The sequence below is a fragment of the Myxocyprinus asiaticus genome, chromosome 6 (genome assembly GCF_019703515.2).
Source record: "Myxocyprinus asiaticus isolate MX2 ecotype Aquarium Trade chromosome 6, UBuf_Myxa_2, whole genome shotgun sequence".
Taxonomy (NCBI): domain Eukaryota; kingdom Metazoa; phylum Chordata; class Actinopteri; order Cypriniformes; family Catostomidae; genus Myxocyprinus; species Myxocyprinus asiaticus.
The window spans coordinates 43,889,366-44,033,544 of record NC_059349.1 but is presented as its reverse complement, the minus strand read 5'-3'; the positions used below and the strand labels follow the sequence as shown (position 1 = coordinate 44,033,544).

General features: G+C 41.3%; 1 protein-coding gene and 1 long non-coding RNA gene across 2 annotated transcripts; both read left to right on the top strand.

Annotated features, from left to right (window-relative positions):
- Positions 1 to 3,362: 3,362 nt before the first annotated feature.
- LOC127443131 (uncharacterized) lies at positions 3,363 to 5,213 on the top strand. Its single transcript, XR_007897599.1, has 3 exons — positions 3,363 to 4,267; positions 4,765 to 4,879; positions 4,974 to 5,213. It is a non-coding gene; the product is annotated as an uncharacterized LOC127443131 (long non-coding RNA).
- Positions 5,214 to 45,884: 40,671 nt separating this feature from the next.
- LOC127443128 (potassium voltage-gated channel subfamily KQT member 3-like) lies at positions 45,885 to 128,608 on the top strand. Its single transcript, XM_051701656.1, has 16 exons — positions 45,885 to 45,956; positions 46,254 to 46,704; positions 88,145 to 88,235; positions 88,330 to 88,456; positions 89,109 to 89,281; positions 101,068 to 101,262; positions 104,018 to 104,128; positions 104,849 to 104,944; positions 105,115 to 105,209; positions 107,344 to 107,370; positions 110,197 to 110,432; positions 118,184 to 118,289; positions 118,571 to 118,702; positions 119,099 to 119,194; positions 126,280 to 126,364; positions 127,928 to 128,608. Exons 2-16 carry the CDS (start codon positions 46,400 to 46,402, stop codon positions 128,474 to 128,476), a joined length of 2,424 nt encoding a protein of 807 aa, XP_051557616.1. The 5' UTR covers positions 45,885 to 45,956; positions 46,254 to 46,399; the 3' UTR covers positions 128,477 to 128,608.
- The last annotated feature ends 15,571 nt before the right edge of the window (positions 128,609 to 144,179 follow it).

The following is a 144,179-nucleotide window of genomic DNA, read 5'->3' as shown; positions in this document are numbered from 1 at the left end:
ATTTTTTAATCGAATGCTTTTCTCGTTTTTTTTAATTTAATGTTTTTTTTCGTTTGGTAATTTATTTAATTTCATACAGGGAATTTTGCCAGCATTTTTTCAAAAGTAAACTAAACAATAATTTAATTGAACTGGGTTATATGTTAGTGTTCCAAAAAAGCACACTGATGTTTTTCTCCTAGTATTGTGTATTTATTTTTAATTTAAAACATCTTTGTGCACAGAAATGATATGTTTTTTGTATTGTGGGCTAATTCCGTGACTGCCGTCTATTATTTTGAATGGTGTGTAAAAGCAACTTTAATAAATAAACGGATGGCTACCACGATTAATAGCAAAGAGTGGCCATTCATTTGTTCTTCGTGCACTTGTCGATGTGCATGATACAAGATATTTGTGTTGGCACTCCTGTAAGTGTCATGTTTGCAGCATCAGATCTAGATGCCGTTAAGATCAATCCATAATCACGTACAATAAATTAGCTTTCAAGGATGTATACTGTTGTCATGATTAACACAGGCTAACGATTGGGGTAAATTCTGTCATGTGACACTACATTTTTGTGTTAATGCCAATTTTCTCGACAAAGTGTTTCCAAACCAGTTTTTCGCGACATTTAAAGTATCAACAGAGTTTATGCGCTAGAGTTAAACAGCAAAATATTACGTCGACACTTGTGAAATTTTAGCGATAATTTGCGTTTCCATCAGATTTATTTTGATGCGCTAAAACGTTTTTCTTAAAAAATCCTTGGATGGAAACGTAGTTAATGTTAAATTAGCAATCTGGAACGAGTTCACTGTGACACCTTCTGACCAGCTTAAATACGGGACAAATCTCGTCCTGTATCATCATTTCATCTTTAAATACGGGACGATCCCGTATTTTATAGGACGGGTGGCAACCCTAAATCACCCTGTCTACACCGGACGCGAGCGGTGCGTCGCTGATACGTATGCCGTTTCATAACACTTGCGTCATTGACTTAAGGCTCAACACACCGCTCTACACAAGCATCATGCAGAGCTTTGTCCAGCACATGAAAAGCGTTGGTGTGCACGGTAAACTTTGAAAACGTATGAGTCTTGAGTAGAAAAAGTCAGGGGAAAAAATAAGGTAACAATTAATGAATAAATAAAGTTATAGTCGAATTAAAGTTTTTAAAGAATTTTTCTTTGTACTTTAAAACCATCACCAGTGAGGCAAACACTTGTGTGAAAAAAAATCACAAACTGGTGCAAACTTCGACCTGTTATTGCACATAAACATGTACATTTATTTACCATGTTTCCAGTATTCTGATGACTGTTAGATTGCTCACATTGTGGGTTTATATCTTTCTTTAACCTTTTTGCTTTTCTTTCTTATTGTCTCTTTGTAGGGTGGATCAAATATTGCGGAGTACCTCAAGCAGGCTGAGATGCAAAGGCCTTATTTCCCTACATCCTACACTCAGCAAAACAGGCCTGCACATAGATAATTTTAAATTCTTATTTTAATTTAATTATTTTTTATGAATTTTATTCATTTCTTACATAAATAGTTTTCTAGTAATATACACTAGAATTATAAGTAACATTTAAAGGGATAGCTTACCCCAAAATGAAAATACTCTCATCATTTACTCACTATAATGCCACCCCAGATGTGTACAACTTACTTTATTTTGCAGAACACAAATGAAGATTTTTAGAAGAATCTCTCAACTCTGCAGATCCGTAGAATGCAGCTGAATGGTGACCAAAACTTTGAAGCTCTAAACAGCACATAAATGCAGTATAAAAGTAATCCATATGTTCCAGTGGTTAAATGACTGTGAAAGTGAGAAAAAGTGCAAAACACATCAATATTCAAGTCCTTTTTTCTTTACTATAAATTTTAATTTTCACATCTAAAAGTCACACGTGGCACCTGAAAGTGGAGATTTAGAGTAAGAAAGCATTAAATTAAAAGAGCACAGTGGCCTCCATAATTCCTAATTGGAAGAAGTTTGGAACAACCAGGACTCAGGACTCAGGACTCAGGAACTGGCTGCCCGGCAAAACTGAGCAATCGGGGGAGAAGGGCCTTGAAAAGAGATGTGACCAAGAACCCAATGGTCACTCTGGTTGAGCTCCAGAGATCATGTGTGGAGATGGGAGAATCTTGTAGAAGGACAACCATCACTGCAACACCACTGATCTGGGCTTTATGGCAGAGTGGCCAGACAAAAGCCTCTCCTCAGTGCATAAAAGACATAAAAAAGCACCTAAAAGACACTCAGACTGTGAGAAACAAGATTCGCTGGTCTGATGAAAGGAAGACTGAACTGTTTGGCCTCAATTCCAAGCACCATGTCTGGAGGAAACCATGATGATACAATGATTGGTATCATCACCTGTGTAATACCATCATAACGGTGAAGCATGGTGGTGGTAGCATCATGCTGTGGGGTTGTTTTTCAGCGGCAGGGACCGGAGGACTGGTCAGGGTTGAAGAAAAGCTGAACACAGCAAAATACAGAGATATCCTTAATGAAAACCTCAGACCCTAAGCACACAGCCAAGACAATGCAAGAGTGGCTTAGAGGCAACTCTTTGAATGTCGAGTGGCCCAGCCAGAGCCCGGACTTGAACCCAGTCAAACATCTCTGGAAAGACCTGAAAATGGCTGTCCACTGACGGTCCCCATCCAACCTGACAGAGCTTGAAAGGATCTGCAGAGATGAATGGCAGAAAATCCCCAGATTTAGGTGTGCAAAGCTTGTCGCATCATACCCAAAAAGAATTGAGGCTTTAATTGCTGCCAAAGGCGATTCAACTAAGTACTGAGTTAAGGGTCTGAAATAGTCTTTTAAAATGGAGAAAACATTTCCCATATCCCTTTGTTGTTTATTTTAAATGCAGTGCATTCAATCAAACTGTGTGATATTTTGGTGCAAATGACGTTTTTTGTTAACTTCTGTAAGATAAACAATTGTGACAGGGTGCAATGGGGCCTTACGGGTAAATACCTGTTCAATCATGCAAGCTCTGCTGAATATGTCATGTCAATGCTTCAATAAACAATATCCATTCCAACTTTTTGTCCAAAGTTTGCACATTTAGAGAAATGTTGATGGATTCTCTTATGTTTACTTATAATATATATTTAATGCTCAGAAAAACATTTATTGGTGAAATTCGCTCATAATTTTAGAAACCTAGATAATGCAAGAGTGTTATTTTTGCAAAGCATTTACCTGTCAATCTACCTTAGTGATTTCGACCGTGGCATGATAGTTGGTGCCAGACGGGCTGGTTTGAGTATTTCTTTAACTGCTGATCTTCTGGGATTTTCTCTCACAACAGTCTCTACAGTTTTTTTCAGAATGGTGCCAAAAACAAAACACCTCCAGTGAGCGGCAGTTCTGCAGACGGAAACGCCTTGTTGATGAGAGAGGTCAACAAAGAATGGCCAGACTGGTTCGAGCTGACTGAAAGGCTACAGTAACTCAGATAACCACTCTGTACAATTGTAGTGAGCAGAATAGCATCTCAGAATGCACAACACATCAAACCTTGAGGCGGATGGGCTACAACAGCAGAAGACCTCATCAGGCACTTTATTAGGACCATAGTCTTCCTAATAAAGTGCTCAGTGAGTGTATATTGTAATGTAATACTATAGTTTACATATATTGTGAAGTAAAAATTCAAAATATGATTTGCGATCATGTTAATGTAAGATGTTACATTAATAAAACAAAAGTTTCTGTTGCTTCACAGTGTCAAAACTACTTTTCTATTCTAGCTCATATTTTCTAAGACATCTTGGAATATTACAGGACTTCCCATATTACTCTCCATTTAGGATGAATCACTCATGTTGTAGAGTTATTCATTCTTGAGTCACTTTGGATAACATTGTAAAGGAATAAATGTGAATTATTACATCTGTTATAAATGGCCCGCAGACCAGCTGGATCACTGGCTCCATCTAGTTAAGCCCATCAGTTTGACTGGACAGAAGCTTGTCAGTTTGTCTGAGACACTGTTTTCCTTTGTAACTCCTTTCTTTATGTCTTAACTGCCACCAAGGCAAACTCCATTAACAGACTATTATTCAAAACACATTTTATTCACATTTACATATCTTATATTAACATGCACAGAATAACCAAAGTAAAAGCAGTGGGCATATTCAAATGACAAGAAAATCAAGAATGATGGTCCTGATGAGAGGAGAGTCAGAACCCTATTTATAATGGCTGGTTCTCATAGCCCTCACTACCTGATCATCAACCCAGGTAAGAGCCTTCTTTGTTTCATGGGCTTTGTTTTCATAGAAGTTTTGAGCTATACTGCAACAATGAGTTTATAATTATGGACAGTTACACAAAGATAAATGCAGCTTGGCATTATGTAAATGAAGAATGCCACTTTGTTATAGTTTGGATTTTTTAAACTTATTTATATTTTATTATAAAGAGATTTCTTAAGTTTTCATGGGTAGTGGGCTATTAGACCACAACAATAAATACAGTAGCACTGCAGAAAAGCAAGCCATTTTTGAAAAGTGCTGAGTAGGACTCTTTTTTTTCTTCTTTTTTTACTACATTATTTATTAAAAATTAAAACAATTTCAGTTTAATTTACTATGTTAAAACTATACTTGTAAAAATCAAGAATCAGTTTTTATCACCTGGTTTTCACATTTCTCAGAACTTTGGTCAATTCTCTCATAACAATTAATATTACCTTAAACACAGCATACATGCTTTCTTCATGAGTTTCTTTCTCAAAGGATCCTGTAAAAAATGAGGAACCTGAGCAAGAAGTTCGTTTTTATCACTGTGCTTCTCCAGCTGTTCATCTCTGTGCAGGAGATTAGTGGCCAACCTCGGGCAAATCAACAGCAGGTGAGAACACTTATATACCATTTGAATTTAGCTGTATTGTTCATTAGTGCAAATTATTTACCTAATTTGTTTAATTAATTTTTTTCCTTTACAGCCTGTCTTTGGAGACATGATTGAATTTAGATGTCAGTTTGTCTACAGTCACTATGCTATATTTGTTGATGATGAGACAATAGAGGGAAAGCAAGATGGGCAGAACATTTTTGAGATGACAAGTATGACATCATGCCTTTTAATTATATTATATTTACTGTAAGACTATGCACCATTCTTGCGTAATGCAACTGGCTGCCGATTCAGTAAACTGGAAGGGAACTTTCGTGTAAATAATTACATGGATGACAGACTACGACCACAGAACAGGGCAGATATGATAAGGTCTATTGAACGCCTGAACAGAAATTGTGGAAGATGGACACCTTTGAACAACTGTGAACACACTGCCACATCTGTTCGATATGGTGAAGTCCACCGCCAGTGCAAACAGGTGTGCCAATTTAAAATAAATGGAATCAGTTTTTAGGAATACTTCTGACAATCTGAACATTTGCATTTTTATGATAAATATTGTTCTAATAGTGCTGATGTTTTTGTAGCCAGGTACTCTTGTTGGACCAGTATGCAGATTGTTTGATTATTTCTCCAGAACACCGCGCTCCCTCAAAAGAGGCAAATTCATTAATCGGAATGCAAGTGCAGCAGCAGCTTGAACATCATCATCGTTTTCATCTTTCCTTTTTTCCTTCTTTCAGGCTGTAAAGATGTTGTGTAATAAACCTGAGAGAAAGCAGTGAAAGTGTGGTTTCTCTTTGTATTTGGTAATGGTCACAGTGCTAATGAATGCTTTCTGCACATCTTTTAACAACAGCTTATGAATCCATTCACCAAAGTCAAATCAAGTCAAGTTTATTTATAGAGCACATTTAAAAACAACATGAGTTGAACCAAAGAGCTGTAAAATTTAGAAACAGTGTTAAACTGAGGAAACAAAAGAGAAAGCAAATAATAATAAGAATAGAACAAATAAAGCTAAATTCATTATTTAATAGATGATTACAATCAAAAGAGGCATAATCAGTTGACTTTCAGATTCAGGAAAACCAGAGATTATTTAGCAAAAATGGGCCACTTCTATTCATATGAATGGGAGAAATTGGAACGTCCAACGGCAGTCAACAGTCAACTGATGTAGCAAGGAAGTCCCGCCTTACAGGAGAAAGAGCCAATCACCTTTTAGATACAGACATCACCTGTCAAGCAACTCAACGCGCATGTGCATTAGCGATACAAGCCGAGAAAATTGAGTTTTTTAGCGTAATCTGAGGCAAAGAAGCACAGTTTATTATAAGTGTTGTCAGATTTTACTGCTGATTTGAAATATGTACTTTGATCATAATCTTGACCAACCATTTAGGAGATTTCTGTCTTTTCCCATTCAAGTAGATAGGAGCTGCACTGGCATGACTGGAAATAGCCTCCTGAGAGAGTTCCAAAGATGGCCGACAGTGGACTGACTTGCTAGAAAGACTTTGGTAAAACATCAGACAGTAATAAAAGCCAAAGATAAAGATTAGCTCAGTTACCATTTGTAAAGATTACATCTTTACACCACTACATGGTGACAAACAAAAATATTTTAAGGGTAAAACATTAACTGATTCATTTAAAAAACCAGAGACAACTAAGTAAGCCACCCACCCAACAAGTTAGATAGTCCCGCTCCTCAAATCACTCCATTGGTTGAGCTACCCCACCCAACAACGTAACTCAACCAATGGAGTGATTTGAGGAGCGGGACTATCTAACTGTTTGAACAAGAGCAGACAAGGGGTGGGTACGTGTACATTTTGATAGTTTGATTTTCAGTTTGAAAAGAAATAAGGAGAAATGAGAAAACGGTGCGTTTTCGGTTTGATTTATTTATTTATTTATTTATTTGAGTAATGGGTAGGAAATGGGTAAACAGTTTGAATATTTGATTTGCACATGTGGGTGGGCATGAAACGCCCCTTTCCACTGATTGCTCAATTCGTGCCCTTATCAGTTCTTTCTCAATGCAGTGGGACAGAATAAAAGTCCCTCACATCTGCACGCAAAATTACTCCTTAGTCTAATTACTTTTATTTAGCTGTCAGCTATCAACATCTCTCAAAGTGCATGATCTGAGCTAATGCAAGGGATAAAACAAGTTCGGTGGATACAAAGAGATAGTATAATTGCAATCACTATCCACTCCGCACTGTGGGTCATGCTGGGTTGCGCAGCTTTGCTCTCTTTGAGAGATGTTGATAGCTGACAGCTAAATAAAAGTAAGTAGACTAAGGGCAGCTAAAATTTACTCCGTTACTGTCACAGTCATGTCACTCTGTCAGTCTGGGGTTTTGTGTGACAGGATGATGACATTATTGTTCTGCGTCTGTCCTGTGTTTTGTTTTCTGTCTTTGTGTGAGTGCAAGGCTTTGGTTGTGGTTTCCTGCCATGCCCTCTTCAGTCGGTCTCGTGTTTCATGTCCGGAGCATGGTGTCTGGGTCCTGACTTCCTTGTCTGGTTCGGTTTTGGTGTCAGGATCCGGACACTCATGCTCCATGTCTTGAGCAAGAGTAACCCAGACCGAACTCCAGGCACGTTTCACTGACAGAGAACGCTTGCAGGTCTCCTACCCTCTTGATGGAAGTGAGCGCAGTCAGGAGGGCAGTCTTCAAGGAGAGTGCCTTAAGCTCAGCTGACTGCAAAGGCTCAAAGGGGGCTCTGTAGACCCTGAAGAACTACAGAGAGGTCCAATGAGGGAACGAGGTGTGGTCTGGAGGGGTTCAGCCTTCTGGCGCCTCTCAGGAACCTGATGATCAGGTCGTGCTTCCCTAAGGACTTACCGTCCACTGTGTCATGGTGTGCTGCTATAGCGGCTACGTACACCTTCAAGGTGGAAGGGGACAGCCGCCCTTCCAACCTCTCCTGCAGGAAGAAAAGCACCGATCTGACTGCGCATCTCTGGTGGTCTTTCAATCGGGAAGAACACCACTTAGCGAACAGACACCACTTAAAAGGCATACAGGCGCCTCATAGAGGGGGCCCTAGCCTGAGTGATTGTGTCTATCACCGCGGGTGGTAGACCGCTTAGGTCTTCCGCATCCCATCCAGGGGCCAGACATGGAGATTCCAGAGGTCTGGTCACGGGTGCCAGATGGTGTCCCGTCCCTGAGAAAGAAGGTCCTTCCTCAGGGGAATTTGGCGGGGGGGGTCTGTCACGAGGAGTGTGAGGGCCAATAGGGTGCTACCAGGTTGACCTGCTCCTCGTCCTCCCAAGATGCTCGCTAGAGTACGTCTTTGTGTCAGCATCTAGAACGGGAGTCTGTGTAAAGCCTGGTTCAGTACTTGCAGGTCCAAGATTGGCCGCAACCCACCACCTTTTTTTGGTACAATGAAGAAGGGGCCGGGAGGAGAATCTTTTGTTACCTTTGCATTTAATTGCACTGCATGCCCAAGTGGCTGCAGTATCCAAGAGTTCAGCAAGAGCATTTCCTTGTTCCCTGGGTCACATATCTGGTGTGCATGGCCGTCATCACGACCACCGTCCACCACTCTATTTGGCAGGTTTGGCGCTCCAGCGGCGGTCTCTCCACCCCTGAGTGCCCAGCTGTGGCACAAATCCGCCCCCGATGCGACAGTCTCCACGGGTCACAAGGACATGCCTCTTCCTCTCCCATCCAAGGCTGTTCCGGGGGTGGTCACAAGGAGCCAGGTAAGTACTTCGATGTCCCTGAACTCAGCACGGCCACGACACGGTGTGGCACCTCAGGCTCCGCCCCGCAGTGAGGCCCCTCCCGTGGTACATCTGACGAGATTGTCCCTCCGGATGAGATGAAGAATGAATGAGTGGTTGCATACCAGCTCTTTTTATACCCGTATGCCCGGGGGAGTGGTATGCAAATACCACTCACCATTTTTCATTGGCCTTTTATCGAAGACCAGAGGTGTCTCGGGCTCCCAAGAGTGACCCCTAGTGTCACTACATCGACACAACGTCGAGTGAGTGACAGATGGGGAACAGAGACTCGCTTGTGGTAAGAACAAACAGTTTTGCGAAATACGTGGCTGATTTTGAATTCATAACATGTTTACATTATAAAACATAGACAATAGCAGTAAAATGTGTGATGTGCTGGAGAGAAACAACTCTTGCGCATCAAACAGCACAATCACTCTGTAAACGCACCTGACACAGCAACCGCTCCACATTAAACTGTATGCTTATGATCTTCTTTGAAGTGTTTATAAAGTAGACAAAATGTTAGGGACTTACAGTCTCAGTCACCATTCCCTTTTAAAATGATGAAAACAAACATGCAGTGAAATTAAATGGAGACTAAGGCTAACATTCTGTCTAACATCTTCATAATTGTGTCCCATGGAAGAATGTCGTATGGTTTGAAACAACATGAGGGTGTATGATGACAATTTCCATTAATAATAATAATAATAATAATAATAAGAAGAAGAAGAAGAAGAAGAAGAAGAAGAAGAAGAAGAAGAAGAAGAAGAAGAAGAAGAAGAAGAAGAATGATTATTATTAGTAGTAGTATAATTATTGTGTAATACTTGTTAAATGTACTTGTTCAAAACACATTTGTTTATAAACAAAACACCACTAGTGATTTAGACAACAGGCATACACTCAAGCGAAGCGAAAAAGTTTGGACAAAACGTACTGCGATAAACAGTAAGTAATATTGAATGCAATATTCAAAAAATCCAAAATGGACAACTTCCTGTTGGGCGGAGCAAATAATTATAATTCTGAAAGTTGTCCAGCTTGATGAGAACTATATACGTACCAATTTTGGTGACTGTAGGTGAAAAGCGTTTGAAGCGTTACATCTCAATCTATCTATCTATATTGTGGTAAGCAGGGCATGGCCGAGCGGTGGCAGGGCAGAGTGAGGCTGGAGAGATAAGTGGTAAATGATTTCCACCTGTTTGCACACCGGTCTCGCGTTCCAGGGAGGAGCGACAGGAGTATTGAAGGAGAGAAAGCAGCAGATGGGGAGAGACAGATGCACAGAGCTGTGTGTGACTGTGCCACATTGACTGCTGAAAAGCAAGGCTGTTGAATGTGTTTGTTTATTGTGCAGAAAAGCACGTTTATGTTTTGATGTACACTGAAAAGTGTGGCATTAAAGTCTTATGTGGATTGTTCACCCGGCTCCCACTCCCTCCATAGGAAAGGCAGAGGTCTGCCATATATATATATATATATATATATATATATATATATATATATATATTAGGGGTGTAACGGTACACAGAAGTCACAGTTCGGTACGTACCTCGGTTTTGGGGTCACGTTCGACATACAACAGGAAAAAGCAACAAATCCCAAATGCTAGGTTTCTTTCATTTATGTTGAACAGACAGTAGTGCAAATTACAGTTTGTTCCACCTAGCAGCATTTAGTCCCCCCTGAGGTAGTTGGTACAGTACAGCCTCCTTTAGTGTATTAAGCACTAAGCAGTAAACAGAATGCACTCTTGCATAGGTCATATTTTTTTGTAGGGCTGATAAAAAACAAAAGGTATTTGGTCACAATCAGCTACAAAACTGAAAAGCATCTCATTTGTTATAAAAGTATAAAATAAATAGAGTAATGAAAAATAAAACTTGTGCATTAGGAGAAGGAGTGTTACAATTTGTTCCAATTAAATTATATGTTGTTTGTATATATGCTAATTGCCTGGGTAATGACTTTGGCCCTGTCTGCTCTCACATCTAGAGGCTGGTTAAAAGCTTCAGGGATACGTTTTTGCACTTCTATCGTCTTTTTCTGCCTAGCTCCGGTGAATGGCACATCTGGGTGATGTCATCTGATATGTGTTAGCATGTTGGACATATTTCCACTTACATACCATACAGCTGCCTTACAAGGCCGACACACCGTCCTCATCCTATCTACCACTCGCTCTCCACTGCTGCCGTAGTTCACTGGGAACCCAAAACTTTCCCACACTGCTGATTTAAAACAAACAGGTGGGTCTTCAAGCTCTTGCATGTCATCTGAACTCACCATTCTTGTTTTGGGTTGGTGCATAGATGGTGTCTTCTTCTTCTGCTCTTTTTCCTGTTGTGGTGGTTAGCAAAAAACTTTGCATTACTGCGCACGCCCCCTTCTGGATTGGAGTGTGGATCTCCTGTGACTGACTCAGATGTATTCTTCGTCTAACTGCATGCACTGAACCGTGACGTCAGTACCGTGACGATTCGGGATGAATACATGTACCATTACACCCCTAATATATATATATATATATATATATATATATATATATATATATATATATATACACACACACACTTATAAAAAAAATTTCTTCCACATTTTAAAATAATAGTAAAGTCATCAAAACAATGGAAGAACATAAATGGAACTATGGGAATTATGTTGTGACTAAACAAAATCCAAAATAAATCAAAACTGTTATATTTGAGCATCTTCAAAGTAGTCACCCTTTGCCTAGAATTTGCAGAAACATACTCTTGACATTTTCTCAACCAACTTCTTGAGGTATCACCCTGGAATGTTTTTTAAACAGTACTGAAGGAGTTCACATCTATGTTGGGCACTTATTGGCTGCTTTTCTTTATTATTTGGTCTAAGTCACAAATTTCAAAAACTTTTTTTTTTAATTAAATTTTAGTTTTATAATGAAATTAATATGGTGACACAATTATATTTTTGTCTACAAAACTAATTTCAAACATTTAAGCATACACCTTCAGATCAAAAGAGTTTTAAGATCATGAGAAACATTTCAGTAAAGTGTTTCAAAACTTTTGACCGGTAGTGTGTGTGTGTGTATATACATATATACATATATATATATATATATATATATATACACACACACACACACACACACTAGGAATGCCACAATTCTCTATATAATATTGAACTGTTTGGTACGGTTCTGCATTTAAATAATTTTCGTGCGTTTTATTTCTCTCCGAATTGGCTCTGTTTGTATGTGCCTGTGAGTCTACACGCTGAGATGAGGAAAAGCCTCCCCGCAAGTAAATATCCAATCACTATTCACTAAAGTAAGGGGGCGCTTAACCATGCCAGCAATGCTGGTGTCGTATTTCACACTTTAACATGGCGAGCGGTGAAGTGAGGCTGCAGTACGAGGAAGCACCACCGTCTTTCAAATCTATGGTGTGGGGACATTTCGGTTTTGCCGTTGAGTATAATGCAGAGGAAGAAAAAACGGTAAACAAAAAAATTACTGTGTGCAAGAATGTTTACACGTGTCGCCTACTCAAATGGAAACACTTCCAACATAACTGCACATCTGCGGCGCCATAACCCAGCGATATCACTGTCTGAAAGCAGGATAGCAGAGCAGGTAATACAGTCATCCAAAAAGCAACAGTCCCTCGCTGATTCCTTCCAGCATACATACCCAACTGGTTCCGAGAGACACAACAAATAACAAAGGCAGTGGGGGTGTTCATTGCCAAAGATCTGCAGCTGTTTTGGGTGATTGAAGATGTGGGCTTTCGCCACCTTATGAAAGCACTCGATCTGCGTTACAGACTACCGTCTCGCACTTTTTTCAGCGCCGATGTAATTCCCGACCTCTATGAAAAGGAGCCATCAGAACCGAACCGAATCGAAAACCGTGGTTAAAAAACCGAGGTATGTATTGAACCGAGGGCTAACTGTATTGTTGCAATCCCTAATACACACACACACACACACAGTATATATATTAATTTTTAATTGAAATGTTTTTATTTTATTGCTAACTGATTAATTTTAAATTTTTGCAATAATTTAATATAATTATTGAAAAAAATTGTAGATCTGAAAATTATATTGTAATTAAATAATTTACCATTTTTATATATCCCTAAAATTGCTTTAAATTAAATTAACAAATGTAATTCAATGCATTAGGTGTTAAGCTGGTCTAGGTAGAGTTTAATATGAGCACAGAAGTCATTTAGCCTTGTAATTTTGTTGCAATTATGTGGCAATAGATCTCAGTTTCTTTTATTGTTGAATTTTTTCTCTGTTCTCTTTCAGAATAAATGAAGTACATTAACTTTTAGTCTGCATTCCTTATTCATGCAACTGTTTAAATAGCCTTCTGTGGTGAGCAGGGCGGAGCCGAGCGGCGTCCGTTTCAGCGAGGGGAGGCGGGAGTATTTAAGGAGGAGTGACAGCGGCGGACGGGAGTGAGATGTCAAAAGCTTGTCCAAAGCAGTGCGTGTTTTTGTTTCTTTGGACGTTGAAAAGTGTTATTAAATGTCTATTTGTTTGTCAAGCTGTCCCAGCTTCCTCCTTTCCCATCTTTAAGTGTTACACCTTTAAATTATGTTGGGGAAATAAAGACATAAATTAGGTTAGACTACTGCATGTCCGCCTATAGAATAATCATTAAAAGCAAAGATAACCAACTTGTAACGAACTAACATTGTTCTTCGATGTTGCCACAACGTTGTCATGACGGACTGGCACCGCTCCAAAGTTACGTTGTGGCAAGGAGTACAGGAATTTCACTTTTCCGGTTGTCACAACATGATCAGTTACATTGCCACAATTAAAGTTTGGTCATCAAATTACGGTATATTTAGGAAATGGCCACGTAATTTGGCTAGATGGAATTACAAAATAGCTGAATTTGCTGCTGCTTTTCTCAAATTTTGCAATGCAATTTGCTGTGTTTTTGGGGGGTTGTTTTGTAGTGAAAACTCTCAAATCATCATTATATACCTCTGTAATTGTGTTAATTAAATTTTAAGTGCAATTACATGTAAATATTTGAGTGCGTAATAACCGAATATGCCGTTAGCAAACGAAGAAAAAAAATGCCTCGACTGGGACATATCATATAGACCACACCCACAAGAACAAATAAATCAATCTGATTGGCTGATGAATCTGACAATCTGACTTTAGACGCCTATTCTCTTACACTGTTGAGGGATTCTGTGGAATTCTGAAGGCCTGATGGGGTGGAGCTCAGATTCTCGCGCTGCTTTGGATAAGAGCATGGCTTTGGATTTGTGAAAGAGTTGTTTGCTTGTAAGCATCGAGGAATAAATTCTGATTGGATAAATAATATCTATTTAGTTCTAGTCTTACACTGAGGGGCCGTTCACATTGAGCACGTTTATCATCTTCTAAAGTCAATGAACACATATATCAGCAATTTAATCAAGAACATGACTGATTGGTCTAGTGCAGTGTTCCCCAACCACTGTGCCGTGGCACACTAGTGTGCCGTGGGAAATTATAAGATTCCACAAAATAAAATTTTCAACCATTTTTACTAACAGTGCGATTAAACTTTGCAAGAGGTCACATTGGTGTGACTACAAAGTTGGCTGACTCTCTGATTGTGCTGTCATTTTTTGTTCCATATGAGAAATATAAAATGGCAAATGTTCCAAACGCGAAAGGAAACAGCTTTACCCGGATCAGTCAGCGCTGCTCAATGGACAGATCAGCGCACGGACGTGCATTTACACGTGGACCGGTCTCGAGCTCTCAGCCACGCAGATCATCATAAACCGAGCTGCGAGAAGCATGGGCTGGGTCGCGAATTCAGCATTGATTATTTGTTTAAAACCTCTATGAAAGTCCATAATGTGTTGATGATTAAACCAGTTTAAAATTGTATTAAACGGCCCCAACATTCTAAACAGCATTGAAAAGGAATAAAGGAGAAATCTGCACAATGAACAGACAGAAATTATAAGGTTTCAATCCACACATCACAGATATATATATATATATTTATTTACCATGAACTTATATCAATATAATAGTGAGAGAATACAATTTAATTTCTGGATGTGTTTATCTTATGAAAAATGACATAATTTGTTTTATGGTTACTGCTAATCATGGTTTTACTTATACTTTTGGTTACTATGATCTTATTGCAAATGCCACAGTTAAAACTATGGATACAATGGAACTTTCCTTATGTGTAAAATCTTTTCTAATGCCCACTGATTGTAGAAAAAGGCTTTGTCTAGAGATTACTGTATTTTAATCATCAATGTGATGGGTTTTACACTTTAAAAAATAAAATGCAATAAAAGATGCTGGGAGACCAGAGTAGCGGAAACACAGACACATATATTGACCGTTCTATATTTAAAAAACCCCACAAAAACAAAAAACAGCAACCTCCGAAGTTCAGACAGCGACGAACACAAACTCTCCGCTCCAGCAGCGGGAATCTGCACGAGACCATCAGTGACCAAGATGGCACAGCTCACGAACCCCCATCACACAACCCAGTCATGAAACTCATATGAAGGAAACACACTGCGTGCCACTGCTCTCCATTAACAATCAGCTCACCTGGTTACCCCGCACCTGAGAGAGAGAGAGAGAGAGAGAGAGAGAGAGAGAGAGAGAGAGAGAGAGAGAGAGAGAGAGAGAGAGAGAGAGAGAGAGAGAGAGAGAGAGAGAGAGTATCTCCAAATCAAGAACTGGAGATGTTTAGCACATGAAATGAGAAATACAGTTAACTGAAGAATGTAGTTACACATACTTCATATACATAATGTACGAAAGAGGGATCTCTTCTAGACAGGACATAAACATTTTTCTCAAGTGTTATTTTGGGAATCATTCAACAATGAAGCTTGGCTGCCCTCTATTGGACATTTCTTGTAATTGCCACTCAGATCTGGGTTAGAAATATGGCAAGATTTTCTAGTATTTTTACATTTCAGTTGATATTTTTATTATATTTTATTTATATAAAAATTAAGACATATGTTAATTAACAATAAACTTGAATATTCAAGCATGCCAAATACCTCAAAACATGTGAATATACACAAAAAGGAATGATGGCATTTAATGCATTGCCATGGCAACAATATTTAAGTCTGATATATGATTTAAGTCATACAATATTTTAATCCTTTAAGAATTTTAAATCTGCACTGTCTTGACATTATTCAAATTTTTTTTTTTTTTTTTTTATTTATTTATTTATTTTTATTTTTTTTTGAAGCAATCCAGGTTAACATAATAGGGATAATTCAAAGTCTGCTAAAAGTGACACATTTCCTTCCGCCAGTTGGTGGTGCTATGACCATAACCCACAATAGTCACATCAAAGTGATCAGCCTGCAAGGACAAACATTTGGCTCAATTTTTATGTAAATCTCACCATGCATGCAGAAGATATTAGACATTTCCTTATTCCAATTTTTTGACATTATTTTATCGCGGCGCCATGGCAACACCTTTGGATATATCAAAAATCCTGGTGGTGCGATTACTCACTTCAATCCGGGTGGTGGAGGACAAGTCTCAGTTGCCTCTGCTTCTGAGACGGTCAATCCAGCATCTTATCACATGGCTTGTTGTGCATCACACCACGGAGACTCCCAGCATTTGGAGGCTCATGCTACTTTCCATGATACACGCACAACTTACCACGCTCCTCATTGAGAGCGAGAACCACTAATCGTGACCACGAGGAGGTTACCCCATGTGACACTACCCTCAGCCGGGCCAATTGGTTGCTTAGGAGACCTGGCTGGAGTCACTCAGCACACCCTGGATTTGAACTGGTGACTCCAGGGGTGGTAGTCAGCATCAATACTTGCTGAGCTACCCAGGGCCCCAATGGAAATGCTTTTATAAAATGATAAGCTACACATTTCTGCCTTTCAAACCCTCCAAAAATCGGCCCCATTCACTTCCGTTGTAAGTGCCTCACTGTAACCCAGACTTTTGGGGTTTTTTTAAGAAAAGGAGGGACGACTCAAAATTATTTTTTGTGGTATTCAACATTATGCCACAAATACTGCTGATTGAGCTTAACTTGTATTGAACCCGGAATATTCCTTTAAGGTGTTTTTGGTGCAAAAATGCTGTATTAACACAGCTAAAGCCAGACACATAATGTTTTATACTCCAGTAAAATGTATGTGTGTGTGTGTACTAGGCTGCGAGAGCTTACAGAAACTTAGAGGCCGAGTACTTAGAGAAGAGAGAGAAACAGAAGGGGAGTGGCTTGAAGGAGACCTCACCCACAGTAGATCAGGGGCAAGTGCAGAACCATCCTCAAATAAACCAGTAAGTGGATCAGAACACATAGTACTACAAAGTCTTTAAGACAATTGATCTTTGATTAGGGGAGCCAAAAACAATTTGGGTTGCACAAGATGAATCTCAACAGATTGTGCCTTGGAAAGTATACAGTTGCAATAAAAATTATTCAAGCCCCCCTGACCAGCAATACATTCTGGTGATGTGAATTAAAACACATCAACTAAAACCTCAGTAAACAGTCAAAGTAAGTTTTTAATACACATTTGAGTGATTTTGAGAACAAAGAGTTCAGTTTACTCAAATTTTAAAATAAAAAATAACTAATTCTCTCCACAAACGTCATGTCAAAAATATTCAACCCCCAAAGTCAATCATTTGTGGAGCATCCTTTATCCTTAATAACAGCAAATAAATGTTTCAGGTAAGTGTTCTCAGGCTTCGGACACCTCTATGAGAATTTTTACACAAAAAGCAAAAGCTTCCAGCTCATTGACATTCTTTGGTTTCTGTGCTGCCACTGCTTCCTTGAAATCCCTACAAAGGTTTGCAATGAGATTTTAATATTGGACTGAAAGGGCCATTTAAGGACATTCCACGACCTATCCATGAATCAGATTTTGGACAACTTGGATGTATCCTTGGTGTTATTGTCTTGCTGGAAAGTCCAGTGATCACAGAGCTTCAATTTACACACTGAAGTCATCACATTTTTCATGCCAAAAGGGCCTGATACCTGAAAGAATCCTGAATAGTCAGGATAGCCGTTTCCTGCAGCCGCAAAACACCCCCATAACAGGACTGACCCACCTCCATGCTTGACTGTGGGGATGGTGTCATTCTTGTCATCATCTTGTCATCTTACTCCAGATATACTGCTGATCCATGGGTCTAAAATTCATTTTCAGTTTAGTGTCATACGTCTATAAAACCTTCTTCCAGGACTCCACAGGTCTTTCCTAATTTCTTCTTGAATATTCAGTCAGCTGAAGTCAACATTTCCCTTGGTGAAGTTTTGCTTTCTTCCACACCCCAAGAAGGTTGCTGTTTTACCATATTTAAAAAAAATAAATGAATGGTGCTGCCAACTTTGTCTATTGGAAATTTAAGTGCCTTGGAAATGTACTTTTAGCCATGACCTTTCTTATGTAATGAAATAATCTCCTTTATTAGCTTTTGAAACAGCTTATTTTTAATTGCATTTTTTTGCATAGAATAGGGTGACCAGACATCCCCGTTTTCCGGGGGACAGTCCCGATTTTTGGTGGCCTGTCCCCGACTGGAGCTGTCCCCGGAAATGTCCCCGTTTTTCCAGAGTGTTCAAGACAGCGTTCATAGTGAAATATTACATTGCAAGAAAGTCAGAGCAGCAAAGCTACCGTGTGCTGTTTATTTTGAACAATAGAAGGTCTGCTCGCTATAGCAGCTTCAATTCATTCATCCTCCTTTACTGATTACTTGGTCGGGCCAGTTTTGCCATTAAGAACTGGAACAGGCAATTGAAGAGAATTATCATTATTGTTATAAGCTGCAATGTAGGGCACATACTAGCTATTTAGGTTGTAAAGTTATACTGTTATGTATTTTAAACAGGTTCTGAATTTGCCGCAGGATTGTATTGCACTGTGTAAAATGTTCCTGAAAGTTTGGCCTTAATAATGCGGGAATTCTGTACAAACTATAACATGCTGGTGAAAATAAAATCGCAGATGAACAAATAAAATCAATAATTTTATCTTTAATCAGTATGTGTTGTGTATATCAGCCCTATCGGCCCACCATCCCCTCTCACTCCATCCTGCACTAGTAATATTCATACACTGACTAAAGGAAGCACCTTCTCACATACAGACCTGAAATAAATTTCAAATAAGAATATGACATTAATAACATGGAAAAATAAATAAAAATGTATAACAAAAAATATCTGCAAAGAAATGTTCAATAAGTCAGTACATTACAGCATAGATTTGCACCTTGTAGGGAAACAACTGAGTGAAAAGGGGCACCATAATGCATAAGACTTGATCAAAATAAAAGGTGGTAATTAAGAAAAACAGGTCCATATGAGATCCGCAAACAGTTAGGTAAAATAGTATGATCATTGTTATGCAACATTGAATATTTTTGTGTCATATGATAAAATATGTTTTAGATGTTAAATGTTTACATTCTTCACTGTATTCCATGAAATGATTAAGATGCTCAAAGGGCAGGACCCCTGTTCTGTAGAGTCAGCTGCAATAGTTCCTCATTGTTTATACATGTTTGTTTAGTTCACTTTTATGTCACAATGTCATCTGTACAGCATAGAAAAGAATGAACTCATTGAAGATGAAAACAGATTTTTAGAGCACTAAAAATGATCAACTTTACCTCTGTGTTTGAATTTCATTGAGACATAGGCTAGTATTCAATAGAGCATGATATACCACACTGTAAAAAAAATATTTCCATGATTTGTTAACTTTATATTTTTGCCAGATCAACTTAGATTTACTAATTTGTTCAGATAAGATAAGAATCTGTTTTTATTGAGTAAACTAATGGCACAATGCACTGATATAATGTAAAAAATAAATAAAAAATAGTTAATTCCACTAATTTCTAGTTAACTAGACCTTTTTATTCAAATTATTATTTATTTTATTATCAAATTTTATTTGAAATGAACTCAACATTTTAAGGCATCCAGGTTACTTACTTTTTTAAGTTTAATCAAAATAATTTCTTACAGTGCATAGTTCAGCACATTACCACATTCACCATGGTCATAATACATAAAATCTGATTCGTCCCCTTTTTTTAATAAGTAACATGAAATTTCAATGACCTATTGAACAATGAACTTGAATTGTCCCCATTTTTCATTTCAGAAATCTGGTCACCTTAGCATAGAAATACATTTTTGCTTACAATGCTAAACTTAAATTTTAAAACTTAAGTGCCATTGCAGATTGATGACTTAATTTTTATTTTAAAACAATTACTTCTGTAGCCTTACATATTTAAGAAACAGCTACATGCAATAGGGGTTGAATAATTATGACATGGCTGTATTTTTAAAAAATCCTGCTATTTAGAAATATTAGGTTATATATTCACACTATGACTTTGAATGTGTCACTGAACCGATATAGATTTTTATCAGATTTTTATATAACTGATTACCTTTGTAAATCCTTACGGTCTTGGAGGGGTTGAATAATTTCGATTGCAACTGTAAATTCCCCTGAAAGTCAATATATAATTCCCACACTGTATAAGAAATGCATTAAAAGTATTTATTTGAGTCATAGTATAGTACAACTCTGCTTATTATACTCTTTCACTCTTTTATTTTACATGTTGTGATAGATTTGACTTATGTCATGGCGATCTTAAATATTGCTAAACATTTTCAGTAATGCTGTCTCCTTTTTCTGTAACCTCACTAAGATCCCAAATGTTCTAGATGTGACTTATTTGATTGTGATCTTTTAAATATAATTAAATAATTTCAGAAATGCTGTCCTATTTTTCTGTAACCTCTCTGAGATCTAAACTCATTATGTGTGTTTAAAAGATTTTATTTTATTTATTTATTTTTTATACCCTTTTCTCCCCAATTTGGAATGCCCAGTTCCCACTACTTAGTAGGTCCTCATGGTCGCGCGGTTACTCACCTCAATCCGGGTGGTGGAGGACAAGACTCAGTTCTTATCATATGGCTCGTTGTGCATGATACCGTTGAGACTCCCAGCATGTGGAGGCTCATGCTACTCTCCACGCACAACTTACCACGTGCCCCATTGAGAGCGAGAACCACTAATCGCGACCATGAGGAGGTTACCCCATGTGACTGTAGCGGACTTCGTCTCACTCCACAAAGGAATCACCGACACCACTGTCTTTGGTGTACCACGTCTGCAGTTTATTAAAGACAGGACAGGAATTACACATACACACACCCACAGTTCTGCAATCTCTCTGTCTCGCTCAAGTCCATAGCTGTTCCACACTAACATCAACAATAAACTCTTTAAACATATCTCTTCACAATAATTTTCACAACATATCAAACACAAATGCATACATTCCAGAAAGACAATATTCAAGAAGACAATCTCAATATAATTAAATGTTCAATATAAAATAATATAATATATGATTTACTGAAAAACTCATTGACATTAAAATACTTTCAGTGACTCAATCCACTCTTACAACACTTCATGCACAAGTAATAACAAGAAAACTAACCTAATCTCTAATATTTCAACACTTTATCACGGAGCTCAGTTACAACATACCTGTCTCGCTCAAGTCCATTAGTGATGGGTCGTTTGCGAACAAGTCGGCTCTAAGAGCCGGCTCTTGTAGGTGAACGCTGGGAGCCGGCTCGCATATCAGAAGAGCCGAATCTATTTATAAAAATAGAAAAAAAAAATTAAGATATGAATAATCAAAAGATTTAAATGAATAGAATTAACGAATTCAAAGAACGAAAAAATAAATAAAATAATAAAGGCCTAAACGCTCAAGCGCACACACATTCCTTCTGACTGTCTGCTCAGACTAACAGCCTCACCTGTTGTTCCTGTCAATCAGACACTCAGTGTCATCCAATGAACCAAAGATGCGTGAGGGAGGGTGGAGCCAACTTATTATGTTGTTCAGATTGTATTTGTTTTGAATTATTACATTTATATGCACTTTGTTTATATACATAAAAAAATTTGTACTTTAAATGCACATGTGTAATAGCATCCTTCTTTTTTTACATTTATTTCAGTTTGTGGGATGCTGCAGTTTTGCAAATTGTTATTTATTTTTCTTTGATATGGTGCAATATTCTATTATGCTATTCAAACTCAATTCGTTTTCAATGGTTAGATTTATATGCACTTTGTTTATATACATTAAAAAGTTATACTTTAAATGCAAATGCAAACCAATGCATTTTTAAATACATTGTGGTTAAGGTAGAGTATGATTTAATTTAAAAACTTTTCACTGAAAAGAGCCGGAATGCCCATCACTAAAGTCCATAGCTGTTCTGAACTAGAGCGAGATCCGATTGGTGAAACAGCACGTAAGCGGAATGACGTCACTTCTTTAATTGTTTTTTTCTTTTTTAGAAAACGCAAAAATATTATTTTAAAACAACTGCATATGCATGTTCTTCCCATTCTCTTATAAAGATAATTTATACAGAAAAACAGAAATACAGAAGAAAAACATTTTCACTTAAATCAACTTAAAATTAGTTGGAATGGTCACAAAACTCAGTACACTACACAGCTCTACCCTCCCTAGCAACTGGGCCAATTTGGTTGCTTAGGAGACCTGGCTGGAGTCAATCAACACACCCTGGATTCAAACTCACGACTCCAGGGGAGGTAGCTAATCTCAATTCCCTGATTCCCCTGTGGCTCTGCCCGTACCAACTGTGGCTCCGTCCCCTGACCATCTCCCTACCTTGTGGCCACCTCCGGACCCAGTCCCTGCCCTGTGGCCGCCTCCCAGGCCTCAAGATCATTCGCCAACTCCTCCTTGGCATCTTAATCATCCTACGTATCCTTCCTTGTCTGCTTGTCCCTGCCTGCCTTCCCATCCATCTTTGGGTGCCATGAGTCGCTCCTTTGGGGGGGGGGGTTTCTGTCACGAACTGCCCTTTGTTTTCCCCTTAGTCATGGACTTCATTTCCCAGAATGCACTTTTGTTGATTACCCTCACTTGCCCTCCATCTTCCACAGCTGTTCCCTGTGCCATCATCATCCTTCTGTGTATAAATACCCTCTGGTTTCCTTCCCTCATCGTCGGTTCTTGTTAGTTTGCTTGTCAGTTTGGTAACATGTTAATTTGAATGTTACAGATTTATTTAACCAGCAAACTGCTGTTACGTTTGATTTGTGTTTTATTTTCATCTTTATGTCTTCATCTTCCGAGTTACATTAATAAAATGAGTCTGCGTTTGGATCCACACTTTCCCGTCTCATCTCTCCCATCAACGTTACAACATTACTGATGTAAAAAACAGCACCATCACTATTTGAAAAAAGTCATTTTTGATCAAATCTAGACAGGCCCCATTTCCAGCAGTCATCACTCCAACCCCTTATCCTTGAGCAATCATGCTAAATTGCTAATTTGGTACTAGAAAATCACTTGCCTTTATATTAAACACAATTGAAAGCTATTTGGTTTGTTAAATGAAGCTTAACATTGTCTTTGTGTTTGTTTTTGAGTTGCCACAGTATGCAATAGATTGGTATGTCTTAAGATCAATATTAGGTCAAAAATGGCAAAAAAAAAAAAAAAAAAAAAACAGCTTTCTCTAGAAACTTGTCAGTCAATAATTTTTTTGGAGGAATGAGGTATATACAATGCTTCAAATTGCCAAAAATGAAGATTTCATACAAAGGTGTACACTACAGTCTTCAAAGACAAATGACAACTGGCTCTAACAAGGACAGAAAGAGATGTGGACGGCCAGATGTACAACTAAACAAGAGGATAAGTACATCAGAGGCTCTAGTTTGAGAAATAGACACCTCACAAGTCCTCAGCTGACAGCTTCACTGAATTCTACCCGCTCAACACCAGTTTCATGTACAACATTAAAGAGAAGACTCAGGGGTGCAGGCCTTATGGGAAGAATTTCAAAGAAAAAGCCACTTTTGAAACAGAAAAACAAAAAGAAAAGGTTAGAGTGGGCAAAGAAGCACACAGATAATTGGAAAAAAGTGTTATCGATCTTAACCCCATTGAGCTTTTGTGGGATCAGCTAGACTGTAAGGTGCGTGAGAAGTGCCCAATAAGACAGCCACATCTATGGCAAGAGCTACAGGAAGCGTGGGGTGAAATGTCACCTGAGTATCTGGACAAACTGACAGCTAGAATGCCAAGGATCTGCAAAGCTGTCATTGCTACATGTGGAGGATTTTTTGATGAGAACTCTTTGAAGTAATTTAAGAAGTTCTGAATATTTTTTCAAATTGTAATACTAATTTTTCACATTATTAATGTCCTGACTATACACTGTGATCAGTTGAATGCCACTTTGGTGAATAAAAGTACTAATTTCTTTCCATAAGAGCAAAATCTGAACATTATTCCAAACCTTTGGCCGCCAGTGTAAATAAATTGTCCTTAAATTTGGAAAAAACTAAATACATGATATTTAGTAACAAAGAGAGTAAAAGAGAACAACAAATAATAATAGAAAATACTCAAATTGAAGGAGTAAAATAACTGATGAAAAACTAAGTTGGAAATCTAATATTAAAAGAGTAAAAACTAAGTTAGTAAAATCGATTGCACTTTTGCACAAAGTCAAGTTAAATGATAAGGCACTATACACATTGTATTGCTCAATTATTTTCCCTTACAGAACATATTGTGTTTCTGTTTGGGGAAATGCTTATAAAATGTACACTCATCAAATTTTTATTCTTCAAAAGAAAGCAATAAAATTATTTGTAGACGTAGCTACAGAAAACCATCAAATTATTTATTTATAAAATTACAGACATTGAAATTTAATGACCTTGTGGATTATAACATTGTTCAGATTATGTACAAATATAACAAGTGTTTATTGCCCAAAAATGTGCAGAATATGTTGGGCAAGAGACAGAGTCAATACAATTTTAGGGGACTATGTTTGTTTAAAAAAAAGAGAGAGTTAGGACTGAATTGAAAAAAAAAACATGTATTTCAGTTAAGGGGGTGGAACTGTGGAATGAATTGGGAAGTGATTTAAAGACACCTCTGGTCTTTGATAAAAGGCCAATGAAAATTGGTGAGTGGTATTTGCATGCCACTCCCCTGGACATACGGGTATAAAAGGAGCTTGTATGCAACCACTCATTCAGATTTTCTCTTCGGAGCCGAACGGTCGATGCTCACTGAGCTGAATTCCCACGGCTGTTCATTCACCTCTGCTGGATCTGACGGCGCATTTCAGCGGCTTCTCCTCCCTCTGCACTTGTGAACTGCAGAGAACGCCCCTGGGCGCTTCGGCAGAAATAAAAGAGTATATTTCTCTAAAAGAGTATATTTCTCTAAAAGAGTGGCACACACGGAACGTCTTTTTAAAGACGCGTCTTTTTAAAGATGCCTTTCCGTTTGTGTGTTATTCCTGGTTGCGCTCGTTATCTCTCGCCCTCTGACGGCCACGATCACTGTCTTTCACACGGAGACAGCGTTCGTGGATGGGTCATGTACTCATTGCGAGAACATGTCCATGGCAACGATGCGTTCACAGCTTTCCTTCGTAATAAAGCAAGCCACCCAGAGGCTCCCCGCCACAGTCCTTCTACCCATGGGTATGAGGCCAGCGCGGCTAGCACTGGGGGTGATTTGGGGACCCCAATGGGACCACCTCCGCCGGGTATCCCCCCATGGACCTCCCATTCCCCATCACTGCCCCGATCGGGCTTCCGGATGAGTCCGCCGGCTCGTCTCACAGCGAGTTCGACCTCTTATTCGGAGCCCACGAAGGTGATGAGCTCTCGAGCGCAGTATCAGAGAGCGGGCTCATCCAGTCGGATGTGGAAGCCTCAGCTGGGCTCCTCCCTTCGGGTACGGTCGCCCAGTCACAGGCTGACGCAGAGATGACGACGTGCTTTCTCGGGCATCCGCGAGCGTCGTGCTAGAGTGGAACCTTCCGCTCTCCCCTGAACCCTCGCGGCTCGATGATTGGTTCCTGGGCTCGCGGTGCTGCTTACAGCCACGCCCCATCCCCGTTCCTTTCTTCCTGGAAGTGCATGAAGAGCTGACAAGGTCATGGGAGGCACCTTTTACTGCCCGGTCCCGATCTTTCAGCTTCCCTGCCCTCACTACCCTTGAAGGTGGGGCGGCCAAGGGCTATTCGGCAATCCCCCTGGTAGATAAGGCGCTCGCGGTGCACCTATGCCGCAGAGCACTGCCACCTGGCGCGGGCGCCCAAAGCTCCCGTCCAAGGCCTGTAGGTTTACGTTGTCCCTGACGGCCAAAGCCTACGGTGCCGCTGGACAAGCCGCCTCTGCCCTGCACGCCATGGCTCTCCTGCAAGTCCACCAAGCCAAGGCGCTAAAGGAACTGCACGAGGGTAGTTCCGCCCTGGGATTGATGCAGGAGCTGCGCTCGGTGACTGACCTCCCTCTCCGGGCGACGAAGGTCATGGCGCGGTCTCTCGGGCGGGCGATGTCCACCTTGGTGGTCCAGAAGCACCACCTTTGGCTCAGCCTGGTCAAGATGGGAGAGGCCGACAAGGCACGGTTCCTTTGCACCCCCATTTCCCAGGTTGGCCAGTCCGGCGTCACCATCAAGGACTTTGCCCAGCAATTCTCAGCGGTGAAGCAGCAGATGGAGGTTATCCGGCACATCCTGCCCCGGCACGGCTCAAGATCCCGCACCCCATCTGCTCGTCGCCAAAGGCGTCCCCCTGCAGTGACTGCACCGGCTCCACTGCAGCCCGCCCCTGCGGCCCGGCCCTGGTGTAGAGCCCACCGCAGGAAGCAGATGCCACCCGTCTCACGGCCATCAAGAACCCGCAAAAGGCTTCGAAGCGCCACTGAGACGGGCGACCCAGGGACGACGAAACCCGCTGCTCTGGAGCTGGTAAGCAGACCACTCCATCCCCCGGTTGAGGGCCGGAAGGAGAATCTTTTGTTACCTTTGCATTTAATTGCGCCACATACCCAAGTGGCTGCGGTACCCAAGAGTTCAGCAAGAGTGGTTTCCTTGTTCCCTGGGTCACATACCCGGTGTGCACGGCCGTCATCACGACCACCATCCACCACTCCATTTTGGCAGGTTTGGCGCTCCAGTGGCGGTCTCCTGAGCGCCCAGCTGTGGGACAAATCCACCCCCGATGTGACAGTCTCCACGGGTCATGAGGACAGGCCTCTTCCTCCCCCGTCCCAGGCTGTTCCGGGGGTGGTCACAAGGAGCCAAGTAAGTACTTCGATGTCGCTGATCTCAGTACAGCCATGACACGGTGTGGCACCTCAGGCTCTTAACTTAATAAAGTCTTAAAACATCATTAAGCTTACTATAGAACCATTTGAAAAGTAAGTCCTGTAGGTTTTACAAAGAGTCCATTAGAATAAGATTTTGCAGATAGTTGATTAATCATCAGGATATGCACCACAGGGTTCAGCAAGATTGAACAAAAACACTTTTCTAATGTATTTAACTGTTAAACATTTTCAAAATCATCTGAGCCCTGCTGTAAAGACCATCTTAGACCAGCATAGATTTCCAGTGCTGGTTGTTGCTGTTCTAGCTGGTGGAGCAGCATGGTCATGCTGTTCACTAGTAAAAAATGCTGGTCAACCAGCAATGTTTTTCTGGTAAAGCTGGTTGACCAAAGTCTTGCTGTTTAAGGTAATTAAGAAGGCTGATGGGTACACCAGTATATCAGCATTCAAAACACAACATATGTCGGGTTTTAAACAGGGACAACTGCGTCATAATACACCAGGGTAGGGTTGCACCAGCTGTGCGTAATATCTCACTTAAGTTGGAACGTAAATTTCACACCAAGGGCTTAGTAACTACTAGATAGTTTGTAATTAAGTCAGTGATTAATTTGGTTGCACCACCTGGGGCCAGATGCATAAAACTGTTTTAGACTAATCTTATAAATTTAAAAAAATGTGGTCTTAACTTTTTCAGTCAGTTGCATAAAAACTTGTTCTAATTTAAGACTGCAGACCCATAGGCTAACTTTCATTTACATTCCATGTTGCCATGGAAAATAACTATCTGCTGAGCTTGTGGGAGGCTTCAGTTGAGGGCTAAAAGGACTTGAGTTGAGACTTTGTAGAAGATTTGACTTCTACGATGGTAACAAACATTCTTATTTGGGTTAAAATCACAAAATTTGTTCATTACAATCGATTTTGAAGCACTGCATTCTTCTAATAGGCAAATATTTTCCAGCAAAATATTTGTGTTAAGCGCCCACAGTCAGCCATTTTATTTAAGCTGTTCAGTGTCTTACTTTTCCCACAATGCAATGGCAATTACATTGTCTTACTAAAGACAACTGTGAGCTTGTTTTATGCAACAGGCTTTCTTTGGTGTCTATAGCTAGTCAGACTAATTGTTAGAAGAAGTCTTAAGTTAATGGTTATGTTTATGCAACCGGCCCCTGTTCTTAAGGCAAGACTTAGTTAATTGAGGTAAGCTCTCAATAAAGTAATGCGTAGTTGCATAATATGACGTTTACCTATAATATGACATTATCCTATATATATTTTGTATGTGTTGAAACTTGACACCAGGCAGTGCACCTCGCAAAGTGAACGTTAGATCGGTTTCATGCTGAAGAGCCGCTGAGAAGTGCGTTTTTTTTTTTTTTACATAATGTTCTCTCTCATAAATGTAAACAAGTGTAAATATCAACATCATCATATATATCTAAAGCAGTGGTAGCTCAGTGGTTAAGGCTCTGGGTTACTGATCAGAAGGTTGGGGGTTCAAGCCCCAGCACTGCCAAGATGCCACTGTTGGGCCCTTGAGCAAGGCCCTTGACCCTATCCCCTCCAGGGGTGCAGTATCATGGCTGACCCTGCACTCTGACCCCAGCCTAGCTGGGATATGTGATAAAGAAGAATTTCACTGTATATGTGCAAATGTGTGATAAATAAAGAAAATTATAATTATAAAGGATTGAAGTTTGTCACACAAAACATGAGCTCACTGATGTCATTAAATCAGTCTGCTTTTTTATTCCAACCGGTACTCCTGGTCGGAGACTTCGGTAAATATTTAGTTTATACATAGGGTTACATCCTACGTAAGTTTAATGGTGCAACACTCAAATGTTCAGTAGTGCGTAAAATGTGCTCATTTACGCCACAACTAGGCAAAGTTGTAACTTACGTATAGCTGGTGCAACCGGCCCTTGCAGCACAGGAAATCTGCACTCTGCACCTTTTTGGCAGCCGTAGAAGAAACATGCTGGCTCGCAACTTTCAGATAGTGTCTGACTGGTTGATTTGTGATTTTTTTTAAGAGAACTACACTATATTGCCAAAGGTATTTGCTCATCCATCCAAATAATTGAATTCAGGTATTCCAATCACTTCCATGGCCACAGGTGTATAAAATGAAGCATGTAAAATGACAGAGCGGGTCAGCGGATGCTGAGGCGCATAGTGCGCAGAGGTCGCCAACTTTCTGCAGAGTCAATCGCTACAGACCTCCAAAGTTCATGTGGCCTTCAGATTAGCTCAAGAACAGTGCGTAGAGAGCTTCATGGAATGGGTTTCCATGGCCGAGCAGCTGCATCCAAGCCATACATCACCAAGTGCAATGCAAAGCGTCGGATGCAGTGGTGTAAAGCACGCCGCCACTGGACTCTAGAGCAGTGGAGACGCGTTCTCTGGAGTGACGAATCACGCTTCTCCATATGACAATCTGATGGACGAGTCTGGGTTTGGCGGTTGCCAGGAGAACGGTACTTGTCTGACTGCATTGTGCCAACTGTGAAGTTTGGTGGAGGGGGGATTATGGTGTGGGGTTGTTTTTCAGGAGCTGGGCTTGGCCCCTTAGTTCCAGTGAAAGGAACTCTGAATGCTTCAGCATACCAAGAGATTTTGGACAATTCCATGCTCCCAACTTTGTGGGAACTGTTTGGGGATGGCCCCTTCCTGTTCCAACATGACTGTGCACCAGTGCACAAAGCAAGGTCCATAAAGACATGGATGAGCGAGTTTGGTGTGGAAGAACTTGACTGGCCTGCACAGAGTCCTGACCTCAACCCGATAGAGCACCTTTGGGATGAATTAGAGCGAAGACTGCGAGCCAGGCCTTCTCGTCCAACACCAGTGTCTGACCTCACAAATTCCCATAAACACACTCCTAAACCTTGTGGAAAGCCTTCCCAGAAGAGTTGAAGCTGTTATAGCTGCAAAGGGTGGGCCGACGTCATATTAAACGTCACTTAAGTTCATATGCATGTAAAGGCAGATGAGCGAATACTTTTGGCAATATAGTGTATGTTTATCCATATCTGAAAAGCATTAGACCAGTGTGTTCTTCAAAAAACATCTAACATGTTTGTGTTTTTCTAGGCTCATGGAGAGGTAAAACCAAAGAAACCCATTGCTAGGCCGACCAGTGCTACCTGTAACCAGAATACAGAGAAAGTGACAAGATAATTATAAAATTATAAAATTATAAAATCCAGCTGCTTATGTTGGCACTTTTTTATGTTCAATGTGTGCAATGATTACCATAATTTGTGTTAATTATTCACATTTTGTTGGTTCTCATGTGTACTGATGTGAGATCTATAGTCAAAGGCAAGAACTATAATGAATATCGACTTAAATTTAGATCTATTCTGCACACAAAGCTATTGCATGGCTTTAGAAGACAAACTATAGCACACAAGTCATATAGACTGCTTTCATGTTACCTTTTTGGAGCTTGACAGCCCAAGTTCCGTATTACTTTCATAGTATGGAAAAGACCATCTTGGACATCTGCTAAATACGTTTTTTGTGTGTGTGTGTGTGTGTGTTCCATGGAAAAAGAAAAACATTCCTGTGAAAGACATGAGGGTGAGAAGATGGCGGCGGAATAAAAATTTTGGGTTAACTATTTGTTTAAGATTGCAAGAATCTCAGCTGTGTCCTTGAGCAAAACACTGAACTGCAGGTCACTCCTGGAACACTGAGCCTGCTATTAGTGAAGTAGCTTTGGAGAAAAGCCGTGAAACGATTAAATTACACTTTAACATGCACACATGCACGCTCATTTGCTACGCTCATTTGCTTCATGTTTGATCTCTCCTTATAGACCTCTCTCTCTCTCTCTAGTTTTCTCTATGAGTCTCTCTATCTTTCTGCAGTTCACTGTAAGAGGTTTTGTGCGGTCACTTTCACACAGAATATCCACTGTGTGTGCGCGCGCAAATCTAATGGGTCTTATTGTATGTTTGCATTAACCGGTATGGCTGTGGAATTACACTGCCTGACCAAAAAAAAAAAGTCGCTGTTTGGATTTAAACAAGTAGATACTTAAGAACCTATGACTGGATCATTATTGCAGTGATTAATATGTTTCAGCTGGCAACAATTCTTTTAACCCTACCTGATGCAGTGTGTAGCTTCTCATTTCCTAAACAACCATTTTGGAAGACGTATCCTGTGGTCGTGGAAAAGATGTTACTGTGTTTCAGAAGGGGCAAATTATTGGCCTGCATCAAGCAAAGAAAACAACACTGGAATTGGGTTAAGAACTGTCCAACACATTATTATAACCTGGAAGGATAGTGGTGAACTGTCAGCGTAACAGAAGAAATGTTGTCGGAAAAAAATCTTGAATGATCGTGATCTGAGATCACTAAAATGCTTGGTGAAGTCACATCGTAAAAAATCGAATTCAAACTCACGGCTATGTTTAATAGTGAAAGTAAGAGCATTTCCACACGCACAATGCGATGAGAACTTACAGAATTGGGACTAAACAGCTGTGTGGCCACAAGAAAGCCACTTCAATTTGTTTGGGAACATAAAGATTTTACTGTGGAGTAAATGAAAAAAGTCATGTGGTCTGACAAGTCCAGATTTACCCTATTCCAAAGAGATGCGTGCATCAGTGTAAGAAGGGAAGAGCATGAAGTGATGCACCCGTCATGCATAGTGCCCACTGTAAAAGCCTCTGGAGGAAGTGTTATGATCTGGGGTTGCTTCTGTTGGTCAGGTCTAGGCTCAGCAACGTTATGTGACAATAAAATGAAGTCAGCTGACTATCTGAATGTACTGAATGGCCAAGTTATCCCATCAATGGATTTTTTTCTTCCCTGACGACATGGGCATATTTCAGGATGACTATGTCAAGATTCATCTGGCTCAAATTGTAAAAGAGTGGTTCAGGGAGCATGAGGAATCATTTTCACACATGAATTGGCCACCACAGAGTCTTGACCTTAACCGCATTGAAAGTCTTTGGGATGTGCTGGAGAAGACTTTATGGAGTGGTTAGACTCTCCCGTCATCAATACAAGATCTCGACCAAAAATGTATGCAACTCTGGATGGAAATAAATGTTGTGACATTGCATAAGTTTGTTGAAACAATGCCATGACGAATGCGCGGCGTAATCAAAGCTAAAGGTGGTCCAACAAAATATTAGAGTGTGCGACTTTTTTTTTGGCCAGACAGTGCAGTTTGTTGACTTTAAGGTTTTGTTCCATTGTGTGACCGCATGTGTCTGTGTCCTTCAGCCGGTTTATTGTGACAGTAAGCGAACACTGGGGTATAACATTGAAGACCCAATAAAAATGCAAATAAGATGCAAATAAAGCAGTTAGTGTCATTCAACTCACACTCACACACACACACACACACACACACACACACACACTGCTGTGACTTCACACTGATGGTTGATATCATCTAAGCCTGATTACTACTGACCTCCTGACATGCTGGGAGGTCAAATGCTCTCTATCTCTGTTATTTACTGATACCCTCAGGTCTAAGAGTCACACACACACACACACGAGCGTACTGGCGCACTATGGCTGCTGTCACATCATCCAGGTGGATGTTGCAGTGCACACTGGTGGTGGTTGAGGAGAATACCCTGTTCACTGTGTAAAGCGCTTTGAGTGTTGTGTCAGAAAAGCGCTATATAAATGTAACGTTTAGGAAAAAATATTTAATTCACACACACACATACACGCACACACACACACCTGTTTGTGTTCCTGCCCTTGAGAAAATCAGAGCACTGTCAGTAACCATTTGTGTATGTGTGATCATATACCCGGGGAAACACTTGGCTCAGAAAGTACAATATAATTAGACACTATTAGTAATTCAGCTGCCAATCAGGTTTCAGCTGCTGCTCTAATTACATTTTCAGTGATTTATTCTAAAAACATGAGAAAGATAGACAGAGAGTGATGAGCAGAGATTGAGAGAGAGAGAACACTATAAATACTACAGTATATATGTTAGGTCTAATACTGTAGTCCGACTGTGATTGCAGTAATAAGCAGGAATCATTTACCATAGATTCTTATCATCCCAGCAAGCTGTCTTAATAAAACCCTGCTGTTGCAAAAGTCACAAGCTCTTTGGTTGGAGTCTACAATATGTCAAGAGGGATTTATCTGTTGTCTTCGCCCCACCCATCATAACAGGATTTGTGTTTCAGTGTGAGAAAGGCAGAAAACTGCAATGCTTGCTACACTGTTCTACTGGGTTTTGTATAGCATGATGATGTCGCCACTTTTGGTGTAATATCTTCCTTTGATATTGAACCAAACCACCACTGACTATTTCCGGGACATCAGGAGCTGAAGAACATTGTGGGTTGGTTTTACAAGTACAGTTACAGATTTAGAGTTACATATTCAGTCTAGTTACATATCAGATAAGCTTTAAAGGGAAAGTTCATTTACTCACCCTCATGCCATCTAAGATGTGTATGACTTTCTTTCTTCTTCTGAACACTAACGAAGATTTTTAGAAGAACATTTCGGCTCTGTAGGTCCTTACAAAGCAAGTGAATGGTGGCCAGAAATTTGAAAGGAGATAAAGTAAGCATAAAAGTAATCCATAAATGCATAAGACTCCAGTGGTTTAATTAATGTCTTCTGAAGCAATCCAGTTGGTTTTGGGTGAGAACAGACCAAAATGTTATTCCTTTTTCACTATACGTCAGCAGTCTCCTTGGCGATTGTGATTTCAAGCTCACTGTTCATCTTTGCCATTGCAGTCATTAGGCATTATCATGATTTCAAGCTCAATTACACGATTACGCTATAGGAAGTGTAATCGAGCTTGAAATCATGATCGCCAAGGAGACCGCGGCATGATGTACAGTGAAAAAGTAGTTACGTTTTGGTCTGTTCTCACCCAAAACCAACTGGATTGCTTCAGAAGACACTGATACAAGTCTGATGGATTATGTTTATGCTGTCTTTATCTCCTATTTGGAGCTTCAAAGGCCTGATCACCATTCACTTGAATTGTATGGACCTACAGACTGAGATATTCTTCTAAAACTCTTTGTTTGTGTTCTGTAGAAGAAATAAAGTCATACACATCTGGGATGGCATAAGGGTGAGTAAATGATGAGAGAATTTTTATTTTTGGTTGAACGAATCTTTTAAGGACAACATAAAACAGCACTGGCAATGTATTTAACTACTTCAGTGTGAGTAAAATGGTTGGTGGGTAACAATGTATGGTAGGATTGGATTTTATCCAGTGGCATTAAACTGGATTGTGAAAAGTGGGCATATGATATTTAGGCAAGAGTGCTGATGTACTGACTTTCAGCATGTCTGTGATTCTGGTTATCATAGTTGTGGTGAAATTACAACAGCACGATTGCAAGTGCGATCTTGAACTGTTGTATAAAAGCAATTAGTTCGTTTTGAGTAATTGAAATTTCAGATATTATATGGCCAGCTTTTTCATTTTTATTTAAGCAAAAAATCTGAATATTGCTAAAACAATTTTGCTACATTTCCATCCCATGTGTTTAAAAGAACAAAATCATAATTTCTGGGGAAATTGGCACAAAATAGAAATGAAAATGGAAGTTGAAGAGCTGGATGCTCGAAAAGTCACTAATGAGTTAAAATCCTGTTCACTGGAGTTTTTCAGTTGTGTGTTTCTATTTTTGTGTAATTTAAAAATGTTCAGGCAAAGTAACATGACTTTTTAGATGCACATCTGTATTCCTATATAAATTCTATAGGAATATACAGTATATGGCAATGTGTTGCCATTGTAGTTTATGTGCAATTCTTCTTATCGAAAAAAATGTATCCACATTTAATGCACATTTTGGAAACGTAATTCGCATGTTCGTGTTTCCATCCAGCTAATGTTCTAATTCTACACAACACAGATAAGCGGGGTGATACAAACCACGAAACGGACCATTGCTGTTATACAAAAAAAAAAAATCAGCACTCTTAGGGCCATTCACACCGAATGCATTTTTGTATCTGCGCTGTTTTTCAATTGCTGTCTTTTCAGCATCTCGTGCAGGAGTACTGCGTTTTTCAGATGCCATGTGAGATTGACAAGATCTTCAACTTTTAAAAATGCATCACAAGACACCTACATTCTGTTCTATTTGTTGTGCTGCATCTAGCTCTTTTTGTATGCAATTTGGTTATGACATTTTGATGTTCCCTATCTGTCACTCACTCGACGTTGTGTCGATGTAGTGACACTAGGGGTCACTCTTGGGAGCCCGAGATACATCTGGTCTTTGATAAAAGGCCAATGAAAATTGCTGAGTGGTATTTGCATGCCACATCTGCTGGATCTGATGGCGCATTTCAACGGCTTCTCCCCCCTCTGCACTTGTGCACTGCATAGAATGCCCCTGGGCGCTTTGGCAGAAATAAGAGTATATTTCTCTAAAAGAGTATATTTCTCTAAAAGAGCGGCACACATGGAACGTCTTTTTAAAGATGCGTCTTTTTAAAGATGCCTTTCCTTTGTGTGTTATTCCTGGTTGCACTCGTTATCTCTCGCCTTCTGACGGAGAGATCACTGTCTTTCGTGTCTGGGCACTGCTCACGCGGAGACAGCGTTCGTGGATGGGTCATGTACTCATTGCAAGAACATGTCCATGGCAACGATGCAGTCGCGGCTTACCTTCGTAAGAAAGCAAGCCACCCCAGAGGCTTCCCGCCTCGGTCCTTCTACCCACAGGTATGAGGCCAGCGCGGCTAGCATTGGGGGCGATTTGGGGATCCCAATGGGACCGCCTCCGCCGGGTATCCCCCCGCAGACCTCCCATTCCCCAGCACGCTCGTCTGCCCCGATTGGGCTTCTAAATGAGTCTGCCGGCTCGTCTCACAGCGAGTTCGACCTCTTATTCGGAGCCCGTGAAAGTGATGAGCTCTCGAGCGCAGCATCAGAGAGCGGGCTCGTCCAGTCAGGCTGACACGGAGAAGACGACATGGTTTTCCTCGCGGCGCTGCTCAAAGCCTCACCCTGCCCCCATTCCTTTCTTCCCAGAAGTGCATGAAGAGCTGACAAGGTTGTGGGAGGCACTTCTTACTGCCCGGTCCCGATCTTTCAGCTTCCCCGCCCTCACTACCCTCGATGGTGGGGCGGCCATGGGCTATTCGGCAATCCCCCCGGTGGATAAAGGTGCTCGCGGTGCACCTATGCCCGCAGAGCGCCGCAACCTGGTGCAGGTGCCCAAAGCTCCCATCAAAGGCCTGTAGGTTTATGTCATCTCAGACGGCCAAGGCCTACGGTGCCGCTGGACAAGCCACCTCCGCCCTGCACACCATGGCTCTCCTGCAAGTCCGCCAAGGCGCTAAAGGAACTGCACGAGGGTAGTTCCGCCCCGGGATTGATGCAGGAACTGCGCTCGGCGATCAACCTCGCTCTCCAAGTGCCGTAGGTCACGGCGCGGTCTCTCAGGCGGACAATGTCCACATTAGTGGTCCAGGAGCGCCACCTTTGGCTCAACCTGGTAGAGATGGGTGAGGCCGACAAGACACGGTTCCTTGCTGCCCCCATCTCCCAGGCTGGCCTATTCGGCGACACCGTCAAGGACTTTGCCCAGCAGTTCTCGACGGTGAAGCAGCAGATGGAGGCTATCCGGCATATCCTGCCCCGGCGCAGCTCAAGATCCCACACCCTGTCTGCTCGTTGCCAAGGGCGTCCCCCTGCGGTGACTGCACCGGCTCTGCCGTAGCCCGCCCCTTCGGCCCGGCCCCGGCATGGAGCCCACCGCAGGAAGCAGACGCCACCCGTCTTGCGGCCGCCAAGAACCCGTGAAAAGCTTCAAAGCACCCCTGAGACGGGCGACCCAGGAACAACGAAACCCGCTGCTCTGGAGCTGGTAAGCAGACCACTCCATCCCCCAGTCGAGGGCCGGAAGGAGAATCTTTTTGTTACCTTTGCATTTAATTGCGCTGCATGCCCAAGTGGCTGCAGTACCCAAGAGTTCAGCAAGAGTGGTTTCCTTGTTCCCTGGGTCACGTATCCGGTGTGCACGGCCGTCATCACGACCACCGTCCACCAATCTATTTGGCAGGTTTGGCACTCCAGCGGCGGTCTTCTCACCCCTGAGCGCCCAGCTGTGGCACAAATCAACCCCCGATGTGACAGTCTCCACGGGTCACGAGGACAGGCCTCTTCCTCCCCCGTCCCAGGCTGTTCCGGGGGTGGTCACAAGGAGCCAGGTAAGTACTTCGATGTCGCTGAACTCAGCACGGCCACGACATGGTGTGGCACCTCGAGCTCCACCCCACCGCGAAGCCCCACCCGCCGGTACATCCGACGAGATTGTCCCTTTGGTCCCCCTCGCGCGGAGCTTGGATGCGTGGCTTGCGCTTTCCAATCCGTCGCAATGGCTGGTCCGGACCGTCCAACTCGGCTATGCGATTCAGTTTGCCAGGCATCCGCCCAGGTTCAGCAGTATCCACTTCACCTTGGTGAAGGACGAAAACGCTGCTACCTTGCGCACGGAGATCACCACCCCCCTATGGAAGGGTGAGATAGAACCTGTCACTCCGGCCGCGATGAAGAAGGGGTTTTACAGCCCCTACTTCATCATACCGAGAAAAGGCGGTGGGTTGCGGCCAATCTTGGACCTGCAAGTACTGAACCGGGCTTTACACAGACTCCCGTTCAAGATGCTGACGCAAAAACGCATTCTGGCAAGCATCCGGCATCAAGATTGGTTCGCGGCAGTAGACCTGAAGGACGCGTACTTCCACGTCTCGATTCTACCTCGACACAGACCCTTCCTGCGGTTTGCATTCGAGGGTCAGTCGTATCAGTACAATGTCCTCCCTTTCGGCCTGTCCTTGTCCCCTCGCATCTTCACGAAGGTCGCAGAGGCAGCCCTTGCCACATTAAGGGAGGTGGGCATTCGCATTCTCAACTCATCTCGATGATTGGCTAATCCTAGCTCACTCTCGGGATATGTTGTGTGCACACAGGGACTTGGTGCTCTCACACCTCGGCCGATTAGGGCTTCGGGTCAACTGGGAAAAGAGCGAGCTCCTCCCGGTTCAGAGCATCTCTTTCCTCAGTTTGGAGTTGGACTCAGTCTCTTTGACACAGTCAAAGACAAAGTCTTTCACAGTCTGTGCTGACCTGTTTGAAGGCGTTCAAACAGAAAACAGCGGTTCCACTGAAACACTTTCAGAGGCTCCTGGGGCATATGGCATCCTCAGCGGTGGCCACCCCACTCAGGTTGATGTATATGGGATCGCTTCAGCACTGGCTTCAGACTCGAGTCCCGAGATGGGCATGGCGTCGCGGGACACATCGCGTGGTCATCACGCCGATCTGTCACCATCTTTTCAGCCCTTGGACTGACTTCTTGTTTCTACAGGCAGGTGTTCCCCTAGAGCAGGTCTCCAGGCACGTCGTGGTCATGACAGATGCCTCCAAAATGGGCTGGGGCGATGTTTGCAACGGGCACACGGCTGCTGGCTTATGGACGTGTGTCAACCTGGTGTGCTGGCTACGAGGCACACAGTTGTCTGCCCGTCACACACCGCCAGTTCACGTAACACAGTTCAGCCAGTTGTGGCGTTTTGTATAGGGACCCCTAGTGTCACTACATCGACACAACGTCGAGTGAGTGACAGATAGGGAACGTCATGGTTACTTCCGTAACCTCCGTTCCCTGATGGAGGGAACGAGACTTTGTGTCCCTCCTGCCACAACGCTGAACTACCCACTGAAATGGCCGGACATTGTCTCGTCTACTCAGCATAAAACCTGAATGAGTGGTTGCATACCAGCTCCTTTTATACCCATATGTCCAGGGGAGTGGCATGCAAATACCACTCACCAATTTTCATTGGCCTTTTATCAAAGACCAGAGGTGTCTTGGGCTCCCAAGAGTGACCCCTATTGTCACTACATCGACACAACATCTCGTTCCCTCCATCAGGGAACGGAGGTTATGGAAGTAACCATGACGATTTATTTTCCTGTGAGCGGCACGGTGGCACAGTGAATAGCACTGTCGCCACACAACAAGAAGGTCCCCAGTTCAAGTCCTGGCTCACCCTGGGCATTTCTGTGTGGAGTTTGCATGTTCTCCCTGTGTTTGTGTGGTTTTTCTCCAGGTGCTCTGGTTTCCCCCACAGTCCAAAAACATGCAGGTCAAGTGGATTGGAAACTCTAAATTGTCTGTATGTAAGAGTGAGCATGTGTATGTCTGTGTGTGTTAGCCCTGTGATGGACTGGCCACATGTCCAGGGTGTTTCCCTGCCTTATGCCCAAGACAGCTGGGATAGGCTCCAGCACTACCTGTGACCCTACATAGGACAAGTGGCTATGGATGGATTGATTTTTTTCCTGCAGAATAAGGTGTACTGATGAATCACACTCAATAAGACCAAGGACATTTTTTCAAGAATGTAAACAGGGTCAATTTTGATTTCAAGTTGTTTTTTTTAATGTCCATTTACAGTCAAGGGTGTCACAGTGCCTTGCTGTTATTGAATATTAATGAGAGCTGTGTCATTTAGGCCTATACTGTCTCTGTATTAGATGTGATTTAGAAGAGAGCTTTGACTTTGCATTGATGTACTGACTGAGCAGTTAGTCTAGAGTTATGAACTAATAAACTCTCAAACTGCAACAAAACAACAATCGCACTCAGATCTATCTCTCTGCAGGGCAGCGCCTGGGCGTGAATTATTGGAGGTGAATCCCAGTAAAAGTCTGGCTGGGAGTCTTGCCAACATTGTTCCCAAAGGACAGGACTCTTCCCACAAACCAATGCAGTTCTCACAACCACACCAGCACTGTGGCGTCGAGGAGAGGCCTGTATCAAAGGACTTTGTGGATTATCCAGAAGTGCCTCCACTCATGTGAGCAAGACAGACAGAGACAGAGAGAGAGAGAGAGAGAGAGAGAATATGTTATGATATGACACAGCAAAAGAGCATAAGTGATAATTACACGCTCTGCTGAGCTTGTGGAAGTCTGTGTTTGAAGAACTAATGTGAGATAAATTTAGCTCTTTTTATTAGACGTATAGTCGAACAGATGAGTAATAGTCAGCCTCATTAAAGCTGGCTGAATTTTTCATGGTAACAGATCCTTCAATGTGTGTACTCTCTCACATACACACATACTCAAAAGCAAGCATATACTCACCCTATAGTTACCTCTGCTTACAGCTTACACACACAAAAGGTCAAACACATTACAGAACACACACATTCTTCACAGCTCACATTTGGGTTTAACAGGTGCTTTTCTTCAATGTTTCAGTGTTTCATTCTTCAGTACTGAAGGCAGTGTCCTTTCCCCACATGCTTTATATGTGTATGTGCAGGTGAATTATCGCTATGTGCAGATGGGCTTTGCTGCTTTTATTTCCACCTTTATTTAAAACTCCTGTCAGCAGATGAGTCATTTACTTTGCTGCTGACATTTGAACACCCCTGTGCTGGACTAAATCTTATAAAAGCCACTTCAGACATGCTTCAGAGAATGCAGTAAACCCATTAGACTTCAGAGCGCATCAATGATATATAATTATAATGAAATACTTTTAGGCTACACAATACTCAAAATAAATATACAAAAGATATACATGTCTCTTAGTATTCAGTGCTTTTTGTCAGCCAGTTTCTTTAAGGGATAGTTTATCCAAACATGAAAAAATTCTCTCATCATTTACTCACCCTCATGCCATCCCAGATGTATATGACTTTCTTTCTTCTACTGAACACAAACAGAGATTTTTAGAAGAATTTCTCAACTCTGTAGGTCCACACAATGCAAGTGAATGGGGACCAGAACTTTAAAGCTCCAAAAAGCACATAAAGGCAGCATAAAAGTAATTAAAATGACTCCAGTGGTTAAATCCATATCTTCAGAAGCAATATGATAGATGTGGGTGAGAAACAGATCAATATTTATGTCCTTGTTTTATATAAAGCTCCACTTTTACTTTCACATTCTTCTTTTGTTTTTGGTTATTTGCATTCTTTGTGCATATCGCCACTTACTGGGCAAGGATTAGAATTTATAGTATAAAAGGACTTAAATATTGATCTGTTTCGCACAGTGTTCATGTTAGTATGATATGTGAATTCATATTAGATGTGAATTCTATTCTTGTATTTAGGTTATTTTAATTCTTGAGAATTTATAAAAAATGATGATCTCACCCAGCAGCTGGACATAGACTGAATTATTCAACTCCTGTCACCCTGACAAAGATGCCCTCTTTTCTTTTTCTCCCCTCTGTCTTTTCCACTCCCCTGACTCTGCTCTTCCTCAAATCTCTGACAAGGAGAAGATGCTTCCTGCTCTGACTGTCCAAGAGCCTAACTCCACAGCCAGGACATTTTTTATGCTACTTTGCTTTTATTGATCCATTTGTCTTTTTTTTCATCCTCCCTTTGCTTATTTGCTCGCTCTCTCGTCCCCCCATTTCTTTCTGTAGCTGTAGGATCCTCCTCTCCTGACGGAATTGTATGCCAGAGCATGGTGGTACAAGCTCTCTGAGCTGAAGTTTGGCTGCTCTCTATCATCCTGAGGTTAAAGGAATCTTTACTAGCTGCTTGATGTCATAAGCACTTAAATGTATGGCTTATGAATCTTGAAGATTTTTAACAGTAATCTAAAGGCTGTGTACATAGAAAGACAGGAATTAAGGGAGCCTGCATCTACTTCAGCTGCACAAACTTCAACCCAAGTCTTTGTCCTAAATGAGAATTGGGACTGGGTTTGAATTGACATGGCTGATTGGATAAGCAGATTAGAAAAGGCTGAAGATAAAGAGAGATGGTTATAGAGATTCATAAATGTGCTTTGATTACATTCCCATTGCACTACTGGGGTCAGCTTCTGTCATAGAAAGTAATGTATATAAATGCCTATTTTCTGTTATTTAACAATAAGAATTTACACTTTTCTGGAAAAATGGGATCACTTCAGACCTCTGGCCCTGTGTGTGTGGGGGGGTCAGGTTTTGCCTACATAGTGGGAAACAATGCCCCCACAAGGATAGTAAAGCCTGAAATCACCTGCATTGTGGGAAGCAGCCAACAGTCCCCATGAGGAAAATAATAAATATAGTAAATAGTGTCTTGTAAAAACACAAAATAAGTCACTGGAATGTATCCACCATGATAAAAAAAAAAAAAAAAAAACACAATGTCGCCTGCCATCTTGGCTTTAAACATGCATTAAGAACATGCATGAAAGAGCAGTCAGATACTGCCATAGTGGTAGAGACTAAGAAAAACAAACAAAGAGCTACAAATATCCCCACATATAATATAAATACAATTCATAAACCAGCATGCATGCCAAAGAAAACAATCAGGCTTAAATTACACAACACATGTATTCTGTAAAAACCAACAGCGTGTGCAGAATATTATACTGATACGTGAGATTTGAATCCTAAGAAACTTTATTCTCCAAAAGAGTGTAAATCTCATGAATGATAAATGAAATCTTGAAAACCACCCTCACTGTGGGAGTTTCGGTTTCAGTTTCAGTTTAGAGTGCTTTATTGGCAAGACAAATAACAATACAGCCATTTTGCCAAAGCATCTGCAGAGAATGAAAATAGTGCAAAATAAAGTAAACAAACAAACACCACAACAACAGAGAGTGAGTGAGAGAGAGAGAGAGAGAGAGAGAGAGAGAGAGAGAGAGAAATTAAGCAAAAAACTTGTCAAAAAAACAAAAACAAAACATATATTGCACTCAGTAATTTTATCCTCATTGAAAGACATGAATTGCAATTTTGAAATATATGTAGGAAATCATGACCACTCACATTAAAATCAAGATTCCAGTCATATCAGTAACCTTATAGAAGCTGTTTTATTCTACATGGAGAGGGTCCGCACATGGTGACTGCCAGGTTAGAATCACATGACCAGCCGAATACTACTCGCTTAATCTCAGTAACCGTCCTGTTATTTGACACTTTCACTCATTGATTAAAGTAATCATGGCTGACTGTGAACACTAAATTTCTACAATGGCATCTGAAACTAAAAACTATTGATTTGAAATTATGCTGCATCCAAGCCGCTAGGTGTCAGTGTAAATCCAAGATGGCACAAAGACAAAAGTTACTGAGTGCACCTTTAAAGGGACAGTTCACCCCAAAATTAAAATCTGTCATTATTTACTCACTCTCATGTTGTTGTACTCACCTTTATGGCTTTTCTTCTTCTATGGAACACAAAAGGGGGATTTTTGAATATACTGGCCACTTTTTTCCCTATAATGAATGTAATGAGGACTAGGCTGTCAAGCTCCAAGCATCCTAAAAGTAGTCCATTCAACTCGGGTGATATATTCCAAGTCTTTTGAAGCCATGTGATAGCGATTAAATGAGGAACAGAATGAAATTTAGAGGTATCATTCACCCTAAAAGTACAATTCTGTCATCATTTATTCACCCACATGTTCTAAACCCATATAACTTTCTTCCGTGGAAGAAAGGAAACCAAAGGAAATGTTCGGCAGAATGTTAATGACTGACAATAATGACTTTTTGGGTGAACTATCCCTTTAAGTCCTTATATGTGAGTTTTATTGTTTTGTTTAATTTATTGACAAATTGTCAGATTGGTTGTGTATTTGTTTAATTTCTCTCTCTCTCTCTCTCTCTCTCTCTCTTTCTTTAAGTGCAAAAATATAAGGTGTTTGCAGATTCGAGTCTGTCAGTGTGAGATAGATTCAGCAGAAATCAGAGAGGGGCTTCTGGGACAAGAGATGTTGGGTGGAATTAGGAGGAATTAACACAGCAAAGCAAATAAAACATAAAAGAGGAGAGAAACACTTAGAGATACATAGTGCAGCCATCTAAATAACTGAAAATATGCTGAATAATTACTAATGTTATCATAATGCAATAATGTAATATTAATAATAATGACTAATGTAAATATCCAGCAGTTCTTACTCAGTTTAAGAATTTCAATCTGAGAGACCTGCTTGTTGCAAGCCTACACATCTTATTCAAAGTTAGATTTGATGTTTTATTTTTCCCTTATGTTTAATGTTCCTGTTTTCCAGAGTAGCTCTCTGATTGGCTGAAAGCTACAGGATGACATAAATCATTCTTGTACATCATATTGGATGATGTGCGTGAAAATAACTACTTTCGCTGCTGCTACTGTAGTTATTCTCTGTACTGACAGATGGCTAATATTTAGATAGGCATATGATGAAAATGCTGATGACACAGTTGTATGGTGACTTTTGAAAAAAAGGGGGGCGAAACTCAGCATGGACCCATTCTTAAGGATTTCTGTGTTTAGTGTAAGGGGTCTTTTTTTTTTTTTTTTTTTTTTTTTTTATGAATGAAGGTAAAACTAAAGATATGATAACATATTGCAAGAAAAGTACGCCTTTACCAAAATAATCATTGCTGGTAATGAATTTGAGATTATCATCTCTTATAAATATTTCAGCATAGTTATTGAAGACAAGCTTCAATTCAAGCTTTTACAGTAAATACTGTATTAGTTGTCCATGCATGTCTGAGATATGGAAAGGCAAGTAAATGATTTGACCACACATCAACATTGTGTGTAAGTATTATATTTATTGTAGTCTATATCTGCATGTACGTTGTGCATTTGGATAATTGTTTATTTTGTTTTATCAGATGCTGCAACAAAATGGCTAAATATACAAATAAAAATAAAGGTAAATATTTACTTCTTAAAACACTGAATGCACATGTGTTATTATTACAGTAGGTCTTGGCCTGCAAGAACTTGATCCTCACACTTGCCCTGCCAATGGCATCAGTTTTTACCAAAGCAGTTGAGGTAATGTGGATGTGAGGACGTAATGTGAAGGTAAATGTGTGTATTTTGGCAGTAAAAGCAGACTGATATCACTGTCAATAGACTCCTCACACTCAAAACGGTGTTGCTTCTGTGCCCTTTGTGGCAGACTGTTTCGATTTAGATTATTAGTAACCCACCAGGTTTCTTCAAACTGCTTTTTCCAGAACATGTTAAAGGGGCAGTTCACCCAAAAATGAAAATTCTCTCATCATTTTCTCACCCTCATGCCATCTAAGACATGTGTGACTTTCTTTCTTCTGCAAAACACAAACGAAGATTTTTAGAAGAATGTATCAGCTCTGTAGGTCCTTACAACGCAAGTGAATGGTGATCAGGCCTTTGAAGCTCCAAAAATCAGATAAAGTCAGCATAAAAGTAATCCATAAGACTTCATTGGTTTAATCAATGTCTTCTGAAGTGAACCAGTTGGTTTTGGGAGAGAACAGACCAAAAGTAACTACTTTTTCACTGTACAGCTTGACAGCAGTCTCCTTGGCGATCGTGATTTTAAGCTCGATAACACTTCCTATAGCGCCATCTAGCGCTCTGGATGCGTCAAGCACTAGAAAAGTGTAATCGAGTTTGAAATAATGATCATGCCTAGAGACTGTAAGATGTATAGTAAAAAAGTGTTATATTTTGGTCTGTTCTCACCAAAAACAAACTGGATCGCTTCAGAAGACATTGATTAAACCACTGGAGTTGTATGGATTACTTTTATGTTAACTTTATCTTCTTTTTGGAGCTTCAAAGGCCTGATCACCATTCACATGCATTTTATGGATATACAGAGCTGAGATGTTCTTCTAAAAAAATTCGTTTGTGTTCAGCAGAAGAAAGAAAGTCATACACATCTGGGATGGAATTAGTTTGAGTAAATTATGAGAGCATTTACATTTTTGGGTGAACTATCCCTCGAAGTGGGTCTGTTCAACCTGCTGCTGCTATGTGATTCACGCGAAAATATTGCCTCTTCGTTGTTATCGGATGCGATGGCACGCACAAAATTGCGTTGACGAGGCACAAAGATGCTATGTTAGTCGTGTGTCACGTGCTCACAAGCTCTGTGTCTGAAGAAGCCCGTCTGCGGGGCGAGCGCGAGCGAGCCTCCTCCCTCCTCACGCCACCGTCAAGCTGTCTATCTCAACAAGCAGCGACAGCGCGAGAGCAATCCGATTCAGCAATAATGCAGTCTCGCGGAGAATACGGTAAGATTGTATGTGTGTGTGTAGCTTACATAGTCATAGTCATACTGATGCTCAGATATTGTATTAGAGGCAAGACGAGGCGATGCAATTGTTGCACGGCGCAGTTGCTAACACACCAGATGCTCTTTGTCATCGCCGCTGTTCGATAGTTGTGCACGAGCCCATCGACATATCACACCGCACATTTTTCACTGGCTCAGTAGTACTACATCCATTGTGATCGTGAGTTTGTAAAAGAGAGAGTGCGTACGTTTGACATACCTGTGTGTTTGTGTGGGTTTTTTTTTTTATCCACAGACCATAAGCCTCGCGCCTCCCTCCTCGAACGAGTTCCTTAAATGACCTACGGCCACTGAGGAGCTCGCGCTTTCCCGTCCGGATCATGGCATGCGCCCCATCCAGGACTTGCACACGCGCGGCGCAGAGGCTTGAGAGCAGTGAACATGGGGATCAGGTCCAGAAATGCCGCTAACGGCGCCGAGGACTCGCGCGAGCGGAAGAGCGCGCTGGCCGGAGAGCTGGAGCAGTGCACGGGGCAGGAGCGGGACGGCGCGCTGCTGCTCGTCGGCTCGGGCAGGGAGTCGGACTTCAAACGGGGTTCGCAGAACATCGGTCTACTCGCCAAGACGCCCCTGGGCTACACGCGACCCGTGAAGAGGAATAACATCAGGAAGCGACGCATCCAGAACCTCATCTACGACGCGCTCGAGAGACCACGAGGATGGGCGCTGCTTTACCATGCGTTTGTGTAAGTGGACCCGATGCATTTGACACTCTAAAGCACCCGCTCATTGAGGGAACACCCCAGTTACATATTAATTATTAATAATAATTCAGTTCAGTGTATTTGTATAGCTCTTATAACGGTGTTCCACAGCAGTTTTACAGAGAATAGTGCCTTATAAATCCTTAGTAAGATACCACAGACAACAATGTCTAGAAAATCTTTCCAAACTGAATTATAACCAATAAATAGACCCTAAAAATTAAAGGACATTTATGTCTTTACTGAATGTTGGGTGGAACTACTTGAACAGTGGTGTGGTTATGTGAAGAACAGCTCTGGTTATAACAGACAGTTGTTCTTTAAAGACTCACTGCTCAGAATGTGGTCAGTTATTAGTCTGCTTTTGCTGTTAGCACTTTGAAGTGTCCACTAATGTGTGCCCCATTTGTGCCGGAGCTCTCCATGGTGCTGAGACAGAGCATGCCCTCCAGCTGCCTCTGCAAGTCTGGAGAAAGTGTTGTGGAAATGTCCATGGTCCTTGAATAAGTACTGGTTGAGCAAAATGGGTAGTTGGCATGAAATACTTTTGGGAAGTTTACATGTTCTGCAGTGTCCAGTGTTACAAAACTGTAACATACACTCACTGAGCACTTTATTAGGAACACTATGGTCCTAATAAATTGCCCGACGTGGTCTTCTGCAGTTGTAACCCATTCGCCTCCAGGTTCGACATGTTGTGCATTCTGAGATGCTATTCTGCTCACTACAATTGTACAGAGCAGTTATCTGAGTTACCATAGACTTTCTGTCTGCTGGAACCAGTCTGGCCATTCTCTGTTGACCTCTCTAATCAACAAGGCGTTTCCATCCACAGAACTTCTGCTCACTGGATGATTTTTGTTTTTGGCACCATTCTTAGTAAACTCTAGTGACTGTTGTGCATGTAAAAACAAGGAGATCAGCAGTTACAGAAATATTCAAACCAGCCCGTCTGGCACCAACAATCATGCCACAGTCCAAAGCATTGAGATCAAGTTTTTTCCCCATTCTGATGGCTGATGTGAACATTAACTGAAGCTCCTGATTTTATGCATTGCACTGCTGCCACACGATTGGCTGATTAGATAATCACATGAATAAATAGGTGTACAGGTGTTCCTAATAAAGTGCTCAGTGAGTGTATATTTTGAGAATATTTTTACTTTTAAAATTCATTTATTTCACCGTATGACAGTTTAAAATGAACTAGTGAAGGTTAGAAGGTGTTTAAAGATGGTGAAAACTTAAAATAAATGGCTACCAGTTACAAGATCTAAGACATACACTTTTCTTGTATGTCCATGTAAATTTGAAGTAAATTTCAAAATGTGTCCATGGACGCACATTATTTGTCAACTATAACTGCTTATTCGACCGGCCAACCCATACATGACCCTTGTGCTATAGAGCTAAGGATGCATGTTCATGTTGGTTAACTGGAAATTGCTCTTTAAACTTCCTTTGAAGCCAAAAGAACTGAACTAAACTATTGTAGCATACCTACACATAAACACACATTATTCATGGCCCATTTTCTGTCCACTGCTCTTAATGCCAAATACAGGATGTGGTTCATATCTGCAACTCAGCACAGCTTTTACCCAATGTGTGTGTGTGTGGTTTCTCAGACTGTGGCAGAGCTTTTAACCAGCCCCTTTGTCTCATGTGAGGTTAGTCCGCAACATATTAATGTGAATAATTGATTTAAAAACCCTTTATGTGCTGACCAGTGTTGTGGCATTAAGGCAGTGTATCTAGACGAAAGGATAAAATTAAGTTGTTAAACACAGGATGGGGCCTCCCTTTTTTCTTGTTTTCTACATTTACATTACATTTACATTTATGCATTTGCCTGACGCTTTTATCCAAAGCGACTTACAGTACAGTACACTTATTACAGGGACAGTGCTCCTGGAGCAACCTGAAGTTAAGTGCAATGGTGGTGGCAATGGGGATCGAACCAGTTTCTGTTTTTGTAATAGATGCTTTGTTTTTCCAGAACTGCAGGGATAGTCTCTGTGGAGCAATATAAAACATCTGCAGTAGTAGTAATAATAAAGATAATACTGTAAAAAAAAAAAAAAAAAAAAAGGTTTACTAATAATTTGAAGATTAGAAGAAATATAAATAAAAAAATTAAATACATTTTAAACAGTAAATGGTATGAAATAAGGATTTAAAATATTTAAAACTAAGTGAACTACAACCAAAATAGAAATTTGAATAAAATATTTATATTTTATATTTTTAAATGATAAAATATTGTATATTTACAGTATTTTTAAGATAAACATTTAAATCTCATGCTTTGGCCATGAAACTCTAGAGGCATAATTAGCTGTGTTGCAGGATGGGTGAGCCAACTATTGGTAACTTCCTCTACCTAATTGCCACAGACGTTCCCATAGTGATGGACTGCTTGTGGACTATGTATTCCCTTTGTGACACCTATCTATATGGCAGTTGAAAACATCAAGCACAGATAGGTTGTGGATTTAGACTGGAAATAAACAGATATATGTACTGTATATACATGCTCACTAAATTTGTTAAAATTAATTTTTTATAGTTTATAAATAGAATAAAAACCTTTGTCCTTGCTGTATATTGGATTCATATGTCCCTATGATACTGTTGGTGTAACAGGGCAAAAGGGAAAGGAGGAGGCGAGAACCAGACGAAGCATCAAAGTAATATTTAATTAAACAAAAAAAGACACAAACATAAACACAAACGCATGCAGGACAGCTGCCTGTAGCTCTCTCTCTGCCGAACTGCCACCTCCGGTCGCCTTTATCCCTCCTCCTTAAGGAGCCCCCGGCATGACGTACCTCGGGGGCGGGGGGGGACGTGCCCTTCCGGCCCCACCTGCCGTTAAGTCTTCCCCGCCTTCTCAGACCTGGGAGGGAGACAAGGGGAGGGAAAAAAAAAAAAGAGAGAGGGAAAGGCCAACACGGAGCGACAGCGGGAGAGAGAGAGGAGAGAGAGGGAAAAAAACGTACTCGCCGGTTCTCTGATACGCCGTAGCCTGGTCCTCGGTCATTCCTCCACCCTCTAGTGGATGACAGCCGCTCCTCCCCAGGTGGATCGGAGGCAGTCCGTTTTGGTGGATGGTAGGGGTCTCCTTCGCCCCTGGCAGCAGCTCTCCCACTCCAAGCGGTCAGCAGTGAGACCCTCCCCACTCGCGGACGGTGGTCTTCTCTTTGACCCCGCGTTTTGGTGGATGGTAGGGGTCTCCTCTGCCCCTGGCAGCGGCCCGTCCTCCCCTTGTGGTTGGCGGTCATTCCTCCGCTTTTAGGCGGTCGGGCTCCTCTGTCCCCTGGCGGATGGCCGCGGCTGCTCCTTTGGGGTGGTTGATAGTGGCGAGGACTCTACTACGGCGCTTCCCTCTTCCTTCCCGGGTTTCGGCACCAATGTAACAGGGTAAAAGGGAAAGGAGGAGGTGAGAACCGGACGAAGCATCAAAGTAATATTTAATTAAACAAAAAAAGACACAAACATAATCACAAACGCATACAGGACAGCTGCCTGTAGCTCTCTCTCTGCCGAACTGCCGCCTCCGGTCGCCTTTATCCCTATCGTGGGCTTGATTAGCCTGATTACGCCCTCCTCTTGCCACAGTCAGTGTCTGAATTTTCTGCATTGTATTCTCACTTTTCCATGTATATCAATTGGTGACCACCATACTACACAGCAGGGAATTATTAGGCATTTCTCAGAATACAGGAAACCTTTGATCTATATCTCAGGAAAGAACATCACACTTTCCCTAAACACACATGCTTGTTCCTTGACGGCACATTTTGAAGTTTTACATTCAGAGGCTGGTTGTCAAACAGCACATTAAACTGTCGTCTTGTAGATCTTGTCACTTGGAGGCACATGGCTGATGTATGATCTCATCTCTGAAGATTAAGACAGTGACATTAGTTTTGGGATGAGTCACTTACTTGATTGAACTGGCCATGAGAAGAAAAGTAGATAGTCCAGGGCAATGATGATTCAGTGAAACCAAACTGTTATGTTACCTTGGGCATAATACAGATATTAGAATATGCTAGGCATTGCCAAATTAAAACATGATTAAATTATTTTTGTTTATGTTTACTGTGTGGTTTCCCTGAGGTTTATGCTGTTGGCAGTTGCGTTAAAATTGTTCCTCTGAATGCTTCCGAATTAATATCAGTTCCATTAACGATTAGATTTTTTGAGGAACAAATATTTGGAAATAAATGCAGTTTTTACAACAGTCTGTTATCTCATTATGATGAGATAATTTCAGATTTCAACAAACCAGATATGACAAATAAGATATATATTTACTACAGTTCTTGCAAAAGGGATGTTTACACAAATTGTAATGACTTTTCAAACATTTTGTAGAGGCATAAATGCAATCCAATAATAGGTCCTATAATCCTATTGTGACTATGTTTTAAATAACAATTCTAAACAAACCAAAACTATGCTAACATATTTCATTTATTCATTAAAAAAAAAAAGAAATTCCATTAATTACAACAAAACTTGTAATGTGAAGGCCTATCTTTAACTGCACATTGTCATATGAACAACTACTGTAGTTAGTAACTGCACTGCCTAATTTATATCACCCTGGTTGCTCTGTTTGTTTCATATTATAGATTCTAAAGAACCGGCTCATAAGAGTAATTTGTTTGGGAACTACACTACGCTTGTCGTGCTGTAGATTTAAAACAAACAGCTTATAAGTAGGGCTGGGTAAAAATATAAATTGTCTGATGCATCGCAATCTTCATTTGAATGATCTTGGTATCGATTCTTGAATCCCAAGATTGATCTTTTACTTGAGGCGCAACCCTTTACTACAAGTATTTCCAAAGACGAGATCCACGCAACGATTGTCATTGAATAATGTCTCTTTTAACACCCTTTTTGTTCTCTACAGTCAGTTGTTGATCAAAAACAAACAGAAACAAGAAACATTTCATTCTAATCACACGTAAAACATATGAGATAAAGCCATTCGAGTCTCTCGATAAATGCCGTCTTTCTTGAAGAGACAATACCGGTTTTTAACATGTGTTCAACAAATCAATGTGAATAATACAAATTATGTTATTAAAAAAATAAAAATGTTACAAAAAATAATAAATGCAATATAATATCATATTTATTGATTGAATTTATGGATTTGATCATTTTTTAAAAAGCCAAAATATGACCAAAATTATGAAAAACTAATAAAATATAATTGGAAAAATTTATATTTCTTAATGTACCTAATACATGGTCCCATGTATAATTAACAACATTAGCTTGGATAGAATTTATTTCATATGTAAGCAAAAGGGACATTATAACTCAAATATATATATATATTTTTTTTTACATGAGCACTTGACCATACACAAACTAAAAATTATATATATATTTTTATATACTGTATATATATATATATATATATATATATATATATATATATATATATATATATATATATGTATACGGTGCATCCGGAAAGTATTCACAGCGCTTCACATTTTCCACATTTTGTTATGTTACAGCCTTATTCCAAAATGGATTACATTCATTATTTTCCTCGAAATTCTACAAACAATACCCCATAATGACAACGTGAAAGAAGTTTATTTGAAATCTTTGCAAATTTATTAAAAATAAAAAACGAAAAAAAATCACATGTACATAACAGCCTTTGCCATGACACTCAAAATTGAGCTCAGGTGCATCCTGTTTCCACTGATCATCCTTGAGATGTTTCTACAACTTGATTGGAGCCCACCTGTGGTAAATTCAGTTGATTGGACATGATTTGGAAAGGCACACGCCTGTCTATATAAGGTCCCACAGTTAACACTGCATGTCAGAGAACAAACCAAGCCATGAAGTCCAAGGAATTGCCTGTAGACCTCCGAGACAGGGTTGTATCGAGGCACAGATCTGGGGAAGGGTACAGAAACATTTCTGCAGCATTGAAGGTCCCAATGAGCACAGTGGCCTCCATCATCCGTAAATGGAAGAAGTTTGGAACCACCAGGACTCTTCCTAGAGCTGGCCGCCTGGCCAAACTGAGCGATCGGGGGAGAAGGGCCTTAGTCAGGGAGGTGACCAAGAACCCGATGGTCACTCTGACAGAGCTCCAGCATTTCTCTGTGGAGAGAGGAGAACCTTCCAGAAGAACAACCATCTCTGCAGCACTCCACCAATCAGGCCTATATGGTAGAGTGGCCAGACGGAAGCCACTCCTCAGTAAAAGGCACATGACAGCCCGCCTGGAGTTTGCCAAAAGGCACCTGAAGGACTCTCAGAGCATGAGAAACAAAGATTGAACTCTTTGGCCTGAATGGCAAGCGTCATGTCTGGAGGAAACCAGGCACCGCTCATCACCTGGCCAATACCATCCCTACAGTGAAGCATGGTGGTGGCAGCATCATGCTGTGGGGATGTTTTTCAGCGGCAGAAACTAGGAGACTAGTCAGGATCGAGGGAAAGATGAATTCAGCAATGTATAGAGACATCCTTGATGAAAACCTGCTCCAGAGCGCTCTGGACCTCAGACTGGGGTGAAGGTTCATCTTCCAACAGGACAACGACCCTAAGTACACAGCCAAGATAACAAAGGAGTGGCTCTGGGAAAACTCTGTGAATGTCCTTGAGTGGCCCAGCCTGAGCCCAGACTTGAACCCGATTGAACATCTCTGGAGAGATCTGAAAATGGCTGTGCACCGACGCTCCCCATCCAACCTGATGGAGCTTGAGAGGTCCTGCAAAGAAGAATGGAAGAAACTGCCCAAAAATAGGTGTGCCAAGCTTGTAGCATCATACTCAAAAAGACTTGAGGCTGTAATTGGTGCCAAAGTTGCTTCAACAAAGTACTGAGCAAAGGCTGTGAATACTTATGTACATGTGATTTATTTAGTTTTTTTAATTTTAATAAATTTGCAAAGATTTCAAACAAACTTCTTTCACATTGTCATTATGGGGTATTGTTTGTAGAATTTTGAGGAAAATAATGAATTTAATCCATTTTGGAATAAGGCTGTAACATAACAAAATGTGGAAAAAGTGAAGCGCTGCGAATACTTTCCGGATGCACTGTATATACTTGTTGCACTCTCATCTGTCTTGGGTAGTATTTTTCTGATGCAATTGAAACTTTGTAAAGCAGCACTTTTCGTACTACTGTCTTCTTAAGATGAATCGCTTATGTTGTATTATTCTGTTTTTGTAAGTTGCTTTGGATAAAATTGTCTGAAAAATGATTAAATGTAAATATGCCCATATAAATCAAAGTTGAATAGAAATTGGAATCGAATCGAGAGCTTGTGAATCGGAAATCTGTATCAATTCCCAGCCCTACTCATAAGAGTTTGTTCTTTGTTCGGGAATCAGACTACACATGTGGCGCTGTATGTTTTACGTTGTACATTCAAAAGAACCGGCATATTAGAGTCATTCGTTCAGTAATCAGACTAAAGATGTGGTGCTGTATGTTGCATGCTGTAGATTCAAAAGAACTGGCTCATTAGAGTAATTTGATCGGAAGTCGGATTACACTGGTAGCACTGTGTGTTTTGCGTTAAAGATTCAGTAGGGGGCAGCACTGTCACTGAAGTGCAGCAAGGAACACTGTCAGAGTATTTATGTATGGAGTTCCATCCACATTGGCGGAAAAATGCACGCTTAAGAACCATTAACGGAACCGATGCGGTTCTGGTATTTAAAAAAATAAATGGAACCAGTTCCAAATAAGAATCGTTTCTCGGTTTCCAACCCTAGTGATGTCCAATAAGTGAGTGAATTGTTATTTTGAGTTGGTTCTCGTCTATGAATCTTGTCTGAATGATTCATTTGTGAATTGTTATGAATTTAAGTAATTATTTTTTTAAAGACTTGAAATTTCATGGCGAAGTCATGGAAATACATTGGTCAAAAAGTGTGAAAACAATAAACTAACAAGAAGCATATAATATTAGTGATGATTACTTCATCAGGCACTTCTGCATCTGCACTGGGGTGTAGAGGTTGATCCTAGCTTGTGGAAAACACAAGCCAAGTCCATTGGCTCCACTCTTGGCCAGAAACTCCAAGTGGAATTTGATACTGGTAGCTACAGCAAACTAATATAGAGAGCTGAGCAAGGCATAATGTGAGAATTTATGGAGGTTGGATATGACTCACGCAGTGGCATTTCCGAATGGGATGGGGGAAGCACTGTAGTGGTTAAAGATCTGTGCTAGCTGTCTAAAGCTTGATGGTTTAAACCCTAGAAGCTGTGATTCATCAACTTGTGGTTACTAGGATCGTCTATCACAATTTTGCCCTTGTGCAAGGCACTTAACTCCAGGTTGCTCTGGGGGAGTGTCCTTGTAATAAATATAGGAGGTTGACATGAAATACTTTGGGGAAGTTTACATGTCTTATTGTGTGACATGTTCCATCTAATACTATTAAAACAGAATTTTCTTATATACTCATTATGCATGCAGCTTTTATGACCTCATACTAATTGAGATACAACATGGAATATTTGTACCTTTATAAATTACTTCACAGGACAACACAAATCCATTTAAATATATTAGTGGAGGCAAAAAGGTGATTCAAAACTATAAAAAAAAAAACATAAAAGAAATCGTGATCAGCACCTACTCTGTAAAAAAAAATATTTGGGTCATCTAAAAAATTTGCTTCATATGATAACATCTAAAATAACAGCCTTTATTCAAGTAAAAAAAATTTGTGATATGACTAAATCACCCTGACCATATTACAACTAGTGTTAGATATACTTTCCATTAACATACATTTTTACCTGAAATCTTTGTTGTTTGAGATAAGAAAGTGTCTTCTAAATGACTAATATTGCAACATGGATGTTTTCAGGAAGGCCAGTGAAGAATAAGTTACAGAAAACCAGTCAAATAGAAGTTAATCATAGAAAGAGGCTGCAGTACTGGGCAGTTGCTGCAATGCAATGATAACTGAAGGTCAGATGGTCATCTAGGACAATGCCCAGGGTTCTTTCTCACCTGACAGTGATGACTGTGTGACTTTCAACCCCTACAGGGGGAGAGAGGGAGAGGGAGAGAGAGAGAGAGAGAGAGAGAGAGTGCAAGTGTGGGAGGTTGGAAGAGGAGCTCAGTGTCTTTTCAGTACCACCGTTGAGTAATGTTGATTCACAGCTTTAAACAGCAAACAGACTATCCACTCTTATTCCAAATGGAGGTAACCTCACCTTATCCATTCCCTCCATTGATCCTGTCATAATGTCATAATGAAAACAAATGTGTGCTTAAAGGAATAATTTATCCCAGCATTAATATTAATATAACAAGCCTCCAGGTCTAAATATGTCCTGATTAAAGAATCCCCTTAAAAATAAGTCAAAAGGCAACCGGAGGCAGCAGTTCGACATAGAGGGAGTTACGGGCAGCTGCCCGGCATGTGTTTGTCTATTTGTTTAAGTTAATAATTCAACTATTATTTATATTGTTAAGCCACTGAACTGTCCTACACTGGTGCCGCAACCCGGGAAGGAGGAGGGATGTGCCGTAGTAGAGTCCTCGCCACTACCATCCACCCCAACGGAGCAGCCGCATCCATCTGCCAGGGGACATAGGAGCCTGGCTGCCTGAGAGCGGAGGAACGGCCGCCAACTGTGAGGGGAGGAGGGACTCCTAGCCGACCGCCTGGAGTGGTCAGGGCCGCTGCCAGGGGCGGAGGAGACCCCTACCAGCTGCTAAAATGCAGCGGGGTCAGAAGACCGCAGACCACGAGCGGGGAGGGGCTCCTGGCTGACTGCCTGGAGCGGGAGAACTGCTACTAGGGATGGGGGAGACCCCTTCCGTCCACCGAAAACGCGGCGGGGCGTTCCGTCTGCCAGGGGCCTGAGGACTGCCTCCGATCCGCCCGGGGAGGCGCGCTGTCGTCCATTAGAGGGTGGAGGAGTGGCCAAGGACCAGGCTACGGCATATCGGAGAACCAGTGAGTAAATTTTTTTTTTCTCTCTCTCTCCTGCATTAAGTACTGCAGTGCATCTCCTCCTCATGGACTGCACCAGATTTGCCAGTTCTTGCTGTGAGATGTTACCCCACTCTTCCACCAAGACACTTGCAAGTTCCTGGACATTTCTGGGGGAAATGGCCCTAGCCCTCACCCTCCGATCCAACAGGTCCCAGATGTGCTCAATGGGTTTGAGATCCGGGCTCTTCGCTGGCCATGGCAGAACACTGACAATCCTGTCTTGCAGGAAATCATGCACAGAACGAGCAGTATGGCTGGTGGCATTGTCATGCTGGAGGGCCATGTCAGGATGAGCCTGTAGGAAGGGTATCACATGAGGGAGGAGGATGTCTTCCCTGTAACGCACGGTGTTGAGATTGCCTGGAATGACAACAAGCTCAGTCTGATTATGCTGTGACACACCGCCCCAGACCATGATGGACCCTACATCTCCAAATCGATCCCACTCCAGAGTACAGGCCTCAGTGTAACGCTCATTCCTTCAATGATAAACGTGAGTCCGACCATCAGTCCTGCTGAGACAAAACCGTGACTCGTCAGTGAAGAGCACTTTTTGCCAGTCCTGTCTGGTCCAGTGAAGGTGGGTTTGTGCCCAAAGGCGATGTTGTTGCCGGTGATGTCTGGTAAGGACCTGCCTTTCAACAGGTCTACAAGCCCTCAGTCCAGCCTCTCTCAGCCTATTGCAGACAGTCTGAGCACTGATGAAGGGATTGTGCGTTCCTGGTGTAACTCGGGCAGTTGTTGTTGCCATCCTGTACCTGTCCCGCAGGTGTGATATTCGAATGTACCGATCCTGTGGAGGTGTTGTTACATGTGTTCTGCCACTGCAAGGACGATCAGCTGTACTTCCTGTCTCCCTGTAGTGCTGTCTTAGGCATCTCACAGTACGGACATTGCAATTTATTGCCTTGGCCACATCTGCAGTCCTCATGCCTCCATGCAGCATGCCTAAGGCACATTCACGGAGATGAGCAGGGACCCTGGGCATCTTTCTTTTGGTGTTTTTCAGAGTCAGTAGAAAGGTCTCTTTAGTGTCCTAAGTTTTTATAACTGTGACCTTAATTGCCTACCGTCTGTAAGCTGTTAGTGTCTTAACGACCGTTCCACAGGTGCATGTTCATTAATTGTTTATGGTTCATTGAACAAGCATGGAAAACATTGTTTAAACACTTTACAATAAAGATCTGTAAGTTATTTGGAGTTTTACAAAATTATCTTTAAAATACAGTGTCCTGACAAAGGGACATTTCTTTTTTTGCTGAGTTTATGTTTTAAGTGTTTCACCACTTTTAATAAATTCTTTGCCTTTACTAGTTCATTTCAATAATCCTGCACTGACATATAAACTTTTAAAAGTAAAAATATTCTCTCAATTAAGATAATAAAAAAGTGCATGCACAATGAAAATTCAGTGTGAAAAATGCTGTTTAAAACTGTTTTATAATAGAGTAAATTGTGTTGTGCCACAGGATACTTCAGATCATTTCGAGCTATTATTTATAATAGCTCCCACATGCTAGCAACCACACAAATAACTTATTTTATGCTTATCAGCAGTGTTGGGTAATGTTACTTTTAAAAGTAACTCGTTAAAATATCACGTTACTCCTTAAAGTAACAAAATTAATTAAAAAGTTACTTTTTATGGAAAGTAAAGCATTACGTTACTTTTGCGTTATTTTTGCATTACTTTTTTCTCACAGCCGCTGTCTCTTCTGCTATGCTGCTATGTATTCCATACAAATAAGCCATGCATTGGATACAAGAAACATTAGAGGTCATGCTAGCAACTGTACATCACTCATGTCAAAACAACAAACAGATATTTAGAAAGTCTACAATCAGTAGGCCTTCACGTCATATTTATAATAAAGAATCAATAACATGAATATGCATGATTTGTTTTTCCATCGACATGGCAGCCAAGATGAATAATGAAGAATAACCACTGTCTTACCTAATGCAACAAAGTTCAACATGTGAACCTGCATCATATATGTCATCATATGCGGTGCCCATCAACAATATCAGAGTCCACTTGTTTTTCAAAAGTCAGGATAAAATTCAGTGGGGAGTGCCAGCCTAACATGTTCAAGGAATGTGTCTGATAATAAAATAATATTTTTCACTTAAGTCATCTCAGTGTACGCTTGTTTTGAGTTGATCCACTGTGCGTACAGACACCACTGGTTGATCGCATGCAACTTCAAAGGCGCATGTTGATAAAACTTGAATGGAATCATTTTTAAAGCTAACAAAATGTCATAAAAATGGTTTGTTTCATGAATCAAACTACTTGTTTATCATAAAACAAAAATGTAGAATCTTTTTAGTAATTACGACATTTTCTCTGCTAATATGTGTACACAAACGATGTAGAACTTTGCTTGCAGCCACTGATCCAGAATCAGCTTTTCTTATCCCATACTCCCAGTTACAGGGAGCGGTAACACGGAGCAGTTTGGCTCTATAAGTCAGTGAATTGAGTGAGTATTTCACCCTGTATATCATGTCATGGCCAGTGGAAGGCTAGTCTTATAATCCCTCTGCCTAAACACCTTTACAGATTTTTAATGCAGTGTATATTTACACATAAATCAGTTGCGTTTCACTCAGCCGAATGCTGAATGTTAGGAGCAGTTTGGATGCAAACTGATCCTACAGCAGTGATAATGGGCGAATTTATAACAAAGCAATTCGGAATTTCAGATGCACAAACAGTCAGCGATCATTCCACATTGTATATAACTGTGTAATCATGCTGTGGTCACAGCAAGGCTTCTCCAGGCTTATGCTTGTGCTGTATTATACTACGAAAATGTGTGTTTACATACTTTTAAATGCAGCGTACATGAATCAATTACGGAAAAACTAAGTTTCAGTTACCACTTTCACTTATGAGGACACATTTCTTAACTCTCGGTGTGATTGTCATGCCAACGGCAAAGTTTTTGACGGCTGCACATGCAAGCTCCAGCGCACAACAAATCAACTGCTGCAAATGATGAGTACAACTCGATTCCACTGAAGCGTTCAGATTTACATTCCTTTACCAGCAATATTTTACAGTTTTTAAAACATAAATCTCAAGGTGGTTTAAAAGAAGACTTATTGTGCTCCATCACTGATAAGCATGGTTCATACTCTCTAGAACTACAATACCCATCATGCGCATACATATTACAACTTCATTGTTTATTGCTGCCTTCATGTGCTATCGGAACTTTTCTACTTCCCACTTCTGAAGTGGTAATTACGAGTACGTCATGTTCACATGCTTTGTTGTCGGAAAGAACAGGAAACATGGACGATGCCAGGAACTTTTATTTTGACACCATAATACATATCACTCATTTAGCTTGCTGACAATAATGGAATTTTGGTCAAATACAAGCTATTTTCACAGTGTAAAAATGTACAACATGCATAGAATGGTTGCTGATATACATAAATAAATATGACCAAAACAGCAAGCGCTAACAATTAGCTGTATTTAAAAAAATTAACAAAACCTGTCATTCACTACAGAAACTGTAATCTCCTCCGCTATGTTGAAAGTTTAGGACTCCTCCCATCTCGGCACCTCAGGTATCATCTAGAATTCCGAGTTTCCCACTTGAACTTCCGACTTTGCTGGATCATTCATGTGCTCGGAACTCAATATTTCCGAGTCCACTTGAAGGGCACATATGCATCTCATATGCAAGCCTCACACTCTCTAGAACTACAATACCCATCATGCACTAGGTCTCCTCCCCAAAGTTTGCCCACTTTTCCTCCTGATTTCTCACAATACGGAGAAAGTAGAGGTGTACAAAAGCAACGTATTACTTTATTTAAAATGTAACTCCGGTATTATGGTCTAAAATAAAAAAATTGCGTTACTTTATTCGTTACGCGAAAAAATGTATCTGATTACACAACGTGCGTTACTTGTATCGTGTTACCCCCAACACTGCTTATTAGTGCTGAAAATCTGGAAGTAGTTCCACATAACCATTACAAATTGAATGAAATGTAATAAACATATAACTTCAATGACTAGGAGTAAACTCACCCTCTTATTAACTTAGAAGCTTGACAATGTCTTATTTACTTCTTGTTGTGTCCTGATTAGTTACATTTTTAAGAATTCCAACAATGTTCACAATATACTGTAGCACTGCCTCGAGTGCCTTATTTACATAAAATATACAATGCATCTGGAAAGTATTCACAGCGCTTCACTTTTTCCACATTTTGTTATGTTACAGCCTTATTCCAAAATGGATTACATTCATTATTTTCCTCAAAATTCTACAAACAAAACCCCATTATGACAACATGAAAGAAGTTTGTTTGAAATCTTTGCAAATTTATTAAAAATAAAAAACGAAAAAAATCACATGTACATAAGGATTCACAGCCTTTGCCATGACACTCAGAATTGAGCTCAGGTGCATCCTGTTTCCACTGATCATCCTTGAGATGTTTCTACAACTTGATTGGAGTCCACCTGTGGTAAATTCAGTTGATTGGACATGATTTGGAAAGGCACACACCTGTCTATATAAGGTCCCACAGTTAACAGTGCATGTCAGAGTACAAACCAAGCCTTGAAGTCCAAGGAATTGTCTGTAGACCTCCGAGACAGGGTTGTATCGAGGCACAGATCTGGGGAAGGGTACAGAAACATTTCTGCAGCATTGAAGGTCCCAATGAGCACAGTGGCCTCCATCATCCGTAAATGGAAGAAGTTTGGAACCACCAGGACTCTTCCTAGAGCTGGCCGCCCGGCCAAACTGAGCGATTGGGGGAGAAGGGCCTTAGTCAGGGAGGTGACCAAGGACCCAAAGGTCACTCTGACAGAGCTCCAGCATTCCTCTGTGGAGAGAGGAGAACCTTCCAGAAGAGCAACCATCTCTGCAGCACTCCACCAATCAGGCCTGTATGGTAGAGTGGCCAGACGGAAGCCACTCCTCAGTAAAAGGCACATGACAGCCCGCCTGGAGTTTGCCAAAAGGCACCTGAAGGACTCTCAGAGCATGAGAAACAAAGATTGAACTCTTTGGCCTGAATGGCAAGTGTCATGTCTGGAGGAAACCAGGCACCGCTCATCACCTGGCCAATACCATCCCTACAGTGAAGCATGATGGTGGCAGCATCACGCTGTGGGGATGTTTTTCAGTGGCAGGAACTGGGAGACTAGTCAGGATCAAGGGAAAGATGAATGCAGCAATGTACAGAGACATCCTTGATGAAAACCTGCTCCAGAGCGCTCTGGACCTCAGACTGGGGCGAAGGTTCATCTTCCAACAGGACAATGACCCTAAGCACACAGCCAAGATAACAAAGGAGTGGCTACGGGACAACTCTGTGAATGTCCTTGAGTGGCCCAGCCAGAGCCCAGACTTGAACCCGATTGAACATCTCTGGAGAGATCTGAAAATGGCTGTGCACCGACACTCCCCATCCAACCTGTTGGAGCTTGAGAGGTCCTGCAAAGAAGAATGGGAGAAACTGCCTAAAAATAGGTGTGCCAAGCTTGTAGCATCATACTCAAAAAGACTTGAGGCTGTAATTGGTGCCAAAGGTGCTTCAACAAAGTATTGAGCAAAGGCTGTGAATACTTATGTACATGTGGTTTTTCTTTTTCTTTTTTTCTTTTTTTTTTAATAAATTTGCAAAGATTTCAAACTTCTTTCACGTTGTCATTATGGGGTATTGTTTGTAGAATTTTGAGGAAAATAATGAATTTAATCCATTTTGGAATAAGGCTGTAACATAACAAAATGCGGAAAAAGTGAAGCGCTGTGAATACTTTCCAGATGCACTGTATTAATGTTTAAGGAATGTTTTCCTTAAAGAAATGTTCTGGGTTCAGTGATAGTTAAAGGAATATTCCGGGTTCAATACAAGTTAAGCTCAATTGACAGCATTTGTGGCATAATGTTGATTACCACAAAAAATAATGTTGACTCATCCCTCGTTTGTATATACAGTGTACATATATATAAATCATGGTTATAGAGTGGCACTTACAATGGAACTTAATTTTTATTTTAAATTAATGGGGTACGAGTCCAAATTATTTTTTTGTTAATGAACATTATGCCACAAATGCTGCCGATTGAACTTAACTTGTATTGAACCTGGAAAATACCTTTAAAATGCTATTTTATTAAGCTAATTCTTCTATTTGAAGACATAATAACTGACATCACAGAATATTGCTGTGCAACAAAAATAATGATTAGGTATGTGTGCTTAACTTTGATATGGTGAAAAGATGGTTCAGATTATAGCTACTATATCATAGATTATATCACAGCAGGAATGCTGTATGGACCAATCGGCACCCAGGACTGAAACTATCAATTTTATAATTTCCTTTTTTGTTTACCTATTTTTAAACAGGAGTTTTAGAGCAGGTTAAAACTGGAAACAGTAAATGCAAACACAGTAACGCATTTACAGTAGATGCAAACTCTTTTTCTCTGTAAACTGCATTACCCAACATTCTGAGGCCACATGGTGATTCCTCACCTCTAGTTGGCCTTTTATACGTGTGTGTGTGTGTGTATGTGGGTGTAAGTTTGACCTTCCTGGTCAGTGAAAGGTTAAAAGATTTTTTTTCTCTGAGTGAATGAAAATCCATTTGTGTCATGTCTGTACAGCTCTAGGCCAAGGTACTCTGTCTTTTTTCACTCACACACAAATACAGTGTTCTGGCAATACAAAATGTTTGTGTGAGTGCACGTGCAGAGAGTGTGTGTGTGTGTGTGCTGTCTGTGGTTCTGTATTTCACAGATCATTTTATCTCTGCAGGATTTTGTATTACTGAGTGAGAATGGAAATGGTGTGCTGTCAAAGTGGGAAATCCCTCTGTGTGTGTTTTTAAATATGTGTCAACAAAAATATTGTTTCCTTTTTTGCTTCACATGCTTGAAACCCTAAATTAAAAAAGGTGCTGATCCAGTTGACCCCAGGCTTATATGGGTAACTGAAGTTTGAATGTATCTTGTGACATTTTCCGATCATGTAGACCCCCCCTTACACTTTTTATAAGCATTTTGGTTTCCAAGCAAACATTGCTGTACTAGACTAGAAGAGCCAGACAGATCCTCATGTCATATGATGTTCACAGTCTGTTCTCCTGAGTCAGACAAACCCAATAAAAGAGGGAAAGAAATTAATTATAATAAAGTGGCACTTTACAGAGGGATTCTTCTGCCATAGTTGATGGGTGTATTATTTGTGTTATCGCAAAATGGTTAAATTGATACTGTTCATAGTTCCTGCCTTTTTTCTTTTTTTATGTTAAACTACTGTCCCAGCTTAGTCTACAGACTAAGTATAAGTAAGTCATTCGTAAGTTGAATTTCTCCAAGTTTGTTTGTGCATACCAACCAGCCCTAGACAGCAACATTGGCGCAACCAATGCTGTGAGCTTTGGGTGGGGCTATCTGTTTGGCTGAGAAATAGCAGATGGGGTAGTATTTGGGAAACCTGTTTGAAACAATATCATTATTTTTGCAATTCTGTTTGGTGACACTAGTTACACAGAAATTACGTATTTCAGCTTTAAGAGAACCAAGATCTTGAAAGATCCTTATTAGGAGAAATCAATATTAATGGGATAATTCACCCAAAAATGAAAATTCTGGCATTATTTACTCACCCTTATGTTGTTCCAAACCTGTATAACTTTCTTTCATGGGTGGAACAGAAAAGGAGATTTAAGGCAAAATGAAAGCCACAGTCACCATTCACTTTCATTGCACAATGAGAAGAAGAAAGAATATGGGTTTCAAACAACATGAGGGTGTGTAAATGATGACATAATTTTAATTTTTGGAAGAACTATCCCTTTAAATACTCTGCAGAGGAAATTGCAGATTCAAAAAAACCTTTGAGACATTTCAGATTCCTTTGTGCCTAGTGATGGATTGATGGGTGTGTCTGGTAACATTTGATTTGACCCATCTTGAAAGGGGCCATGACAGATTATCCCTATATTTGAATTACTATAACTTGATAGAAACAAGAATATCAACCATGAATTTTCAACAAGGTGTTTCTCTGTACAGAAGGAAGAGGAACATGACCTGCTGAAGTGCAGAACTCATTTAGAAGCATTTGAAGGGAAGCATAAAATTATCTAGCACTGATTGATCTGTGAGTTTAATGAGACCATGAGCGCTGCCTCTGCCATTGACACCCACATATCTGTCTGAGTCAGGCCTGTATGGGTAAAAGAGAATGCTCGAAAGTACTGGGCAAGCAACCAGGACCTATTCCTCCTCACAATGAAAATCCCTGTCTGCTCTGTGTAGCAGGATGGAAAGCAAACAGCAAATTACTTGCAATAGGGCTGAAATGCTGCTCATTAAATGAAATAATATACAACTATAAGCACAGTAAATTCTGCTGAAGTAGTTAAAAAGAGAGTCTGCTGGATCTGTAATGTAAAACCTAGTGTACACTACACGACTCAAGCTCGTTTCCTTTGATGTTTTGATTTGGCGACTGGTCTGCGAAGAGAAGTCTCAGATATCACAACTGACAATGAGTCAAATCTAATGAAATACAGAGAGAGCACAAGAGGACAGTGTTAACCTCGTCAACGAAATCACTGACAAAAACGTTTGCTGACAAAGGGTTTTTTGATTTTGTAAACAATAAGATGAGATGAAAAAGTCCTTGAGTCCTTGGACTCAAGATGGCGGCGAGTATGGCTGCTGGGTTGCGAGCTCCGACACAACATTGTAGTTTTTTGTTTGTTTTGATTACAATTCTTATGTTTTTTGTCTTGGATGTTGTCTGCCTTATTGCCTACGACAGACAAACACTTTCGGACATTGGTTCTGCAATTACACACTGTAAACCGGACTTCAAATTCCTCAATGCCGACCCGCTGTTTACAAACAGGCCAGCAGAGCCCTTTGTCTGGGCAGCCCGGCCACGGAAACGCAAAAGGGGAAACAGAGCCGGCGTTCTCATCAGAGTAAGACGTCGCGCAAATCGACCCCCGCTACCCAGTATTCTACTGGCAAATGTTCAGTCTCTGGACAACAAGCTCTGCGAAGTGAGAGCGCGGATCTCTTTCCAACCTCTCGTTGGACTGCTGCATTATCTGCCTACAGAAACTTGGATGTCTACGGAGATTCCAGACTCAGCCATTGAACCCACGGGGTTCTCTGTGCACCGAGCGGACAGAGCGAAAGACATCTCAGGTAAAAGCAGAGGTGGTGGTGTATGTTTTATGATCAACAAATCCTGGTGTGATTAGAGGAACGTATATTCTATCAAGTCTTTCTGCTCTCCTGATCTGGAATTTCTCATGCTTCTGTGTTGACCATTCTGGCTACCGAGGGAATTCACAGCGGTCATTATCACTGCATCACAAGACATCGAGCTTTACGCTGATAGCGTAACGTGTTTCATCAGAAAGTGCGTAGAGGACGTTGTTCCGACCAAAACAATACGGATCTACCCGAACCAGAAACCTTGGATTAATAGCGATGTTCACCCAGCACTTGATGTGCGGACCTCCGCTTTTAATTCCGGGAATGCGGAGGAGCATAAACAAGCCAGTTATGAACAGCAAAACGTGCTGCCTCGTTCAATAAAAGGCTCCCTGTGCCTTTTTCTCTCGCAGACTCTTCTCTGCTGAGAGAAACTATGACATTGGTAACAGGGAATTGTTAGCTGTTAAGTTGGCATTAGAAGAATGGAGGCACTGGTTGGGGGGGGCCTTTTGTAGTATGGACAGACCATCACAACCTTGCTTGTATCCAAGAGGCTAAGAGGTTGAATTCTCGCCAGGCCCATTGGGCTCTCTTTTTTTTAATTGTTTTGATTTTGTTCTCTCTTATCGACCAGGCTCTAAGAATCAAAAGCCTGATGCCCTCTCCAGGCAGTTTGACCCACCCCACTCAGTTCAGTCCCCAGAGACGATCATTCCTCCTAGGATTGTGGCACCCATCAGATGGGGGATCGAGACCATTGTCAGACGAGCACAGCAGCCGGAAGCTGAACCAGGTAACGGCCCACTAGGCTGTCTCTTTGTTCCTATGGAGGTGCATTCAGAGGTTTTGCAGTGGGGTCATTCCTCATCACTAACATGCCATCCAGGAGTTGCTAGGACCTTGGAGTTCATGCGCAGATGCTTCTGGTGGCCCAAAATGAATGAAGACACCAGAGCCTTTGTTGCTGCCTGTCCCATCTGTGCCCAGTACAAGGATTCCAGGTCTCTTCCACAAGGTCTTTTACAACCTCTTCCCATTCCCTCTCAACCCTGGTCACACATCTCTATGGACTTTGTTACTGGCCTAACCCCCTCCCGATGTAACAGTGTCATTCTTGTAGTGGTGGACAGATTTTCTAAGACTTGCCATCTAATACCATTGCCAGAACTTCCTTCAGCTAAAGAAACTGCTGAGATTCTGTTGCAGCATGTTGTTCGGTTGCATGGTTTTCTCCAGTTTGTTGTGTCTGATCAGGGCCCTCAGTTTGCATCCAGGTTCTGGAAGGCCTTCTGCCAGCTGATTGGAGCCACAGCCAGTCTCTCAACTGGGTTCCACCCTCAATTGAATGAATGGACTAAGAGAACATACCAAGAGATTGAGACAACATTGAGGTGTCTGACTTCTTCCAACCCAACATCCTGGAGCAGATACCTGATATGGGCAGAACTGGCTTACAACACCCTCCGGCACTCAACATGTATGTCTCCTTTTGAGTGTCAAAATGGTTACCAGTCTCCATTGTTTTCTCTGCAGGAGTCTGAGGTGGGGTTCCCAGCTGCCCAACAGCTGGTTCAGTGGTGCCACAGAGTGTGGAAGAGGGCTAGAGTGGCACTCCTCAAGGCTTCAATGCAACAGCATCGACAGGCCAACTGTCATCGCAGGCAGGCACCATCTCTACGTCCAGGGCTGAGCGTCTGGTTGTCCAGCACTGCGTATCATCAATGGTCAGCCAGTCTACACAGTCCGGTGTCTTATGGACACATGTTTGGTGTGGGAAATAAGGCAATTCCTGGTTGATTGGGAAGGATATGGGCTAGAGGAACAGTCTTGGGTCCCCTCTCGCCACATCCTGGACAAGAACCTGATTTGGGACTTCTATCTTCGCCATCCAACCCAGGCTGTTAGGAACGTCAGGAGCCGTTCCTAGAAGGGGGGGGGTTCTGTAATGCTTTATCCTATGATTCCTTTGTTTCACCACCAGATGGCGACATTGTTCAACCCTCATCCGTTCCCTTTAATTAAATCAATTGCTGATAACACCTGTAATGAGTTACTCTTTCATGTTCAGCCCTATTTAGACCCTGCCCTGCCTGTAGTTCTCTGCTCGGTTCTGATGTACCCTGAACTGTTAAAGTTAGCTCTCTGCCTAAATCTTTGTGACCCATGTTTTCCCTTGGAGAGTTGTCTGTTTGGAATAATACCTTTTTGAGCTCTGCCTGCCAGTTTACATTTGTTCTTTGTTTTGGACTTGTTTTTTTTATCTTTTGGACCGCCTCTCAAGGAGTACCTTTGTTTGGAATATATTTTTGGAATGCTTCCTTTTTGTTTTCCCTTGTAAAGTGACTGAGTGTTAGTAATATGTGGACACTCACACAGGAGACCTGGGTTCGATTCCCATTGAATTATTACATTTATATTCATACATGTTTAAATTAGAAAAAAATTATACATTTTCTTTCTAAATGTTTGAAAATTTTATTAAAGTTTGTTCTTTTACAGTTTGACATACTTTTTTTGTACATTTTGCACATCGTCATCAACTTAAATATATTATTTTCATTGACTAAAATTATATGTAGTTTTTGTCAGAGTAAAACTGACTAAAATTAATTAATGAATGACATGACAAAATAATGACTAATTGTAAAGGACATTTTCGTCAAAAGACTAAAACTATGACTAAAATAAAAAACTAAAAAAATTAACATTGCAAGAGGATAGCAATGTATTGGGAAGCAGAAGACAAAAATAATTAGAAAATAAAAGCACCCACATCTCGCTGTTTTTATTATTTTCAGCTGGGATTTTTTAAAATGTATTTTGCAAATAAGTGCAAAAACGCAAGCTAATAAAACAAGAATTTAAACTTTGCTGGTTACGTGCAGATTTAAAGGGAAGTAGCATGTACATATACAATAACTTAACGAAGTTCTTCAATGTGTCTAATAACAACATGCAGTGACACAGATATGAGAAGCATGCACATTAGAAGCTCAGTTACAGATATTGCACTAAAATAACTCAGAATTCTGGTCTAAATGTCACTTTTGCATATAATTGTGAGAAACTGTGCACCGTTTTTTGGTGCTTTCGCTTCTTGTACTTTTTTGGCACTTTATTATCATTCAGTAATACACAGACAAAATGACTGATGTATGTCCTCATGAAATCAGAGACTCCCTCCTCAAATTCGAACACAAGTGGTCAAAAGAAATGACCAGGAGTAACGGTGATGTGTCTTGCTTGTACACTTATGATCGGTTCACCCAAAATGAATGTTATACCAGGCGTACACAGGGTCTCAGTTGGGGGTGAATGGTCATGTAGTTGGGCAAGTAGTTTTTACAAAAAAACTATACATTTTAATTTTAGTGTTTTCCCATGTCAAATCAACAGATTTTTTAAAATACTTTTTCTGAAGGAAGACACACATAAAAAACAAAATATTAAATGCCATGGATCAATATTAACTGAGTAATCCATTATTTGTAGAGGGGGTAAAAATTATAATTTTCACCTAGGATTTGGAGTAAAACTACTGGTTAAAAAATAACTCTAGAAAGGAGGCAGTGTCATTATTTTTATTAATATTTTTACTATTTTTATTACTATTACTAAAATCTGTTGACTTCAGCACCCATTGTTGAATTATATGCCAATGGTGTGAGTCCAAAAATTGAAGTTGAAAAAAAAATTTATTGTGTTTTTTGTTTTTCCAAACTTGGAGTGCCTATACCTCCAGAAGTATTACAGATATCATAATACCCTTTTAGATTCAGAACAAACTTTCAATTTGGTTTCTTAATTTTTAAGAAATATGGGGCTCGGAGGTCACGTGACACCATGCAAGAAGCAGACGTGTGAGCGACGAGCTCTGCGCACTTTGCTAAATTTGTAATTATTTTTATGTTATATTCTGGTGAAATTTGATACACCCAGTTACACATTTGCTCTTTGACACAAAACATGGCAAAGAAGTCAAAATCCTCGGGCTCTGGAGACATTAAAAGACACTTACGTGTACAGGATGAAAGCCCCGACAGGCCTACAGACCGGGGACTCGTTTTGGATGACGCGGCAGGAGAGGAGATCCAGCATCAGTTGTCCAACATGTCGGTGATGTTGACGAAGGTTCTTGCTGACTTGGAGGATCTCGCTGTAATACGTCGATCGATTACAGCGATGGAAATAAAATTCTCTGAGATAGTTACAAGAGTGACTGATGCTGTGAGACGAATCAATTTTCTGGAATCTTCGGAGAGGGAATTAACCGCTAATCCGCCCGCGACCAAAGTTGATTGGAACATCTCCTTGAAAAGCTTGAAGATCTTGAGAATAGAAGCTGCAGGAATAATGTTAGAATTGTTGGAATTCCTGAGCATGAGGAGGGCAGAGATATGGTGAAATTCCTAGATGAACTTTTCCCGAGTCTGCTCGACATAACAGGCCACAAGCTGGAAATCGAGCGAGCTCACAGAGTCCCAGCTCACAGATTTGCTGAGGGAGATAGGCCCCGATCGATTCTGGCCAGATTTCTGAGATCATCCGATAAAGATCTGGTGTTGTGCCAGGCGAGGAGCAAAGGGAAGCTTTCTTGGAGGAACCATAAAAAAAGAAACACTTATGTGAGAATGCTGTTTGTAGACTACAGCTCAGCATTCAACACCATAGTGCCCTCCAAGCTAGATGAGAAACTCCGGGCTCTGGGCTTAAACAGTTCGCTGTGCAGCTGGATCCTGGACTTCCTGTCAAGCAGACGCCAGGTGGTTAGAATAGGCAGCAACATCTCCTCATCACTGACCCTCAACACTGGAGCCCCGCAGGGCTGTGTTCTCAGCCCACTACTGTATTCCTTGTACACACATGACTGTGTGGCAACACATAGCTCCAATGCCATCATTAAGTTTGCTGATGACACGACGGTGGTAGGTCTGATCACTGACAATGATGAAACAGCCTACAGAGAGGAGGTGCACACTCTGACACACTGGTGTCAGGAGCACAACCTCTCCCTCAACGTCAGTAAGACAAAGGAGCTTGTGGTGGACTTAAGAAGAAAAGACAGAGAACACAGTCCCATCACCATCAATGGAGCACCAGTGGAGAGAGTCAGCAGCTTCAAGTTCCTGGGTGTCCACATCACTGAGGAACTCACATGGTCCATCCACACTGAAGTCGTTGTGAAGAAGGCTCATCAGCGCCTCTTCTTCCTGAGACGGCTGAGGAAGTTTGGAATGAACCGCCACATCCTCACACAGTTCTACACCTGCACTATGGAGAGCATCCTGACTGGCTGTATCTCCACCTGGTACGGCAATAGCACCGCCCACAACCGCAAAGCACTGCAAAGGGTGGTGCGAACTGCCAGACACATCATCGGAGGTGAGCTTCCCTCCCTCCAGGAAATATATACAAGGCGGTGTGTGAAAAAAGCTCGGAGGATCATCAGAGACTCCAGCCACCCGAGCCATGGACTGTTCTCACTGCTACCATCAGGTAGGCGGTATCGCAGCATCAGGACCCGCACCAGCCGACTCCATGATAGCTTCTTCCCCCAAGCAATCAGACTTTTGAACTCTTGATCTCCCACGATCAAAATACATCAGCACTGCACTTTATTACCCTTACTCTTATATCTCACACCGGACTGTCATAAATTATATTATTATTATTATATTATGTTCTCTCTTAACAACTGACTATCAACCGACAGCCTGAATGTCAATACAGTACAATACTGTACATTCTATATATATATACTTTTTTATATATTTTTACTTTTTATTTTTATTGAATAATGTGTATCTATATAGTGCGTATTGTATACTGTACAGTGTATGTTATTATTTGTATACTGTTGAGTGTAATTATGTGTATAACAGATGTTTAAATTGTGTTGTGTTAATTTGATGTTATTGTAAATTGGTATATGTCTCATCACTGTCATGACTGCTATGTTGATCGGAATTGCACCCAAGAATTTCACACACCATTGCACTTGTGTATATGGCTGTGTGACAATAAAGTGATTTGATTTGATTTGATTGATTGATAATATTTTCTTGTTCCCGGACTTTGCGAGTTTGACAAGAGAGAAACGCGATCGGTTCAAGGAATGTAAGAAACTCTTGCATCGGCGAAAGATCTCGTTTGCTCTGACGTTTCCGGCCAAACTGAGGATAGAAACGAAGGCAATGTCTTTTATTGAATCAATGAGCGAGTAAACTGCGTTGGCTCTGCCGAGCGGCTGGAGCTTGTTTTGTGAATAACACTTTTCCTTAAAGAAACTTTTGCATTGACGGAAGATTACTTTTGCATTGAAGTTCCTGGCCAGTTTGAGAGTGGACACTATGGATGACCGCAAAATATCTACATGCTCACACAAAGAATGTCTTTTATAAAGTTGACGGATTGTGTAAGTCATGGAATATACATTTATGCGGCCTCCGAGTGAATTGACTCGACCATCCGGGGAACCGGGATGCCGGTTTTGTTTTCTTTTGTATTGGTTCCACCTAGCGGCTGGAGCTTGTTCTGTTGAATAACACTCCTTTGGAACAGCTGTGGATTAATCTGTTCGTTCTTTGTGCTTATTCCTCCTGCTGGCTGTAGTTTGTTTTGCTGAGTATTTTTATGGGACATTGGAATGATTACATCATCCGCTGAACTCATAACAGCTGGCTCACTGAACATTCGTTTGTCTGTCCGAGGAATCTGAATGGTTTTATATCAGCTGGAATTTGTTTTGTGGAGGATCACACCTTTGAGACAGTTCTGTGAATGAATCTACACGTCCTTTGTGTTTATTCTTCCTATTTGCTGGAGTTTATTTTACAAATTATTTTCTGTTATGTAATTTTGCCTCACAAATTTGTGAGGCAAAATTGAGCAAACCGATGGCAAAGTTGTCGTGGGGGCTCGTGGGCGTTCATGGACCTTTTGAGTTTAAAGGGATTGTCACCGGTTGGCGCTTTCGTGCGCGGGGTTTTTCTGTTTGTCTTGTTCAGGGGGAAGTTCGGGGTTTGATTGTTTCACTAATGGGGAATGTGGTCTGTATAATTTTGTTTTTGACACACAATTTTTTTTCTACTATATCAAAATGTCAAATGTTAATATGAGTGTACTATCTCTCTCCACATGGAATGTAAATGGGTTGGGGCACCCCATAAAAAGAAGGAAGGTTATTACTTTTCTTAAATGTAAGAAATATGATATAGTGTTTCTTCAAGAAACACATCTCTCCTCGCAGGAAGCTGAAAAATTTGGGAAGATACGGGGTGGACATGTTTTTTTTTTAGTGCTGGCTCAATTAAGAGCAAGGGAGTCATTATATTGTTAAATAAACATTTACAATTCAGATGTCTCAAACAGGTTAAAGCTAAATTAGGAAGAGTAATTATTGTTTTAGCTGAAATTCAAGGGCAAAGTTTGATTTTGGCTAATATTTACGCACCTAACGCTGATGATCAGGGCTTTTTTATAGATCTTGAAGGGATGCTGCAAACTGCTGGCACCCCTCATGATATAATATTGGGAGGAGACTTTAGTCTTTTGATGGACTCAGTCCTTGATCACAGTGAAGCAAAAGAGTGTAAACCCCCTAGAGCAACATTGACGCTTAATCTTGGTCTTACGGATATTTGGAGACTTTTGAACCCATCTGGTAGGGACTATACATTTTTTTCATCAGTCCATAAGATTTATTCTAGAATAGATCTGTTTTTGATATCCAAATCCCTCATTTCATCTGTTGTTGATTGCTCTATTGGAAACATCTTAGTCTCAGATCATGCCCTGGTGAGTTTAGAGGTGTTGCCATTTACAGAGAAAAAGAAATCATATAGTTGGCACCTTAATGTGTCCCTTTTGCAAAATCCTGATTTCCAACAAATACTAAAGACTGAAATCAATGTTTATATGGAGACCAACTGGTCCTCAGTATCCTCTGTGGGCATGGCTTGGGAGGCACTTAAGGCGGTTCTTAGGGGTCGGATCATACAGTATGCCTCATTCATTAAAACATCCAAAGCACGAGAACTCGTGGAGTTGGAAGAGAATATTAAAAGTGCAGAGGCAGAGCTGAAGCGCCGTATGTCAGCTGATGGCCTCAGAGAATTGACCCGATTGAAATATAGATATAATACTATTTTTTCACGGAAAGTGGAGGTTTGGTTATTCAGGGCAAGACAGGCATACTTTGAGTCGGGTGACAAGGTAGGGAAGCTTTTGGCTAGATATATAAAGCAGAGAGAGTCTCTTTCTATCATTCCCTCAGTGAAATCTGCTGGTGGTGAAATTTTTACCTCGGCCACTGATATTAATAATGCTTTTAAAGAATTCTACCTTGATCTCTATAGTTCCTCATCTTTGTCTACTGATGAATATATTATAAACTTTGTGGAACCATTAGATCTTCCTAAACTGACAATTGAGCAAAAATCTCTTTATTCTGAGATAAACTTGGAGGAGCTTGATGAGGTAATTAAGTCCCTTCCTACTGGCAAGGCTCCGGGGCCAGACGGTTTTGCCGCAGAATTTTTTAGATTCTATACTACAGAACTGGCTCCACTTTTGTTAGAAGTTTATACTGAATCATTAAAGAATGGAAAGCTTCCTCCAACCATGACACAAGCCCGGATCAGTCTGATTCTTAAAAAGGACAAAGATCCAAGTGAGTGTAAAAGTTACCGTTCAATCTCCCTGATCCAACTAGATGTAAAAATATTGTCAAAAATTCTGGCTAACCGATTAAGTAAGGTTATGACATCTCTTATACATATAGATCAGGTGGGGTTTATTCGGGGCCATAGCTCTTCTGATAACATCAGGCGTCTCATCAATATCATGTGGTCAGTAGCGAATGATCAGTCTCTGGTCAATGCCATCTCACTTGACGCCAAAAAGGCGTTTGATATGGTAGAATGGGATTATCTTTTTAAGATTTTGGAAAAAAATTTAAGATATGGACAAATGTGTCCAGAGTGTTTAATTCGGATATTTAATAAACATAGCCTTGAGCATATGGCAGAACCCTAAACTATGCATTAATATGTGCCCTTTCTGTTGGTCAGATTGGATTGTGAGGGGGGTTAATACACTCAGTGTCCTATATGAAAGTGGAGTATTGAGACCTTTAGAAAATTTGGTTCAAAATTTTGGGATTCCCAGATCTCAATTTTATAAGTATTTACAGCTGCGGCACCTACTCTGCACTGTTTTTGGGAGTGGCACGCACCCCCCAGTGCAGCAGATACTCTGGGAGTGGTGATTACTGCTTTTGGAAAAGGTCATGAGGCATCAGTGTATTACTCCCTACTAATTCAGAGTCTGGGGGACGGAGCTTTAAATTCCCTCAAAAGATTAAGGGAGGAAGATTTAAACATATTTTTGGAGGAGGGAGTGTGGGCTAGGATTCTTAAAAACATCAAGTCTGCATCTAGAGATGCAAGGGTGCGCCTTATGCAATTTAAGATTCTACATAGATTTTATTGGACCCCTTCTAAATTGTATAGACTTGGTCTTAAGGACACACCCACCTGCTGGCGATGCCATTTAGAAGATGGAGACACCGCCCATGTTTTTGGGGGGTGTCGTAAGATACAGGAGTTCTGGTTGAGGGTCCAAAATTTTATGGCTGACGTATTGGGTACTCGGATCTCCTTTTGCCCCAGGCTCTGTATTTTGGGTGACGGAGTGGTCATTGATGTAGGAGATAAGTACATGAAGAATTGGATCCTGGCCGGTGTTATGGTGGGCAATTCTAAATATTTTCTTCTATTTTATTGTTTGTTTGTGTGTCTTTGTCAATTGTATTTGACCACTGGGGTATCTGTTTGTGTTGGGTGGTGGGGTGGGGTGGTTAATGTTTAGGAGGAAGGGTTGTAAATAATATAATATGATTCCAAATATTCTGTTATTTTATATATATATATATATATATATATATATATATATATATATATATATATATATATATATATTATATGGAATCAATAAAAACTTTAAAAAAAAAAGAAAAAAAAGAAAAAAGAAATATGGTGCTCTTTTAAAATGATTTTAAAATCAAAATTTTTGAGGGTCTGCAAAGCTCTGGAATGCATCATTAGGGGTCCAAACTCTGCTGTATTTGTCTTGATTGTCTGGGTGTCGGAGACACCTTAAATTGTAGAGATCTTAAACTTGGTGGAATGGTCCCAAATCCCCATCCCACAACTCAGGTGCATATGCACACACACATACATTCATCTGACATTAGGTGGCCTAATCAGCACATTTATGTTTTTGCTAATAACTCTGGAACTGTGTAGGCTAGAATCAGATTTAGTTTCCCTCTTCTTTTAAAAACCTACTTTTCAAACCCGTCTTTGTCCATTTGTTGTTTTTTGAACATATCCCCACCCTCCTCCCTCTCTTTCTCTCTCCCTCTACCTCTCTGGTTTGGCTGTTTCACTGCCTCCTTAAGCACAAAGTCATGTGACATGTTACCACGGTAACATCTCATTGTGCAGAGGAGGGCTGCTCAACTGTCTGCCAACGAACATGTACACACATGCTTACTGCATATTTACACCCCCCCCCCCCCCCCCCCCACACACACACCCTAAACACACCTACGCCACACAGAAACATACTTCTAATTTGGGCATTCTTATTTATAACAGCAAACAAATAATAAGAAGGAGAATGAGTGTTAGAGTGTGTTTGAGTGAGCGTGCATGCTTTCATACGTGTATTATATTGGGGTGTGTGCATGTGTGTATTATTTCCCATGCATGACACAGGGATTTGGTCCAGAGTCTCTGTTGCTCAGCAACTGTCCTAAATTAGAGCACAGCTAAAAGTGAACAAATAGATTTTGCCTACACAGAAAGACTGTGTGCGCAAGTGTACTGTATGTGTGTATGGCTTAGACTTGGATGACTTCTAAAGTGCAAGTAAATGTGTATGTACATCTCTGAGTCATAGATAAGCACAGAATTCCCACACTCATGGTAAAGCTGGAAATATAAGGGAAGTTAAAAATAGTGATTTCCAGGCCTAAAAAGTCATGGAAATGTACAGAATCCTGGAATGTCATGGGAATTATTATAGTGAATATAAATTTGTCTTGATATGCTAAACTCTAAAGTTTTTCAGTCATTTTTATTCTCTAAACTGCTAGAAATTGCTAAATCTCTATGAAAATTATTTATAAAAATCCTTATCCATTGCCAGTATCACAAATAACTGGAAAAGTCATTGAAATTCATTGGTCAAAAGGTATTTGGCCTTGAAAACATGATGAAAACTTACAGTAAGACACATTTAAGACACATAAGTCTCTAAATAGTTCCAAACACCATGCATCATATTATATCAGTATCCCTTTTCCCACTGACTAAAGCTGTGGTCCCACAAGGCTTTGAGCATGCAAAATTACTCCAGACCCCACAATAAAGGGAATGATTTCACACTATTGGGCTTCTGTTTATAATAAATAAATACAAATAACAAGTAATAGAATATTTGAAATATTAAAATATACTGTCTACTCTATTTTCCTGCAAGTATGCAAACCATGCAGCTTTGAAATATACAGTTGAAGTCAGAAGTTTACATACACTTAGGTTGAAGTCATTAAAACAAATTTTTTAGCCACTCCACAGATGTCATATTAGCAAACTATAGTTTTGGCAAGTCGTTTAGGACATCTACTTTGTGCATGACACAAGTAATTTTTCCAACAATTGTTTACAGACAGATTGTTTCACTTTTAATTGACTATATCACAATTCTAGTGGGTCAGAAGTTTACATACACTTAGTTAACTGTGCCTTTAAGCAGCTTGGAAAATTCCAGAAAATGATGTCAAGCCTTTTGGCAATTAGCCAATTAGCTTCTGATAGGCTAATTGGAGTCAATTGGAGGTGCACCTGTGGATATATTTTAAGGCTTACCTTCAAACTCAGTGCCTCTTTGATTGATATCATGAGAAAATCAAAACAAATCAGCCAAGACCTCAGAAAAAAAATTATGGACCTCCATAAGTCTGGTTCATCCTTAGGAGCAATTTCCAAACGCCTGAAGGTACCACGGTACCATCTGTACAAACAATAGTACACAAGTATAAACACCATGGGACCACGCAGCCATCATACCGCTCAGGAAGGAGACGCATTCTGTCTCCTAGAGATGAAAATAGTTTGGTGTGAAAAGTGCAAATAAATCCCAGAACAACAGCAAAGGACCATGTGAAGATGCTGGAGGAAACAGGTGGACAAGTATCTATATCCACAGTAAAACGAGTCCTATATCGAAAGGCTGCTTAGCAAGGAAGAAGCCACTGCTCCAAAACCACCATAAAAAAAGCCAGACTACAGTTTGCAAGTGCACATGGGGACAAAGATCTTACTTTTTGGAGAAATGTCCTCTGGTCTGATGAAACAAAAATTTAACTGTTTGGCCATAATGACTGTCGTTATGTTTGGAGGAAAAAGGGTGAGGCTTGCAAGCCGAAGAAAACCATTCCAACTGTGAAGCATGGGGGTGGGAGCATCATGTTGTGGGGGAGCTTTGCTGCAGGAGGGACTGGTGTACTTCACAAAAAATGTGGCATCATGAGGAAGGAAAATTGTGTGGATATATTGAAGCAGCATCTCAAGACATCAGCCAGGAAGTTAAAGCTCGGTTGAAAATGAGTCTTCCAAATGGACATTGACCCCAAGCATACCTCCAAAGTTGTGGCAAAATGGCTTAAGGACAACAAAGTCAAGGTATTAGAGTGGCCATCACAAAGCCCTGACCTCAATCCGATTGAAAATTTGTGGGCAGAACTGAAAAAGCATGTGCGAGCAAGTAGGCCTACAAACCTGACTCAGTTACACAGTTCTGTCTGGAGGAATGGGCCAAAATTCCAGCAACTTATTGTGAGAAGCTTGTGGAAGGCTACCCAAAACGTTTGACCCAAGTTAAACAATTTAAAGGCAATGCTACCAAATATTAACAAAGTGTATGTAAACTTCTGACCCACTGGGAATGTGATGAAAGAAATAAAAGCTGAAATAAATAATTCTATCTACTATTATTCTGACATATCACATTCTTAAAATAAAGTAGTGATCCTAACTGACCTAAGACAGGGAATGTTTTCTACGATTAAATTGAGGGTTCCTCGTTGCTGCTATAGATCTAAGGGTGACAGTGACTTTTCTTTGATAGGTCCTAATCTATGGAATAGTGTCCATTTTTAAATCTTGTTTAAAAACATATTTTTATTCTGTAGCTTTTGAATAGATCATTGGATAGTTTGAAATGGATAAAAACATGATGTTGTATTTAAATGTTTTTATTTATTTTATTATGTTTTATATTTAAGTTTAAATCAATCTGTTTTTATATCACTCTGTCATTTTGTTTGTCTGATCTGTAAAGCACTTTGGGTCAACTTCTGTTGTTTTTAAATGTGCTCTATAAATTAAGGTTGACTTGACTAAATGTCAGGAATTGTGAAAATTGTGTTTGGCTAATGTGTATGTAAACTTCTGATTTCAACTGTAGATTATTTTTATTGAGCCAAGAGGTCAATCTGTGATGTTTATATACTTTATTGGTCAAACATCCTCTGACTATCAGGATCTGGAGATCAGAGTTCACCAAACTTGATCTTTGGTATGTAGGGAAATTGCTTTGCATGAGCTTGTGTTTCTAGTCTCCTGTGTTCAGATGCATATGAATGAAAGGGAATTGAGCACAATGTCTAATGTCACCAAATCTGCTAGTACTGTTAGTCTACACAAACACACACACACATCTTTATGTACATGCATACTGATTTGTGATCAGCTTTTGTCTCCAGTGTGAGCTGTAATCTGCTGTTTCCTGAAATCAGCAGAGAAATACTGTGCTTTTAACATCCACCTCACTAATAACCTTTAATGGGGCAACCACTCTCGCTGTCTGTGTCTCCACTTTTTTACTTTCAAGTACTATAGAATATTTCACCACTGGGTTCTGTAGTAGCTAACATTGGCAGTAGGTCTCTCTCTCTCTCTCTCTCTCTCTCTCTCTCTCTCTCTCTCTCTCTCTCTCTCTCTGTCTTTTATTAGTAAAGGTTGATGTGCCCTGTTATGACTCACCTCATGTATTGATGCTCCCATTACAGACAATATGCCCTCAACATTGATCAGACAAACAGCAAAGCCAGGGGTTACACACACACACACACACACACACACACACATATTGTCACAGAAACATGTGCACACACTCAACAGCAGCACTCTTCTAACATTACTGAGACAGAACACAGACAATCACAAACAGACTCTCTCTGTCTCACTTTCTAACACACACAGCTGGACTGACTGTGTGTAGAAAAAAATTCTAGTCACGCTGACATAAAATTGAACATATTGCATTAGTAAGAATTATTTGATCAAATTAGTCAAGCCCTAAGACAAATACCTAAATATCAAGTATACTGTATTTAGGTGGTTACCATTTCTTTAAAAGGTAGGAAAAAATCAACTACTGCATGAAGATTGTATAGTTGTTTTGCAAATTCTTATTTTAGGGTATATAAGGGCAAGTGTTATATAGTGTGACATTAGGCCTAAATATTCTATAAAACTTTAACAGAGGGAATATGTTTCTTAAGCCTCAGTCTGACAAATAATAGACCAGAGGTCATTCATTTCCAATGGAGAGTCAGACAGGGGCTGCATGGAGCTGATGCAGAATTTTCGGATCTGTTGTGACAACTTTTTATCAACTTGTGCACCTCGTATGCGACAATCCAAATGGATGTGATGTATCTAATTTAAAACTAGGAATGTCCCAATAATTATTTACTTGTACTCGTGCTTGTAGAAATGCTCCAATAGCAAAAGCCGATACCATCTGACGTACGAACGTCATTGCGTAAATATTCAACACACAAATTAATATTGTGTTATGTCCTATTGTGATTATTAAAATGCAAAGGTTGCGATTTAATGAGATAAATATATAGTGATAATTCACTATGAAGCACGCAGCACATACAGACTACATATTTATTTAATGAAATAGCAGCCTTTTGTGGTTTAATTGTTATTAACTGTGTTTAACTATGTGACACTGAGTCACGTAGCGACCTACTTTTCCAGAGGTGAGAAGCTTCCATCGAAAACACACAGAAACTGAAAGGGCTTCACTCCAAAATAAAGCTTCATTTAAATGGAAAAAAGTATGACAGAACTATATCACTACTGTACATAGTTATGTAGTGTTTACTGTAAAACTACTACTACTACTACTAATAATAATACTAACATCAATAATAATTATCTTATATTTAAGCAATATCTCACATCTGTGATGCTCTGTTGTGAAGCACTTTATTTGACAAATATAATTCTAATGTATTTTGGATTGTGCCAAGGTTTTGTATAAAAGCTCTTCATTTGATAAAAAAATACAATATTATGTTGAAAATTATATGTTCTATTTTCATTTGATTACAGTTTTAATTAAATAATTTAAATAGACCCCATTTTGATGATAAAAGTTAAATAAACGTTAAAATAAAAATGTTGAATGTTGAAAAAAATAAAATGTTGAATATGGAATTCAGGAAAAAAAAGCAGGTAAGAGCAAAGTGAGAAATTTTAAAGGGTTTTTTCCTAAACTTTATTCTGAATGCCTGCCACATCGGCAGATTGGACAGTTCTGAATGCAGCGATATGCAACAGTCATATGCGAGTGTCGGAGACAGTGAAAAGGCAGCGTTAGATTTAGACTTGATTCTTATAGATCAAACTAGATCAACACTTGACTTATTTTCATAATTATTTAGAATATCACACCAAATAATTTTGTGACTGATGTAAGGATAAACATTACAGAATTAGACAGTTTATTGTAAATAATGTGTATACCCTTAAATAATGAACAAATAATTTGATTTAATGTAACTATTGCTATATTCTTTGTTATGACTAATTTATTGTGTTCACACTATATTATTTGAATTTAATATTATTATATATTATTTAACTTGTTTCATGCAGTTAGGTCAGCATGGGCCCCAACTGAAATCAGCTAGTGTTCTCGTAGCATAGTACCATCAACAGCTGCAGGTTTGCTGTTGGGTCCAGTATAATTGTTAACTGCCTCATCCTTCAACAACAGCCTCTGTCTCTCTCCACCGTAATTGCTGACACCAGCCCTCCAGTCTGGGGGCAACTCCATATCACAGTCCAGAGAAAGCAACTTTTTAAATGCAGCACCTCAACAAGCATACACGAAACACAGCATCTCTGTCAACTGAGATTTACAAAACTGGCATCTTTGGTAACTAATATTTCTTTAGTCTACATCTAAATGGATAGTTCACCCTAAGTGAAAATTCTGTCATCACTTACTTACTAACCCTCATGTCGTTCCAAACCTGTATGACTTTCTTCCATGGAACACAAAAGGAGATGTAAGACAATGGGTATGTTCCAAAACTTAGTGAGCTGCCTTGCTGTATCTGTCTTCTATGGCAGCATCCTAACTGAAATAGAGCCTCATAAGAGACCAATTTGGAACACTCTTCATAGGTAGCAACTCACGCATTATTCAAATAGCACTCCTCACGCGCAGCGCAACTAATTTCAGTACAGGTGACGTGAGAGGAATGACGCAATGCTCTAATGATCATAAATACACATAGCACACACACATTTTGTACAATAGTCAGTTTTCTATCAAATTAAAGGAATACTTCTATTAATTGAATGGATTATATTTATAATTAAAAATGATCTCACTTCGTCTGTCATCTTGGATTTATTTTTCCACCAAACTTATTACGATGCATTCTGGGATCACTTATCCAGGGAAGGATGTGCAGACCCTCTCCATGTGGAATAAAACAGCTTTTATAAGGTTACTGATATGACTGGAGTCTTCATTTGAATGTGAGTAGTCATGATTTCCTATATACGTATATTGCAAAATTACAATTTGTGTTTTTAGGAGTTAAATGTTTTTAATGAGGAAAAATTTACTGAGTGCACCTTTAAGATACCTACCTTTTGTAACAGCCTTGGCATTAGGAGCGGGCCTATGATGCCTTAAAATGCTGCCTCCGGAGGCAGCTCACTAGGTTTTTGAACAGACCCAATCTTAGCCTCAGTCACCATTCACTTTCACTGCATCTATTCCATACAATGAAAGTGAATATGACTGAGGTTAACATTCTAAGTGATTTTCACAACAAATCGGCTAAACTCCCCAAACTTTGCAGTGTGTAAATGGCCTGTATGTTGTTATAGTACAATGAACTTCCATCCATCTTCTATAGTTGCTTGTCCTATGTAGGGTCACGGGAAGTGCTGGAGCATATCCCAGCTGTCTCAGGCCAAAGGCAGGAAAACACCCTGGACAGATGGCCAGTCCATCACAGGGCTAACACACAGACATACACACTCACACTCTCACTCTTACCTACGGGTAATTTAGAGTTTCCAATTCGCTTAACATGCAAGTTTTTGGACTGAAACCCACACGAGCACGGGAGAACATGCAAACTCCACACAGAAATGCCCTGGGTGAGCCGGGACTCGAACCAGGGACCTTATTGCTGTTTAATGAAATTTGTTTCCCATAATGATATGACCCATTTAAAACTGTTAGTTTTGTCATTCTGTGGAAGCATTGCATCTGAGGATGGCCCTTCAAGAAAACCCTGCACACTTTGAGAGAGAGAGAAAGATAGGTTCTACCATTAGATGTTATTAGTGCAGTGAATGCTAAAAGCTTTAGCTGGAGACAAGATGCTTTGAATGTACCAATGTGTATATGCGTGTGATGAATAAGTGTAACCATGGAAACAGTACTGATATAACCTACAAATGTGAAACCATAGTAACGATGCCAACAGGTCAACTGACAAATAGAGTGAGAATGATAAGGGAAGTATGTGTGTTTGTGTGTGCTGCTAGATAACACCAAGATTTCTAGACCTACTGTAAAAACAAAAGACTGCACAAAAAAGAACTAGAAATGGGTGGCTTTAATTCCCCCTCACACACACACACACACACATACACAAACCCTCAGTGACAGTTTCATACAATCACAGATCAAACCTTCCAGATCGTCTTGCCTCAGATTTCCATTTACTCTGCATTAATGTAAAAAAATGTTTGTTTGTTTTTACATACTGAGGGATGAGTTTAATTCTTTTCTGCGGTAATTGAGCTTAAAGGTGCTGTAAGACACTTTTTTTTAATACAATGTATGAAATGTCCCTACGACCTGACAGATATCACTGAAATAGGTGGCCTAAGAAATCACACCTTCCCTTCCCTTCCCTTCCCTTCCCTTCCCTTCCCTTCCCTTCCCTTCCCTTCCCTTCCCTAAGCAGGGTTGAGCTTGGTCAGTACCAGGATGGGAGACCTCCTGGGAAAACTAAGGTTGCTACTGGAAGAGGTATTAGGGAGTCCAGCAGGGGGTGCTCACCTTATGGACTGTGTAGGTCCTAATGCCCCAGTATAGTGATGGGGATATTATACTGTAAAAAGGCACTGTCCTTTGGATGAGACATTAAACTGAGGTGCTGACTCTTTGTGGTCATTAAAAATCCCAATGGCCAAATTCCCCCCATTGGCCGTTATCAATCATGGTTTCCTAATAATCCCCATTCATTAATTGGCTCTATCACTTCACTCTCCTCTCCACCAATTGGTGAGTGTACTGGTGCACTATGGCTGCCATTGCATCATCCAGGTGGATGCTGCACACTGGTGGTGATTGAGGAGAATCCCCTGTTCACTGTGTAAAGTGCTTTAAGTGTAGTGTCAGAAAAGTGCTATATAAATGTAATGTTCATTCATTCCCCACTTATGACCTCAAAGCATTCCTTTCAATCATGTGCTATGGTCAAATGTAACAAAGCAAGATGTTGACATGACTCACCAAGCTGGCCTAAAAGCGATAAGTAAGGTAACATTAGGCCCAGATATACAGTACTTCCTACGAAATCGAGGAACAAATGGGTGTAATGTCATTTAGAACTAAATCTGACCAAAAAGGTGGTTTTGAGTTTGTTTTGGTGGTTCATAAGTGCTCTCTGGGGTGAACTTTTATGAAAAATCCTTAACGGCTTCTAAACACCTTGTTACTGCCATTGGTCCATGTCATCCCTGGAGCTCCACCTACCTTGAGGCAGACAGCTAATTTTGTTTATGTTGTTTAGTCAGTCAAAATCAGTCAATGTGAACACACAGGGGGTGTAGAGTTATTAGCGAGCTGGTGCAAATTTACCAACATCTGTACGATCGTTCACTTAGAGACATTTTCCAAGACCATATCATGTGATTTTTTTGTTTTATTAGTCTTCAAAAGGAATCAAATCTACTCAAATACTCTCAAGTGCCCATTCACTCTGTTGTTTTGTATGCTGCTTCACTCATGTGCCATCTGCACCGAAAGCCATTCACACATCTGCCCACAGTAAGATATGCTTTTATCATCATTTTGTCTTTTTTCTGCACATTAACACTTTCATATGCTCATCTTTGCAATAGTATCTGTGTCATAAAAAATTACAATAACAGAGTGTAATTGGCACATATTATGGCCGCGTATAGCATGTTAGCGCATTAGCGCCATGAATTCAGAATTTAAACAAGACAAATTAAACATTTTCTACAGCATATATATTACTTTAAATCATCATCGAGTGGTTAAAACAACTTCTTTTACTGACCTCATGTGAATTCTGCTCATTGAATAAGGCATAATGTCATTGATAACACATTTTAATGTCACATTAGTTAAGGTTTTGCATGTAGCGTCCTCATATTTAAATGCTCCCCTAAACGCTCTCACTCAAGTCAGATTTCCTTGATGCAGTGCTGCTCCAGTGGTTATTTTAAAGTAGGAGTTATTACAGCCCTAGGCTTTGTAAACAGCAAAACAGAATCACACTTTTTTTGCCAATTAGAAATGCTTGGAATTGCTGGCATCAGGTTGGCTGACATAACTTTGGAGAGTGGGGTTTTGGTAAGAAGGTGTGGTTGAGTTTCGAAAAAACAGTACAAGTTGTGTTGAAACCAGAGCATTCCCTTAATGTTGCACTTGCACTTAACGAGTCAGTATTCAGTAAACAGTATTTGTGCCTAATTAATCATAATTAATTACCCCCTCATTAATGAATGAGGTTCAAATCAGACATTTCCTGTTTTGCTCACTGTAGCGGGGTTGAGAATGAGGCACAGACAACAGTGGATTTTTAGGGTACCCAGAGGGGCGTTTATTACAAGCAAACGATGAATTTCACAAGTGAGGTGGTAGATGGTGAAACAAAGATGTGAGGTGCTTGTGGGCTTCCCGTGTTCAGCTGTGTTGGTGCTTGAGTTCTCATGAGTGAGTGTGGGGACATTGAGAGAATGAGATAAGCATTATTAGGAGTCTTCTCGTCGTGGCTCACCGTGTGAGTGTTCTGTGAGAGTTTATATGGTGCTCCGTTGATGTGGGTGATTGGCGTCAGCTGTTGCTTTTCCTGTTGTTTCATCTGTTTCCAGGTGCGTATGATTGTGGTTGCCAAGGGCGATGCTGACTACGGCATGGGAGGCTTCCCACATCACATTTACATTTTACATTTATTCATTTGGCAGACGCTTTTATCCAAAGCGACTTACAAGAGAGGAAAACATAAGCGAATCATCTTAAGGAGACAGTGGTATGAAAAGTGCTGTATTACAAAGTATCACTAGCATCACAATAGTATTCAAAACAGAATAAAGTGCAACAGAATTTTTTTTTTTTTTTTTTTTAATGACTGGTTAAGTGCTCATGGAAAAGATGTGTTTTTAGTCATTTTTTGAAGACAGAGAGTGAGTCAGCTTCACGGATGGAGTTGGGAAGGTCGTTCCACCAACGTGGTATGATGAAGCTGAAAGTCCGGGAAAGTGTTTTGGTGCCTCTTTGTGTTGGTACAACAAGGCGACGTTCCTTAGCAGACCGCAGACTTCTAGTGGGCGCGTAGCTCTGCATAAATGATTTTAGGTATGCTGGAGCAGACCCAGTAACTGTTCTGTATGCCAGCATCAGAGCCTTGAATTTGATACGTGCATCAACCGGTAGCCAGTGGAGAGAGACAAGGAGTGGTGTAACGTGCTCTCTTTGGTTCATTAAAGACCAGACGTGCTGCTGCATTCTGGATCATTTACATGGAGAGAATATTGTTGAGTGACAGCGGGAAGAGATGTTCTCTCGTGCATCCAGACAAGCGTTGTACTCATGCCGCACCTCGTACTCCTTTCCAGTTAAATCAAGCAAAATGCTCTCAGATGCACTCATAATAAACAATACATATACTAATGTACAGATGCAATCTTCGTTTATTAAAATAAAAAGTTATATTAGGGCAGAATTGAAACCTGAACTCCTTGTACTAGAAGCGAAACCTTTACCATGAGACCAATCATTTATCCTAGCTCATGCCTTACTGACTGATCCACTGACTAACAAAATCCCAGTACAGACAAGTTATCAGTTACTTTATATAAAATATTTATTAGAGCGATTGTATTGTTCATCAAAAATGACTACTTATCAAAACAGTAAAAGATTATTTGACATTATCTGCACATAACTGAATTAATATTCATGAGTTTCGCCACTTCATTACGTTGTAACACCCCCCGCCCCCAAACTGTCCCACTTTTTAAAACAAAATGACGCCCATGGTTAATGGGTTGTCATTTTTGTACTTGTGTGTGTTGTGTGTGTGCGTGCATGCGTGTGTTGAGGGGACATATCAAATACCTTCATTTCTCTGGCTGTGTCTAAAACCTGAAATATGAAGGCACATCCAAATTCAGTGTTTACGCAACATCCTGTCTACTAAGGCGCCTTCTTTTTCAAGGCAGTACAGATGTGTCCTTCACTGCCAACGATATCTCACAATCCTTGTGTGTGGATTACTGGTTGGCAGAAAAAGTCTCTCTCTCTATTTTTTTTTTTTTAAATTGTCATGCATCAGATTCCACTCACCCACTCCCTCTGCTGGTTAACGGACATAAAGTTTGTTTATGTGTAAGGTAACAGGTCTTTCAGAGAAATACGATTTAATCATGACAAATGTGAGGTATCCGTATCCATAACAGTCTGGTCAAATGTCAAGCTCACTCTTTCTTTCTGTCTCTCTCTAGGTTTCTGATTGTTTTAGGATGTCTGATTTTGTCAATTTTAACAACATTCAAAGAACATGAGAAAGATTCCGCTCAATGGCTGGTGATTCTGGTGAGTGCATAGTCAATCCACCTTCTGTGTGTGTGAGAGAGATTGTATTGTGCCATTAAGATAACCGTATATCTCTTGTCTCTCTCTTTTGTAGGAGACATTTACAATCTTTATTTTTGGGGGCGAGTTTGCATTGAGGATCTGGGCTGCCGGCTGCTGCTGTCGATATAAGGGCTGGAGAGGGCGGCTCAAATTCGCCCGCAAACCGCTGTGTGTTCTGGGTGAGTTAACCTGTTGATATACTGTAAGTAATTCATTTCTGGGTTGTGGAATTAGGTATTTCCTTTGATCACCACCATAAATTAAAAAAATTGGAGTGGGTAATTGAGAACTAGTTCAAACTTGATTGTTTACAAATTACAAATTAGAATGAAATCTAATTTACATGAGGATAGAGATGACATTTACATCCGAATGGTTATTAATGTGCACAAAACGGAACCCAAACCCCAAAGTGTAGGGTATAAGTTGCCTAAACGTCTGGATTAATTTAGACGGAACAGAATAGAATACAGAATAGAAATTAACTTAATAGAAAGTGCTGTCCGTGTGCCTGTTACTGTGTGCCTCTGTCACTTATATCGAGCCCCAGATGTCTTTTTTTCCAAAAGTCAAAGAGTAGTTCACTCCAGTAATTTATGATGCTTATATTGCAAAATTTTGTGGTGTTAATTTTACAGTGCTTTTAATCATGTTCTCCGCTGAGTTCTGCCCACTACAGGTCAAATTCTGCTATGCACATGCGCAGTGTGAATGCTGTAACCTAATAATATCGGCAGCAAAATAAATATGTGCATGCTGTGTGAAACAGACCTTACTATCACACACATATGCACATATCCCTCCATATGGATAATCACTATGTGTTCTCAGATATCTTTGTTCTGATCGCTTCGGTACCTGTGGTTGCCGTACGTAACCAGGGAAATGTGTTGGCCACGTCGCTACGCAGTCTGCGTTTCCTGCAGATTCTGCGGATGCTACGAATGGACCGCCGTGGAGGAACTTGGAAACTGCTTGGATCTGCAATATACACACACAGCAAGGTATACACACACACACACACACACAATGTGATTACACTAGTAAGACATGTTGCTGGATCAACATCCCTTGACATGATTCCCACAAGTAAGATATGCTTCTGGATGAAAATCTGTTCATACCAACCAATCGTTCCCAAACACAATATTCACCTGCTGAATCTACAGTGCCATTCACATATCATCATTTAGCAGACATCTTCTGTTGAATAATGTTGATTACCATATTTCTTTTTTATTGAAATTCCCTCGATTGTAAAAAAAAAAAAAAAAAAAAAGAAAGAACATTTAAATACACTCTGTTTGAAAAGTATAAGCTTAGGGGGTATTTACACTTGGTCACTTAATTTGTTTTTACTGATCGGATTGCTATCCGATTGAATAAACACAATCCATTTACACTTGGCCACATCAATGTGTCTCCACAAATGGATTTAACAGAGTTCACTTCTGTGAATATGCTAATGCCGGGCAGTGAATTTAAAAGATGTGATATATTATTTGATTGCAAGTGACTTTGCCCAGTGCACAGGTTTGTCTGTGCGTGTATGTGCTGTGTGTTTTTTCCTTCGGGCTTGTCATAGGTAAGACACGTTTTGCATGTCAGCTGCGCTTATTGTAGTGTTTGTTTCAGTTTTCTTCAGCGATCTGCATCAAATACATGAAGAAAAAAGTTCTGTCTCTCCAACAACGTGCGTCCATTCCTTTCTTTGTTATTATTTACTGAGCTTATATCACTTACTACCCTGAAACAGCTGTGATGTTTTGCTTATGCTGACATAGCGCTGTTTGGGTGGAGTAATGTTTACATATGTGGCTTGAACAGCGAGTTGCACTTACACTTGACTGAATTTTTCCTGGAATGCTCCTCAGTACCTGGTTGCATAAGACACCAAGTGTAGTTTTCCTAAGGAAACCTTAAGGTTGGGAAAACTTCACCTTAAGTGTATGTTAAGAATTACAAGGTTTCTAAAAAACAAGATGGCTTAGTTTAAAGAACCAATTGAAGAGTACAATCAAGGCAATTTTTGCTTTTACTGACCTCATGTGAATTCTGCTCATTGAATAAGGCATAATGTCATTGATAACACATTTTAGTCTCATTAGTTAAGGTTTTACATGTAGTGTCCTCATATTTAAATGCTCCCCTAAATGGCAACAAGCTCGAGGGCGATCTAATAGGAACACACATAGAAGTGTGCCTAGTATTTTCTGCTCTCTGCATCTTTATAAAAGTGAATGCATTAAAATCATGCCGCAAGTTAATTTGCGATATATCGCAAATATGTAAATAGGATATATATCTTACAGCCTTACTGACCACCACTATTTGGAATGGCAATCAGTTCTCTGCACAGAAGCATTTAAACATCTTGCACCACCATCCACCCCTTACCTGGCATGGTCATTCAAACTCAAAGGTGTCTTCCTCAGGAGGGCACTCACCGGACGTAAAAGCAGAATCCTTCATTTATTGTTCCACATGCAATACTCAGGACGCTTTTTTTTTACCTTCACGGGAAAGATTTGAACACAAAGTGTTTGAATCTATTAATTTAGAGGATTGTACCTCATACAAATGGAAATCCGTCCGTGTTTTTTCCAGAAATTAGTTTGAAAAATATTTATGCAGTAATCACAAATGACTGTGATTGGTGCAGCCTGAAAAGTGCTGAGAAAAGTAACAGTTGTCATGTGACAATGCTCACCTCGAGCATTCATGCGGCACGTCAGAAGAGGTCAGACAATAATTTACACATTAATAATGATACTGAGAAACTTTAGTAGTCATTAAAATGAAAATGAAAACATAGTTTAAAGTTGAAGTATTTTCTATGTGGTAAAATTGGACATTTCTGATCTTCTGAAAGTAGGTAGGGACATGTCGTTTCCATGGTAACAGTAGAATTGTATTATGGTAAAACCTGGCTCACTGTAGTAAATCCCTTAACGGTTTCCCTTATCTACCATGGGTATCCATTCAGAATAGGCTTTCTACCACTGCGATGGGTCATTAGCAGCTCTAACCAGCTAAGGGGAACTATACATGTGATAACCAGAAACGCTATGCAGTTCAAACCTGTAGGTGACGAGCTTTGTTATTCATTATCTGTCGTAGTATTTTATTAGTAGTTAATATTTGCTATTAACCAATGTTGCCCCAAAGCTTGATAATATTGATTATTTTTCGGAGTGATTATTTGCTTTCACATGTAACCCTAATAGTCTATTGGCAACATAGAAATACACCACAAACTGCATTAAAAGTGTCGCTCCAATAACTTGGAGCGTAACGGCAGTGTGCTGGTGTCAGTACGACCAGGGTTCAGTTCTGCATTTGGCATATTATTTTTCCCATTCTGTTTCTTGACTCCACTCTTAATATTTTCTTTATTACTATTTATAATAAATACAAAATAATATAAAGGTAGTTTTACTATAGTAATATTGTAGTAACCATGATTTTAAAACATAGATTTGATGATATTAACAATGGTGCTACTAAAGTAATATGGTGTTAATATAGTAACCATGTTTAATTTAGTGGTTACATTTATTTTACTACAAAATACCATGGTGATACTATGGTTATCGTATCTGTAGAGGAAGTCAGGACAGATCCGTGTTCCAATCGGTTTAGTGCATTATTTAAGAATTAACCCTGAAAAAACATTTTAGAAACTTTTTTTCAACAGACATACGTTTTAAACACAGAGCTTCAGGGATTCACACCTTAACTCGATGGGGGGAGGAGATGTTTAAATCTTTTGTTTGAGCTGAAAAAATGCAGTGGGGCTTACATGTTGCCAGCCAAGAACATGATAAATTACATTAGCAACATACATTGAAAAAAAATATTTACACTAATAATAAACAAACTCAGTAGGGCTTTATTAATTTTGGCAGTTTGTTGTTCATTCAATTACTGATTGATTTTATAATGTCGCATAATATTTGGGAGCAGTGTTGCAATCAGAAAAAGACTAAAAAGATTTCATACAATGTCTTTATCTGACAAGACCATCATATTGTGAACGGGAAGCACAAGTTAATATGGCATTAACATTGCTTGATAATGTGCACCATTTCACACAAAATAAAGAAACCTCATTTGAAGATAAAGATGCTCACTACTGTTATTGTCGCCTAATAGCTCAAACTGATAACTCTGTGTTAAGTTGCGCTGATCGTGTTGTTTTTGAATCAGATCGAATCTCCTGCAGTCAAATCGAAGTTTTTGTATTGTTTTGCGTCATTCTACCGTTCAAGCTAATTATACTTCTTATTCCCTATCTGTCACTCACTCGACGTTGGTGTCGATGTAGTGACACTAGGGGTCACTCTTGGGAGCCCGAGACACCTCTGGTCTTTGATAAAAGGCCAATGAAAATTGGCGAGTGGTATTTGCATGCCACTCCCCTGGACATACGGGTATAAAAGGAGCTGGTATGCAACCACTCATTCAGATTTTCTCTTCGGAGCCGAACGGTCATGCTCATTGAGCTGAATAGCACTGTTCATTCACCTCTGAATACACCCCTGGGCACTTTGGCAGAAAAATTAGAGAGTATATTTTCTGAAAGAGCATTTTTCCCCTCTAAAAGAGTATATTTCTCTAAAAGAACGCACACACGGAATGTCTTTTTAAAGACGCGTCTTTCTAAAGATGCCTTTCCGATCGTGTGTTATTCCTGGTTGCGGTCGTTTTCTCTCAACTTCGGATGGTCATGATCGCTGTCTTTCGTGTCTGGGAGCGACCCACACGGAGGCAGCGTTTATGAATGGTTCATGTTCTTACTGCGAGAATATGACCATGGCAACGTTGCGGTCGCGGCTTCCCCGCCTCGGTCCTTCTACCTACGGGTATGAGGTCAGCGCGGCTAGCACTTGGGGACGATTTGGGGACCTCAATGGGATCGTCTCCGCCGGGTATCCCCCGTGGACCTCCCATTCCCCAGCACGCTCGTCTGCCCCAATCGGGCTTCCGGATGAGTTCGCCGGCTCGTCGCACGGCGAGTCTGGCTTCTTGTTCGGAGCCCGCGAAGATGATGAGCTCTCGAGCGCATCATCGGAGAGCGGGCTTGTCCAATCAGATGCAGAAGCCTCAGCTGGGCTTCCCCCTTCGGGGACGGTCGCCCAGTCACAGGCCGATGCCGAAATGACGGACATGCTTTCCCGGGCGGCCGCGAGTGTCGGGCTAGAGTGGAACCCTCCGCTCTCCCCTGAACCCTCGCGGCTTGATGATTGGTTTCTGGGCTCGCGGCACCGCTCAAAACAGCCACGCCCCGCTCCAGTGCCATTCTTCCCGGAAGTGCATGAGGAGCTGACGAAGTCGTGGGAGGCACCTTTCACTGTCCGGCCCCGACTCCACAGTTCCCCCGCTCTCACTACCCTCGATGGCGGGGCGGCCAGGGGCTATATGGCGATTCCCCCGATGGATAAGGCGCTCGCGGTGCACTTATGCCCGCAGAGCGCCGCCACCTGGTGTGGACGCCCTAAGCTCCCGTCCAAGCCCTGTAGGCTCACGTTGTCCCTGACGGCTAAAGCCTACAGTGCTGCTGGAGAAGCCGCCTCTGCCCTGCACGCCATGGCTCTCCTGCAGGTCCACCAAGCCAAGGCGCTGAAAGGACTGCACGAGGGTAGTTCCACCCCAGATTTGATGCAGGAACTGCGCTCGGCGACCGACCTCGCCCTCCGGGTGACGAAGGTCACGGTGCGGTCCCTCGGGCGGACGATGGCCACACTAGTGGTCCAGGAGTGCCACCTGTGGCTCAACCTGGTCAAGATGGGCGAGGCCAACAAGACACAGTTCCTTGCTGCCCCCATTTCCCAGGTGGGCCTATTCGGTGACACCGTTGAGGACTTTGCCCAGCAGTTCTCTACGGTAAAGCAGCAGACGGAAGCAATCCGGCACATCCTGCCCTAGCGCGGCTCAAGATCCCGCACCCCGTCTGCTCGTCGCCAAGGGCGTCCCCCTGCGGTGACTGCACCGGCTCCGCCGCAGCCCGCCCCTTCGGCCCAGCCTCGGCGTGGAGCCCACCGCAGGAAGCCGACGCCACCCGTCTCGCAGCCAGCACCGAAGAACCCACGGAGGTCCTCGAAGCGCCCCTGAGACGGGCAACCCAGGGACGAGGGAACCCACTCACGTGGAGCTGGTAGGAAGACCACTCCATCCCCCGGTGGAGGGCCGGGTGGAAAATCTTTTGTTGCCTTTTTGTTTGATTTCGTCGCACGCCCAAGTGGCTGCGGTACCCAACAGTTCAGCAAAAGAGCGGCTTCCTTCCTCCCTGGGTCACATACCCGGTGTGTACGGTCGTCACCACGACTACTGTCCACGGGCTTTTTCTTGCAGGATTAGTGCTCCAGCGGTGCCCTTTCCGCCCCTGAGCGCCCAGCTGTGGCACACAGCCGCCCCCGATGTGGCAGCCTCCACGGGTTACGAGGACAGGCCTCTTCCTCCCCCGTCTCAGGCTGTTCCAGGGGTGGTCACAAGGAGCCAGGTAAGTGCTTCGATGTCCCTAGACTCAGCACGGCCACGACGTGCTGTGGCACCTCGCGCTCCACCCCGCCACGAGGCCCCACCTGCTGGTACGTCCGACGATGTTGTCCCCTTGGTCCCCCTCGCGCGGAATTTGGACGCATGGCTTGCGCTTTCCAATCCGTCGCGGTGGCTGGTCCGGACTGTCCGACTCGGCTACGCGATTCAGTTTGCCAGGTGCCCGCCCAGGTTCAGCGGTATTCACTTCACCTTGGTCAAGGGCGAAAACGCTGTCACCCTGCGCGCGGAGATCGCTACCCTCCTACGGAAGGACGCAATAGAACCTGTTCCTCCAGCCGAGATGAAGAAAGGGTTTTACAGCCCCTACTTCATCATATCGAAAAAAGGCGGTGGGTTGTGGCCAATCTTGGACCTGCGAGTACTGAACCGGGCTTTACACAGACTCCCGTTCAAGATGCTGACGCAAAGACGCATTCTAGTGAGCATCCGGCATCAAGATTGGTTCGCGCCGGTAGACCTGAAGGATGCGTACTTTCACGTCTCAATCCTTCCTCGACACAGACCCTTCCTGCGGTTCGCGTTCCAGGGTCAGGCATATCAGTACAAAGTCTTCCCTTTTGGCCTGTCCCTGTCTCCTCGCGTCTTTATGAAGATCGCAGAGGCTGCCCTTGCCCCGTTAAGGGACGCCGGCCTCTGGACGAGTCTGCAACTGCATTGGCACATCAACTGCCTCGAGTTACTGGCAATTCTGCTCGCCCTATGGAGGTTCCGGCCGTTGATCCAGGGCAAGCATGTGTTAGTTCGGAAAGACAGCACGGCAGCGGTAGCATATGTTAACCGCCAAGGCGGTCTGCGCTCTCACTGTATGTTACAACTCGCCCGCCGTCTCCTCCTCTGGAGTCGGCAGCACCTCAAGTCACTGCGAGCCACTCACATCCCGGGCAACCTCAACACCACAGCGGACGCGCTGTCACGGCAGGTTTCCCTCAGGGGAGAGTGGAGACTCCACCCTCAGGTGGTCCAGCTGATTTGGAGTCGATTCGGACGGGCACAGGTGGACCTGTTCGCCTCCCAAGAATCCTCCCACTGCCCGCTCTGGTACGCCCTCACCGAGGCTCCCCTCGGCATAGACGCGCTGGCACACAGCTGGCCCCCCGGACTATGCAAATATGCATTTCCCCCAGTGAGCCTGCTTGCATAGACTCTGTGCAAGGTCAGGGAGGACGAGGAGCAGGTCATCCTGGTAGCACCCTACTGGCCCACCCAGATGTGGTTCTCGGACCTCACGCTCCTCACGACAGCTCCTCCCTGGCGAATTCCCCTGAGGAAGGACCTTCTTTCTCAGGGACGGGGCACCCTCTGGCACCTGTGCCCAGACCTCTGGAATCTCCATGTCTGGTCCCTGGACAGGACGCGGAAGACCTAAGTGGTCTACCACCCACGGTGGTAGACACGATCACTCAGGCTAGGGCCCCCTCTACGAAGCGCCTGTATGCCTTTATGTGGTGTCTATTAGCTAAGTGGTGTTCTTCCCGACACGAAGACCACCAGAGATGCGCAGTCGGATCAGTGCTTTCCTTCCTGCAGGAGAGGCTGGAAGGGAGGCTGTCCCCTTCCACCTTGAAGGTGTACGTTGCTGCCATAGCAGCACACCAAGACTCAGTTGACGGTAAGTCCTCAGGGAAGCATGACCTGATCATCAGGTTCCTAAGAGGTGCCAGGAGGCTGAATCCCTCCAGACCACACCTCGTTCCCTCATGGGATCTCTCCGTAGTTCTTCAGGGTCTACAGAGAGCCCCCTTTGAGCCTTTGCAGTCAGCCGAGCTTAAGGCACTCTCCTTGAAGACTGCCCTTCTGACTGCGCTCACTTCCATCAAGAGGGTAGGTGACCTGCAAGCGTTCTCTGTCAGCGAAACGTGCCTGGAGTTCGGTCCGGGTTATTCTCACGTGATCCTGAGACCCCGACCGGGCTATGTGCCCAAGGTTCCCACCACCCCTTTTAGGGACCAGGTGGTGAACCTGCAAGTGCTGCCCCAGGAGGAGGCAGACCCAGCCCTGTCGTTGCTGTGTCCGGTGCGCGCTTTACGCATCTATTTGGATCGCACGCAGAGCTTTAGAGTCTCTGAGCAGCTCTTTGTCTGCTTTGGTGCACAGCGGAAAGGAAGCACTGTCTCCAAGCAGAGGATCGCCCACTGGCTCATTGACGCCATAACTATGGCATATCTCGCCCAAAACATGCTGCCCCCGGTAGGGCTACGAGCCCATTCTACCCGTGGTATAGCGGCTTCTTGGGCCCTGGCCAGAGGTGCCTCTCTAACAGACATTTGCGGAGCAGCGGGCTGGGCAACACCCAACACCTTTGCAAGGTTCTACAACCTCCGGGTGGAACCGGTTTCATCCCAGGTAGTGGCATGCAACACAAGTGGATAAGCCCGGGATTGCACATAGCGCCTTCCACCTCCTTTTGAGCTGAAGATGTGCGCCGTTAATTCCCAGTAGTGTTCACAAAATTTGTTCCCTGGTGACTTTCTCCAAGCCCTGTGGCAGTCGAGTTTTCGGAGAGACTCACTGCCGGCCCAGTACACGCGCTATCTAAGAGCCCTGTTCTGGGGTAGGTGCTCCGCATGTGGCGGTTCCCTGTAAGGCTAACCTCATGCGATCTATATCTTCCGCTAATTCGTTTCCCTGCTGGCAAACTGCGTCTTTCTTGGGCAGAGCCCCTCTGCCCCAGTCTCCATGTTTGTAGTAACTCCTCCCCCATTGGGCAGGATCTACCTTGAAGGCTCTCCACATGGTTAGAAAGACCATGTGACGTATTCTTCCACTTAAATATCCCCCCCTCTCTTGGGGCGAGGTGTGGTCTCCGCGGTGTCCTCCCCTTGGGAGGGACACCCCCCGACTAGACCTGGCGGCCCAGTCAGATAATCCCCCTTCTTTTTTAGGGAGTGGAAAAAGAGAAGGGGAAAAGAGGCCACGACTGGGTTAAGCCTGTCTCTATCTTTGGGTAGTCGACTTGTCCCCAAAAAGGGCTGTTCGACACTCATATTTGTGTTGGGGGAGGTTACATGTCGACCTGGTGTGCTGGCTATGAGGCACACAGCAAGTCTGCCCACCACACACTGCCAGTTCACGTAACACAGTTCAGCCTTGTGGCGTTTTGTATAGGGACCCCTAGTGTCACTACATCGACACCAACGTCGAGTGAGTGACAGATAGGGAACGTCATGGTTACTGGTGTAACCTCCGTTCCCTGATGGAGGGAACGAGACGTTGGTCCCTCCTGCTACAACGCTGAACTATCCGCTGAAATGGCCGGACCTTATATCGGCTCCTCAGCGTAAAACCTGAATGAGTGGTTGCATACCAGCTCCTTTTATACTCGTATGTCTGGGGGAGTGGCATGCAAATGATTTTACCTTTAAAACACAATCATGGCGACAAATATAAGTTAAATACCATGTAGAAAATATACACAGTGTAATATGAACAAATGACCAACAATGGACACAGTGTCAGTAGCAGCCACAGCACAAAATAGCTTTTTGTGAATCTGCTGGATGTAGTTTACTTTCTACATGTGTCCAAACAGACAATAAGATAAGTAAAGCTGCTCTTGAACCCACGATTAACAGGAAAAGACAGTTTCAGTTGATGTGAGTGCACAGCCCCTGAGCTATCAGTCCACGATACTTTCAAAGAACTTCAGTTTTTAACTACTCCACACCAACCGCTGTAACTTTAAATAATATTATTTTAAAACATTGAACACTGCGGACTAGCCGGTTCAATTATAAGACGGGTTAACAATTAAATGCATTGTTGTTGTTTTTTCATTTGAGATAACAAATGAAATTATGAATGTTCACAATGTATTTTCGTTTTGATTTTCAGGAAGATTATTAAATAGCTATTATCTATGAAGCAACAGTTTTAATTTATTGAAAAAGTATGACATTCAAGCATTTTGAGCTAACTAAGCTATACCTTTAATGCTGCTATTAATTTTGCATTGTTAGATCACCTTTTACACGTCAAAATAAAAAAAAAAATACAATACAAATAGTAATATTAACAATTTAATCATAATATCTCCCACTTTCTTCACACTTCTAAAGGATGGTGATTTTGCAAATGTGTCTCACATGTGAGAATTTAAAGTTTTCACACGGTGGTACTTCCCGTGGTAGTAAGGCTCAATCTGGTTGCTTACTCTACCATTAGAGAACTGTCTAAGCGATTATATGCAACACCCTCAAGTCATTTCCTTAGGTGAGGGCAAATCACACTTTAAAAACACAGGTGTTTTATGCAACCGGTCACAGATTTGTATAGTCTTGGAGGGTATTTATACCTGTTTTTTTCCGATCATTAAAAAGTAGTGCTGTCAGTCGATTAAAATTTTTGATTAATCACATCATTTTCCATAGTTAATCGTGATTAATCACAGATTTTGCAAGTGCTGAAATTTGATTAAATATATTTCTTTTCTTATCAAAATGCATTTATTTCCTTCTTAGGAAAGAAAAGAAAACAATATTTAACAATATAATGCTTTATTACCTTTTTCAAACAAAGCCTTCCACAGTATAAAGAAAGAAATGCAGTAAAATAGCACTAATTCAAGTAACATTAAAAGTTTTCCAAAGTCTAAGTGGGAGTTTGTCTAATTGAAAGAACTAGTCTCCACATAGGTTGCATATTCATTGCAATGGGCATTAAATCTCTTAAACTCTCATCCTCCACAATATTTATCTGCCGGCAGACTGTGGCTATCCACTTTGTTACAGCAATCATTAAGCCACGTTCATGATTCGTGTTAGGGCGTCAATGCCAGCATCAAGCGCCGCTTTAAACTCCACATGAAAAGCGCTTGCAGACCAGAACATCTCATTATGCGTTTTGGTGAGAGTTAATTAATAATTAATATTAATTTAATAATTAATAATTGTATTTATTTATCACACATTATACATTTGCACATATACAGTGAAATTCTTTTTTCACATATCCCAGCTAGGCTGGGGTCAGAGTGCAGGGTCAGCCATAATACAGCACCCCTGGAGCAGATAGGGTCAAGGGCCTTGCTTAAGGGCCCAACAGTGGCATCTTGGCACTGTTGCCAAGTAACCCAGAGCCTTAACCGCTGAGCCACCACTGCCCCCCAAGTTAAGACATGGTGTGCTTCTGTGGTAATTAAAATACTCCTTACTTAGGCTGAAAATGTACTTCTGTCACAAGTCCCATCTGGGCTTGTTTTGTACAACAAATAGCGTTAAGAGATCTTTTCCCATCACTTTATCACTGACACTGAATCACTGCTGTGTGTTTGTGGTGTGTGCGTCAGAGTAATGACTCCAGGCGGACACATTGCAAAGGTTCCGCCCTTCCAGCCAGTGTTTATACTGGTTTATGCTTTATTAACGGTAAATGCGTTAATCAGATTTAGGAAAAATGAATTTTGACAGCCTAATAAAAATGCATTAAGTGACCAGGTGTAAATACCCTTTTAGAGTTGAGAATCAAATGTGATGACTTAAAAGGGACGGGGGACTGCAAAATATAATAAAGTCAACACATCTTTCTACTGTGTTGTCTTCCCTGGCTGCACTCAGAAACAAGTGTAGCCTGATTCCTTTAATGAATCATCAGAAAGATTGATAATCCTCCTATGAATAAGTTTGAATCATTCTAACGAATTATTCATTAACAAATGAATTAACATTTGACTTATTGAACCATAAATCATCTTAACTTTCAATAATGCAGTGAGCCAAGATTTTTACCAGGATACAGTATACATTTTTAAGGGTTGTGAGACTTAAATCAGTATTACTGACAACAACATTTATTTGGAGTTACACAAATTATATTTAAATACAAATAGTAGTAGTTTTGTATATAGTTAAGCAGATTTAACTACTGTGGAAAACACTGCCTGAACCTTTTCCCTAAAATCAAAGGGCAATGATTGGTCGATAGAAATGTTGTTGCAGCAGCAACAAAGGATTTGATCCACAAGCATGTCCCACTTGTGTAAATCATGTCAAGTGTACAGCACAAACATTCATCCCTGAAAATTGCTGGCATCGGCAATACACACAATGCTAGGTATACACAAACACTCACTACTCGAAACTGCTACAGTCTGCAAGATATGTACACATAGCCTCAAGGTACACACATAGAGACAAACAATCACATATAAGTGTCAAGTTATGTTACAAGTTTCATCACAAGTACTGCAAAGAGATATGACTGTGCATGTTTCTTGTCTGTTGTTTTTGGTCAGGAGCTGATCACAGCATGGTACATCGGTTTCCTGTCGTTGATTCTGGCATCCTTCTTGGTATACCTGGTTGAAAAGGATGATACTGCCAACACCACCACCACAACCACAATAGAGCTAACAGACAATGATGGCCTCTCACCAACACCTGCCCCACAGGACTTTGACACCTATGCAGACGCCCTCTGGTGGGGACTGGTGAGAAATACGCACAGCACTCAAATTCAAAATCTCTCCAAAACACTCTCATTCTTTACATAGCCACCAGGATTTTCATACTTTTACTCAAATATATATCAAAGTACAAGTAAAATCTCTCACTATGCAGATAGATAGATAGATACAGTGCATCCGGAAAGTATTCATAGCGCTTCACATTTTCCAATGTTACAACCTTATTCCAAAATGGATTAAATTCATTATTTTCCTCAAAATTCTACAAACATTTGGCAGATGCTTTTATCCAAAGCAACTTACAGTGCCCTGATTACAGGGACAATCCCACTGGAGCAACCTGGAGTTAAGTGCCTTGCTCAAGGACACAATGGTGGTGGCTGTGGGGATTGAACCAACAACGTTCCACTTACTAGTTCAATGCTTTAGTCCACTACACCACCACCACTCCGCAAAAATACCCCATAATGACAACGTGAAAGAAGTTTGTTTGAAATCTTTGCAAATTTATTAAAAATCACATGTACATAAGTATTCACAGCCTTTGCTCAGTACTTTGTTGAAGCACCTTTGGCACCAATTACAGCCTCAAGTCTTTTTGAGTATGATGCTACAAGCTTGGCACACCTATTTTTGGGCAGTTTCTCCCATTCTTCTTTGCAGCACCTCTCAAGCTCCATCAGGTTGGATGGGGAGCGTCGGTGCACAGCCATTTTCAGATCTCTCCAGAGATGTTCAATTGGGTTCAAATCTGGGCTCTGGCTGGGCCACTCAAGGACATTCACAGAGTTGTCTCGTAGCCACTCCTTTGTTATCTTGGCTGTGTGCTTAGGGTCATTGTCCTGTTGGAAGATGAAGCTTTGCCCCAGTCTGAGGTCCAGAGCGCTCTGGAGCAGGTTTTCATCAAGGATGTCTCTGTACATTGCTGAATTCATCTTTTCCTCGATCCTGACTAGTCTCCCAGTTCCTGCCGCTGAAAAACATCCCCACAGCATGCTTCACTGTAGGGATGGTATTGGCCAGGTGATGAGCGGTGCCTGGTTTCCTCCAGACATGACGCTTGCCATTCAGGCCAAAGAGTTCAATCTTTGTTTCATCAGACCAGAGAATTTTGTTTCTCATGGTCTAAGAGTCCTTCAGGTGCCTTTTGGCAAACTCCAGGCGGGCTGTCATGTGCCTTTTACTGAGGAGTGGCTTCCGTCTGGCCAGTCTACCATACAGGCCTGATTGGTGGAGTGCTGCAGAGATGGTTGTTCTTCTGGAAGGTTCTCCTCTCTCCACAGAGAAATGCTGGAGCTCTGTCAGAGCGACCATCGGGTTCTTGGTCACCTCCCTGACTAAGGCCCTTCTCCCCCGATCGCTCAGTTTGGCCGGGCGGCCAGCTCTAGGAAGAGTCCTGGTGGTTCCAAACTTCTTCCATTTACGGATGATGGAGGCCACTGTGCTCATTGGGACCTTCAATGCTGCAGAAATTTTTCTGTACCCTTCCCCAGATCTGTGCCTCGATACAACCCTGTCTCAGAGGTCTACAGACAATTCCTTGGACTTCATGGCTTGGTTTGTGCTCTGACATGCACTGTTAACTGAGGGACCTTATATAGACAGGTGTGTGCCTTTCCAAATCATGTCCAATCAGTTGAATTTACCACAGGTGGACTCCAATCAAGTTGTAGAAACATCTCAAGGATGATCAGTGGAAACAGGATGCACCTGAGCTCAATTTTGAGTGTCATGGCAAAGGCTGTGAATACTTATGTACGTGTGATTTTTTCTTTTTTTTTTCTTTTTTTTTTTATTATAAATTTGCAAAGACTTCAAACAAACTTCTTTCACATTGTCATTATGGGGTATTGTTTGTGGAATTTTGAGGAAAATAATGAATTTAATCCATTTTGGAATAAGGCTGTAACATAACAAAATGTGGAAAAAGTGAAGCGCTGTGAATACTTTCCGGATGCACTGTAGATAGATAGATAGATAGATAGATAGTCAGATAGACAGACAGACAGACAGACAGAACCAACACACTTAGGGCATTTTGACACCTGGCTTGTTTGAAGCATTTGTTTCGGAAACTGGTGCGTTTTCTCACTTAGTCCAGTTCGTTAGGCATATATGATCATGGCAGTCGTAATCGGATCCGCTTCAAAACATCAGACCGATTGCAAATGAACCCTGAAGCGGTTCGCTTGTGGTGAGAATGCAATCCGACCCAACGGACCAATTAACCAAACAATATCCCTATAAAAACCATGATCCATTACGTGGAAACGCCCTTAAACAGTCACACTAATCAAAAGGCAAACAAACTCACATATCAACATGCCCACACTTGACATTTTTATGTACCTGTTTAGTGATTAGTTAAAACTTGAACTCTATATTATAGCTGGTGTTGTGTACAGTATATACACATAAAATTAGCTTTCTTCCATGTTTGAAGAAGCGTAAGTCAAGTTGGTTTGAAAGAGAAACTGAACCCTTGTGTGTTGAAAGGATGTCGTTTTGCAGGTGAAAGCTGATATTTTTTAAATAAATATTTTTTATAAATTCCCTTCCCAGCAGCTCCATTAATACTTTTGGGATGGTTTTACAGCAACCCCATTAAAATGACCAATTGTGGCAGTTTTATAGCACCACCATTTATACAATCATTTGCGACACTTGCGAGCAGCTCCATTAATACTACCTTTTTTAATGGTTTTACAAATCAAGTAATATTACAGCCTCTTAGCTCTGTTAATCACATTGATGAGATTTGATTTCACTCCTGTGTCAGATCACCTTGACAACCATCGGTTATGGTGACAAGACCCCAAAGACATGGGCGGGTCGTCTTCTGGCTGGAACCTTCGCTCTTATTGGTGTGTCGTTCTTTGCACTGCCAGCTGTGAGTACTAGTTTATTTTTTTCTACAGTAAATTAACATTATTGCAGGTTCTAATAATTGCATTAGAATTCTATTTACAGTATGGCTGTGTACTTTGGTATTTATAACGCTATTTCTACTGGCATTCTTCTCAATCTGCATAGTTTTGTAAACAATAGTATGTAAAACAATATGCTATAAACTTTGGAACTGTGTTATGCTACATTGTTGGCCTCAGTACATTGCATGCATGCAGTAATTTTGACATTTTGAATACAATTTTGTGTAAAAATGTCTTAACTTGATAGTCCAAATAGACAGTGATTGTGATGTGATAGTGATTGTGATGCATTCCTAATAGAAGCAGCATGGTGCTTTACATAATTTGACTAAGTATAACATGCTCCTATATCAACATCAATGTTGGTCCTGGAATAACAATATTCATATCAAACAGTCTGATTTTGAGTTTAGGTTCAAGGTTAGGGTCAGACTTAGGGCTGGGTTAAGGGCTTTCTTATTAACCAATCATTTTCCTCTGATTTTAGGAGTAGATTTGGGTTATTGTTTTAAGATTAGTCATAGGATTTGGCTTATAACTGTTTGATAGGAATATTGTTCCAGGGCCAGAAAATTATGTTGATCCAGGAAGAAGGCTTACATGTTAAAATCAAGCTGTTGGTAAGGTTTGGTTAGATGCTATCTGAAATATACTCTCTGTGTATCTGGTTGTGTCTTTAGGGTATTCTTGGTTCTGGGCTGGCTCTGAAAGTTCAGGAACAGCACAGACAGAAGCACTTTGAAAAGCGTAGACATCCTGCAGCTTCATTAATACAGGTAAGCAAAAATTACCTTTTTAAGGTGACAGCATAACAGCCCTTTTCTTAGCAAGACACCAGTCCCTTGCTCAACAAAATAACAAGCCTTTCCTCAACAACACAACTGTCCAATACTCAACAACACAACAGACAGTTTTCTATTTTTACTAGCATTCTGCATGATTTCAGGCTGCATGGAGATACTACTCCACTAATCCAGTCAGAGAAGATCTCATTGCCACATGGAGATTCTATGAGACAGTGATCTCTCTGCCATGCTTCAGGTATCACACACATACACATACAACAGAACTCTAACACAGTTTTTTGTTTTTTTTTGTTTTTTCAATTTGAAAATCTTAATTTTTATACAGAGTTTTTATATTTAGTTTACATTACCTTTATGTTAGTCATCCCCATAATTTCATGTTATGTTATTTCATGTTATTTCAGATGATACATTTCACCTTTTTTATTCTCATGAATTTCATTTATTTTGTTTATATCCAAACAGTGTATGTGTGTTTGTGTCTGCATGCAGAGACAGCATCATTCAGAGGTCTACTAGAGGTACTCACAAGTGTGTGTGGACAACTGTTCAATTTTTACCATTACATCATTACAAAAAATTCAAAGCATTTAGTTTGAGCCTGAGTAGGAGATGTCGATTGCATAACTATAAGAACATTTAGAAAATCTTCACATAATATGGGCATATTTAAAAATTTCAGTTAAACTTTATGAAACAAGGTGAAATCTGCTTCAAATATTATTATTTTTTCATGCTTGTTTTATGGTTTGAAAATTCCCTAAATTAACCTTAAATCTGAAGTGTGTAATTTTTTCTAGGTTAAAATGCTTTCTCCTGTTCTAGCTTAAGGGGATAGTTCACCCAAAAATTAAAATTCTTTCATTATTTACTTACCCTCATGACATCTCAGATGTGTATGACTTTCTTTCTTCTGTAGAACACAAACAAATATTTTTAGAAGAATATCTCAGCAATGTAGGCCCATACAATGCAAGTGAATAGTGAACAGACCTTTGAAGCTCCAAAAATCACATAAAGGCCACATAAAAGTAATCAATAAGACTCCAGTGGTTAAATCCATATCTTCAAAAGCAATATGATAAGTGTGGGTGAGAAACAGCTCAATATTCAAGTTATTTTTTTACTATAAATCTCCACTTTAACTTTCACATTCTTTTACATTTTGAAAGTGGAGATTTAAGGTAAAAAAGGACTTAATTATTTATCTGTTTCTCACCCATACCTATCATATCACTTCTGAAGATATGGATTTAACCACTGGAGTCGTATGGATTACTTTTATATGGCCATTATTAGATTTTTGGAGCTTCATAGGTCTGGTCACCATTCACTTGTATTGTAAGGACCTACAGAGCTGAGATATTCTTATTAAAAACTTTGTGTTCTGCAAAACACAAAACTTTGGGTGAACTATTCCTTTAATATGTAGAGACAACTAAAAGTAGGCCATCTGTAGGCTGATTCCCCCTGAAAATTGTCAACACTACATCTGTCTGGAGCTATCAAAACATTCCTCTGTTTGTTTGAACAGCCTGTCCAGCCAGACACAGCAACATTGGCTAGACCAGTGGTGTGAGTTTGGGGTGGGACTATCTGTTTTTTTTACCATTGGCAGATGAGGGGAGTGTTCAGGAAACCTGTTTGAAAACATTATTCCAATCAATATTTTTACAATTCTGTTTGTTGACACTAGTGATGCAGAAATTACACACTTCAGATTTAAAAAAGAAGAAAATTCTCTGACTATTACTTTAACCCTAGAATGTACACATATATATGTACATGGTATTTAACATATATTTAATTACACAACAGATGGAAAATAAAAACACGCAATTCATTACAAGAGTAAAACCAGTGTTAAATGCATTGAACACCATAGTAAGCATACTGTAAATGGGTCATATAGGACCCACATATGTATTCTAGGGGTAGTGATTAAAACTCTCTTATAATTGCAAAAATTTTTTACTAAATGTTTAAAAAGTCAGCTCACATGATCAAAGACACCTTGAAAGAGGAAAACCTGGAGTGTCCAATGAAACTACCACTTCATGTAAAAATTGTGTCTTATAAACTAGACGCTGAGTTATTTTGAACTCAAATATACGTTCTAGAGTTAATTCACAACGTCTGAATTTAAATTACGCTCTCACTTACATTAATTCGTCATTAATTTGATAATTTGTTATATTAATGTATGTTTAAAAAAACAGGGACTATTCAAATACACTAGGACTATAATGGTCCATTTGGTGTGAGTGAATGTGCTTGCTTTGAGAGAGTATTTTTACAGTTTTGCTTTTGTTGTCATAATTGTAATGTGCATTTACTGAGTATGTATGTGTTGATCCTGTTATCTGCAGGAAGGATCCTCTTGAGGTTATGGCTAGGTAAGTCTCTCTCTCTTCTTCTTTCCCTCTGTCTCTCACTGACTGTTTTACAGATTTACAGCATCTCTGTGAAGTGTAAGATTAATGAATCTGTGAAATGTGTTTCCATAAATAACTCCTAATAACCAGCACCTCCATTAATTCAGTGCCAAAGGCATAATGACCAGCAGTGTTTGTGTGCGTGCGTGTGTGTGTGTGTGTGTGTGTGTGTGTGTGTGTGTGGGGAAAGATGAGTGCTCGTTTCTCAGTTCTAGGACATGTGGACAGTAGCTCTATATGTGATATTACAGAGTCCATTAGAAAAGAGTGAATTATGGATCACTGATAGATGATGGTGTCAGAGCAGAGCAAGTGTGTGTGTGTGTGTGTGTGTCTGTAAGAGAATTTTATGGATGTCTGAACCTGTGACGTCAGTGTCACTGTAAAGAAAATGATGGGAACTGATGTTAGTACATCTCTGTCATGCTCACTTGTGATGTGAGCATGATGACTGAGTATGACAGAGATAATAATCATGAGCAGCTAATTGTCCTTTACCTGGGCACTGGACTGACAGAACATTTATTAAAAGAAGAAAGATTTAAGAGAAATAGAGAAAGAAATCTGGATAGAGGGAGATAATGCATACCATGTCCATAGACTTTTTTTTTTTAATCAAGATTTTAGGTTATGATTTATATGTACCTATGTATAAGAGAAAACATACACATTAGGTCCTGTAACACCTTTTGTTAAATGTAAAGTTATTTTTGCCATCACTAGAAAATGATCCTAAGGTGTAAAAATGTATTTTCAAAAGTACAAATGTAGTCTCTTAATTAATGTGAACTCATAAAAGCTGCATGCATAATAATAATAATTATAAAATAATTTGCAAAATGCTGTTTAAAATAGTTTTAGATGGAGTATAGTATGTCAACTTCCCCAAAGTATTTCACGTCAATTACAGATAAGGATAGTTGGATTGAGTGCTTTGCTTGTTTGCACTACTTGACCTGAGACCTGTAATCCATGCTGAGTCCAGATCAGAGATCAGATGACACATTAATACTAATACACCAGTGCAAAAAACATACACCAACACAAACACCATTACAAAATACACCCTCGTACACAAATGTTCACTTACACGTACTGTCCAAGGGCTAAGTGGTTGGGAAACTTGGAGCCTGATATTATCACAACCAATGGCCCACCAAAACAAGACCAAAATAGAGTAACTGGACCATATACATACACAAATTTGTTTTTCTATCATGGTGGGTAATTTCCATTGACTTGTTTTGTTTAAATACTTAGTCAATGATAAAACCTAACCTTTCTTACACTTAGATTTCCATTTAGACATTATTTTGTATGTTTATTAAATGGGTAGTTCACCCAAAAATGAAAATTCTCTCATCATTTACTCACCCTCATACCATCCCATATGTGTATGATTTTCTTTCTTCTGGTGAACACAAGTGAAGGTTTTTAGAAGAATATCTCAGCTCTGTAACCAATCCAGTGGTTAAATCCATATCTTTATATTGCTTTTTTTACTATAAATTCTTCTTCCTGCCCAGTAGGTGACGATATGCACAAAGAATGCGAAAAAACAAAAGAAGAAGAAAGTGAAAGTGGAGATTTATAGTAAAAATGGACTTTATCTGTTTCTCACCCACATCTATCAAATCACTTTTGGAGCTATGGATTTAACCACTGGAGTCATATGGAGTACTTTTATGCTGCATATACGTGCTTTTTTATGTGCTTAAATGATGTGAGAATTTTCATTTTTGGGTGAACCCTTTAAGCCGTTTCCTCATGGGGACCTCACAATGTAGCTGATTTCTGGTTTTAGTGTTTCAAAACCTGATCCACACACGTTTACTTAGCTATTTAAATGGGAACATATCATAGATTTATTTTGTTATTATATAACACTTTTATAATTAATAGACTAACCCTACCCCTAAAAGATAACTTTTTGCATTTTTTAGAATACAAAATATATTTATAAATGAATTGATTTTCCAACTGAATACATCCCAGAATGTCCCCATGTAAGGTGTCAGATTAAAGTAGCTCACTTTTAGGCACAATTTTGACCCAGAGTATAGCTACCGTAAGTACATAAACACACAGACACATACCCCCCCCCCCCAAAAAAAAGGTGAAAGTGCCATTAAGTAGCTCATGATTTTGTGCTCCATTCATTTGATCATGTGAAATCTATGTGTTGGTTCTCTTCATGTCTGTTCTCGCATTTTCTGTCTTTTCCTGTATGTCCAATGAGCTCCTCTCTTCAACAACACACAAACACACACAGAGTCACTTTTCAATCATTGAAACCCTCTCAGACACAGTTTGAATTGTCTGTTGACAGATTGTGTTTTGTGTGTGTGTGTGTGTGGGTGTGTGTGTGTGGGAAAGTGTTGTATCAGTAACTGTTTGGTTATTGGCTGTAATTGTAGAGCATTTTAGTCTCTTAAAGATGTTTCAGCTGCTCTCACCACTTCAATCTTCTTCTTTTCACTGTACTCACGAGAGACTGTGTGTGTCGCAGTGCGTAGATTCTCTGTGCGTGTGTGTGTGTGTGTATGTGTGTGTGTGTGTGTGTGTGTGTCTGTCCTTGGGGACCCTTCACAGTAGAATGCCCTGCGTTGTTTCTTGGGAAGTGTTTGGTTTCTCCTGCAGGAAGAATTTGTGTGTGATTGTGTGTTTGATTCTTTCCCAGGCCTTTGAGAAACACTAAGAATTACAGAATGATGAGAAATAATAGCTAAATTTGCCTCACTTGGAGCTCTGAGAAGCAACTCATTTGTTATTCTCTTTCTTCATCAGTCAGAAATTAAGTTTGTTAGAACGTGTGCGGTTATCAACTCCGAGGCCGTCAACGGTAAGGGCGCGTGTGATGATGCCTGCTGTAAATCCTGACAGTGTGTCAGGGAACTGTGGGCCAGCTGAAGCGATCGAGGAGAGTCCATCAAAAGAGGGAAAACCAGCCGGCTTCAGTAACAGAGAGAGATTCAGAACTGCTTTCAGAATGAAGGCCTACACCCTGAGACAGAGCTCTGAGGGTATTCAACACATGCACACATTCCCTCACACACACACACTTACTGTAAACGCTCCCCTACACATGTCCAGTTAAATAAATAGTTCCCCTTAAAAAATGAAATTTCTGTCACATTTCTACTCACCCTTAACCTCCTGAGACCCCGCGTCCACATGAGTGGACATTATGTTTTGGCTTTGCTACAGGCTATACATAATTTTGTTTCATTTAAACCGACTGATCTCTGTTCTGGAGATTCTGGGGTGTCATTAAAGGGTTAAACTTTCGACACACCCAGTCAGTTTGTCTTTGAGAGAAATGGCAACAACACTACATCTGGTAAGAAACCTCATTAAGTTCCCTATCTGTCACTCACTCGACGTTGTGTCGATGTAGTGACACTAGGGGTCACTCTTGGGAGCCCGAGACACCTCTGGTCTTTGATAAAAGGCCAATGAAAATTGGCGAGTGGTATTTGCATGCCACTCCCCCGGATATACGGGTATAAAAGGAGCTGGTATGCAACCACTCATTCAGATATTCTCTTCAAAGCTGAACAGTCATGCTCACTGAGCTGAATTCTCACGACTGTTCATTCACCTCTGCTGGATCTTGACTGCGCATTTCAGCGGCTTCTCCCTCCTCTGCATTGGTACACTGCAGAGAACGCCCCTGGGCGCTTTGGCAGAAAAAAAGAGTATATTTTCCTGAAAGAGTATATTTCTCTAAAAGAGCGGCACACACGGAATGTCTTTTTAAAGATGCCTTTCTGATTGTGTGTTATTCCTGGTTGCGGTCGTTACATCTCAACTTCAGATGGTCACGATCGCTGTCTTTTGTGTCTGGGCGCGACCCACACGGAGGCAGCATTCGTGGATGGTTCATGTTCTCACTGCGAGAACATGACCATGGCAATGTTGTGGTCGCAATGTTTCTTACGAAAGCAAGCCACCCCAGCGGCTCCCCGCCTCGGTCCTTCTACCTATGGGTTTGAGGCCAGCGCGGCTAGCACTGGGGGTGATTTGGGGACACCAATGGGACCGCCTCTGCCGGGTATCCCCCCGCGGACCTCCCATTCCCCAGCATGCTCGTCTGCCCTGATCGGGCTTCCGGATGAGTCCGCCGGCTCGTCTCATGGCGAGTTCGACCTCTTGTTCGGAGCCTGCGAAGCTGATGAGCTCTCGAGCGCAGCATCGGAGAGTGGGCTTGTTCAGTCGGCGTTCCCCTGCGGTGACTGCACCGGCTCTGCCGCAGCCTGCCCCTTTGGCCTGGCCCCGGCGTGGAGCCCACCGCAGGAAGCAGACGCCACCCGTCTCATGGCCGGCCACCAAGAACCCATGAAGGTCGTCAAAGCGCCCCTGAGACGGGTGATCCAGAGTCGATGAAACCCACTGCATTGGAGCTGATTGTAAGACCACTCCATCCCCTGGTGGAGGGCTGGGTGGAGAATCTTTTGTTGCCTTTTCATTTGATTTGGCCGCATGCCCAAGTGGCTGCGGTACCCAACAGTTCAGCAAAAGAGTGGTTTCCTCCTTCCCTGGGTCACATACTCGGTGTGCACGGTCGTCATCACGACCACCGTCCACCTTTTTTCCCTTGCAGGATTGGCGCTCCAGCGGCGGTCTCCCCGCCCCTGAGTACCCAGCTGTGGCACACATCTGCCCCCAATGTGACATTTTCCATGGGTTGCGAGGACAGGCCTCTTCCTTCCCCGTCCCAGGCTCTCCCACCGGGGGTGGTCACAAGGAGCCAGGTAAGTGCTTCGATGTTCCTAGACTCAGCATGGCCATGACATGGCGTGGCACCTCGAGAATGGAACTTGGATGTGTGGCTTGCGCTTTCCAATCCGTCGCGATGGCTGGTCCGGACCGTCCGACTCGGCTATGCGATTCAGTCTGCCCAGGTTCAGCGGTATCCACTTCACCTTGGTGAAGGACGAAAACGCTGCTACCTTGCGCATGGAGATCACCACCCTCCTACGGAAGGGTGCGATAGAACCTGTCCCTCCGGCCGAGATGAAGAAGGGGTTTTACAGCCCCTACTTCATCGTACCAAAAAAGGCGGTGGGTTGCAGCCAATCTTGGACCTGCGAGTACTGAACCGGGCTTTACACAGACTCCCGTTCAAGATGCTGATGCAAAAACGCATTCTGGCGAACGTCCGGCATCAAGATTGGTTCGCGGCGTTAGACCTGAAGGATGCGTACTTTCACGTCTCGATTCTACCTCGACACAGACCTTTCCTGCAGTTTGCATTCAAGGGTCAGGCATATCAGTACAAGGTCCTCCCTTTCGGCCTGTCCTTGTCCCCTCATGTCTTCACAAAGGTCGCAGAGGCAGCTCTTGCCCCGTTAAGGGAAGTGGGCATTCACATTCTCAACTATCTCGATGATTGGCTAATCCTAGCTCACTCTCAGGACATGTTGTGTGCACACAGGGACTTGGTGCTCTCGCACCTCAGACGATTAGGGCTTCGGGTCAACTGGGAAAAGAGCAAGCTCCTCCCGGTTCAGAGCATCTCTTTTCTCGGTTTGGAGTTGGACTCAGTCTCATTGACAGCGCGCCTCACGAACAAGTGCGCACAGTCGGTGCTGACCTGTTTGAAGGCGTTCAAATTGAAAATAGCAGTTCCACTGAAGCTCTTTCAGAGGCTCCTGGGGCATATGGCATCCTCAGTGGTGGCCACCCCTCTCGGATTGATGCATATGAGACTGCTTCAGCACTGGCTTCAGAATCGAGTCCCGAGATGGGCATGGTGGGACACATCGTGTGGCCATCACACAAGTCTGTCACCATCTCTTCAGCCCTTGGACTGACCTCTCATTTCTACAGGCAGGTGTTTCCCTAGAGCAGGTCTCCAGGCGTGTCGTGGTCATGACAGATGCCTCCAAAACGGGCTGGGGCGCTGTTTGCAATGGGCACGCAGCCGCCAGCTTATGGACGGGCCCGCAGCTGCGTTGGCACATCAACTGCCTCGAGTTGTTGGCAATTCTGCTCACCCTGTGGAGGTTCCGGCCGTTGATCCAGGGCAAGCACGTGTCGGACAGACAACACGGCAACGGTAGCATATGTCAACCGCCAAGGCAGTCTGCGCTCTCGTTGTATGTCACAACTTGCCCGCCGTCTCCTCCTTCAAGTTGCTGCGAGCCACTCACATCCTGGGCGACCTCAACACTGCAGTGGACACGCTGTCACGGCAGGTTACCCTCAGGGGAGAGTGGAGACTCCAGGTGGTCCAGCTGATTTGGAGTCGATTCGGACAGGCACAGGTAGACCTGTTCACCTCTCAAGAATCCTCCCACTGCCCGCTCTGGTACGCCCTGACCGAGGCAACTCTCGGCGTAGACGCGCTGGCGCACAGCTGGCCTCCTGGCCTAAGCAAATATGCGTTTCCCATAGTGAGCCTACTTGCACAGACTCAGACAGTGCAAGGTCAGGGAGGACGAGTAGCAGGTCATCCTGGTAACACCCTACTGGCCCACCCAGGTGTGGTTCTCGGACCTCACGCTCCTCGCGACAGCCCCCTTGGCGAATTCCCCTGAGGAAGGACCTTCTTTCTCAGGGATGGGGCACCCTCTGGCACCCGCAACCAGACCTCTGGAATCTCCATGTCTGGCCCCTGGACGGGACGTGGAAGACCTAAGCGGTCTACCACCCGCGGTGGTAGACACGATCACTCAGGCTAGGGCCCCCTCTACGAGGTGCCTGTATGCCTTCAAGTGACGTCTGTTCGCTAAGTGGTGTTCTTCCCGACAGGAAGACCCCCAGAGATGCGCAGTTGGATCAGTGCTTTCCTTCTTGCAGGAGAGGTTGGAAGGGCGGCTGTCCCCTTCCACCTTGAAGGTGTACGTTGCTGCTATAGCAGCACACCATGACACAGTGGACGGTAAGTCCTTAGGGAAGCATGACCTGATCATCAGGTTCCAGAGAGGCGCCAGGAGGCTGAACCCCTCCAGACCGCACCTTGTTCCCTCATGGGACCTCTCTGTAGTTCTTCAGGGTCTACAGAGAGCCCCTTTGAGCCTTTGCAGCCAGCTGAGCTTAAGGCACTCTCCTTGAAGACTGCCCTCCTGACTGCGCTCACTTCCATCAAGAGGGTAGGAGACCTGCAAGCGTTCTCTGTCAGCGAAACGTGCCTGGAGTTCGGTCCAGGCTACTCTCACATGATCTTGAGACCCCGACCGGGCTATGTGCCCAAGGTTCCCACAACCCCTTTTAGGGACCAGGTGGTGAACCTGCGAGCGCTGCCTCAGGAGGAGGCAGACCCAGACCTGTTGTTGCTGTGTCCGGTGTGCGCTTTACGCATCTATTTGGATCGCATGCAGAGCTTTAGGATCTCTGAGCAGCTCTTTGTCTGCTTTGGTGCACAGCGGAAAGGAAGTGCTGTCTCCAAGCAGAGGATCGCCCACTGGCTCATTGACGCCATAGCTATGGCATATCACGCCCATGACGGGCCGCCCCCAGTAGGGCTACGAGCCCATTCTACCAGGGGTATAGCGGCCTCCTGGGCCCTGGCCAGGGGTGCCTCTCGAACAGACATTTGCAGAGCAGCGGGCTGGGCAACACCCAACACCTTTGCAAGGTTCTACAACCTCCGGGTGGAACCGGTTTTGTCCCAGGTAGTGGCACGCAATACAAGCGGATAAGCCCGGGATAGCCAGCCGGGTGTATCGCTTGCACATAGCACCTTTCACCTCCTCTGAGCTGAAGACGTGCGTCATTAATTCCCAGCCGTGTTCACAAACTATGTTCCCTGGTTGACTTCCTCCGAGCCCTGTGGCAGTCGAGTTTTCAGAGAGACTCGCTGCCAGCCCAGTACACGTGCTAACTAAGAGCCCTGTTCTGGGGTAGGTGCTCCGCATGTGGCGGTTCCTTGTAAGGTAACCCCATGCGATGTATATCTTCTGCTAATTCGTTTCCCTGTTGGCAAACTGCATCTTCCTTGGACAGAGCCCCCTCTGCCACAGTCTCCATGTTTGTAGTAACTCCTCCCCCGTTGAGCAGGAATTACCATGAGACTTCTCCACATGGTCGGCAAGACCATGTGATGTATTTCCATTTAAATATCCCCCCCTCTCTTTGGGCGAGGTGTGGTCTCCGCGGTGTTCTCCCCTTGAGAGGGACACCCCCCGAATAGACCTGGCGGCCCAGTCGGATAGTTAGTTTTTTAGGGAGTGGAAAAAAAGAAGGGGAAAAGAGGCCACGACTGGGTTAGCCTGTCTCTATCTTTTGGGTAGTTGACTTGTCCCCAAAGGGCCGTTTGACACTCATAACTATGTTGGGAGAGGTTACATGTCGGCCTGGTTTGCTGGCTACGAGGCACACAGTCGTCTGCCCGTCACACACAGCCAGTTCACGTAACACAGTTCAGCCAGTTGCGCCATTTTGTATAGGGACCCCTAGTGTCACTACATCGACACAATGTCGAGTGAATGACAGATAGGGAACGTCCTGGTTACCTGCGTAACCTCCGTTCCCTGATGGAGGGAACGAGACGTTGTGTCCCTCCTGCCACAACGCTGAACTACCCGCTGAAATGGCCAGACCTTGTCTCGGATCCTCAGCATAAAACCTGAATGAGTGGTTGCATACCAGCTCCTTTTATACCCATATGTCCAGGGGAGTGGCATGCAAATACCACTCGCCAATTTTCATTGGCCTTTTATCAAAGACCAGAGGTGTCTCGGGCTCCCAAGAGTGACCCCTAGTGTCACTACATCGACACAACGTCTCGTTCCCTCCAACAAGGAATGGAGGTTATGCAAGTAACCAGGACGTTTTTACATTAAAACCTGTCTCTAGTTTTATCCGATATGCCATAAAAAAAAAAAAAAAGTATTTATTGTAAAACGGCACGTGAACTGTATGCTCATTTTCCTTAAAATATCCTATATTCAGTGTGCATTATTACATTGAGAATCAATGGATGCATCCAAAAGCTGGAAAATTTGTATATGCTGTATATGGAGTTAGGATGAAAATAAGGTGCATTTCAAACTGTTCTGAGACCATTGCAGACACACTAATTAGGGAATGACTTTGAGGTTAAGTCATTCCCTAATTAGGGTGCAAGGGAGCATCCTATAGCTTTCCTATGCAGCCAAGTGCATTCATTCCTAAAATCCGGTCAAAAGTTTCAAAAGTTCAGTTTAAGGCTGCAGATGATGTTTGGACCACTCAACATGTTTGGCGGACATGGTTGGCATATTTTGAAATGGTTGGCAGTGATTGGATGATGCTGGCCATTATTTTCAGAATCAGAATTATTTATGCCAATTTCTGATGCAAAGTCTCAAAAACATGATTAACCAACACTCCTGGAAACATAATAAACAATTTGATTAAAACAATCTGACTCTCTATAGCTTGGTATTATTTTAAACTTCACAACTTAGTCCTACTGTTAACATATGTGAAAATACATTTTTAGGAAAACCATTTGGGCTAATTGTGTGTAGGGGTCTTTTTCTTTCTTTTTTTTTTTTTTCTTAGAGGCTACTAGTTACAAATTAAAAAGGGGAATAGAAAATGTACACAGTAGTCATGCTTGGGTCTCAGATGGTTAAAGGAATGTTCAAATACAAGTTAAGCTCAATAGACAACATTTGTGGCATAATGTCAGTTACTATATTGAATATAATTTTACACAGATAAGGTTAGTAAGCGATTAAAATCATGTTATCATGTATAATGTTTATGTCTTGTGGCTGGCTATACTTAACATATATAGAATTTATGTGTATTTTAGCATTTATGGACTGGCCTCATTCACTTCAACTGTAAGTGCCTTTTTGTAACTGTGATTTGTACTTTTTCAAAATAAACAAGTGAAGAGTTGATTTTTTTTTTTGTTTTTTATTTATTTGTGGCACAAATGCCGTCAGTAGAGCTTAACTAATATTGAACCTGGAACATTCTTTTAAGTCCTTCCAAACCTGTATGACTTTCTTCTGTGGAACACAACAGGTGATATTTTTTTTAGAAATATCCTGGCCACTCTTTTCCCTATAATGAAAGTTAAAGGGGACTGGGTCTGTTTCTTCACACACAAAGCCATCAAATGTCTCCAAAATACTTGGAATATAATGCACATTTTATAGGCTACTTTTGTTATAGTTTTATGAGGCTTTTGGTCATTTTTAGAGCTTAACAGGCCCAGTCTGCTTTGACTTTCATAATCTTATCTTGTTTTTCAGTAAAAGTATCTAAACATTTACTTGAGAAGCAAATTGACATAACATATTTTGTCTTATTTTCAGAGAAATAGAACACAATTTAGTAACATTTATGCTTATAACAAAAAAAATAATTTGCCAATGCTGTACGAAAAAAAACTTTTAGGCATAAACCCCACCAAATTTAGTTAGATTTCTCTGAAAACAATACTTAATATCTAATGCCATTCTGCTTCTCAAGTAATGTTTTCTTGTTTTAAGGATGTTTCGATATTTTTACCAGAAAATGTGACAAAAATACAGCCAGGATACTTTAAAAAAAAAAAGACCTTTTATGTTCCACAGATGAGAGAAAGTGATACCGGTTTGGAATGACATGAGGGTGAGTAAATGATGACAGAATTTTCATTTTTGGGTGAACCTTTATTCACCATACCTTTATTATTATTTATTTATTATTATCTTTATTATGTACAGTACAAACTTAACACAAGTATGGTAGATAAACACACCACACACTCACTCCCTTAAATACATTGGTACAATATACAGTTCACTCACATAGTGCAACTAACCTAACATTGTCTTGTGCTTCATAGATGGGGGTGGTTTGCCTGACCCCACACCTGAGGAGAAGGGCTTCCCGCCTGATATACTGATGGAGGAGATGATTCCAACTCTCAAATTAGTGATACGAGCAGTGCGGTATGTAAAAATGAAATAATGTCCTCATAAACACTGCCACAATCTACACTCAATTCACCCAGAGACTGAAGTATTTCCATTACTAGTCACACTCACTCAAAGACTTAAGTGTCCTTGTAACTACAGCCATAATCACTTACACACTTCAATTTCCCCACATGCCATCACACAACTTTCACTCAAATAAAAAAAACTTTCAACTGGTGCTGCTAAGCTCAGTATTTTCGCAGCACCTGCTCATTTGAACTGGATAATCATTTTTATTTGTGCATGTGTTTCAGGATCATAATGTTCCTGTTGAGTAAAAAGCGTTTTAAGGAGACTCTGAGGCCGTATGATGTAAAGGACGTGATTGAGCAGTACTCTGCAGGACATCTGGACATGCTTACCAGAATCAAATATCTACAGACAAGGTAACACACAAAGCAATATTATACATAACTTTTTAATTACTTTAAGGATGATTAATGTTGGTCACTGGTGTCAATGTTTAAATTTACAGTTCACAGATAATTTTCTTATCTAGTAAATACATAAAAACACAACCATTTAGTCAGGTCAAACTTGTTGTTCACTTATGTTATCTATCCTTTCAGAACTTGGATTTAAATGGCAAGAGATGGATCATATTTTTGTGTATTAAATAGTAAACAAGGTGCAAAAAACATACATAATTTTAAACTTAGCTATTTTTTTGCCATTTTAAATGGTTGACTTACATATTTTAAACATTAATATGTTGTCCTCTTTTTAGTTAACCTTTTTGTGGAGTAGAGGAATTTAATGTTTGTTTTTTGTTTCTTCTTCAGAATAGATCTGATTTTGACACCTGGTCCACCTCTCACTCCAAAACACAAGAAACCCCAGAAAACACCATTTCCGTATCCCTCCCAGCAGTCACCTAGGTAAAATCTCACCTGAAAACAACCTTAAAGGAATAATATGTGTATTTTAATATATATTTAAATTCAAGCCTAGAATATTTTGTGGAATCTGATCTCTTATTTAAAACTGCAGTTTATATAGTGATACAGAAGAACTTTAGACAACTCAAATCTTTCCTTCAGCCACATGCTAAATTTAAACTCATCCTGAATGTTTTTGTTACAGCTTTGTCTACTCTAGAGCATAATACAGACTATTATTTAAAAGTGAAGTGTGTAATTTCTTCACCGTTGCTCAGACAAACAGATAGTCCCACCCCAAACTCACACCATTGGTTGATCCAATGTTTCTTTGTCGGGCTGTTCAGGATACTCAAACAAACAGAGCAATGTTTTTTTTTTTTTTTTTAATGTAATGCTCATTTTAATACTACTACTACTAATAAATCAATAGTAACTGTATTATTCAAGCAATATCTCACATCTGTGAAGCTCTGTTATGCAGCATTTTATTTGACAAAAATAACTACAATGTTGTATTTTGGTTTGCACTGTGAGGTTCTGTATAAAACCACGTAATTCGATTAAAGTAAAAAAAAAAAAAAGAAACCAAAAGTTATCTGTATTGGCGAGTACCTTAAAGGAGGTATCGATATACGTACTCGTTCTCAAAAAAATGGTGTCGCATCATCCCTATATGGTACAATATGCTGTAGTGTCACACCATGTGTTATGCGTAGCTTGTGCAAAAGCTAATTAACCACTGCTAACCCTTCTATTATACATGGATATTAGCATATATATTGTCATGTTTGCTAAATTTTTTTTTTTTAATTTACATTTTTTTACAATGAATTGTAAACATATATATATATAAAATCAACATTTAAACCCCACAACCCCCCTCCCCGACCTTGCACCCCCCCCCCCCCAAAAAAACAACCCTGTGGTCAATATACATAACAAACATAAATACATATACATATATATATACACATACATACATACATACACACACATAATAATCATACTAACTATAATACACTACTCTCTCCACACCCCACCCGAGAGCTCTCCAAAAACTCCAAATACCTGCCCCATTTCCGAACAAACTTATCCAAGCCACCCCATCTTCCAGATTCACCTCCTCATAAGCTGCCACCCTCCCCACCTCCGCGCACCACTCCGGATATGGGGGCGCACCAGCTGACCTCCAACCCCTCAAAATAACCTGCCTGGCGATCATCACACATGTCAGAACCCAGTTCCCTATATGGCCATCCCCCACATCGATGACCGCCCCATCGCCCAGAACACAAAGTCTGGGGCAAAATGAAACCTGAGTGCCCACCACGTCGCACACAAAATTCTGAACCTTCGACCAGAATTTTTGGATCTCGACACACCACCAAAAAACATGGGCCATGTCTCCATCCTCCGATTGGCATCTCCAGCAGGTGGGTGTGTCTTAAGACCAAGCCTATACAGTCTAGAGGGGGTCCAATAAAATCTATGCAAAATTTTGAATTGTATGAGACGCACCCTCACATCACTAGATGCAGACTTAACGTTTTTCAGAATCTTAGCCCACACTCCTTCCTCCAATGCCAAGTTGAAATCTTTCTCCCATACTCTCTTGAGAGAAGTTAAGGCTCCGTCCCCCATACTCTGAATTAACAGGGAGTAGTACACTGATGCCTCATGACCTTTTCCAAAAGCCGCAATCACCTCTCCCAAAGCATCTGCCTCCTTAGGGGGATGTGTGCTACTCCCAAAAATAGTGCAAAGCAGGTGGTGCAGTTGTAAATACCTATAAAACTGAGGTTTGGGGATCCCAAAATGTTGGACCAAGTTTTCAAATGATCTCAACACACCACCTTTATATAGGTCACCGAGTGTAGCAACCCCCCTCACAATCCACTCCGGCCAGCAGAAAGGAGACTTGCCAATACATAGTCTTGGGTTCTGCCATATGCTTGAGGCAGCATTTAAATAAGTGTCCAATTCAAACAATCTGGACACTTTAGTCCATACCGAGTGTAAATGCGAAATAACGGGGTGTAACTTAACTTTTCCGATTAGTTTGATAGAGATGCTTTGTAATGGCGAAATAGGGGCAAGAACTGCCTGTTCAATAACAATCCAGGGAGGGGCTCTCTCAGGTGGAAGTGACCAATGAGCCAAATGTCTGAGACTGAACGCATAGTAATAAAACAAAATCTTGGGTAGGCCTAGCCCTCCTTTGTCTATTGACCTATGTAACTTATTAAAATGCAATCTGGGACGTTTACCATTCCAAATGAAGGACTTCGCTATGCTATCAAATTCCTTGAAATAAGAGAGGGGGACATCTACAGGGAGAGATTGTAGCAGGTAGTTAAATTTTGGAATACGATTCATTTTAATAACATTAACCTTCCCAATCATCGATAAATGTAATGAAGCCTACCTGCTGACATCGCTCGAAAAACTTTTTATTAAAGGGTCAAAATTAACACTAACTAAATCAGACAAATTTGCTGGGAATAAAATCCCCAAATACTTAATGTCCTGTTTGGGCCACTGGAAGGTGCCCGGCTGAAAAGCCGTTACTGGGCAGTACGCTGTCAAAGCCAAAACTTCGGATTTAGCCCAATTGACTTTGTATCCTGAGAACTTGGAAAAGGAATTAATAATTCTGTGGAGCCAAGGCAAAGATCTAGTAGGTTCAGAGACAAATAATAAAATATAATCAGCGTAAAGCAGAAGTTTATGCGGCACACCTCCCGCCACCACCCCTGGAAAAATCATCCTCCTTTCTTATCACAGCTGCTAATGGTTCCAGGGCAAGACAGAACAATAATGGGGAAAGAGGGCAACCCTGCTGAGTGCCCCTATTCAAAGTAAAATAATCTGAGATTAATCCATTTGTTTGTACCGCTGCTACAGGGTGTCTATAAAGTAACTTAATCCAACCAATAAATGTACTCCCGAACCCGTACATTTCCAAAATCTTAAAAAGATAATCCCATTCTACCATATCAAATGCCTTTTCGGCATCAAGTGAGATGGCAGCGATTGGAGATTGATCATTCGCTACTGACCACATGATATTGATGAGACGCCTGATGTTATCAGAAGAGCTGCGGCCCCGAATAAACCCCACCTGATCTATATGTATAAGAGATGTCATAACTTTATTTAATCGATTAGCCAAAATTTTTGACAATATTTTTACATCTAGTTGGATCAGGGAAATTGGACGGTAACTTTTACACTCGCTTGGATCTTTGTCCTTTTTAAGAATCAGACTGATCCGGGTTTGTGTCATGGTTGGAGGAAGCTTTCCATTCTTTAATGATTCAGTATAAATTTCTAACAAAAGTGGAGCCAGTTCTGTAGCATAGGATCTAAAAAATTCTGCGGCAAAACCATCTGGTCCCGGAGCCTTGCTAGTAGGTAGGGACTTAATTACCTCGTCAAGCTCCTCCAAGGTTATCTCAGAATCAAGAGAGTTTTTTTGCTCAATCGTCAGTTTAGGAAGATCTAATGGTTCCACAAAGGTTCTAATATCTTCATCAGTAGACGAAGACGTGGAATTATAAAGATCAATATAGAACTCTTTAAAGGCATTATTAATATCAATGGCTGAGGTAAATATTTCACCACCAGCAGATTTCACCGAGGGAATGATAGAAAGAGACTCTCTCTGCTTTATATATCTAGCCAAAAGCTTCCCTGCTTTGTCACCCGACTCAAAGGATGACTATCTTGCCCTGAATAACCAAAACTCCACTTTCCGAGACAAAATAGTATTATATCTATATTTCAATCGGGTCAGTTCTCTGAGGCCATCAGCTGACATACGGCGCTTCAGCTCTGCCTCTGCACTTTTAATATTTCCTTCCAACTCCACGAGTTCTCGTGCTTTGGGTTTTTTGATGAATGAGGCATACTGTATGATCCGGCCCCTAAGAACTGCTTTAAGTGCCTCCCAAGCCATGCCCACAGAGGATACTGAGGACCAGTTGGTCTCCATATAAACATTGATTTCAGTCTTTAACATTTGTTGGAAATCAGGATTTTGCAGAAGGGATACATTAAGGCGCCAACTATATGATTTCTTTTTCTCTATATGTGGCATCACCTCTAAACTCACCAGGGCATGATCTGAGACTAAAATGTTTCCAATTGAGCAATCAACAACAAATGAAATTAGGGATTTGGATATAAAAAAAAAAAATATATTCTAGAATAAATCTTATGGACTGATGAAAAAAATGTATAGTCCCTACCAGATGGGTTCAAAAGTCTCCAAATATCCGAAAGACCAAGATTTTTACACATCCTGTGAAGCGTCAGTGTTGCTCTAGGGGGCTTACACACTTTTGCTTCACTGTGATCAAGGACTGAATCCATCAAAAGATTGAAGTCTCCTCCCAATATTATATCATGAGGGGTGGCAGCGGTTTGCAACATCCCTTCAAGATCTATAAAAAAGCCCTGAGCATCAGCGTTAAGTGCGTAAATATTAGCCAAAATCAACCTTTGCCCTTGAATTTCAGTTAAAACAATAATTACTCTTCCTAATTTATCTTTAATCTGTTTGAGACATTTGAATTGTAAATGTTTATTAATCAATATAATGACTCCCTTGCTCATACTTGTGCCAGCACTAAAGAAAGCATGTCCACCCCATATCTTCCCAAATTTTTCAGCTTCCTGCGAGGAGAGATGTGTTTCTTGAAGAAACACTATATCATATTTCTTACGTTTAAGAAAAGAAATAACCTTCCTTCTTTTTATGGGGTGCCCCAACCCATTTACATTCCATGTGGAGAGAGATAGTACACTTATATTAACAACTGACGTATTGATATAATAGAAAAAATAAATTGTGTGCCAAAAACAAAATTATGAAGACCACATTCCCCATTAGTGAAACAATCAACCCCCGAACATCCCCCCGAACAAAACAAACAGAAAAAAGAAAAACGTGTGCATTAACCCCGTGCACGAAAGTGCCAACTGGCGACAATCCCTCTAAACTCAAAAGGTTCATGAACGCCCTTGAGTCCCCACGACAACTTTGCCATCGGATTGCTCAATTTAATTACATAACAGAAAATACTTTGTGAAATAAACCCAGTCAATAGGAAGAATGAACACAAAGAATGTGTAGATTCATTCACAGAACTGTCTCAAAGGTGTGATCTTCCACAAAACAAATTTCAGCTGATATAAAACCATTCAGAATCCTCGGACAGACAAACGAATGTTCAGTGAGCCGGCTGTTATGAGTTCAACGGTTGATGTAATCATTCCAATTTCTCGTAAAAAACAAAAAAAAACAAACAAAAAAACCTCAACAAAACAAACCACAGCCAGCAGGAGGAATAAGCACGAAGAACAAACAGATGAATCAACAGCTGTTCCAAAGGAATGTTATTCAACAGAACAAGCTCCAGCCGCAAGGTGGAACCAATACAAAAAGAAACAAAACCGGCATCCTGGTTCACCCGGATGATCGAGTCAATTCACTCAGAGACTGCATAAAAGTATATACCATGACTTACACAATCCGTCAGCTTTATAAAAGACATCCTTTGTGTAAGCATGTAGATATTTTGCGGTCATCCATAGTGTCCACTCTCAATCTGTCCGGGAATTTCAATGCAAAAGTTTCTTAAAGGAAAGTGTTATTCACAAAACAAGCTCCAGCCGCTCAGCGGAGCCAACGCAAAAAACCTAAAATGTCGCCCAGCTTCCTCAAGAGTAAGTACAGCGAGTCAGACCCACATCCAATGGTTTACTCAGACATTGATTCTATAAAAGACATTGCCAGATTTGGACATGTGAATACTTTGCGACCGACCTTCGTTTCTATTCTCAGTTTGGCAGGAAACATTAGAGCAAACGAGATATTTTTCGATGTATGAGTTTCTTGCATTCCTTAAACCGATCGCGTTTCTCTCTTGTCGAACTCACAAAGTCCGGGAACAAGAAAATATTATGGTTCTTCCAAGAGAGGTTCCCTTTGCTCCTCACCTGGTGCAACACAAGATCTTTATCGGATAATCTCAGAAATCTGGCCAGAATCGATCGGGGCCTATCTCCATCAGCAGATCTCCGAGCAGGCACTCAGTGAACTCGCTCGATTTCCAGCTTGTGGCCTGTTATGTCGAGCAGACTCGGGGGAAAAACTCGTCTAGGAAATTCACCATATCTCTGCCCTCCTCATGCTCAGGAATTCCAACAATTCGAACGTTATTCCTGCGGTTTCTATTCTCAAGATCTTCAATCTTGTCAAGGAGATGTTCCAAATCAACTTTGGTCGCGGGCGGATTAGCGGTTAATTCCCTCTCCGAAGATTCCAGAAAATCGATTCGTTTTTCAACTTCAGTCACTCTTGTAGCTAACTCAGAGAATTTTGTTTCCATCACCGTAATCGATCGACGTATTACAATGAGATCCTCCAAGTCAGCAAGAATCTTCGTCAACGTCACCGACATGTTGGACAACTGACGCTGGATTCCTTCTCCCGCCGCGCCATCCAAATCGAGTCCCCGGTCTGAAGGCCTGTCGGGGCTTTCATCCTGAACACGTAAGTGTCTTTTAATGTCTCCAGAGCCCGAGGATTTTGACTTCTTTGCCATGTTTTGCAACAAAGGGCAAATGTGTAACTGGGTGTATCAAATTTCACCAGATTATAACATGAGAATAATCGAAAATTCAGCAAAGTGCACAGAGCTCGTCGCTCACACATCCGCTCCTTGCATGGCGTCCACTATCTAACACACAAAGCAATGTTTTAATGGTGCCACAGAGCCACAGTGTTTACAATTTTCGGGTAAATCAACCTAGGAATGGCTTTCTTACAGTTGTCACTCTGCTTAAGATGGAATAGGAGAACGTATTTTAGCAGGAAAAAAAGATTCACTTTTAATTATAATGCTGAAAAAATCCCTATATTGTTATTGAATTTCTAAAGCCAAGAGACTCTATTAAATTAAACTGTAAACAGCTCTTGTGCCTTTGCTGCCACTTTCATGCCAGCAAAGTCACAAGAGAAATAGAGCTCTTTCCTTCTAGATCACTTTCCTTCTCTATCGCTCTCTGTTTCTCAGACATGAGTCATATCTTGCCAAAGCAGGCCTGCCAGATGCCGAAGACCAAAGCATGATGGGTAGATTTGTGCGGGTTGAAAGACAGGTACTGCAGTTTATCCATGAATTCCGTAGGACTGGCTTTTTTCTAGGTTTTCACTGGTGTGGAGGCTTTGATTATTGTTGACAACGATTAGATTAGATTATGATTGTTTACCTAATGATTACGATGCATCGTGAAATCTGAAATTTGGTCATATGATTCAATTTGATCATTTTAGAACATTCATAATTTTTTCAAAAATATTCAGAAAATATATTCAAAGTTTTTACTGAACATTCTAAATTTAGATGGCACATGCACCAAACTTGAGCACTAGAGTCACAGATGAATTAAGGAACAAGTAGGTTTGGCTTATGTGAGCCAGAATATATTAACAGAAAAAGAATATAGCATTGGATAGGATTACATACTAAAATATGTAATCCTATCCAATGCTATATTATTTTTCCTATCCTATCCAATGCTATATTATATTATTTACATCAAGTGTGCATTTACTAGATGCAAACACACACAGACAGTATGTAAACTGTAGCATAAGTGTTATAGATCTGCATATCTTGTAACATTAACATTTATTGCACCAATATAATTAAAAATGAACTATGTCATGTGCAGACAGATAAGGCCCATGTTTAAATCAAGCAGGTCATAAAAACTATGTATTAGTAGCGTAAATAGGCAGTTTTACACGGCATGTTGTACCTGCAAGCTCACTATACATTTTCAATGGAAGAGATCACAGAACGGAGACAGCTCCGCTTGTCAAGCACATTTTATTTTTTCATGGCTGCCAGGTGTCATTGACCAATCAGAGGTAACTTAAATTAACCGGCATTTAGCTTTTAACTGGTTAGTTCCCTTCAGAACAGTCTGAAATAGCTCCCTATTCCCACTATAAAGAGAGTGAGTGAACGAGTGAGTGATTTCGCTCATTCACATTTATTTAGGCTGTGCCCTTTATGTGATTAAACTACTTTATGGGGAAATAAAGCAGTGACAATTAACCTGCTTTGGTCAAATGGATGCAAACCATTATGAATAATGTAAAAAAGCTCACAAAAAGCTGAAATCGGCAGCATCCGTCCATTTACCAGCTTATCCTATAAAGGGTGGCAAGGGGTGAACTTGGCAGCATGAACTATGAACATGAGCATGAGTTTTTTTCCCTTCAATCTTGCATGCTCTGCATCTGTTGCGAGAAGGCTAGTGTGATCTGAGGTGGTATCTGTATCACATTGGGTATTGATATAGGAATTATAATCGATTCTTAAATTCCATAATTGATGCATTGTAATTTCTTTGTCTGATGCATCAATGCATTTTTACCCCTATTGTCATAGTACTGTTACCAAAATCTGAGACCAAAATTTCAAAATTGAATTCCCTCTAGAGCTTTCAAGCTACATCCACCAAACTTGGCACAGTCTTTCAGCTTGTTTAGACATAGTGTGTTTTATCTTTTCTTAACAATCAAAAATGGACTTCCATTGAAAATATCAAGCCAACATTCAAAGTTTGTCTTGACAAACTTTCCTTTTTTAGTTACAGTTGTTTGGCTGTTTGTTGTTGCTTTTGTGAACTTTCTTGTTGCCATGGTCACAGGTGGAAGACATGGAGAAAAAGCTGGATTTCCTGGTGGATATGCATATGCAACATGACTTCACAGGACCCGCCCACATTACAATGGAGCGCTGTGAGCCCACTTTGACTGTCAGTGTTGCAGGGGACCGCGTGTACTGCAGTTATGCTCCCCCATCACACAATACACTATATTATACACACTCACACTCAAACACACACCCCCCAAGGCCCACCGTCCTTCCCATTAGCCCACTGCCATGCCAATCCCAGTTCTCCAATGTCAGCCAATCAGGAGGCCACAGGGTGGGAACACCACTATCGTTGTTGTCGGTCACACACGAGGAGCTGGAACGTTCGCCCAGTGGGTTCAGCATCTCGGCCGAGAAAGAAGAGGTCATGGGCAAGGCCTCCGGGTTAACAGCAGGGTCAAGTTGGGGTCGTGAACGCCGCTATTTGGCCGAGGGGGAGACAGATACAGACACTGATCCCTTTACCCCCAGCGGACCTGTTCCACCCTCGGCCACCGGAGATGGTTTCCACTCCGATGGAGCGTGGGGAACGCCACCCTAAAGACATACACACACAAACACTGCACATTCTTTCACATGACCACACACTCTTTATAAAAACTGCAGACTTTGTACAGCAAAAGATTACACACAAATACACACAGTCATACTATTCATCATATCTAAATATGTACCCACTTCATGCTTTACCCCTGCGAAGCAAAAGAGCACTGCATGGAATGCATGCGTTTTATCTCTAGTGGTAGACACTGCACTTGGCAGACTGATTATAATTGATTGGAAAATTTAGAAAGATAAAAAAACAGATGCTATGCCATTTTTGTAAACATTTTATTTTTCTATTTACACTTTTTTTCATATGCATGGAATCAGCTCATCCACGGAGCAACTAAATGTACTGATGTCTCCACTGGTTTGCACTTGCTTTTGTTCTAATAGTTGCGTTTGAGGAGAAATTGCACAGGCTTCTTTGTCTTTACCATTTTTAAGTTTATGGTTGAGATTCTAGAAACCTTTTTTAAAGACTCGCAGCTTATGTCCTAAATGGTACAGGACATCTGGACATGCTTACAAGCGCGAATTGCACTGTCTGGGGCATCTCTTGTGCTCACTCATAATTTTGCTGAATGAAGATGTTACGTGAACTCACAACTAGCTGTTTAAGGACCAAAAGCAAGGCCAAGATTCTTCTCAGCCTCAATTAGGAATTTGCTCACAAACAGTCCCTCTCTGGCCTTAATTCAACCAGTGATCACATCCTATTCTGGGAGTGGCACACAAAACTGCCAGCTCTATGGCTTTGTTCAGACTGGCAGCAAGCCACATCCATAGTTGATTTCAAATCCGATTTACTGTAAATTTGATTTGTAGGAATGTGTTTCAGTCTGAACAATCAGACCGGATTTCAAGTAGTTTTTTTTCCATTATTTGGGACACAACGTGTATGTAACGACATATAAAATGCACAATATTGTCTGGACATGTGTCCGAATACTCTAATTTTTGCTCAATCTTTCCACATATAGTAAATAATGTAGTTAATGAGTGAACAAGTTAGCAGTTTTGGTCTCTCAAGTGCCTCTTCAGTTCAGCGCCACTGTGAGATGTCATGATAGATGAGCAAATTTTCCAGTTATCCATCCTCTCTTTCCCCAATGACAGCTACTCTAGTTTGTTGTATGAGAAAGTCATCATACTTATGCTTACATCATTACTATAGCAACCGGTTTAGATAGAGTACATTGAATATTGACAACATGGTGTGAACTGATCAGATTTAATTTCTTGCAGACAGTCAGTCCTTAGGATTTAAAAACCAAACTGGATTTGTGTGCAGTGTGAACAAAGCCAAAGAATATTGCCACTTCACCAATGGACCAACATTCCCATGGTAACCAGAGCTTCCTTATGGTTACCTAAATCACCTATCAAGTCACCACTAAAATCATTCCTGAGTAAGGCAGGGGGTTGTAGTGTAGAGCCCAATTGACTGTGGGAACATATATCAAACTTTACCCCTAGACAGCAGAATGATTTTTTAACACACCATCTTAACAAATTTTCTTTATCAGATTACAGTAATTAATTGTAAATTGTCCCACCTGAATGTTTTACTCCAAAACCAATACTTAGGTCTTCCAAAAGGTTTCGTGTTGAACGGACCCTTTTAGAGCAAATCTGTGTAAATTCACTGTTCAAATGTGAGTGTTTTCCTGTAAAAGTAATTTCGTTTTTTAATGTCAGTTCTTTCCAAGGTTATGGGTTCTGCTTATCTACTTCTAAAGCTCTACTTTTAATGTTGTTTTTCTCTTGACAGTGTCTAAATTTAATACCACTGGCTAATTAGTGTCCAATCAGAAAACGTCATGGTTACTTGTGTAACCTCCGTTCCCTGATGGAGGGAACGAGACGTTGTGTCGATGTAGTGACACTAGGGGTCACTCTTGGGAGCCCAAGACACCTCTGGTCTTTGATAAAAGGCCAATGAAAATTGGCGAGTGGTATTTGCATCCCACTCCCCTGGACATACGGGTATAAAAAGAGCTGGTATGCAACCACTCATTCAGGTTTTATGCTGAGGAGCCGATATAAGGTCTGGCCATTTCAGCGGGTAGTTCAGCATTGTGGCAGGAGGGACACAACGTCTCGTTCCCTCCATCAGGGAAAGGAGGTTACACAAGTAACCATGACATTCCCTATCTGTCACTCACTCGACGTTGTGTCGATGTAATGACACTAGGGGTCCCTATACGAAATGCCACAATTGGCTGAACTGTGTTACGTGTACTGGCGGTGTGTGGTGGGCAGACTACTGTGTGCCTCATAGCCAGCACACCAGGTCGACACGTAACCTCCCCCAACATAGTGATGAGTGTCGAATGGCCCTTTTTGGGGACAAGTCGACTACCCAAGAGATAGAGACAGGCTTAACTCAGTCGTGGCCTCTTTTCCCCCTTCTCTTTTTTCCACTCCCTAAAAAAGAAGGGGGATTATCCGACTGGGCTGCCAGGTCTAGTCAGGGGGTGTCCCTCCCAAGGGGAAGACACAGCGGAGACCACACCTTGCCCAAAGAGAGGGGGGAATATTTAAGTGGAAGGATACGTCACATGGTCTTTCCAACCATGTGGAGAGTCATCAAGGTAGATCCTGCCCAATGGGGGAGGAGTTACTACAAACATGGAGACTGGGGCAGAGGGGCTCTGCCCAAGGAAGACACAGTTTGCCAACAGGGAAACGAATTAGCGGAAGATATATATCTCATGGGGTTAGCCTTACAGGGAACCGCCACATGCGGAGCACCTACCCCAGAACAGGACTCTTAGTTAGCACGTGTACTGGGCCGGAAGCGAATCTCTCCAAAAACTCAACTGCAACAGGGCTCGGAGGAGGTCAACCAGGGAACAAACTTATGAACACTACTGGGAATTAATGGTGCACGTCTTCAGCTCAAAAGGAGGTGGAAGGCGCTATGTGCAAGTGATACACCCGGCCGGCTATCCCGGGCTTATCCGCTTGTGTTGCGTGTGACTACCTGGGACGAAACCGGTTCCACCCGGAGGTTGTAGAACCTTGCAAAGGTGTTGGGTGTTGCCCAGCCCACTGCTCTGCAAATGTCTGTTAGAGAGGCACCTCTGGCCAGGGCCCAGGAAGCCGCTACACCCCTGGTAGAATGGGCTCGTAGCCCTACCGGGGGCGGCATGTCCTGGGCGAGATATGCCATAGTTATTGCATCAATGAGCCAGTGGGCGATCCTCTGCTTGGAGACAATGCTTCCTTTCCGCTGTGCACCAAAGCAGACAAAGAGCTGCTCAGAGATCCTAAAGCTCTGCGTGCGATCCAAGTAGATGCGTAAAGCACGCACCAGACACAGCAATGACAGGGCTGGGTCTGCCTCCTCCTGAGGCAGCACTTGCAGGTTCACCATCTGGTCCCTAAAAGGGGTGGTGGGAACCTTGGGCACAGGGGTCTCAGGATCACGTGAGAGTAACCCGGACCGAACTCCAGGCACGTTTCGCTGACAGAGAACGCTTGCAGGTCTCCTACCCTCTTGATGGAAGTGAGCGCAGTCAGGAGGGCAGTCTTCAAGAAGAGCACCTTAAGCTCGGCTGACTGCAAAGGCTCAAAAGGGGGCTCTCTGTAGACCCTGAAGAACTACAGAGAGGTCCCATGAGGGAATGAGGCACGGTCTGGAGGGATTCAGCCTCCTGGCGCCTCTTAGGAACCTGATGATCAGGTCGTGCTTCTCTAAGGACTTATCGTCGACTGCGTCGTGGTGTACTGCTATGGCGGCAACGTACACCTTCAAGGTGGAAGGGGACAGCCTCCCTTCCAACCTCTCCTGCAGGAAGGAAAGCACTGATCCGACTGCGCATCTCTGGGGGTCTTCGCATTGGGAAGAACACCACTTAGCGAACAGATGCCACTTAAAGGCATACAGGCACCTCGTAGAGGGGGCCCTAGCCTGAGTGATCGTGTCTACCACCGCAGGTCCACTTAGGTCTTCCACATCCCGTCCAGGGGCCAGACATGGAGATTCCAGAGGTCTGGTCGCAGGTGCCAGAGGGTGCCCTGTCCCTGAGAAAGAAGGTCCTTCCTCAGGGGAATTTGCCAGGGGGGAGCTGTCACGAGGAGCACGAGGTCCGGGAACCACGTCTGGGTGGGCCAGTAGGGTGCTACCAGGACAACCTGGTCCTCATCCTCCCTGACCTTGCACAGGGTCTGTGCAAGCAGGTTCACTGGGGGAAACGCATATTTGCGTAGGCCAGGGGGCCAGCTGTGTGCCAGCACATCTATGCCGAGGGGAGCCTCGGTGAGGGCGTACCAGAGCGGGCAGTGGGAGGATTCTTGGGAGGCAAACAGGTCCACCTGTGCCCGTCCGAATCGACTCCAAATCAGCTGGACCACCTGAGGGTGGAGTCTCCACTCTCCCCTAAGGGTAACCTGCCGTGACAGCGCGTCCGCTGTAGTGTTGAGGTTGCCCGGGATGTGAGTGGCTCGCAGCGACTTGAAGTGCTGCTGACTCCAGAGGAAGAGACGGTGGGCGAGTTGTGACATACAACGAGAGTGCAGACCGCCTTGGTGGTTGACATATGCTACCATTGCCGTGTTGTCTGTCCGAACTAACACGTGCTTGCCAGAACCTCTGCAGGGCGAGCAGAATTGCCAACAACTCGAGGCAGTTGATGTGCCAATGCAGTCACGGACCTGTCCAGAGGTCGGCGGCTGCGTGCCAGTTGCAAACAGCGCCCCAGCCCATTTTGGAGGCGTCTGTCGTGTCCACGATGTGCCTGGAGACCAGTTCTAGAGGAGCACCTGCCCGTAGAAATGAGAGGTCAGTCCAAGGGCTGAAAAGACGGTGACAGACTGGCGTGATGACCACGCGATGTGTCCCGTGGTGCCATGCCCATCTCGGGACTCGAGTCTGGAGCCAGTGCTGAAGCGGCCTCATATGCATCAACCCGAGCGGGGTGGCCACCGCCAAGGATGCCATATGCCCAGGAGCCTCTGAAAAAGTTTCAGTGGAACCGCTGTTTTCTGTTTGAACGCCTTCAAACAGGCCAGCACCGACTGGGCGCGCTTGTTCGTAAGGCGTGCCATCAAGGAGACTGAGTCCAACTCCAAACCGAGAAAAGAGATGCTCTGAACTGGGAGGAGCTTGCTCTTTTCCCAGTTGACCCGAAGCCCTAGTCGGCTGAGGTGTGAGAGCACCAGGTCCCTGGGCCGGGCAGTAAAAGGTGCCTCCCACGATTTCGTCAGCTCCTCGTGCACTTCCGGGAAGAATGGCACTGGAGCGGGGCGTGGCTGCTTTGAGTTGCGCCGCGAGCCCAGGAACCAATCATCAAGCCGCGAGGGTTCAGGGGAGTGCGGAGGGTTCCACTCTAACCCCACGCTCGCGGCCGCCCGGGAAAGCATGTCCGTCATTTCGGCATCGGCCTGTGACTGGGTAATCGTCCCCAAAGGGGGAAGCCCAGCTGAGGCTTCTGCGTCTGACTGGACAAGCCCGCTCTCCGATGCTGCGCTCGAGACCTCATTATCTTCACGGGCTCCGAACAAGAAGCCAGACTCGCCGTGAGATGAGCCAGCAAACTCATCCAGAAGCCCGATTGGGGCAGACGAGCGTGCTGGGGAATGGGAGGTCCACGGGGGATACCCGTTGGAGACGATCCCATTTGGGTCCCCAAATCACCCCCAGTGCTAGCCGCGCTGGCCTCATACCCGTAGGTAGAAGGACCGAGGCGGGGAGCCGCTGGGGTAGGTTTCTTACGAAAGCAAGCTGCGACCGCAACGTTGCCATGGTCATGTTCTCGCAATGAGAACATGAACCATCCACAAACGCTGCCTCCATGTGGGTCGCGCCCAGACACGAAAGACAGCGATCATGACCACCCAAAGTTGAGAGATATCGACCGCAACCAGGAATAACACACAATCGGAAAGGCATCTTTAAAAAGACGCATCTTTAAAAAGATGTTCCGTGTGTGCCACTCTTTTAGAGAAATATATATACTCTTTTAGAGGAAAAAGCTCTTTCAGAAAATATACTCTCTTGTTTTTCAGCCGAAGCGCCCAGGGGCGTTCTCTGCAGTGCACCAGTGCAGAGGAGGGAGAAGCCGCTGAAATGTGCCATCAGATCCAGCAGAGGAGCATGACCGTTCGGCTCCGAAGAGAAAATCTGAATGAGTGGTTGCATACCAGCTCCTTTTATACCCGTATGTCCGGGGGAGTGGCATGCAAATACCACTCGCCAATTTTCATTGGCCTTTTATCAAAGACCAGAGGTGTCTCGGGCTCCCAAGTGTGACCCCTAGTGTCACTACATCGACACAACATCGAGTGAGTGACAGATAGGGAACATAATTTTTTCTGCATTGAACTGAGCATATCTAGACTCAGATCAACAAAAAATTCTATAATCAGAGGTTCAAGGCTTCGCTGCCAGCCATTATTTATTTAAATTTTTTATGTCTTTGTCAAGTCCAGTGTTAAATAAGTGTAGGTTTGAATAGCTGATCGTGTTGTTCCCATCACTGTTTTCAAAATGCCTGTCTTCATCGTCTAAAATAGTTCTCAGTTTTTCTTACCATCATACTCACCTGGTCAAGTAATTGCTGACTCAAGGGACAAATCTTTACGAATTGCACAACACATGCAGTTAAGGTTTGAATAAATAATTAGTTCTCCCTTTTTAAAGTAGAAACTAGTATATATCTGTAACAATCAAGAGTATGAATTCAGAGAATGAAGGAGAACAAAAGCCATAATACGTAGATTAACAATTACTCTTAATCCTATTTACATTTATATTTCATTATATTTATGTCTCTTCTGCCATTCTGTGTTCTTCTGTCTACTATATGTCTGGGGTTTTGATGAGGTCATGAATGAGATTTAGTATGATGTATGAGTTAGATGAGCTGGTGTGATATAAACCTTTGATCATGTGACTATAAGCAGAGTGCCATCTCAGAATAAACTGCTGCCCAACTTTTATCTCATACTAAACACTGCTGTCCATCGCTATCTTAGACAAAACACCGCTGTCCATCATTATCATTATTTCAAACTAAACATTGCTGTCCATCATTATCTTAGACTAAACAAATCTGTCAATATTTTTCTCAGACTAAACACATTTTCCATCATTATCTTATACTAAACACAGCTGTCCATCTTTATCTGAGACTAAACATGTTTGTATATCATTATTTTATACTAAACACATCTGTCCAACTTTATCTCAGACTAAACATGTTTGTCCATCATTATCTCATACTAAACACTGCTGTCCATCATTATCTCAGACTAAAGATCTGCCCACCATTATTTAAAAAACACTGCTGTCCACCATTATCTCAGACTAAACACATCTGTCCATCTTTATCTCAGACTAAACACATTTGACCATCATTATCTCAGATTAAACAAATCTGTCCATCTTTATCGCAGACTAAATACTGCTGTCCATCATTATCTTAGACTAAACACTGATCTCCATCTTTACCTCATACTAAACAATGCTGTGCATCATTATTTCATACTAAGCATTGCTATCCATCATTATCTCAGACTAAACACTTCTTTCCATCATTATCTCAGACTAAATACTGCTGTCCAACATTATCTTAGACTAAACACTGCTCTCCATCTTTATCTCATGCTAAACACTGCTGCCCATCATTATTTCATACTAAACACTGCTGTCCATCATTATCTCAGACTAAACACATCTGTCCATCTTTATCTCAGACTAAACACTTTGTACATCATTATCATATACTAAACACTGCTGTCCATCATTATCTTAGACTAAACACTGCTCTCCATCTTTATCTCATACTAAACACTGCTGCCCATCATTATTTCATACTAAACACTGCTGTCCATCATTATCTCAGACTAAACACATCTGTCCATCTTTATCTCAGACTAAACACTTTGTACATCATCATCATCTTATACTAAACACATCTGTCCATCTTTATCTTAGACTAAACATGTTTGTCCATCATTATTTCATACTAAACACTGCTGTCCATTATTATCTCAGATTAAACAAATCTGTCCGTCTTCATCTCAGACTAAATACTGCTGTCCATCATTATCTTAGACTAAACACTGCTCTCCATCTTTATCATACTAAACACTGCTGTCCATCATTATCTCATACTAAATTCTGCTGTTCATCATTATCTTAGACTAAACACTGCTGTCCATCATTATCTCAGACTAAACTCTGCTGTCCATCTTTATCTTAGACAAAACACTGCTTTCCATCATTATATCATAATAAACACTGCTGTCCATCTTTATCTCAGTCTAAACACTGCTGTCCATCATTATCTCAGGCTAAACACATCTGTCCACCTTAATCTCAGACTAAATACTGCTGTCCACCATTATCTCAGACTAAACAAATCTGTCCATCTTTATCGCAGACTTAATACTGCTGTCCATCATTATCTTAGACTAAACACTGCTGTCCATCATTATTTCAGACTAAACAATGCTGTCCATCTTTATCTTCGACAAAACACTGCTTTCCATCATTGTATCATAGTAAACACTGCTGTCCATCATTATCTCAGACTAAACACATCTGTCCACCTTAATTTCAGACTAAACACATCTGTCCATTTATTATTTCATACTAAACACTGCTGTCCATCATTATCTCAGACTAAACACATCTGTCCACCTTAATCTCAGACTAAACACATATGTCCATTATTATTTCATACTAAACACTGCTGTCCATCACTATCTTAGACTAAACACTGCTGTCCATCATTATCTCAGACTAAACACATCTGTCCACCTTAATCTCAGACTAAACACATCTGTCCGCCTTAATCTCAGACTAAACACATCTGTCCATCTTTATCGCAGACTTAATACTGCTGTCCATCATTATCTTAGACTAAACACTGCTGTCCATCATTATTTCAGACTAAACAATGCTGTCCATCTTTATCTTCGACAAAACACTGCTTTCCATCATTGTATCATAGTAAACACTGCTGTCCATCTTTATCTCAGTCTAAACACTGCTGTTTATCATTATCTCAGACTAAACACATCTGTCCACCTTAATCTCAGACTAAACACATCTGTCCATTTATTATTTCATACTAAACACTGCTGTCCATCATTATTTCAGACTAAACAATGCTGTCCATCTTTATCTTCGACAAAACACTGCTTTCCATCGTTGTAGCATATTAAATACTGCTGTCCATCACTATCTTAGACTAAACACTGCTGTCCATCATTATCTCATATTAAACACTGCTGTCCATCACCATCTTAGACTAAACACTGCTGTCCATCATTATCTCATATTAAACACTGCTGTCCATCACCATTTTAGACTAAACACTGCTGTCCATCATTCTCAGACTAAACGCATGTCCATTATTATTTTATACTAAACACTGCTCTCCATCTTTATCATACTAAACACTGCTGTCCATCTTTATCTCATACTAAACACTGATGTCCATCATTATCTCAGACTAAGCAATGCTGTCCATCATTATCTCAGACTAAACACATATGTCCACCTTAATCTCAGACTAAACACATCTGTCCATTTATTATTTCATACTAAACACTGCTGTCCATCATTATCTCAGACTAAACACATCTGTCCACCTTAATCTCAGACTAAACACATATGTCCATTTATTATTTCATACTAAACACTGCTGTCCATCATTATCTCAGACTAAACACATCTGTCCACCTTAATCTCAGACTAAACACATCTGTCCATTATTATTTCATACTAAACACTGCTGTCCATCACTATCTTAGACTAAATACTGCTGTCCATCATTATCTCAGACTAAACACATCTGTCCACCTTAATCTCAGACTAAACACATCTGTCCATTTATTATTTCATACTAAACACTGCTGTCCATCATTATCTCAGACTAAACACATCTGTCCACCTTAATCTCAGACTAAACACATCTGTCCATTATTATTTCATACTAACACTGCTCTCAATCTTTATCATACTAAACACTGCTGTCCATCATTATCTCATATTAAACACTGCTGTCCATCACCATCTTAGATTAAACACTGCTGTCTATCATTATCTCAGACTAAACACATCTGTCCATTATTATTTCATTCTAAACACTGCTGTCCATCATTATCTCAGACTAAATACATCTAACCACCTTAATCTCTGATTAAACACATCTGTCCATTTATTATTTCATACTAAACACTGCTGTCCAACACTATCTTAGACTAAACACTGCTGTCCATCATTATCTCAGACTAAACACATCTGCCCACCTTAATCTCAGACTAAACACATCTGTCCACCTTAATCTCAGACTAAACACATCTGTCCATCTTTATCGCAGACTTAATACTGCTGTCCATCACATCTGTCCATTATTATTTCATTCTAAACACTGCTGTCCATCTTTATCTCAGTCTAAACACTGCTGTCCATCATTATCTCAGACTAAACACATCTGTCCATCTTAATCTCAGACTAAACACATCTGTCCATTATTATTATTTCATACTAAACACTGCTCTCAAGCTTTATCATACTAAATACTGCTGTCCATCTTTATCTCATATTAAACACTGCTGTCCATCATTATCTCAGACTAAGCACTGCTGTCCATCATTATCTCAGACTAAACACATGTCCACCTTAATCTCAGACTAAACATTGCTCTCCATCTTTATCATACTAAACACTGCTGTTCATCACCATCTTAGACTAAACACATCTGTCCATTATTATTTCATACTAAACACTGCTGTCCATCTTTATCTCATACTAAACTGCTGTCCATCATTATCTCAGACTAAGCACTGCTGCCCATCATTATCTCAGACTAAACACATATGTCCACCTTAATCTCAGACTAAACACATCTGTCCATTATTATTTCATACTAAACACTGCTGTTTATCATTATCTCAGACTAAACACATCTGTCCATCTTTATCTCAGACTAAACACTGCTGTATTTCATTATCTCAGACTTAACACTGCTGTCCATCATTTTCTTAGACTAAACACTCTTTCCATCTTTATCTCAAACTAAACACTTCTGTCCATAATTATCTCCATTTCCCACAAACTGCTGTCTCGTGACTGCTTATGACTGCTGTCTAATGTTCTCTGACTAATGACTGCTGTCTATGATGATCTCAGACTACAGAGATACACAGATACACTGCTGTTTATTGTTTGTGCCTTGGCCTTTTAGAGCACCAGTCCTTTTCAGCCACTAATATGTTATCTTCATCATGAATCAAACCTGCAATCATTTTGCTTTTTAGGCCATGTATAATCTTGTTGCTCTCAGTGGTATCAACCAAGCATCTGTTAATTTTACTAGGACCTATTCAGTTGTGTATTTTTCTTAGTGAAACCCCAACAAATGATGTTTTAATTCTCTTTTTGTTTTCAAGTGAAATTATTTCACACTAGTGGCCTTCTAAGCTCTTATATTCATTCCAATTTCTGAATAATAGTCTTTATTTACATTCTGGTTAAGGCCAGTTTTTAATAGTTTAATTTGATGAGATAATATGCAAATGTTATGACTAACTTGATTTTTTTTATGTTAAATATTCAAATTGCACCTGTTAATAATAAAGATATATGAAAATAAGAATTTAAATTGTTTTCTTGTTTAATTACAAATCCTAATTTATGATTAAAATGTAATGTTTTAAGTATCTAAACTGCATTTTTGAAACTGTATACAAAAACTGTGGTTGTTGGAACACACACTCAGCATACACTGGTCACCAAATTGCCTACCACGGAGTTCACAGAGCAGTGAAGTCATGATAACTGAGTATAGGTGGAAATATTGGGCCGAACACAAGTACTTTAGAGGGGTTGTCGTGGGAATGGCCCACTGCCGAGTTCTTAGTCTCCAGGACAACAGATTTTCCCAAGGATTGTTCTGTCCCAGAAACCATGTCCTGCCAAAAAGGACAGAGTGCACAAAAGGAAAAGGTTACCTTCCAGGACATTAATTTATTAGAATAGTGGCAAAAAGTGTGCACATGTGTCAAATTAAACTGCTGTTACTGACTGTATTTTTATGATGTGGGGAGCACTGGTAAATAGATGAATTTGAATTAGAGTTTAGAGGGGAAGAGAAAAGTGAAGAAAACACAGTGGGGTTCAAACACCCAAGTTCGCATTGAAAATCTGGCATTCAAAGCCTTGACTAAACTGAAAGTAGACCAAAAAATTTTATGGAAAAAAAAAATGTAAAAAACTAAACAAAAATTATGACAAATAAATAAGAAATATTTAAGATTCTTCACCATTTCCAGGTCACAAATCAAATAAGCAAATTTGTGACATTGACCATGTTAACTCTGTACAAAAAGTCATTCTCATGCAACATGGATCATCAGTTGTGGAGTCCATGCCAGCTAGAATGCATGCTATCATTAGAAAAATGCTAAATTTAAGTATTTTCACTAGTGGGCTCAAGACTATTGAATGCCACTGTATTTTGAGTAGACTGACATTTACAGGGTGAAGTGGGCTCCCCAATATTATACTAGAGACTGTATGTGTGTGAGAATCTATATCTGTGTGTGAGAGAGGGAGAAAGACAAGTTATGTCTGAAAGAGTGGGTGCGGGTGTGTATGATTTTGTGTGTGTGTGTGTGTGTGTGTGTCCATCTATTCCTTACGTTGTGGGGACCAAATGTCCCCACATGGATAGTAAAACCTGACATTTTTGATGTTGTGGGGACAATCAGTCGGTCCCCATGAGGAAAACAGCTTATAAATCATACTAAATTACGTTTTTTGAAAATGTAAAAATGCAGAAAGTTTTCTGTGATGGTTAGGGTTAGGGGATAGAATATAAAGTTTGTACAGTATAAAAACCATTATGTCTATGGAGAGTCCTCATAAAACATGAAAACCCAACGTGTGTGTATGTGCGCGCGCGTGCGTGCGCTGGTCTGAGAGCGTCTTCTGCCTTTGCCAGCTGATTTCAGGTGACACACTAGAGGGGTATTACAGCTTGTTACCCTCTCTAGGGACCACGATGCCCTGCTGGTTCTGTGTGTTAGAGAGAGTGGACAGTAAGCAGACGACTGTGTGTCTTGGAGTGTCTGTCTCTGCTGCAGGTGAGTGTGCTTTTATCGTTTAGTTCACACTCTTCCTCACTTGCTCCACATTTCAGCTGTCACGTAAACCACCATAATTACACTTTTATTTTAATAATGACACTTGAATCTATTTTCGCTAAACTTTGAACTTGAATATTTATGTGTGTTGTGCAACTTGTGCTCCTGTTTGATGTTTTTTTTTTTTTCTTTTTTTCTTTTTTTTTTTGTTTAGACACATTTTTGCTTTGCTTAGTCAAAATTATTCACTAATTTTTAGTGTGGAGATTTTTAGAGTAGATATAACATGCTAATTTTATTTTATTTTAGTAACCGCGTCTTTTATTTATTTATTTTTAGATTTTAAGAGGGAATACAGGTAAAGTGGGACACTTTCGGATAATTTGTCATTGCTGTTATTTTTAAATAGGATGTCTAGTTTTTTTTTAGGTGTCAGTGCATTCCTGAGCCTATGTTCTAAAATTGTAAAAAAAAAAAAAATAAATAAATAATAATAATAATAATAATCTGAATTTGTTTTTCTCAGAATTTTTTTTCTCTTCTCTCTGAGTTTTTTTATTGTCTGAAAAGTTTTCTCTTTCTGACAAGCGCTAGATGGACCGTTGCGACGCGTTTCACTATGTGTTTTCAGTGTTAAGTGCTGTGTTGAACTCGACTGATTTAACAACATATGAAACATATGTTACCAGAGGTATATTTGTTTAATTGTGGGATTTCATGTATTAGAAGACTGTCTAACATTTTATGTTTTTTTTTTCTTGATTTAGATTTTCAAAACATTCTTGTTATTGTATTATACTATAAATATAAATCTATAAATCAACAGATAAAGTACATTCTGTCACCTTATAAGCATAATATTTCATGCCTACTAATAGTGGCACCTGGCGGCGGAGTTTGGTATGACATGCTAATGGTTAGTTAACAATAAAAAACAACTTCTCCTGTGTTGCCTCTTGAGCATTAAAAAAATAAAAAAAATCAGAGTGAAAAAAGAATTCAGAGAGAATAAAAATTTAGAGAGAAAAAAAGAATAAATTCACCTAGTGAAATTTTCAATAAATTACAATAAATAAAAATCACCTAGTGAATTCTTTTTTCACCATGCGGTTCAGGGCTTCCATAAGGGCTTCCTTAATTTGGCAATTTTACTGAAAGAAACTAAAATTTAAACGTGAACAAACATAAAGGTTTAGAAAGAAAGATGTTCGATATTTCATCTAAGGAAAACATATGCAGCTTTCAGGAACAATCATATATAATTGAGAACGTGAAACATTAATCATCTCTTATTTACTCTCTTTTTATCTGTATATTCTCCCTTTGGGTTTTTTGGAATTACAGCAGGCATCATTAAATATACAAAATAAACTCCCATGTCATTGAGGTAGAACAGGGCAGGTTATTCTTTAATCTCTCTCTCTCTCTCTCTCTCTCTCTCTCTCTCTCTCTCTCTCTCTCTCTCGTATGTGTGTGTAATTCACAATCTTATTGAATAAGTAGATAATGGCATCACTCTCTTTGAAAGACAAAGCTGTTCATGATTTTTACTTCCTGGATTCTAACATTTGACTCTTTGCTCTCTCCGATGTCATAACTATAAGATTGAACATAACTACTGTAGTTCATTTTCCCAAAGAGCTGCATCAAAAGCATTTTTGTAGCTACAATTCTTTAGAGGGTTGACTTAATGCTGTTGTGGCATTACTAATGAAGTCTTTCATCTTTAATGGTATTTGCTCAGCATCAAAAGACTCATTTTAACCTCTGAATATCATAATCTGTCTACAGAGTTAGAAAATAACCTAATGTGGTTAATTGAATTTGCAGTGACTGATCCACTTTCCATGGAAACTAATTTGAAGTGTGGAAAGTTTGTAACATTTAGCAGACATGTTAAGAGCCCTTTGCATTATTTTGTTTTTGTTCCATCGTTTTAGTTACAAATGCACTTTGCACTTATTAAAGAAAAGAAGTTCCAGGCTTTATTTTAATACTTTTTTATGAACTGATGAGGGCGCAATGCAGTTTTGAATACAGTGGTATTGTGATAAAATGTATTTAATTCATCTTTTTTGTTTTGTAGAGATGGCTGAACTCAAACTAAAACACTGGATCAGCATCAGAATCTGCGCTGTCATAGTAACTCTGTTCCTTATTAATGTACAAGGTTGGTTAAACGTAAATACTGAAAACTGTATAAATAATAATAACATGTCAAACTGCAAGATACTGTATGAATATGTCTGTTTGTTAAAAGGTGAATTAATATGTATTTTTTCAGTTATAAGGCAAAATCAGCTGACACGAGCAGAAAAACGTGAGCTTTTGGTGTACACAGGTAACCAATTAGAGTCTTTCTCATAGTGGACAAAAACAATCAGAGTTCAGTAAATGTTCAGATAGAACAGGACAGAGGATGAGACTACTCTTAACATACAGCTATGCCTAGCAATACAGATATGAAGAATGTCAAAAATGTTTATGAGTTCCTGTGTTGGACCTAATAAGCCTTTAAATGCTATTACTTTCAAAGGATTAGCCCTAATAATAAAGATAAATGATTCTCATGAATGTGAATTTAAATGGTTGAC

Bases quoted from the DNA above. Each gene is read 5' to 3' on its own strand.
- LOC127443128 (XM_051701656.1), top strand. From the start codon at position 46,400: ATGGGGATCAGGTCCAGAAATGCCGCTAACGGCGCCGAGGACTCGCGC. The intron at 88,457-89,108 runs GTGAGTTAACCT...ATGTGTTCTCAG, and splicing joins CAAACCGCTGTGTGTTCTGG to ATATCTTTGTTCTGATCGCT. The intron at 101,263-104,017 runs GTGAGAAATACG...CTCCTGTGTCAG, and splicing joins ACGCCCTCTGGTGGGGACTG to ATCACCTTGACAACCATCGG.